This window comes from Diadema antillarum, unplaced genomic scaffold (genome assembly GCF_040938485.1).
Source record: "Diadema antillarum isolate AM-2024a unplaced genomic scaffold, OU_Dant_1.0 seq00000674_RagTag, whole genome shotgun sequence".
NCBI lineage: Eukaryota > Metazoa > Echinodermata > Echinoidea > Diadematoida > Diadematidae > Diadema > Diadema antillarum.
Window position 1 is genome coordinate 2,750,440 of NW_027271580.1, and position 121,321 is coordinate 2,871,760.

The 121,321-nt window shown below is 37.8% G+C and overlaps 4 protein-coding genes across 4 annotated transcripts; 2 read left to right on the top strand and 2 right to left on the bottom strand.

The window, feature by feature from the left end:
- The first annotated feature begins 24,916 nt into the window (after positions 1 to 24,916).
- LOC139736967 (uncharacterized) lies at positions 24,917 to 54,325 on the top strand. The gene is made up of 7 exons (XM_071647641.1): positions 24,917 to 25,022; positions 37,811 to 37,899; positions 38,609 to 38,710; positions 50,978 to 51,172; positions 51,531 to 51,712; positions 53,153 to 53,244; positions 54,051 to 54,325. Exons 1-7 carry the CDS (start codon positions 24,917 to 24,919, stop codon positions 54,323 to 54,325), a joined length of 1,041 nt encoding a protein of 346 aa, XP_071503742.1.
- A 12,360-nt stretch (positions 54,326 to 66,685) lies between these two features.
- Positions 66,686 to 74,909, bottom strand: LOC139736933 (uncharacterized). The gene is made up of 7 exons (XM_071647607.1): positions 74,783 to 74,909; positions 73,931 to 74,088; positions 72,890 to 73,150; positions 71,442 to 72,135; positions 69,976 to 70,205; positions 69,285 to 69,460; positions 66,686 to 67,643 (listed from the first exon to the last, which is right to left on the bottom strand). Exons 1-7 carry the CDS (start codon positions 74,904 to 74,906, stop codon positions 66,686 to 66,688), a joined length of 2,601 nt encoding a protein of 866 aa, XP_071503708.1. The 5' UTR covers positions 74,907 to 74,909.
- Positions 74,910 to 77,623: 2,714 nt separating this feature from the next.
- Positions 77,624 to 83,608, top strand: LOC139736968 (uncharacterized). The gene is made up of 5 exons (XM_071647642.1): positions 77,624 to 77,903; positions 78,640 to 78,891; positions 79,721 to 80,006; positions 81,104 to 81,323; positions 82,393 to 83,608. Exons 1-5 carry the CDS (start codon positions 77,637 to 77,639, stop codon positions 82,625 to 82,627), a joined length of 1,260 nt encoding a protein of 419 aa, XP_071503743.1. The 5' UTR covers positions 77,624 to 77,636; the 3' UTR covers positions 82,628 to 83,608.
- A 7,312-nt stretch (positions 83,609 to 90,920) lies between these two features.
- Positions 90,921 to 111,549, bottom strand: LOC139736969 (poly(ADP-ribose) glycohydrolase-like). The gene is made up of 16 exons (XM_071647643.1): positions 111,322 to 111,549; positions 109,562 to 109,676; positions 108,053 to 108,520; positions 107,436 to 107,607; positions 106,718 to 106,837; positions 101,964 to 102,047; positions 101,159 to 101,326; positions 100,642 to 100,802; positions 99,825 to 99,916; positions 99,015 to 99,151; positions 97,683 to 97,830; positions 97,213 to 97,291; positions 94,968 to 95,076; positions 94,181 to 94,286; positions 92,959 to 93,087; positions 90,921 to 91,270 (listed from the first exon to the last, which is right to left on the bottom strand). The coding sequence occupies exons 1-16, from the start codon at positions 111,419 to 111,421 to the stop codon at positions 91,056 to 91,058; spliced, it is 2,403 nt and encodes an 800-aa protein (XP_071503744.1). The 5' UTR covers positions 111,422 to 111,549; the 3' UTR covers positions 90,921 to 91,055.
- Positions 111,550 to 121,321: the final 9,772 nt, after the last annotated feature.

Here is a 121,321-nt window from a genome sequence, read left to right on the forward strand (position 1 = left end):
CGAGAAGATAATTACATAGTTTTTCTAATGCGGCATGGTGAGGGCAATCTGGCGACACGCGGGGAGCGACGTGTTCTAGTGAGGAAGGGATCGTCCAAGAGTCAGGCTAATTAGGAGCAATCTGGCTGCAGGGGTACAAAGGAGGGTCCCATTCCCTTTTCAGAGAGTGACGGCACATTAAGCGATTTTACGTTTCATTTGTTGCCGTCATCCCTTTCCGTGAATTTTGGTCAAGGACGTCTGTATACTATACCGATCGGACATGCAGGGTTAACCTTTATCAGGCTACATCTCCTTAGAGTAAGGCACGCATTCACCTCTTATTTTCCAGAATACTTAATGTCTCTTTCCAACTTAGCTAAGTTTAATTCATGAAATGTACGACACCCAATTAATCTTCGTTGCTATTTCGTATGCTTATATTATTGTTTACGTTGATCAGACTGTCCATGTCATAACTAATAAAACTTCATACCTTTATCATATGTGCTTTACATTGCGTCTAGTATCAAATTAGTGAGATGTCAAGACAAGGTAAGGATGTAACATCGAGCCTTTGCCTCTAGCCTCCACCCTTGAAACTGATGCAGCATATGAAATAGTGCAACAATGAAGTAACATCAATTAGACCTACAGGAAAGGCAGCCTATAGGCTATCCTGAACAAGGGAGTTGGTGTCCATTTCTGGGTTATGCAAATAGAGCTGTGATGTGTATTTCATCAATTTCTCACTGACGGAGCTGAAAATGTTTGTTTTGTGTAAGAGGAGTCTGTAAGAGGAGCGGACATCCGAAGAGATATAATGATTATGTTCCTTAAAAAGTGTGCAACAAACTCAATCGCTCGATGTGTAAATGCCGCACACGGAGGGTGAGGTCGCACGTTGGAATCAGGCAAATTGCCAACCCGCCTCTGACATCCACCGCTACTCGTCCAACAGATGAGGTCAGTCTCGACTTTTGATGGCGTCTCCATCGGGAGGCCGACGGGTAGACGAGACGAGCTGTTTATACTAACCTGATATTTACTCTCGCTTTATGTGATCTTGCTGTATTAGATAATGCTCTTGATCGTCGGGTTACTCGCTCAAATGAGCTAATTGCAGTAAATGCGTGACGCGGTGAGATTTTAATAACCATTTCAGTGAAAACGGCAGCGACTAACATTGAGGAAATTTAAACCTGCCATTACACGCCATTCATCCTGGCTTTATACCAGCTTAGTTTGGCGTAAGAGAAATGATAATCGAATTTGACTCCACTTTATGTGTAGGGAGTGGGGTATTACCTAGGGTTGATTTGACTCGGTCGTTGAGAGACTTCCGTTGGCGTAATGGACATAAAATCAACGCGTGTAATGAAACAACAAATCCCATTATCTGAGGATGATGCGTTTTAAACGCACAAATCTAATCAATGCTTTGTTCCTAATTGCCTTTAAAAATAAGTGTGATTGCAAAACAGCGGTAGTTAGTAATGACCATAGTCTGCCGTGAAAGGTATTGGCGCACTAAAAGAACCTCCGCTCTTGTGTGCAATGTTGAGTGGTCTGCAATTGTGGCCGTAAATTGAATTATACACTACATTAAAAAGTGCCCTGATTTGCTTTTCAAGGAAACAAGGATACTGTGTCCCTATGAAAAGCGAGTGAACGAAGACCATGACATTCTAGGATAATCACAAATATATTTCGTGTCTTCCTTAATGGCGTAATGTAATGTGTTCGCCGTCAATTATTAGATAACAGAGTGGACAGAGATATTTTTCGTCTTCCTCAATGGCGCAATGTAATGTAGTCGCCTTCGTGTGGATATCTGGACAAAAAATGTCATTGTTTCTTTTAACTCGACCAGGACACTGCGTGATACAGATTAATTTTGATATCCTGCAATGCATTACTCATTCGTATCAAGATTATATCATGTTACAGCGTCTTGATTAGCACTTGAATATCAATGTATCTGAAGTGAAGGAACGAACTATGGCAAGATTCGGTGATTTTGAGAAACAATGATTTATGAAAGGATTTCATATCTTTATAAGATGTACAACTTTAGGCGGATCACAAACCTATGCTGGCAATACATCCTCATCACTACATAAATCCAACCTGTATAAGAATAAAAAGATGTACTGTACCCTGCATCTTGAATGTGTAGTTAATAAACAATGTGACCATGTCATGATTATAATAAATAGGCCTCGTGTAAACTGGTATTGCAGAGCTTGTCAAAACACTATTACACGGCGTCTATATAAATCGAGAATAAACCTTCATTATTAGCACCATTTACTTGCAGAAACGTAATGATTCCTTCAGTGCTAACAGGAAGCAGGCTTTGGAATGGCCCTTTAAGCGCAGGAACAAGCAAAAAAAAAATCAGATTTATAACCCTGAGTATTTACACAAAACGTCACTTCTTCTAAACTTTGATGTCAGTAATCTCATAGAATATCACAGAAGCGCCTGCATAGTATGCCTGATGGGCACACCCTTAATCCATATACCCATCTTTATTCCGTGACTATAGTCCCTAACGGCCTCTTTAATTTTTTGATGTTTTCAGTTAGGTTTTGTTACAAGTTTGCATAATCTGACAAAAAGACACAAACCGTGGATTTCCTCATGCAACTAAAAAAAAGGAAATGTATGGATATAATCTTGTGTGTTGAAGGTCTGCCATACATAATTGTACTTACCTGCTTGTCATAATTATGCATAATTTTCCAATTGCTTTACTTCTGTACTTTGAGAATGAGACAAGCACGACAATCTCCTCTTTTATGCAGATTTAAGTTTTGCTTCCGGAAAAAAAAAAACAATCATTTTGACAGAGCCATTATCGTTTTGTTTTGTATTGTTTTTTAAATCATATTCTCGTCTTGTTTCTCTTAATTGCCTGTTCCACCTGTTGTCAGTCTTGAGTCACTTCTCGGAATATTCCTCACTTCTTGATATCCCTCCTCCCTGGTTTTACGTTTCTCTTTAAGTCTTCCTTTATCATCGTTGCCATCTGTTAAACTTCTCCTCACAACGCAGCTACATCTTCTTGATCCCCATCGCTATCGCATCTTTGTTACAAGTCTCTGAGTCCCTTTGCGCTCCTTTATGTCCCTTTCGCTTTTTCATTTTTTTTGTACTTTATTCTTGCATGCTTTTCTGTATTTACAAAGTCGATCCTCCCACTCTATTTTATCTTCTCCTGACATATCCATTAGTTCCCTCTTGCAGCTACTCTCTGCGCTCTCCTCTCATTATTCTCTCTTCTTGTCTCCTAATTTCATTCACGCTTCTGCTCCGAGCTTGCCTGCCAAGCGAAATGCCGTTTTCCTGCAGTATATATATATTCCACCATCCCACCCCTCCCCCGGCTCCGCGGTAGGACCTTGGCTTTATAATCCTCTTTTGTAAGCGAAGCGAAAATGTGTACACGATATTGAATTATGCGTGGCATTAAGTGGTTTAGGTCCAAATTAGATTAGCTTCACCGAAAGCTACTTAAGTCCCTCTTCACACCGCAATGTAAATCTAGCATTTCGGAAGACATCCGCGAGGACATTTGGCTGGCCACAGACAAAATCCGTCAATCGGAGACATGCGGCACGGTCCTCCATTGTGAGTCAGGTGTGAATGTTAGTGTTTACCACAAATTCAAATTCAAATTCAAATGATTTTATTTCCATATAAAGTAATACAAAGTAATGTACATAACGCTTACATGAGTACAGAATACTTTAAGAAATTTTGAATCACATGAGCTTCAACAAAACATGGCTATAATTATATCAACTTTATATTTCGATAAATAAACAAGTAAGCAAATACAATTTCATTTTTTTTCGAATTCTATATGGAAAAGAGGAATTCACAAGAGAAGCATAGCTTGTAAATTTTGTGTATTACTCTGGGAGATGAGGGCATCTCAAGATCCGTCAAGGACTCCATCGTATGAAAATTTTGATATCATTACGTCAGGCGAAAGAAAGAAAGGGCTATGACAAGGACAAGAATGAAAGCAAGGACAAAACAGGCAGGAAAACAAACTAAACTAAACGTCACATTGCTCTCACTCACTCTGAATCAAGTTGCTGTGTGTTAAGCACACAAGAGCTTAAAAAAAAGAAGGTATGACAGAGACAACATTTTATATGATTGCATAAACTATTGTGCCATACACGAAGTTGAAAATATCCCAAACGAACAAGATAAGCAAAGATATTGAGCTTAAGCTATAAAATTATTCAGGAAAATGTCTCCCATTGCGGTCTGATCAGGGAGATGCTATAGAAGAGACATTCAAGGTCTGAATAAAAATCCAGACTGTGGTTCATGACATACTTTGTATTCAATCATCTATTCGAACTACTATTGGCATACACATCAAAAAGTCAAACAAAAACATCGGGATAAAGTGAAATATATGTCAAATATTCAAAGATCATCGTAAATATTACATTATGCTCGATTCACTTTCGAAGCACGAAAATGTTGTAATATCAATGAACTGAAGATAAACACTGCCCTGCTTGTAAGGATGATTGGGATAAACGGTGAGGGAAACTACTGCAGGGGGAATGGATGAACCCCTCAGTGGTCTTATGAATCGGAATACCTGTTTAAAACTCACTTTCAAATGTGAAACGGGTTCCATGTAGTGCACACCTCTATCGCTTTAAATCTTGTTTTCAACACGATAAGGCGGATTTACGGCTCTCGAGTGACGGAATTCGATGGAATATTCCTCCTTAGACGAAGCAGGATGAAACCTAGAGCGAACGTGGTTGTATCTCTGTAAGGAAGAAAGAGAAAAACGAACTGAAACGGGGGAAATAAAAGAAAAACAAAACGGATGCAAAATGGCGGGATGCTGTCAAGGAATATGAAAAGGTCGGCTGCTTCTGACGTCTACATGAGGTATGGGAAGTGATCGGTGGTGATGAATGTGTAATGAGTGGATTCCATGTCACGAAGCCATTACATCCACACTTTGCAATGCTTAGTGTAACATTTCCATCAGCTGAGGAGTCAGAAGATGGTATACTACTTTCTCAGCCACCAAAAGAAAAAAAAAGGGAAAGGAAGAAAAACGTATCGTGCCTTCATTGATATTTCCAAAGAGATTGGAACGCATGACTTGCCGGGCTCGCCATAGTCAGATGATATCGCACTCATTTCTTACGACTTAAATGAAACCAAATACATTGCTTCCGCTGAAGTACACTGAGAATCATATGATACGACCCATGTGCTTCTGAAATATACTTTTCTCTCTGAAAGTATAGCCAGTTGTTTCCTATCATAGTGACACCCACTTCACTTCCGTTGTAGTTGAAAGCGATTATCTTTCTCCTTTTTTTTGTGGGCGAGGGGTATAGGAAACCTATGTCAAATTAAAATTTCAAAACAATCAGAAGAATTAGAATGTCATTTTATGATACGCTTACCCCCTTTTTTTCATTGTCTTCTTAATATTAATGATACTAACATTCATATTCATAAGCTAAGCAGCACCACTATCATTATCCACTCTTAAAACATCCGAGTCAGGACTGACCCGGAACTGGGTCCGTTGGGGTCACACACCGTTCCGGGTCAGAAATGACCATGAATGGGGCCAGATATGACTCATTCAGAGTCATGAATTGTGTCAGGGTGACCCCATTCGGGGTCTTCATGACCAAATTCCAAGTAATTTTTGACCCGGAACGGTGTGTGACCCCAACGGACCCAGTTCCTGGTCAGTTCTGACTCGGATGTTTTAAGAGTGTCATTGTTGTTATTATTACTGTTATCATGGCCATTATTACAATACCTATTGGTAAATGCATCAGAGAGAAGAATACTCAGAGTGAATTTAGGATGCATTATTCCTCCAGAGCCAAGTAAGTTATTTTTATTGTCGTCTCTCAAAGTTTATCTGTGTAATGTACTTGTCATTATTTTGATCCCGTTTACAGGTATAATCTTCAATAGTCTTGTTAACGTATTTCTTATGCCAATACGGGATGCATTCTCTCTTAATTCAACCTGCTTCTTATTAAGTATGATATATTTTGATAGAGCACAGATAGATAGACAGAAAGATAGATAAATACAAACATACAATACATACACATGCATATACACAATATGAGTGTTTGGAAATACTTGATTCACGCAAACATACACACAGAAATCCTTGCCATGTACCACGACACGAAGAAGAAAATCAACACGCAAGAATGAGGAACAGATATAGCCATGGAAAGAGACAATTTCATAGTCATTGCCCCATTCTGCAGCTGATTAAAAAAAACATGGACGAAGGTATGATGACACTCTCATGCACATCACACACACACAAACACACACACACACACACACACACATATATATATATATATATATATAAATAAATATATATATATACATATATATATATATATATATATATATATATATATATACATACAAGGAAAGAAATGAGGCGACAGCAAAAAAACAAAACAAAACAACAACAACAACACCAAAACTAATGGTTTGATGATAATAATATCGACACGTGTCGGACAACCATATTGTCGGAAGGCTTTAAAAGGTTTAATTTGCGCTCCATACTAACTCAAAACAGAAGCTGCTGTGATAAGTACTGCATGTAGCATTTAATGTCCCTTACTATAATATGTAGGTGTCATTCGACGAAATGTCTGCATTGTTATAAAAAGGAGAAGGACAGGCCCGTGCTATACAACCAAGTCCCATACGCACAAAATCACTGTGTTTAACCCGAGTCATAAGACTTGATCCCATCTCTTGAGTGTTCACCTGGTCTGTAGCTATACCTGCTTGGCTGTAAAATGCATGCAAGTTGGTCACGCATTAGTTTTCTCGAGAATTTTCTCTTTCACAGGATGAATGCGAGCATGCGGTGCACATGCTCTCCTCAACACCAACATGATTTTGCAGAAATAGTCTGGCAATCTCAAAACGATGCGACTGACAAAGAGGTATAAGTCATTCATCGTAAGCTGGAATTCTTGCCATGTTTATTTTTGAACAGCCGAGAAAATCGCAAAAATTGAAAGATGAAATTCAGTTATGAATGTAGAAATTTTAAATAACAGTACATAGAAACACAATTCGTCCCCTAGTCACCTCTGATATTCATCTGGAGTGTGTTGCATTGATTCAAGTTATTTGAGAGAGTTTGGGGGTAAATGTCTTAAGATTTTCTTTTGTTCCTTTAAAGGCATATCAGTGCAAGGGGAGACGCAACGACAGAGAAAAGAGAGATGGAGGAGACAAAATAGTAAAACACTGGCGGGAAAATAATCAGCTCCAACTTTCTCGATTGATCGTCACAGTTTCTCCAAAGTTTCTCAAGCATTTGCGGGCGCGTTATGAATGATTTCAGGTCATTAGCGTTATAACTCATATTGTCCTTCTTAAAAGATTGGTCATATAGCTTTCCGCGTTTGCAAATATATCGCGCAAAATGTGATTAACTGAATCTAGCCTGATAGAGCTTTGCATTTTAGTCATTCATTAGGTAATTTTCACGAGTAGAATGACAGTATGCCCCGTAGTTGTCAACACATACAGGTGGAAGCGAATGTTTGAATAGTTTTGTGGCGTGAAATTGTAGGGTGCCATCACTCGGCATTTCCCTGGGCTTAATCACGTCATGATTCGGTAAAGTAGTTGGCTATTTGATTTATTTCAGTGGTTTTATCTGTGCCATCACACTCAGCCGAAATTTGACGTATTTTGAGCTAACTCGGTCGTGTATTGACACCTAATGACGTCAAATGGTGAAGGCACAATGTTCCCGTACAACGACCCCATGCAGCAAACGCGACAGCATTCATAGCCGGATTCTGCGCAATGTGCGTATCATATTACAAGTTGTACTGTCAAATAACCTGAATTTTACTGTTTTCAGTGACTTGACTTTTCGCCCAGTGATCTGAGAAGAAAGAAGCGTAAGGTCACTCACTGTTTGACTGTGATGACGACGTGTTTGTAGGAAGACAAATGCTTTTGGCATGCGGACAGACCCCTGAAACATCGCCTCACCAGTGTTGACTCATTAGCAACACATCTCTGCAATTAAAACAATCCAACAGGCTTGAGCCATGCAAAGTTTTTAATGACGTTCTGGTCTTGCCTGTGCATAAATGTTCATTGATCTGATTGCGAATGGGCGGAAATTATTGAAAATAGATTATGCTTGTCTCCTGCGTTTCTCTCTATGGAGAAACTTCAGCAGTCCCCACTAATAAAATGAATCAAGCATCTTACGGTCTACCTTGTTAGGCAATTATTACACCGCATATTGCCAGACCCGTCAGTAACCATTTGTGACGGCAATTCCCAATCAGAATCCTCGGTAAGTTGATTAGTTAGGGCGATTTCCGAGGCGTTTAAGCGTCAAACGTCTAAACTGATTTACTAATCGCGTTGAGTATACGTCATACGATGTATAAGAGCCTGTTTAGACTCACACGGGGCGTCCGAAATAGCTTAATGCGAGGCGCGTAATCGAATTCAAAGCACAGTATGACAAAGCGTTATGTGCAATAAGCATGCGTAGAAATGTAGCCCCTCCCTGTGCGAGGTTACTCATAACCGAATTATTTCCTGTGATTCTTCTGTATTCACAAACATATTTGCATGTGACTTACTCGTTGAAGAAAAAAAATCAGAGTCCTCTTATAAGTGTAAAATCATTTGAGCGTGGTAAAAGAATACCCAACATCCAGGCTATTACTCCAAATAAACAAAGGTTCATCGAAAAGACGAGGAACTGATGAGTAACAAATGCATTTCCTATTATAACCTTATATACGATTCGCTATTGTGCTCTGATATTCTTTAGAGTAGAAGCTCATCTGTATTGGAAATCCATCTGAAATTGGTGTTACACTTTTGATCTTCAACACGACATTGACCGTCACGTAACCAAAGGGAAGACGAGTCATTCCGCTGTATCATATCGTTAACAGCTGAAGATTTCGGAGGCAAATATTTCGTATTGAGATAAAAAATTTAACACAAATTTCATCTGATATTTTCTGTTGAGTCTGATTTGCAGGCACTTGAAACACTTCGCATCAGACAACGCCATCATCTAGATGTAACGCAATGTCTCTTGTCCCCCTCCCCCCCCCCCCCCCCCGACATTAGTTATTCCTATACATAAATCATGTTCTGACCATCTCAAAAAGCATTTCAAAAAAGAGAGAAGAAGATTCTTCACTTTATTCACTTCCGATTTTTTTTTCTTTAGGAAAATAGATTGCAATACGCACAACCTTCTCTTTCGAGGTCCATCTCGATTTTCCGAATAATTTATTATTTCATCAGCCATGTCGAAGAATAACGTATATATCACAAACAAACAGCTAGAAGTGAGCGATTTTAACTATTTCCTCAAATTCAAGTTATTCAAGTCAAATTCATCTTATTTTTCACTATCTTAGCTTTGATCATCTTCCATCGGCTCGAGATAATATCTCTAGTCCAATTTAAATTTACCCACGTAATTTCAGTGCGGGGCCCATGATGCTGTTGAATGGGGCCACCTGTAAATGAAAATGCTTTCTCATGTGCAAAATGTCATTTAACGTTGGGCAAATCAAGGGCTTTGGGTTAAAGACCCAAAACTCATCTCTTCGGGGTATCGGAGCTGTGTTTTCAGAAGCCTCAATGAGGTTTGGAAGACAGAACTTTACTGACACACTTCCTGTATAGGTTGCCTCCTTATCGGTTATATTATGTTGTGGTGTGTTGATTAAATGCGCTTCAATTTCAATTTCGATTTGAAGTTTAATTCTCATAAAAACAAGGGATTTGACTTCACTTTTGTGCAGACGGGTTATCACATTACCATGTAGTTGAAACAGTTCCGATTTCTATATTCTTGTTTTTTTTTTTTTGTTGGTCCTCCTCACCTTATAAAAAGTTCTCACAATTATCACACGAGTTATAATCTTATTCAATTTCCCTGTCATTATCTGACATACCCAAAGCATCAACCGTTGCAACAGTGTCTTCACTTCCGTGAGTGCTCGGTTGAATTATGTTCGTTGTCGAAAGTTATAGGAAAATGCACTTTTTGGTTTAGTCACAATATCATTGTGCATGCCAATCCATTACGAAACCATTTATTGGAGAACCATATTGAGCAGAGAGCATCCACGGGAACTTTTTACCTTGTTATCTCTGGTTATGTTCTACAATGTTATGTTTCAACAGGACAAGGTAATTGAGAACTTATACAGTGAGTTTTGGTTGCCACAGTAAAGTATTAGTCACCCAAATCAGGAATACACAACCTAGCGATGCATAAAATCGCTTTCCTTCACAACTCGATGCCAATAGACGATGCTAACAGTGCTTATGTTTTTACCGCTTCGAATCTCAAAGCTGATGACACAATGGCCTCATTCGCTGATCTTTTATCAGTGCACAAGACGATCTCAGACGCTGATACCTGGAGGTTCCTGCTGGGATATTATGTGCTAATGTGATAATTCTTTACGCAAATTACGAAGATTCGGTTGAAATAAAACATGTTGAGAGCAATGCCTTACACGTGTTTGAACATGGTACTCCATATATTTCAGATTGGTATAACGAGTAGCATAATCACAATCAATCAAAAATTTGGTTGACGTTCTATTAAAATCAGCACACTTGATAATAGTTAGAAACAAAGCAGTGTTAACACGAACTTCAGTGTGATGCACCCGGTCTTAGTATCATGTCTACATGAAATAAGCATGATCATCGTGCTAATAAAGGCACTACATCACTCAACACATTTTAGACTTGCCTACACTAAAACAACTGGACCTGCTATATCCGTGTCTCCTGCTATATTATCTCCAGTGTTCTTAATGCTGTTCTAAATGTGTGTTATTTTAGAGACAAACACGTCTGGGGCCTTTTTCATCATAAGTACCGGTATGTCTCGTGCTATAGGCTCACTGGAAAGAAGCACATCGACAGCACATCATCATGTGCGCTGATCGACGGAGCTGCCGGTGGCGAGTGGCTTAAGCAGGAACTGTAACACACGATACATAGAGCTCCTGGTACGCAAACATACCTTTCGCTGCTTTTCAAACGTAGTTGATGAAAGAAGCGAGACAAAACTTGCCCAAATTTACCGTGAAACTGAATTGACAATATTCAAAAAATGTCCTAATATGATTTATCCAATTTGATTAAGGCTCCACGCTTATTGAGTTACGCCATCGACAGGTTACCTCTCAATAGTCGTCTGATTGCGTTATCTTCTCACTTTATGTCGATTTTTTCCCCTCAATTCCCTTTTCTTGTTTGGGCTCGCCCTTTCTCAGCAAAACAAGGAAATAAAATCAAACGCAACCACTGAATCATAACCAGACAAATTGCGCATGCGCCCCATATGCCTCATTACCAAACCCTGTCGTCCCCCAACTCAATACTTACGATTCCATTTTAGTCTTCCTCTGTCATTTCCCAGCCATTTCTTTATCGTTTCATTTCTCTTCATTCCTTTCAAACTCGCTCCTTAAACGAATTTCCCGGTCACCGTGTTCGTGATCGTAAAGTTGATTTCACCATTCAGTTTCCTCCAAACTTGCCACGACATGTTCATAATGAAATCAAAGGGAGAGGGAGAAATAACTCAATTGAAATATCAAATGAAATTAAGAAGGAGAAATTTGATTTTAAAATTAGGTTATATCTCACAGATAGAGACATGGGGTTAGGTGCCTGTATGTTTTTGGAATCAACTGCACCGCTCGGAGAGTTTAGACCACTGTTCGTCTGAAATTCATGTGTTCTTGTTGTTGTTTTTTGATATTTCTCTTCATGAATGCTATTCTACAGGAACCAAAGACGTACATACAATCCTGAATGCTTGCGTGTAGTATTGCGAAGAAGTCAGATATGAGGAGAAGTGCTAAGTATACGTTGGCAAACCCAATTTTCTAGCCACGAATATACGTTCGCCAAGTACTGGTTAATCCGTCCATTAGAATTTAAGGGAAACAACACCATTCCTGTGCTAATAGTGTCAGGAATTCACGATGGCGTCGGGATATCCATCTTTTGCAGCTAGTCTTTTTTTTTTTTAAACCAAGGAGTGAACTATGGTAAGTACTCGACGCTGGTCAAGAGCCTAAGCATACCCGCATCAAGATAACATCGTAGGAATATCATCAGCACAATCTCGCGTGGGTCGTACTCTGTAGACTGAAAGGAAATTGGCGTGGGATGCTGAAACTGCTATGCTCCTTTCGAAATCTGTAGAGCGCACTCATGCCTCGTGATACCGTTGTTCACTATAATGCGCTGAAAAGGCGTAAGTAAAGTAACCCATAAACAAACATTAACACATTAGAATCAATGCAGGTCATTCCAAAAGCCTGTCAGTGTCGTTCGTATCCTTATCACATGAGTTTCATTCACATTTGTTTCACTAAAAGAGAAGCAGTATCGGTAATGCCTGAGGCAGGCGTGATCTCATTATCACATGTATTATTTGTTGATTTATATTTTTGCAATTATTACAAATATGTTCTGCTTGTACATTGTATATAATTTTCTCTGTTTATTTGATGGAAATGAAGATAGATTTGAATTTGAATTTGAATTTGAGCTTTGAATTATTGCAAAACTGAGAAACACTGATAGGCGATGCCATGAAAGGCACGGACATGTAAAATTATCTACGTGCAGACACGCGCATACAAAAAACCCCCCAAACTTTCAAATGAATACACGACATAGTGGGTGTAGCTTAGATGCACGTTACAAAAATACAAGTACATGACAGAGAAATAAAACAATGAAATATTTATAGCATTAGTATTATAGCAAAATGTGTGCATGACAGTTGGGGTGAGAACGCAGTGAATTTATCCTCAATTTATCACAATAAACACAAACACCAATATGACGATATGTTCGCGGTGTTATCTGATCCTGCATACACGCACGCACACACGCACACAAACACACACACACACACACACACACACACACACTCACACACACACATACACGCCACACACGCGCACACACACACACACATTTATATTTCCTCGTCACTATCTCTAAAATAAAGTAAAATTAAAAAGAAACAGCACACACACAGTTTCGAATGGTAATAAAACAAGTAAATTGTACTGTTTGTACTGTCTTTCAGAATGATTATAGAGATATGAAAATGATGTTATTGTATCTGAAATAAGGTAATGATTTATGTCAAGTTTTATTACGCAGCATGTTATAAATATACGAGTATGAAGGTGATTGAGCTTTTGTTAGAATATATTTCATTTACTGCGTCTAGGTCTTGCAAAGCATTGGATTATTACTACCGAATGTTCTTTTCTTTGACTTTTGATATTGTGCTGTTGTGATGATCTCATCGGAGATTTAAAAGGAGTAGGTCGGTACCGTATGTTGTCTTTATCAAGGCACTTTGTCAAGTATATTCATTAATCTTTACGACAAAGAAATAGTACTAAGAGCATTGTTATCATTCTTCAAGGATTTCTAACCTCTCAATGTTGCACATTGGAATGTTTCAAACGACTAAACTTGAGTTTTTGTTTTTCTCGGGACACATGTATATTAATTATGTGAAATCGCTCTTTTCCAAGGACAGTAGTAAAAGTTGTCTAGATGTGAAAACTGGCCGCACATGATTTTGATCTGAATCATTATAGTTACTCTACATTCGTCAACATCGCATGACAAAATAAACGATATCGTGTCCGCTGGACAGTTGGAATACGTGCCAAGAATTAAACAGGTTAGGGAAATTGAATAGCAATGAAACATTGCTACGGTTTTAGAAATCGAAAGGTGTTTTCATTTGTTTTGTTTTGATTTGATTTGATTAGAACCTAAATTCGCATGGCGATTTTGCTGACATAGCACTGCAAGTAGTTGATGACGGACTCGATTATGTTATCTGTGGTGAAGAGGTGATTTTTAGACTCATAACCATTTGTTAACTGCTCTTCGTACAGTGGAAATTTATATGTTTCTGTTCCTGTTTCACCGGTCACTGCCAGTGTTCTACCTTCTTCAATATATGGCAATCTATCTTGTTTATCTTTGTCTTTATGCCATATATACCACTCTCTCTCTTACTTGCGCGTTCCCTTCTCTCTTTCTCTCTCTCTCTTCTTTCTTATTTCTATCTCTCTTGTTTTGCAGCCTGCTATCTTGACACTTAACCGCCTTCCCCCCCAGTATCATTCAATATATCTAGTATCAACCATGTCACAATTTTATCGTTCATAATATCAACCATGTCTATTTTTTTTTCCAGATAGCTATATCTTTTTGATATTTTCACAATCTCATGCACGCCGACGCTACTATCTTGACTAGTACAATCTTACTCTTATCTCACCCCCGCTTCGTACGTCTTGCAATTGACTAAATTTCCACACGATCCCCGCTATCGTTCTTTCCCGCAGTGCAATCAAGCAATCAAGTCTTGATGCTGCTTGATAAGACTGCATTTATCTATTATTAATCCTCTTTATTCACTCAGAGGGTGCGTGTCATGCGTCTTCAGCCTCTCCGTTTCACTCTCTGGTAGTTTAAATCAAATAAGCCTTATCCCAATCATCTTTAATCAATTTCCAGTCCGTCTGTCAGCCATCCTAATGCCCATCAATTTCGGCAAAAAGAAAATCAAATCTAATTCAGATGAAAGATGTGTGAGTTGATGAACGTTTGAGAATATGGTGAAGAATATTTAGAAACTTATGGCCTTGCGACTAAAAACAAAAATATGAACTAAACTAAAAAAAAGAACGAAAACAACCCAAATTGTACGTCATTATTTTCTCATAAAGACAGAGATTTAAAGAAAAATACACACGCATACACAAACAGTAATATGACATTTGACCCCTGTAATGTAACGTGATGTAATGTGATGTAAAGTGACACCAAACCCCCTGCGATTTAATCATAGTGGCGATAGAGCACGAACCATCATCCTCACGCTGTATGTACGAGGTGTCTGCTCTTTTAACATACCAGATAACCCTTTAATAGAAGAACATATCATTCTAAATTTGGTCAAACATGTATTAAGTACTGATATCAAAGCACATCTCGTGCACATTCTATGTGCATAAAGTTTGTGTTGGTATATGTGTGTGCACATGTGTGTGCACGTGTGAGTGCGTGTCTGTGTTTTTCTATATTTGTGAATGCTGGTATAGTGTGAGAGATGTGTGTTTGAATCGATGTATCATAGTATCCACATACAAAATTGTAATGTTAGTGTATCTCGTGTACAACTCAACATTTGGTTGCCAAACATGTGATCTCAATAAAGACCATTTTAGCAATCAATCCTTCGATCAATCAATCAATCAATCAATCAATCAATCAATCAATCAATCAATCAATTAATTAATCTATCTATCTATCTATCTATCTATCTATCTATCTATTTCTCTATCTATTTCTCTATCTATGTATCAACTTTATACTAATGCCTATACAAACTTTTTTAAATCAGTCAGTGGTGTTTTCGAATGTTCTTCTGTGTGCGGTTGTTGTCTTTATGATACTAGTAACATGGATTGACTTTTCAATTAACGCTGCCATCTCAGTCATGTGACCATTACGCGCTTGGAAATATCTCTATTTTTTTTCTTTTACAAACTGTCCTTTATTCAGATCCTTTCGTTGTGGTAAAAAAAATACAAATATCGAAAATTTCCCATTCCTACACTTCCCTGAACACAAAATGCAGAAAGAACTTCAATGCCATCGCAACTTATGGATATATTTTCGCTGAACCCTTCGGCTGTGTTACCAGTTCCAGTTCGCTTGACCAGTCTCGTAACTCAGTGTCTTGTTCTTTCCTTTTGCAGTGTGAGGTCTTCGGGCACTACTAACCCCATTTCGACAGGTATCGATCAACACAAAATTAAGTCAGGAAGGATATATAACCACAATTCACAACGCTATCTAGTCGCATCGGGTTTTGAAAGATATTGTCTATTGATAGTTCTTCCTCACTCGATCTCCCCACCCCCCCCCCCCCCCCCCCCCCACCCCTCTCTCTCTCTCTCTCTTTCTCTTCGTATATTTCTCATTCCTCTTGACCGCTCTCTCAGATGTATGGTATGGCTGCTCGTCCGATTGGTTCTATCTCTATCATGTCTATGTCACCGTGACAGTCATAAAGTCAGTCGTATGCCTATATCATTTTTTTCACTCAAAAATATTAAATTGAAGAATGGATCATATTTGACATGTTCCTATTATACTCAGACATTCAGGTTGCAGCTTGAATTGTCAATAGGTGTGTCAGGCAAGCCTTTTTGGAATTATCTGCTCTAAGGAACATATTTTGGTGTAGATAATGATATGCGTTACGGATGAAGGACAATACGTAATATATTCATCAGCTGTAATGTCACTGCTTTTCATAGCAATTCACTTCAACAACATTATGGACATAGACAAAACGAACCTCTGGCTAGGTTTCTTGTGTCTCCGTCCTCATAGCTCCTGGTAACACCTGCCTTTATCTATACAATCTTTGCAATTTTGGCGCCTCTTTATACATGAGGCACTGTTTTACTAAATAATCTGCAAGGTAGAAAAAAAAAGAGAACATCAATAAAATTTTGCTTTTAAATCACGGCATATCGTTGAAGATGAAAACATAAAAAAAACAAAAATATTATGACGAATGAAATGAGCAATCAAAATACAAAGCTAGCGAAACAAAGTAAACATATACGCCTATTGACGTAAAGTCTCTAGTAACACAGATTCAACAGAACCCCAAAAGAATACTTAAGATATAAGGAATATAAACATAAGAAGACTGAAAAGAGAGGGGAATATAGTATGCAGGAGACAAGAGTAGATAATGAAAAGAGAAGAATCCTCGCTAAAACTAAAATGGCTGTAATGTAATCAAAGCTTTTAAAATATAGAGATATAATCACGTATTATATAACATATATATGTATATAATCATATACATATACATATATAATATATATATATATACACACATTGTATATATATATATATATATATATATATATATATATATATATATATATATATATATATATATATATATATGAACATGGAATCAGAAGCTGTGAAATGCTATAGAGACTGTCGTATCGAAATCGTATCGCTTGATATGCGGCGGCCTTTTATCTAGTCGACCAGGCGATTGAGGCAAGGATCGCACACGTGCTGTTTAGGGTGCGGGATCGACGGATCGATAGACATGATTTGATTTAGTTTTTCTGCAAATTTTCACAGATTAGATAAGGAGCCGAGACGGGAGACTCGTTCTGACCCAATTATCTCCAACTCATTTTATTCAAGGCTCTCTTCTCTGACGAGAGGGGAGATATGTAAATCAAAAGACGCGGACTCCCTCTGAACACGAGCAACGACGAGAGGGGGAAACTTCGCCAGATGCGTGCAAGCGAGCAAAAATGAGATGCGATGTCATTTTTCACCTCGAAAATATGGAGTGTATTTGTTTTGTTGCCATGCAGTTTCATATCTTCATTTTGTTATGTTACACCTTTGGAGGTGTTCCTCTTCCCTTTCAATCAAACATATGCTTTACACTCTTTAATGAGTTTAATTTGGTTAGATATGATGTTGATGTAACTTGGATGTACGTATAAGAGAGAAAGGGGGAAAATATGATATCGCATGACGAGGACATTGTTCTGCAGGTGTTGTGCTCCAAACAAAATTTTCACAGTCGACTAGTTCAAATTATTTTTCATGCAGACTAGAATATTGTAGTATACACGTCAGCTCTTCTCTTAGTGGAACCTTATAAGGCCTTGGAATTGTTTGCATTTCATAGATTCAACTGAAAATCTTCAGACAAAAACATCGCAACGTTCAAGTCGTGAATTTTTCGTCCATTCCAAAATTGAATCCATTTTTATATAGCACAACAAAAGTAGCAACAGGACATGAAACATTGCCGAAGAACGCTGTGTTGCAAATTTCAATCACAGTATAATCGCTAAATCAAGTACTAGAATGCCCATTTTTTTTTTGTTGTTGTAGATCAGTCGCTCGGTGTATTGCTGTACTCCCCACTTCTATTTCCTGCGTTTAGAGTAATTTTCAGAAATTCACGGACAATTACTAGTAATAAGTGTTTGTCAATGATTACTTCCATTTCTGATTTGAGAAATAGTTTGAGCTGAAATTTGAAATGCGCTTTTTGCGATAAGAACACACCTTTTTACATGCGTGGGACTCGACGGATTATCTATTACTCATCACCAAAGAGATACGTTATATTATACGTTGAAGACCTTTTCTATATACTTGGCTTTAAATGCGTGTGAGAAGACCTTCAGCCTGAGAAACACGTAACAATAGGTGAGGACCAACTAAGGGCGGAGAGCGGACTCTTCTTATCCTAGGAAGAGATTCGATGGGTTTCTTTTCATTGTGACAGACAATGAAGTCAGTACTCCTACCCTTCTGGTTCGTGTGGCAGCGTTGACGGAAGACGTCTTCGTAGATTGCTCAGCTGGTCGGGAAAAACGAACTTAAACGAGTATACCATGCGTTTTTTTTTATTCTAATCAAATATCCGCAACAAGCGGATCGTGCATCATTTCGGCGAGGTTAATTTCGAGTAGAAATGAAAATGATTAGCATCAATAAAAGTGACCTCCGTCAATGCGTAATGATGGCAGGATGACAAAATGAGAATCTTATGCGAAAAGAGAAAACTTTCATGAAGGATTTGAAAGGATGTACATAGAGTGACGACATCAAACACAGTCACATCTCTCTTTCCCTCCTCTCTTTGGTAGTTTGTCTGTGTGTAAGTTGTCAGTTTGTGTGTCTGTTTGTTTGTCTGTATAATTGTCTATCTATGTGTGTGTGTGTGTGTGTGTGTGTGTGTGTGTGTGTGCGTGTGTGTGTGTGTGTGTGTGTGTGTGTGTGTGTGTGTGATTCTCCATCTTTGCGGTCCTTCCCTTCGTTCTGTTATCACGACGCGTCTTTTCATTGAATATTTGACCTGCTTTATTTTGCTGCTGAAACTGACTTGTACGCATAACCAAAACTGATCCGTTTAGGTCTTTTGTTAGTTGCTATATTCAGCTATATTCGTGGCCTCCGATCAGTTTACATTAGGGAGATCCTGACAAACATTTTCGTCTAAAGCACCATATATATATTTTTTTTTCATATTATTATTATTATAAAAGTGGTCTTTGCTCATGGACAAAACTCGGAAATTATGATTCAAAGTGAAATGAATCATCAAGTTCAAGCTAATATAATAAGGTAGAGTAAATAAACAAAAACAAAAACAAAGATAATGCGCATGAGTTGTGCTACTGAGTAGATTATCTTTTACATACATAAGGAATATTGGAATTTCAATCCTAGAGACTTTGTTGAAAAAGTGATACTAGAAATATATATATTTTTTTACATCAACTTGCTCGAACCTCCTTCAAATGTCTAGTGGAGGGGGGGGGGGGAATGATTTTTGGTGTCATTGACTGGCAATCGCTAATGTAGCGTAACAAGAATGTTAGATGATGATATTGAATCTATTGTGTCTAGCGCCCTCTAGAAATGATAGGATTTAAATCTAGCTATTGCAAAAAGCTATACATGTATCACGTTTTTCACGTTGACTTCAATGACAAACAAGAGGAAGATTTGTAGTTTTATTTAATCTTAAAAAGTGAAGAAGTCATGGAACTTTTCGTTCTATAATAAGTTTGTGCGAAAGAGGGAAACGTTGATCAGAACTACAGTAATTTGTTGCAAATTAGTCAAGGCGATAATATCGCTTCATAACTTTCCATTTGGTTTGGCCATCGAAATGTTACATAGCAGTCCTTTCTTTTCCAGTCTATCAGCTTAAACCCCCTTTGAAGAAACAACGCAACAAAACATGCATAGAAAACATCAGTGAGGATAGACATATCGGCTCAAATGTGATAAACAAGTATCATGTGCTTATCATTGTTGACGGGAGAAAAACTGACATTCCCTCGGCACGTTAAAGTACAGTATGTCCCAATGAAAATTACAATCGGATATTTGCATTGATAACTTCCACTATGATTAAACTGTCTGAACGCTATTTCAGGGTCTAAGAATATAACACCTCACCTACATTTTGCAGAAAATCCCATTTGATTTGGTTATGTCGTCACAGAGAAATGTGAATCGTTGTGAAGCATGTTGTGGATGTGATTCTTCCAAGTTTAGCATTTGGATGCTTTTGGAACTGTATATATTATGTGTGAACACAATGGACAGAACTTGGAAGGAAAGAATTCCTGACATGCTCTACAAAAATCCGTATTTCTCTTTGACCACTGAAGCAAATCGGATGGGGGTTCCTGCAGGACGTGGGTAATAAGTCATAGTTTCATACCCTGAAATTGTATTTGGACTGATTCACTATTTTTAAGGTTATCATTTCGGAGGGGCCCGTTGTATTTTTTTTTTTTGGACATGGTACTATCTATTTATTCATTTATTTTTGTTTTGTTTAGCAAAGAGGGTAAAGAAGTTGAACATCGCATTAGAATCAAACTAATTCAATGTGTTCTGGAAAGAAATGCTGGTATTTGTTTATGAACTTTAAACTGATTTCTTCTTGAAATACTTCTAACTGTCGGAAGGAAATACATTGCAAAAATGACGCGATGTTGGTCATTATTTATCTTTAGCCTTTTTCAAATGATTACCGACAACTACATATTGCCACACCACTCCTATATGATACAAACATCAGGCATGTTGTGGTTGTATGGTATACTGTAATGTAAAATAAATGTGAGAGTGTATACGAGAACGTTCATGCTTGATATATCAAAAGACAAAACGACACGAATAATATTGAGGAAGACATCTTTTAGGAGAGTCTAAAAAGAGTGAAAACAGAATGATTAACTGTTGGTGAGTAAACAGAGTACATCCATAATTATATCATGTATGCAGACACAATCTCAAGCTTGTAAATTATGTCGTTTTGGTACTTTTGTGGGAGGGGGGGGGCAGTAAGAGCTATACACGGGAATTAAGTTCCATTTAATACAAACTGTGACACCATTTGCTATAGAGCGAATGAGAGTTTCATTATGATGTTTTTCATTTCTAGCTTGACAAATGTGTGGAAAGATCTACTGCAAATCGGAGCCATGATTTCTGTAAGAGCAAAGAAAACTTCTTCGCGTGCACACACACACACACACACACACACACACACACACACACGCACGCACGCACACGCAGATAAAAACCAACAACAACAACACAACAACACAAACGGGTACAGAGTATAGTTTCATTTCATTAGAGCAAAGACTTTCATTTTCTCTTGAGAATCAAAGAGGAGGCTCAATTTTTTTTTCTCTTTCTTGACAACAAATATAACTGCATCACCGCATTGCATTATGGGATATACTCCATAAAATTGAAAGCCGTAGAGTAAGTTGGAAATTATTAAGTTTTGGATGAGAGCATTCTGGATGTAAACCGAAAACTAAGTTTAAAAAAAGCTCATGAAGGAAATCTGCGCCTAAAGCTGTCGTAAAAGCAAGTGAGCCCTCCCTGCGGAGAGGGATTTGCCTCCCATGGTAACCCACTATCAACCCAAGTTAAGCTTTAATGCCATAATCACAACTTTGGGAATATATTTGCAACTAAAGTGTTCTTCGAAATTCAACAAATCATGGCGATGCCAGCGCAAATACCATTTCAGCCAAAAGCCGTCGGTATACAGTATTGCTTAGTACACAGCGGATTTGCATAGTGTGAGTAATTTCTTCATCAGGAAATAAGAGGAATTAAGTTAAAATTGTACACATTTTGTTCATTTTAAGAGAATCGTGACAAGTTAATCTTAAGTGCTTTTGTAAGTAAACTAGATTTAAACGAAGAATATTAGGCATATCTCCTAAGATTCATTCCACACCTTGTGTGTTTGTCGTGATTGTAACCCATGCAGTAAAGAAGTTGGTTTATTCCGCTTCGTATAATCTTCACTTCTACAATCCTCCTGAATAATTCATTTCCTTTTTTTATGTTAAGCTATCATATTTTAACAATTCCTCTCTCTTGTAATCCAATAATTTCAGTGGGATGATGTAAATGTAACAAAATATTGGTTTTCGCAAATCAACTTTTGCTTTTAAGAGACTAAGTTATGTTTGTGATATAGGAAAAAATGAAATACCAGTGTTAACAAAGATGCTGATATAATTTTCTGTGAAAAAGTAGCCCTTCTGTCAAAAGAGATTAAGTCGTAAGGAATTAGATTCAAAACAGATTACTTCGGGTTTTTTTTTTTTCAGTCATATGATTCAAAGGAAGTATTGATTGTACAAAGAAACTAATGCTGCGAACTAATCATCTAATCTAGTCCATTTCGACAATTCTCTCCCCATAAAGATTACAATTAGAGGGCTCAACAAGAAACCTGTATTCAATGTTTCTTCTGTGGAATTGCTTTAAAACGCTTTCTGAGCCTTATCCCCCACCTAAGAATACCATTAATTTTTGGAAGTGAGTATGCTTTTCGCCTCTTCCATTTTATTAAATTTTTAGCCTAACAGAATTTTGTTTCTCCAGCGCCTATTTGAACTTGTGTGTCGGAAAACGTGTTTCAAAATCTATACATTTCTTTTATTTTAGTGAAGCTTAATTTGCTTGACTATTCTTCCTCTTTGGTCTGACTGTTAATACTTATTAGAGTCAACTAAGGAACACAGCCGCAAACCTTTGAATGATTACCAGAGCAATCATGCAGAAAGAGGAATATTAATTGAATCTATTTCAACAGTATACTCTGAATGACAATGACTGATCGTTATTAAACAAAACTTTGTGCGAAATCGATATTCTATAACTGTTAATGAAGCAGATAAAATAAAGAGTCCTTTCATTCTGATATAAAAATAATATAGTTGTAATGAAACAATATATATATATATATATATATTTTTTTTTTTAGCACGCCTTGGAAGTGTGTCGGGAATGACTATGAATGAATTAATGAATGAAGTGACTATAACACAATCTTGTTTGAGAGCAGGAAAGCATCATTGCAAAAGAAGCCGAGTAATCAAAATATGATATTGGAAATGAAGGCAGGATGAAGAATAGAGTGGAAAGCCTCCTATGTTTGTTTTTTTTTTCTAAAATATACTACCGCACGTTTCAGAAGAATCTATCCTCACTGGCGAACTAAACCACCACCGACTGACTAGGGAACCTCCACAGACATGTTCATTCAGCTTCCCATTAATATTATTATAGTGTTGTCATATTGCAGACGTGCGCGCGCTCTGCTCAAGAGAGGGAAATACGAAAGCTCGCACGCACGTGAAATTGCTGTAAGGCTCACTTGAACCGTCTGACTGGCGTACAACAATGCCGTCGCCCCACAGAGTTCGACACGATCAGTGATACAAGCCACGCTAGCGACGACGGCGGTTACTGCTATCGTTAATCGAGATATGATAGCACCAGGTCAGGACTCGGTACCCCTGGGGTCGTAGTGTTGGATTCCTCATCTGCGAGCTGGACAAAGAAGCACACATGTAAATTGCTATTTCTAGTGGTATTACCAAGAGTAAAAGACATAAAAGATTGCAGAGGTGTCAGCAACTCAACATCATGACAGTCACCGATTTACACAACGAAACGTCGTGTATGGAGTGACGAATAGGACAAGCTACACGCAATCATATCTATACTTTCGTTTTGCTGAATCGCGACACAAATCTTGTTTCGTATTTTACAAACACCTTTTTGACTGCGTGGTTACATGTCGGTGAAATTATAATACCAAATTTTGGAGGCTTCGAGAGTCGATCGTAGGTCTACACCTCGACACCGATGCTGAAAAGGGGACTCCTTCTACTCACTCCGAGCTTTCGTCGAATTGCCCGGACCTCCCACACTCTACCGGGGAGGCCTTCTACCGCCTTGTCTTGCCGCTAACAGCGGATGATTCTCGCCGAATATTTTAGGGGAAAAGTAAAATCAACCCACGTAAACGTGACACTGTACGAATTTGGAATGTCCCGTACTGATTTTCTTCTGCCGTGAGTATAACCATATAATATGTATTTTTGAAGTACTTTCGTATTATAGTGTTACTTCCTCAACTAATACCTGCCGCCGTAGGGTGACGATGTATCCAGTGAAGGCATGTATGTAAATGAAGAAACTCACCGCATCATCAGAAATGTCTTTTTTGGCCTGTTGTGAAAAAAAAAACTATTTTAGAAGGATAGCTTTGATAAACTAAAGAATAACATGAGTGCAATAAGCTCAATGATATAAGGGCCGGGTACCACACGTTACAGCTTCTTCAACTCGACATACATTGCTATTATCAAAGAGCCGATTAACAAGTGACATCTATATGAATACTTGCATTAGGATAGCCAAAATGCATGAGTCTAATTAGCGCCCCTCCCTCCCCCCCAAAAAAAAAATACTGCGAACTATATAATCAGAACAGAACAGAACAGAACATGAAATACATAATTTAGGAGTATTTTGAAAAAAAAAAGTTTGCCAAGATTGATCGAGAACATTTTGATAAAGCTCGCATTGTATCAACACTATGATTACTAAGAAAAAAATAAACCGATGATTTTGTGATCATAAATACACATTCAATGCCACAGTGTCAAAATTTCTATTTTCAGCTGTCGCTTTGTCTTTTTCTGTGTTCATGATCATTTTCAGAAAACTAAGAGCCCTCCAGACTAGATCCAGTCGTCCTACCAACAAAACAACGATATCGCAACTTTGGTCATCGCCATACAAAGGGGAAAAAGTTTAAATAAGCAAAACTCTGATAAGAATTATAAGCGTATAAGTCAATCTCGTCATCATGTACTGCTACCAGTGTTCCACCATTCACCACAATGCCAGCCCGGCCGCCCCTGCCCACCTAGGTGGCAGTGCAGTGTGTCCGCACTCGTGTGAAGAATCACCGTGTAAGTTCTTCTTCTTGTTGTTTTTATTCTCTCTCTTGCACTTCTGTCATTTCGTTTCTAGATTTTGTCACAACCTATATGTCGTGACAATCGGAAATTAGCGATATCCCTGTATGCATTCTCCCGATTAATGAAGCAAAATAATGGAAAAAAAAAGATCAGGGTTATTTTATCAGGGTTGTTGAGATTGCGCACGGTTGTATCCACGACTGCATCATGATAATACAATGCGTGGCATCGTGCAGCCTATTGTAATAATCACCCGGAGTCTTTAGTTCCCAGGTTTCGTTATTACATTATGGCAAGATCTTCGCTTTTGATGTCCGTTTAGTTTTCTTGTCATTCGTGAAGTAGTTTAGCAGTACGTACAAATACATCGTATTATGTCTTGATACACCTATGAGGATGAAACGTGGCACACATCTTCATCATAATATTCATCCCGATGCATCTTATACATGCTTTTTTAGTACGTGCAACCATTCTGCATTTCGTTGTGCATGCATGTGAAGGGTTTTGTGAAGGGTTTTTATGTTATACACAACGTGAATAGCGGGCTGTAGGTGTGTGAGATTATTCTTCCCATATATTTTGCTGTCTTTCTATAACTCACTCAAAAACTGAGAGCCCAACCATGGCGACAACCGATGGGATAATTCCATGATTCTGGTTTCCTGTTCCCCAACCAGTCCGTCATTCGCAGAAATATTCCCATGTCAGTTAAAATCATGTTTAATCTCTTGAATTTCACTGAAATAAGTTAAGCACACAAACGCACACTCACAATGAGGAAAGACTTCCATCTGAGCCACAATTATCGAGGTTGCTTTTCGTCATTGTTTATTTCATTTCATTTATTTCATTTCCGATGAAAATGCAATATTGTAATAAGACATTGAAAAAAAAAATATCAATACACTGCAATACGTAAAATACTGTGAACTTAGATACAATAGATGTTGTGACTTTTATGACAAATGCCCAATCTAAATTGTTGGAAATGGAGGGGACTGCTAAAAAGCAGGGCTTGATATAGTTTGCAGTCTCCTCATGAATATTTAACTCGTTTTAGTTTGTAGCCGTTTCAGCGTTGTGTCCTACAAAATTTAATGACATTTGACTACTGTATCTCATCAAGATATTGTAGTGTGTGTGTGAGTGTGTGTGTGTGTGTGTGTGTGTATGTGTGTTAGAGAGACACAATCGAGTGGGAGGGATAGCCACGTATCATCTTCAACTCTATGCGCCTTTAGTCGACACATCATTTCCTTTACAAGGATTTATGTCCCATTTGTTAACCGCATCTTGTTTTCTCATACTCGTCAAAACTTGTTCGCTAACTTGCTTAAATATCGACATGAAGTTTTTTGTATTTTCATTGTAAATTTAGTCATCACATAAATTTTGAAAGAAGAAATATTTGACCTTTCGCCTATCGCTACAGTACTACCCCGCGGAAAAGCTCACATATATGTTACCTTTGCACCTAACACTTGTATACTTAAAGTTTACTTACAGCTATCGCTGAAGTATCAAACGTGTCTCCTTTACAGTAATGATAAACCCTACATAATCTATGATAACGTTTAACAGCGCTTATATAGCGTATAACACCTCGTATCATACTTTATCATAGCTATATACTGCGCCCCCGATTTGCAGATTAGTAAATTGTGTTACTGTATTACAAACCAACTTTATACCAAAAAGTTGAGCTCTGCAGTCTTCATCAAAAACTTAAGTTTCATTAAATGACTGGACCACAGGATAATTTATCTAATTAGGATGTGATCTATGACTAAAGATTGTCAAGTTTTTCCAAATTATAAAAAAGTCATTACCTCCACGTGTCAGTGTTGCCAAATTAGAATTATGGTTCATTTTCAAGAGTCTTAATTATAGTCGGTACGGACGTGCCATCTTTCTCGTGGCAAGCTAAGACTAAACGAATAATGATTTAGTTTTATTTTCCTCAAAGTGGACGTTTGACCAACACTGGTTTATTATAAAGACAAAATAAATTGTACAACTGCATTCATTAATAACAAAGCGAGGTTTATAATCGTTAGGACCCACTGAATCCATTAAAGGGATCGTACAGTTCTGGTTGAGACCTAATTTCAGGTTTCTAACATTTTTAGGTGAGGTAATGAGAAATCTCATATGAAATATGAAAGAGCATGTAATTCTCTGAGGAATTCGACGTTTATTTGATAAAAATTGGTTTTGAAATGGCTGAGATATCCAAAAAGAGCGATTCTAATAAAGTGTGGGACCCACACTTTGTAACGATCGCTTTGTTTTACTTTGTTTTTGGATGTTTCAGTAATTCCAAACCCGATTTTCATTAAATAAACTTTGAATTCCTCTTAAAATGGTATGCTCTGTACTATATCATAAGTGTTTTCTTGGTATCTCGCAAAAATTTAAAAGCCCAATTCTCATCTCCACCAATACTGTACTATCCCTTTAAACATTTAAGGCATACGTATATATTAAACTTGCTCCCTTTACCTTTTAAAAGTGAAGAAAAAAATCAAAATGTTTTTAAAATCACTGAAAATTGTAAAGAATAGTGGCTATTCAAAGATTCTTTATCGAGATTTTTTATTTATCTTAGACCTGATAATACATTTGATTGCAAAATAGCGTTTACTGCATTACCAATATTGTTATGATAGATAGGGGCTGTGATATTGTATAAAAAATCAGTAGTAGGTCTACTTGTTGAGAAATTATGTGCTTATAGATACTAGTTTACTTCTCAACGGTTTTCCATGGCGATGGTGACAATTTTATCATTAAAGATTCTTTGGCAATACCCTAGTCTGCCAGGGCAGCAAGAAGAGAAAATGAGTGACTGTAAGCTTCATCACCTGCGAGTTTGGCAACATTACCAGGATTTATTCCTATTTCTTGTTCTTTATTTTAAAACTAGAGAATTGAAGTGGGTTCTTTCACGCGCATAGGTTGTGACTCTCCTTCACACGGTACCGACGGCTTTGAGTTTCCTCCGAAAAAAAAAAAATGAGGATAAAGCGTCTTTCTAAAGGGAGCTATAATCTGCCGGGCTGGGTCTCGGGTCTCGTGCATGCATGGGAGCCCGCGGTCATATTCACGCGGTCTTAAGGAAACAGAAAAGAAAACTTGTGTTCTGCTTATTAATACCACATCCATATTCATTTCTACATTGTTAGTTATCCTCTAATTCTGTATCCTATATGAAAGGAGCGCAAATAAGATATATGTCGTGTTAGGGTATATATACGGGTATAGATATGGATTATGGTAAAGTAACAACCTGGGATTTTATTTTTTTTCCGTGGGATTTTAGGATTTTATGCTTCTTCTTTCGAACTGTCGCGAAAATTGAGAAATAAGTCTGTCACTTTGCAAAAAATAGAAAGAATATGACAAATTTCTATCGCTAATACATAATTTCATTATCTATTCTATTAAGTTGCCGGGCTTACGTCTGATACATCATAAACTGATCATTTCGCTGTGTATGCAGTAAAATAATGGTTCATGATCGGATCTTCCGTTAGCCTTTAATAGTGTGGTTCATAATGCAAGGCGCGAAAGCTCATTTGGTTGTGACACCTCAGATTTAATTCTAGCCAGTTTGTCTAAATATTATGAAACACTGAGTTGAAGACATTTCAAGGGAAACGTTGAAGTTGAATTGTATATCTTCTTTCTACTTGAATTTGACGTTGTTTTGTTATTGTTGGTGCTCCTTGTGACTGATAGTCATGATATCATTAGAGGAAGGGTTGCAAAGATGATATCAACAAATTGTCATTAATAGCGCAAATCATGAATGTAGGTGATAAGACCAAAAAAAAAAAAAAAAAAAAACACACACACACACACACAAAAACAGCGCATGCAGCAAGATCATAACCATGTAAATCTGAAAATGTCAAGGTCAGACTGTGTGTTTGTATCTATACTTCTATTAGATATCCTGCAGGGAGTTGAGGACCCCCCCCCAAAAAAAGATAATAAAAAAAAAAAAAAAAAAATTGAAATGTTCCGAGTCAGATTCCAAGCACATCGACAAAAATGCAATAGGTTTGTCGAATTGCAATTGTATGTTTCTATGGGCATATTTTAGCAGCTGCTATAGAAAATATCATGAAAAAAATGGCGGCGGACTCAAAATCGTTCTTGTCGAACACGTTCACACGCGGGAAGACCTATAAACAGTGAATTGGGCCGTTACTGCACGATTTGCTCATGTGACATACGTCTCTTTTTTCCATGTTCGTCATGACTTATGTTGATTGATCAAGAGATGTATCTTAAACATTCAGCGTGTGACTAAACGACATCAAGTTTTGTCATAGGATTTGATTTCGAAGATATGGATCTTACTGATGCGTTGGCACTACTTATTTGATCATTGATATTATATATATATATATATATATATATATATATATATATATATGTGTGTGTGTGTGTGTGTGTGTGTGTTTGTGTGTGTGTGTGTGTGTGTGTGTGTTTGTTTGTGTAGGGTATGTTTTGATCTGCTCATTTTTTGATCAATACCATGTTTATGTTAAAGCTGCATTGGTTGCTTTTGATATAAGTGTAATTATATTCTGTTCTGTTTGAGTGCAGAATCTTCTATGTTCTCTGACATGTCTGATGTGAACACGTGATACCTGGAATCATTAAAAAACAAACAAACACTTGTGTCATCGGTGACTAGTTTTCACCATCTCTATCACTCAATCTCCCTTGAACCTCATATCGTATTTTGGCACAATCTGTATCATTAGACGCAAGCTGTTGTTCCTTTACATGGTTAAGTCACAGCAGTCTGATAAAGCCGTGAATTGGAATGTGTGTTTAACGTGGTTGTTAAAATTGAGAAATTTGATTGCAAAGTCTGCCTGCATTATTTTGTCAAAAGCGAAGTTGAGTGGACAGTTGAAGGTGTAATCCTTCTTACATCCGATGTTCCTGCGTAGTAGTGAAGAAAAGGTGATAGTAGCTATCTTAGAAAAATATTTTAATGTTTTCTTGCTTTTTTGTTGAATAAAAACTACTGAGCGTGCTTACTATATCTTGAATAATGTGTGTTATGCCGCAATAAAATAATTTAAGTGTGCTTAATTTTGATCAGATATAACGTAGCCTACATTCGTATAAAAATTTCCAAAACAGAATATTTGTGTTCACAATATTAAAAAAAATGCCAGAATGACATTTCAGAATGTTAAAAAAACAACATTGATTATATAAACAATATTATGAAGAACGATTAATTTCGTTTCTGTTTATGGGTGCATGTGCGACTCTCTCTCTCCCTCTCCCCCTCTTTCTCTGCGTATGTGTATGTATTCAGTAGGATTGGGGGGGGGGTCGGTGAAGTTGGAAGGTCTAAGACGAGAGAAATGATACGTGTCGAAGATATATAAAGTAACTGCAACTTGCACATGAATCTGATCTGTATCACCGCCGGTGTAGATCGGCAGAGTGGGTTATCAGGGACGGGGACTCTTATGGTAAGTGGCTATACTTTGGCCGCGCTGAAGTTTGAATTTGACGCTCTCTGCCCAAATTACCACAAATGATGAAATTATACCGCACCCTTCTCTTCAAACCTAATTTAATGTGTTATTTAAGTATCGCTCTGCTATCATTAGCGTGGTGCATTATCGTCGTATTAACTCACTATTCCCAAATTGGCTGACGCCTATACTCGTAATTCTCAAAGCACTCAAATTGTTCTCAGGGAAAAGGCGCTAACCGAATTTTTCCTTGCGCGGTGCCATTAATCTAATAGAACTCCGGTTTCAGCAAAGGGGCACATTTTCTTGTCGAAAAGAGACGCTATTAGCAAATTTAAGTGAAAATCGTATTTCGGTGAAATTTTGTTAAAGTGTTGGGTAGCCGGGCCGGGTGCTTCCTGCGATTGGCTGATAAAATAAATGTTGTCTATCTCGTGTTCTTAATTTGCCAGCTTTTACCAAGAGAGATGGGGTTTAAATTCAAGCCAATATCAATAGAATTTAAACAATCTATTCCAATTTGCGCTCATATTTCGTTCTCGTGAACCTGGTTAACACATCCAGCACTCGCGTAGTGACACACACCAATGTGGCCTGGCCCTTATCGTCTGCTTGTTGTCGACTTGAGTCGCTCCTTCACGGCCCCATTTTGTTTGTTATTACGCACTTGGCTAACGAGTCACAGAATGATGCAGGCTCGGGCTTTTACACATTGAATGAAATGTTTTCTTGCCTGTATACCCACTGTCATTTAATCAAGATGGATGAGAAGTAGCATCCAAGCATATAATAAAATGATGCTGCGAACTTTTTTTTTCTTTATGAAAATATCATTGTACATGTATATCTGAAATTCAATTTGGCATGCTTGATTATGTGCAACTTTTGAAATAAAATGTTATTATTTTTTTTAAATATGTATAAGTTTTTGCTTTTATTACTATTTATCAGAATGTTTTTATATTTGCAGATGTCGACAGCCAAGGCTATACGTATATATTTCATACTCCATGCGTTCTGCTTAAATGCAGACAACTTAGCATGCACGGAACTTTATTTCTCTAGTCTTTTTCGTGTAAAAAATCAATGCTAACTATAGAGGTGGAGTACTTAATCTGTAAAGTATAATCCTGAAACATTTTACGAGTGCACTGCATCAGTGTGTCAGGTAGGGAAAAGCAATATTATTTAAAACTTGTAATTCATTTAAGAAAACGCATTAGGTTGACGAAAATTAGTTTTGTTAATGCTTCAAATTGTGTATAATGGTACCTATACGCCACGGACAGAATACATGCGAACATACATGCTTTTCTTACCAGGGAAGTGCTCAACACTTTGCCGCTGTTCTTGCAAACTTGCCCCTCTCTTGAAAAATTATGCCGTCAGTTGAGCTGTATCTTTTCATCAAATACTTATTATAATGACATAATGATGATTACTTAATCGTTTTCACATTTTTCACTGTTTAGTGTATTTTTCTTAGTTTTAATTCATTTTTTGTTTCACCAACACTTTTTATCATAATTCAAACTTAGTTTTTACTTACAGTACGCTATTACAGTAATTACACAGTTATAGTATGTTTCTATTTTTTAAAAGAATAATTCAATTCGTCTATGTTGATTTCTGTATATGTCAGTCTCGTATCATTTTGTGTATTCATCTATTTTTAGCATGTATTGTTGCTGTTGTTTTTTGGTGTTATACTTCTATTCGATCTTTTTTACGATGTCAATTGTATTCCAGTGTTTTATCATTGTTTTAAAAACTATCAGTGTGCCAGCTAGGGGAAAGCAATATTGTGTAAAACTTTTCTTCCATTTCAGAAACCGCATTACATTAATGACAGTTTGTTGTTGTGTTTACAAAAAAAAAAAATGGGACGCTGTTAAAAAATAATTTGCCCCAGACAATACTGACATCAAATCAGACCACAATAGATTATAGATAAGTCAAACATTATTAGTTAATATACAGTGTTATGCTAATATCAAATTACAATTACAGTTTGTTAATGTTCTCAAACGCCTTCCTCGTTAACCTGGAGTGGTTCTGTAATTATGGTGATCTACCTGGGGATTTGATTCTATAAAATACCAAAACGACAGGTGGCGAAATTAATAACTCTTCTATGATATTTCATTATTTTCTTATGCTCTTGTCATAATATCTGTCGTCCTAACTTCAGAAAAATATGTCAATTTCTGAACTGAAGGAGATGCTACGTAAGAGTGAAATTTCAAGTCCAATGTAACAGTGTTTTGATACGATATGCATACACATACCATCCGGAGTATCATTGAGTCTTGCATCTGTCATAACTATAACACCATGAAAGTGTGGTTGTTGTTCATTTCAACCACGACAATGATATTTCTCTGAGTTGAAATTGTTATTGTCAGATGGTCACGGCGTGTTGACACACTGGATATGAAAATTGGAATCATTGTCGTAACTGAGGCATATTTAATTTCTTCCTATCGTTGTAACCTGCGCCGGGTTGGGCTATGATAGTAATCTGTTTCAAGCTAGTCAGTAGATAAACGAACGATCGTTGTCTATTCAAACGTCTGATATCAAAATCAAGCAATAATTGCACCAGCATCAAGTCCCGTCGTGTTCCTCAAAAAGTGAAAAGTGAATGATATTGTTTTGATTGAAACCAAAGACCTATAATTCAGACTGCAAGGTAGATTTATGCAGACACGCCCGCATCACCACTGTAGCGAGTCCAGCAAGATCATAATGTGTATGTAATGGAGGCCTGAATCTCTTCTCGATAACTAATCTAATAGCGGCAGAGGTTATAATCATACACCTTGAAGTGGTATTAGAGTTAGTTACCCCCCCCCCCCTCCCCATCCCAAGGAATGAGAGATGAATATCTTGGTGACAGTCATTGAGCAACCCAAGCTCTCCATGATGCATGAGTTACACTGTGGTAATCTTGAGTCAGTGATTGTTATCGTCCTGTAGCATCACACTCTTGCGAGCATTGAGAGTCCATGTTGCGTCTTATGTTTTTGTTTTGTTTTGTTTTGTTTTGTTGTTTTGTTGTTTTGTTGTTTTGTTGTTGTTGTTGTTGTTTTTTTTTGGGGGGGGCGGGGGCTCTGTTTAAGACTCCTTGATAGTTGCTCGAGATTTTCACAGTAATTCACCTGCAGTTCCAAGTGACACAAGAATAGCATTGATCAAATGGACGCCAAGTTGCTACCTTTTTCAAGTTTCCCCCATTTCCTTCGAATAAGCTAGAAATATGATAACCGACACCAAACGACGTTGATAATCAATGATAGACATCGTTACCTTTGCCGAGTAAGTCATTTTTTTTTTCCTGCGGCCGCAGTCCTGATTCTCATCGATGCTTCGAGACAATAATAGTTTTGTTAAATTTGAGTTAAGGGCGATCTGTATGATGCTGCCGTATGGCACGTGGTTGTTTCAGCATGGAGGTTACAAGTAGAAGGATAAAGTACGAAATATCAAACAGCAGAGAGGAAAAAGTATAGCGAGAGTATCACAAAAATGAGGACGAGAAACGGAAATGGATTTCAAGTTAGAGCCAACCACTCATGTAGACGGAAGTAAAGCAAGTAGAAAACTCAAAGTGAAAGGAAACACGCAAATATAGATAGCATACAGCCCCATTCCCTTCCTTGGATCCAAATTTCACATAGAGTCCTTAAAAGAATTGACTGGTATAGATGGAAACATGCTATGTGTTACTTATTATCACTTTTATTGCGATTTCAAAATAGATGGGGATTTTATCATCACGAAGAATACCACCGGATTATTTTCATCTCCTGTTGACGTTGTAGTCGACAGTTCGTCTTGATTTCTGAGGAAATTCAATGTATGTATAAAATTATATAAACAGAATTATTAAGAACGCCTATAATATATGAAAAATGGCGATTTGAGAAAAAAAAAAACCTGTTCTTATTCAATAATTTTTCATTGAGCACAGAAATGCCAGATATATATTTGATGGTACCATTATAAGACAATCGAAATGAGTTTAAAGAATTGCGTTTTGAAGATATGCGTCATCAACAGGAATAATGCAGAGAAGTTCAGAATTCCATTCTAATCAATGGGGGGTACTCAACATAAGCCTTTATGGGAAGGGCACAGATTGACAACTTCAGGGAATGAGGTCGACTTTGTACAAGAGATGGACAGATTGTCCGAAAGACAACAAAAATGAGAGATACTGAAAGTGAGACGTGAAGGGGGTAAAAAAGAGGGGAGGTGGTCTAGATCGGTGCAATAAGGTGTGCAAGATTGTCCGTGAATGAACGATAGGAGACAACGGAATGACAAAGCGAGAGATTGGAGGGGAGATGGGGAGAGAGAGAAGGAGTTAGAGAGAGTTGGAGAGCGCGTTAGATGAGGGATGCAGCCATTGGACCGTATATTATTCATGGAGAAGAGAAGAAAAGCGAAATCTCAAGGCTCGATCGACGGGTTATGAATAATTCAATTACAAAATTATCCATCTCCCCATTTGCCCCCTAATGCAATTACGGCAAGAGCGCGAGGGGCGCGCGCGCTTCGTGCAATATTTAGTACCCGGCGTCACGTTGGAGCGAGCGGAGAGTAAATCGCTGGGCTAATGCGGCTGTCATTATGGTTTTCTCGCTAGATTTAATTTCTTAAATGAAGGTCTTTTGTATCAGCGCTGAAAGAAAGAGGCAAGTCGAGATGAGAGAAATGAATCAAGTCTGGGTGGATATTTTCCACTCTACCTTCTCGCTCGCATGCGTCTAATTCTATCAGGACGTTCCTAATGGGAAGTAAGGGGCATAATCGGTAATTATCAGGTCATTTAGCGGGTAGATTAGACGTATGACACACTGGCGCTTTGAGTAGTTCCCGCCATAACACCAAGCCGTCTTCCTGCTCACTACCTTGGCCTTGTTTATAACAATGGCTGACCCAAACACAGTGCCACATTGCGTTCAATCATGCCGATGATGATTTGGTTACTGTTTGTTATACTCACTGCGGTGAATACCGCCGAGACCCCATCTCAGCGTACCGACCATGGTGTTTCGTTGCTAAAGAGTGAAGGGCCGGTGAATCAATGTGATTTCTACTTCTTTTCTCAAACTATAAAACATTATGACACCTTCACATAGCTCACAAAAGGCACTCTAAACTGTGTTAATACTTGGCTGACAGAAGAACTAAGAATCTACAGGCTCGTCAACTTTACACAAACAATCATAAATAAACAATAATGAATAACTTCCAGGGAGAATTACTTACAAAGACACAAGACACCACAGCGATAGACCGAACTTATAGTCCTTCGAATTAGATATTGCTGTATCCAAACAGGTGTACAGCTAATTTGTTTTTTGATATCCCAAATCAATATCAGTTATTTTCGCCACATAGCTATATACGTTGATACTTCCCTTTTCCTCTTGTAATGGATGATGAAATAATCTACGTGTTGACAGTCAGGATCGACAGAAAATGGACTCAAACGTTTATCTGATGCTGCCGCTAAATTTTATCTTCATGTAGTTATGATGATACAGATATGAAGAACACCATTAGCAACGGGAACATAATAATAGTGGTTTGAAGACATTGATTAGTTTAAATACGATGACAGGGATATTCATTTTGCTTAATACAACTTCACAAGATGTCAAGATGTGTCTACATTATATTATGATTATGACGGTTATGTGACGTCTTTGTGACTCTTCTGTCATCAGTCATGCCACTTCATCTTACGTTGGATTTATATCATCGTATACTTACGAGTATACCGAAGGGATAGATTGCTGATAAGCTAATATCATCATGATAATGAAAACTTGTTAACATTATTTTGACAAGTTTTCAAAACTTTGGCATCGAATCCATCCTATTTGCCCTTCTTGTTGAGTGGACAGATAGACTGATCAGCAAAATCTGATAAAATTGTTTCTTCAAAATGAGAGCGTATATTTTCTTGTCGCAATAAAGAAGTAACAGATTGAGCAGGACCTTGTGCAAAATGTGAATAATTGTGATGAAAATGTTTCAATGCTTTTTTTAACGCGAATTCACGGTCTGACAGCTAGCTGGGAAATCGGATAAAAGATTCCCAGCGTGCCCGCACAGCTTTCTAAACATTGCTATTCGATTAAAAACCAGACGAATTTGTACAGTTTTCGAGCCTTGCCCGCGGTTAGGAATTTTGCAACAATTTTCCCTCCTCATCTGACAGACGACGCTTGTGACAAAGCGCGCAAGGAAAGGAGCCGGGAAAAGGAGAGGTGCAAGTTATTACTTCTGGCGACTTCCGGGAGGTATTTCCTTCGCTTCCTTTAAAGGTGTCAGCGAAAATAGGGTAAAGAGGCGACGGATCTCAGCGTCAGAGGAGGAATCGCAGACATGTTTTTAACTGAATTTGCAATCGCATAATTAAATAGGAATTTTTGGTTCTTTTTTTCTGTTGGAAGACTTACAAGCGAAGACTGGACGGATCATGGTTCAGTTGAACCAACAAACGCGCTGACATTGACGCAAATGGTCGTCACAGGGAGAAGAAAATACGCCAATTTCGTCTTAAGGTTAGCGTTTGGGATGGTCTAGAAAAGCGGCTACTTTTGGACCCATACAACCACCTGCCAAACAGTCCGCTGCTGGAAAGTACCTTCCCTCCATTAATAAAGGATGAAGTTAATAAGCAAAATACGTTAGTCTTCAAGTTTTCAGGAATCTTCATCTTCAGAAACCAATAATTCCATTTGATCGTACGCTTTGAATACTTGAAGTTTGAATTTGAAACTTGAGTTTTTGACAGCAGCCATGCCAAACGCTTTGTTATCTCATAGTCATAACTGATACCATTCTATTTCTGGCAGTCTTAAAGCGTATATTATACTGCGCCTTCTTCTTGATTGCGCGAATCCAGCAAGTCATGTTTTGACACCCGGATTATTTCAAGTATCTGGTTGTGTCGTGGACCAGAACTTTCCCATATCTATTGGTAATAGACTGGTTCTGAGTTTGAGATCTAAAGCTTTGCAAGTAATGCTATGAAATAAGACATTAGTAGACATAGGTCCATTGTCTACAGACCTAAAGACATTTCTAGAATAAAGCGATTATATGACTTAGTCGATGAAAACGGACGTAAAGATTTAGTAAGAGTCTAAATGACAGTGTACTTTGATGAGAGATTGTAAGACTATGTTGAAACGGTTATTATTATGATCATTATACCCTAATTTCCTCTTGTCATTTTTATAGATTCAGAGCTGACATACGGAGGGGAGCTGGACGAAACATTTGCAAGGAGGAAACAGAGAAGAAACAGGACCACTTTCACAGTCCAGCAGGTATAGCAGTCTCTCAACTGTGTGCTCCTTGAAGTATTTCTTTTCATGTTTGAACTTTGACAATCCCATACTTTCGAATGATTGTCAACCGGACAAAATTATTAACATTTCACATTTCTTAACCAAAACAGCCTACGAATGCCTTTTAAAATCCGATTAAAAAAAGAAAAACACAATATCCAGTTTTTCTTATTTCTTTTTTTTAGTGTAATCAATTTAATGTCTACAATCATTGCTTTAACTTGGAGACGTCCACGTTAAGTAGCGAAGATATACAACTTTACTATATCATTTCGTATGACACTCTTCCAGACAGCCTTATGAATGTTGCTGCTATCATAATCACTTGGTTTGGTGAGTAACTAAAGTTAAGCAATTTGCTTAAACAGAGCCAACAGTCCTTTCAAGAGGAACAGAGAAAGAAAGAAAGAAAGAGCAGAGAAAGAGAGAGAGAGAGATGGGGAGAAGAAATACTGCTTCTCGGACAATAAAGGATTTCACTCTTAAGATACCATAGTTTGCATTCAATAAACGTTAAAAGATGGACTGTGAAAAAAAATCAAACAAGTCTAGTCAATGTCATTTTGCGTGGTACAGTATTGAATTCACTGTCCATTATATGCACTGAATTCTTACAAAAATGACTACCGGTATGCAAATTTCTGATTAGTCACCATTTTTTTTTTTTTTTTTTTTTTTTTTTTAACAGCTTGAAGAACTGGAGACTGCATTTGCGAAGACTCACTATCCTGATGTATTCACCCGCGAAGATTTGGCACTGAGAATAAATCTCACGGAGGCTCGAGTTCAGGTAAGACTATAAAAACACCTTTTTTAACGTGAAATTTACGAGGGGATTTCCCAGCAGCCGTATAGCGGGACACGAGTGTTCACCTCAAATAACTTCAGTGTATTGCACAAACTATGTGTTGTATTGTAAATGCTACCATGGCGTTCACTCTGATAGATTAATATCAATCATGACATCCAGTCCAATAAGAACCAAAGTAATCCACGAACAAGAATTCAAGCTGTTTGTATTCCTTTATCCTCGTACACACAAACTGTAATTAAAGAGGACAGATCATCATGACTTCGCCTCAAAAAACAAAATTAGACGAGTAAATATTCTGGGGATTTACTAACTTAAAAAAACAAACCCCAGAGTGATATTATAGGGTTGAGAGAACTATTTATCATGGATGTAATAACACTTTAACCAAACCAAAATATGAATGTGGATTGAGTGAAAGCAGCAATATTAGTAGAACACATCAGTGAAAGTTTGAAGAAAATAGGACAATCGATTACTAGTAAAACGTTATGAATTTTTATAGTTTCGGTGCCGTCATCGCTGGATAAGAAGATTACAATACAGTTTATGACGCCATGTATGGACAAGTATATGAAGAAAAGAGGAGAATTCCACAAAATCTCATTTTTTTAAATGAAAAGTACACGTTCCATCGATTTGTCACTGACATAATTATGTAAGAGTAGTATACTGTATTAGTAATCCTGTTTTCTGAAAGAGGTATGTCAAGTGCTCATTTACTATGCCAGAAAAGTGGGAAAAAATGTGGATTAAAAAAAAATCTTCAAATTGTTGTCCATATATGATGTCATGCACTATAGCAGTCTCGTTATTCAGCGATGACGGTACCTATAAACCAACGGTAAAAATTCATAACCTTTAAATCGATAGTTCGATTTTCCTCAAATTTTCACTGATGTGTTTTACTATTATTGCTTCTTTCACTAAATACACATTTATATTTTGGATTTTGATTTCCTTTAAGAGTAAAAGCAATGTTGGTTAACAGCGGTAGTGCTCACAACCATGATATAATAATTACAATTTTATCAATGTTATAACATTCAAACATCAACGGAATAACTGAAACAAAAATGTTGTTTAAACATTTGCCAGGTTGCAAAGTAGAAAACATCTGTTCTTTATGACACCCGCGGAATGATATCGTGACGGAACGCAAGCGAGAAAGGAGAGGAAAAAAAAAAAGAGTTCCTAAACTAAACAATGGCAGCTTTTGCAGTAACATTGATCTTGTCGAGAGTAAATGTTTAGTAATTATCCCTTAGTGTCCTGCTATCGGATGCAATGTAAATCTCAGATGTAAAGGTATCGCCGAAACAAAAAACAACAACAAACAAACCTGAAAAACAACTACCGGTGATATATATACACGTACTCCATAGTGGAGCGATAGTGACGTGAAAAATTGAGCAGTTTCTCTTCGAGGCGGTTGTCTGTTTATAGTAACGATTCTTCATTTATGTTTCTCCTTAGGACTTTGCATAATTTCTTAACGGCAGTGGCTCTTGGTAGGCAGTGTGTTATTTATTCTAGGAGTCTTGTTTTAATTGATTTTGTATACGTCGTTGTACAGTGTCATTTTGGGTAGCATTACGTATAGTCAAACAGCTTGATATATTTTCGAAAAAAAACCCTATAAAAATGTCTTAAAAATGCCGTCATTGAGCTTTCTATACTGCGAATGATTTAAGATGTTAATATCTTTATTAATGGTCTCTAATTTTCGTATGCTGATTATCTTTTGTTTTCCTTTTCTTGTTTTTCTCTCTTTAATTGATATTGTGGCCATAACGGTAACTTTTTTATCAGTCCTTTTGAATCATCAAAGCAGCATTCCCTTTGTCCTACGTGTCGACTACATAGATAAACTAATCATAACAAACTGGCAGAATGACAAAATTACATTAAGATTCGTTCGGCCATAATCATGAAGAAGTTATGACATCTAAAATTTCAGATAGTTCTCGAAACAGTGGCGATATGAGTCGCAGCCTCACATGCAAATTAGATTAGGCTTTATCCTATTTATCCTTAATATTTTCCAAATACTGAGTGATTTTTTCGGGGTCATAAGGTGCATTGGACAGGGATATGTGTGTGTGTAAGTATGTGTGTGTGTGTGTGTGTGTGTGTGTGTGTGTGTGTGTGTGTGTGTGATCGTGAGTGTGCGTAAAGGCGTTGAGCCAGCCTTATAGACTCAAATGGAATGGATGCCGTTGATGAACACAATAACAGAAATAGGGTTATTTTGTAAGAACACTGGTCCCTGTAATGGCAAAACAATGTTTTGTACCCTTTCTAGTGTGACACAAGTTAATTCAATCTGAAATAAAAAAGGCCCCCTGACACCCCCCCCCCCCGCGAAAAAGAAAAAAAAAAATCACTTTTATGAGACAGGCTATTAAGTCCACAAGAATCGTTATACATGAGCAAGACATCTCATTAAAAAAAAGATTTACTAAGTATATAGAATTATCATCATTTAATATGCACTTTGTGATAAGTGGGATTTAAGTTATTCTTGAACTGGCTTATATTCACATTGTGTCTAAGATTTTACTGGTAAAAAAAAATAATTGTAGCAATTCCTTGACCATGTTACACAGAAGTTACTTTCTCCGTATAGGAATAAGTATCATGTGTATTTTTTTGGGTCCGACTATAAGATAATTCCCTACGAGTTGCTAAATCATCTCCTCACTCAGGCTGACAATTACAATTATTAGTTAATGCATGGATCTAGTAACTCGTTAGAGGTCCCTGGCTAATGCATTTGGGGAGTTTCCGTCAAATAACAACAACCAAAGTGGATTGTCGATTCTGTGTAAGGAAAGAAAAATCAGATGAAAAGCCATGAAACAAGAGGCCCCCTTTTCTACCATCAACGACACGTGCGCGCAATTCCCCGGCGCACAAAATAATTGCATTTTACGATCTAGTAAATACACATTGATTGTTTTCCTACAAACGAGATTAGAGAGCCATACTTGATAGGGAAAGAGCTAGGTCATTAGAAGGGTGGAAGAGATATCCAATCGCAAAATGGTTTGAAATACAAGTCGCCGTCGGATGCATCTCGCGGTACTCAAGCGCGGGGACCGCTAATTGGCTTGATGCATTTCACTGAGCTAGAGGCCGCAATCGGCACGTCCCACTAGGGGGAACGGATCGGGGAGAAGTGAGGGGAACTCACCGCCTCGCCGCTCGCCAAATAGATTTCTTTTTAGCGGTGTTAGATTCCATAAACAGTTGAGAAATTATCGACATTAGACGCGCATGATTTGATGAGCGATGAGTAGGTTGACGATTAGCACCATCCTTGCCATGTTTTGTGCTTGGTCGGAAATGGAGAGTCCTGGCAAATTCGCGCGCGAGATTTCGTCGCGTAAAGCTTTTGTTGTCGAAGTGTAATCAAATGATGCGTGCTACCATTGATTTAGGAAACTTCAGCATTGCATATTCATGTTTTCATGATTTTCTTTTCAGTTATCCGCGTGGATGTGATGCGATGTGATTCACAACCAATGACAAGATAAAAGCTAACAAAGTGATCCGTGTGTCCTTATTAAAGAAAGAAAACATTCTGATGCGTTCTCTAGGTACTCATCTCATTAGATATTTCACATTTATATGTCTATGAATTCCAGAATAAAACCCCTATTTTGGAATATTTTACGTGCTTACTTTAAAAGCTAATGAAGAAATAGAATATAGGATTTCCAAAACGAAAGGTAAACTTGGCCACTCATCTTCAAAAATGGAGGTTCGAAATTTGAATTGAAAATGTATGATTAACTTGCAAGGCATTTTTGTCACATTCGATATGTAATATCTTATGTATTCATTTTGTTATGCTTAATCTTTTTTTCCTTTATTTTGTGATTCTGTAATTCATTTGAATTATATTTGCTCTGAAGTAGATACAGATATTCAAATGCATAATGTAAAACTTAATAATCATTTTCTTTTCATCGAGAATCGTTATTTCAGTAGCAAAATTCAACGATGTCGTTATCGTCACTCCGTCTCTCCGCTCTCTCTCTCTCTCTCTCTCTCTCTCTCTCTATATATATATATATATATATATATATATATATATATATGAAGAGCTTGCTTCCAAAAGGCGCATTATATAATATGTATATATAAGTATATCTTTCTATCTATATACTCTTTCTCTATGTAAGAGTATTATCTTTCTATCAACTCTTTCTCTTTGTATTTGTATATCTTTACTCTCTCTATAAGTATATATTTCGATCTACTCTCTCTCTCTATAAGTTTATCTTTCTATCTACTCTCTCTTTCTCTCTGAAATCATGATTGACCAAATCCAAGTAGTGTACAATAAATTTATGGTAATCAGCAACAAACCGTGACTGTCAAATATAATTTCGCGCAATGTTGCTTCCTTGTGGCTACGAGATGTTACAGTGTCTTCAAATCGAATCATTATACACATAATGGTTGGTTTTGATCATTCCGTGTTTCCCCATCTCATAATTCCGTCCCTTTAAGAAATTTAAATACACGAGAATCAACAAACAAGATAGCCCATATCTCGATGCAAAGTGGCGACTGTAGCAAGAGCCCCCTTTCTGCATGTGCGATGCAAATTTGATTACTTTACGATTGGTCTCAGGGGTTCCATTATAAATGTAAATGTTGTTACACTCTCACGGATTATTCAATGGTTTGTGAATATATCGCTAAACATAACAAAACCACGCCAAATCTGGCTCTTCGTTCCCTTCCATTAAACGAGCCAAAATGAAGAATGTTCTATCCAGGTGCTTCATTTCAATTTTAAATCAAGTTTATCCAGCAATATTTCCAATGGACCATATCATTACAGTATCTATATTCTATCTGAGAAATTCATTCTTTTCGCATATTGCGTCACTTAAATAGGTATTCGCATGCCATGACGTAAGCAAATACATACATGTTATATATATATATATATACACACACAAGCACACACACACACACACACACACACACACACATATATATATGTATATATATATATATATATATATATATATATATATATATATATATAAACGCAAATGTTGAATCAACATTTAAAAGGGCCGAGGAGTGACAGCATTTTTGAAGTGTTGCATCCAACTTTTAAAATAACATTTTAAATGTTGAATCTAGCAGGAAAACCAACACTTTGAAAATGTTGTCACTCCTCGGCCCTTTTAAATGCTAATTCAACATTTGTGTTTTTAGAGTGTGTATATGTATATGTATATATATATATATATGTGTGTGTGTGTGTGTGTGTGTGTGTGTGTGTGCACGCTCACACACAAGCATGCATATAACATGGGAAAGAGAGAGAGAGGAGAGAGCCCTCTGGTTGGAAATAAGTGCCAAACCCTGAAGGGCCAACCCCTGGCAAGACCGCCACTAATTATCATTATCGTAACTACGATAGAAACAAGTGTTATGATTTAAATGAACTATGTTTAATCAATGGCTATATATTGAAGCATTCATACCCAAACAAACAAAGAAATGTACACTAAGCATTTTGTGAGGATGTGCAAATAATATTTTGATATATAGCATCTTGATAATATTTATACTATCAAAGACCTTCTCTTCTCCTTGAAGTTGACGGGCGTCTCCTTGCTCTGTTATATTTTTGGAGGGTTTTACCATTGCAGGCGACGATGAATGTATATTTTCTCTTGCCCTAGGAGGGTCTAATTCAATTGACTTGGACACGTTATCAGGTTAGGGGCAAGTAAATGTAATTATTCTATTAGAGCGAGCGCAGCTGTGATCAGCTAGACCAGTGAAAAACGCGGGATGAAAGTAGGCAGGGCAGAGTATAAGGTGGCGTCGAATGGTCATTATGACATGTGCTGAAACAAATAGTTCACTGGTCTCCGTAGTGTCACGGGTAGCGGGTTAAGTACTGGGTGCGAGTCAAAATGACAATGACATTCTGTCTTCACGCAAAGTTTGGCGTCAGCCCAAACAATACCTTATGTTCACGAAACCTAAGGATGTAAACACCCAAGTGTCGGAAACAGTGCAGCTAGTGGCTAATGCTACACAGCTTTGGCATTGTTCACATAGCTAGATCAGCTACATACGAAACATAAGTACGCATTCAAGATGCTCTTTTCCTCATTGCTGTAGTTGATATGACCTACAATATGTAAAAATGGTGAGATAATCATAACTTTTAGCGCTAAACCACATTGCATGTTTACTGAAAGCTTCTCAGAAATGAGTAAGTATAAAGATCAATTATGACACATATGAGAAGGATAAAAGATAACGAATAAAATGACCTATATATAGAGATAAAGATTGCAATGATCTTCATATTTTGTTCAAAGACCCTATTTTGCTTCTTAAATCTTACCATATACTTACGACCTCCTTTAAAATCAGTGCACTGCCATAAATAAGACCTTCTGTCACGTGACATGGTCTGACCTCACGCCAACCGCTTGTCGACACGCAACGAGAATCGTTAAAGAAGTCGCCGAGTGTCCATCCACTGCCACGGGAGGGCAAAACGATTTGTTCTGTCAGTTAAGAACAAAAACAAAATCCGAACCAGACCGCGTACATGTGGGCCAGAAAGTTCCGGCTCAATCCGCTAAATGTCAGCTCAAATTATCACAGCCACCTAATTTGTCATGGAAGCGGGTTAAATTTTTCATTCTCGTAGGCAAATTTGACACATTTTGTAAGGTGGTCTGCTGCCCGGAGAAAATTTGATTCCGCCACTGCCATCAGGAGATGTGGATGCAAGGTGGCGCACACACGTGTCGGCTGACGTGACAGTGTGGCTGTTTGATATGGGACGCAAGTTATTTTTCGCTCCTATATTTCCACGCGGTTTGTGAGCGTTTTACCTGAAAAAAAAAAAGCCAACTCGCTCCTTTTTTTAAGAGACACATATACAATATAATATGTTTGCCTTTTCACTTTAAATGTGCCACTACCATCGTCAAAGTCACCAAAGTAACGCGAACGCGTTTTTCCATCCATCGTTATCTGTGGAAAAGTGTGCATGTTTTCATGGATTGTTAAAAATAATCATTTTGTATTGATCGCGATCGAATCCTAAACACACTAAAGGAAATCCATTTGTGTCAAAATAAATAAAAATAAAAAACCACAAAAAAAAACACCACCAAATTTAAAGGAGAACCTCTTCTCAGGCATGTCAGGTTGGTAACCTGTGTATTCCTCCTTCTAAGTTCTTATCACCTTAGCATATTCATTCAGCCAGTCATCGTGATTGCTGAGATGGTAAATGCTTACTTCGGTTCCTTTCCACCTTAACGCAGTCTTGAGCAAAGACCAGTGATACTGTACGTAAGATATCATTCCCATGAAGTATTGTTTTATGTTTCGCAAATGAAGTAGGAAACGAGCTCCATCAAAGTGATAGAAAATGCTTGATATTTGAAATCTGTATCATAATAACATTTTGTGCATATTATGCACAAAATGTTTAGCAAATTTAGACGAACAGCCAAAACTGCATAGATGGGAATAGAAGATTACTTAGAATATTGTGGAGATCGTATATGGTTGATCTGAAAAACGGAAGCTGATAAAAAATATATATTGACTTGTCTGAAGATGAACAATTTATTGATATTTGAGAAATTGAGATCTTCATTTGTAGTTTGACAGTAACTGAAATGTACATGCAGAAGTATATATGACTGGAATAGTAAACCCCTTCAGTGCCAGTGAGTCACATGTGCACGAATTTCACACACACAAACCTATGGACAGGTAATTGATGCGGCACGCAGAGGGTTCGGGAACCGCAGTGTACCGTGTAGCCTATTGTTTAAAAAAGGAGACACGTTTCATGGAAACAACTTGCTTGGTAATATTTTCAACATGGGCAATATACCTAAATGATGAGATCATTGATGACGTTACAATGTGATTTGAACACGAGTGATTCTGTTACTAACAGAAACGATGACAACAGAATCTATTGTGTTGACAAACCTACGTTCGACACTTATAATAAAAAACAATGTATTTGCCATACACACTCATCTTCTGTCGTCGGGTGACTTCATGTTGGCAGATTAACAGTAATGAATTGGTGATAACATAGTTGTATCTTCGTTAAAATACGATGCTGTCAATCATGAAGAACAAAGGTATAACAAGCAAATCAAAACAAGTAAAAAAGATGCTTGGACTTCCTTGAGACATCGGAGAAGAGGAGCGGTAGTTATTAAAATTTCGGAAGTAGATCGAAACTTTTTTAATTGAAATGTCAGGATCGTAGGGTTAAAGATTTTATAAATAACCTTTTACATCAAAATAGTATCAAAGAATCGTTCTCTTCGTGCAATTGTCATGCGAGTCAGTCGGTTAAGCTCTTATAATTATAACCTTGCCAAGTCCAGAAGCCTGTGTACGTATTTTTATACCGAATCAGAGTAGAAAATATCCAGGGTTGCAAACGGTAAGATCAAGATCTCAATATCGTCTCCCGTTCGGAGAACTTCGGTGAGTTTTGTCAAATTGACAGCAGGCTAATGAAACGGATTGATAAATCCACATCTTACCCATCTCCTTTCCCTCTTTTGTCGTAATTCAATTTGAAAAAAGCTTAAGAATTTTGTTTGGCAGAGTTGGGGGAGGGCATGATTTCGGAGAGCCTGATAGAATCACAGTTCGATCAAAATTGCCCTAATTTTGTCGGAAATGTGTGTCAAACGAGAGATGATTTTCATCGTATCGTATTCAGGCTCATCTGAATATTTTGTACGACAACAAGAACCGCAATTTCGAATCGGGTTGTCAAAATTATATCATGCCCTGAGAATTAAAGCAAGCTGTCAATTCAAACTTTTGATTATCATCTTTATTTGGTGCACGGCAGAATCCGAGACGACTATCTCCTTCAATGCCATCTTGTGTAGACGTCTTGATATCTAATCGAGCATTTTCAAGGAATGCATATGCCCGAAAGTGAAGAATATATATCACGTATAAATCTCGTAAGGATTTTAGATTATCTGATACTTGTCAACACGTAGATACAGGTATCCATCGCATCCATTTTCTATTGTTTATTTTGTTGAAAAAAAAATGCACTCAACTTTTTTTTTTGCCCATACAATTGTTTAAAATTTCGCTCGATGTATAGTTTTTGGAAAAGAATGAATAAAGTACCTCTGTAGAGGAAAAAAATATATTCATAATCATTAAATTATCCGTTTTCCAGGAACATTCTGTTCGGAAACTTATCCAATGGCACCTGATTACATGCGCTCAATCTAATTTCAATTAAAAACTTGTTTAAAGAAAAAAAAATTGCTAATCGCTAGCATACAAGCAGAACGCCTAAATGCATCAACGAAACACAATTCTGATGTATGGACAAATGCATTCAAATATTAAACATAATTACATTGCCTCGGTTTCAAAGACGAGCATTGGAATAGCTAAAATCACGGAACAATTCCAGAAATGAATGACTATTTACCTTTCAGAGGTTACGAAAGAACGCTGAGATTGTGTAGCCAATAACGTTTTGCATTTTATGTGCTAGAGTAATGGCTATCAATTGACATCATGTTATGAGTTTCGTTTGATGTTTAACGTGGTTTATTGCCAAGCTTTCGGTCATTTCTTTAGACCTTCGTCAGGGCTGTACAGAAGTAATAGATAAGATGACTCACTGGTATACATAACAACATGGCTGCACCCATTAGCAGTAAAAGTTTAACTAACGTGATTTCATAATATATACATATATATATATATATATATATATATATATATATATATATAATGTTATCATTATTATTATTATTATATTATATCATATTATATTACATTACATTATACTATATTATATTATATTATATTATATTATATTATATTATATTATATTATATTATATTATATTATATTATATCATGTGCTAGTAATTTGTTATGCTCGAATGGAATAAGTAGGCCGACAATGACTGGATTGTTTTGTTTATCGGGGTAAGACAAGAGATAGACTAGGGGATATACCAGTCCTTACCTATAAGGACCGATAAAAATGATTACATAGTGGTCATGACTATTTCTTGTAATGTTGTCTAAGGAACTCCTTTTCTGATACAATGGATGTGTGCCTATACTGCGGAAAGCACCAGAAACTAAGATGGAACTGAAATAGTTAAAGGCGATAAAGCTAAATCAGTCCCTACCCGACAGATTTAAATTAAAGAATTGAAGGAAAAAAATCAAGGAGTAAAGCATATCAACTTGGCGCTAGGTAATGGATGTATTTTATGGCAAGGAGAATCATGGAAGGAGGTATATTATAAAAAGAACGTTTGTGTGTGTGTGTGTGTGTGTGTGTGTGTGTGCTCGCATTGATGGTGATGATGGTGGTGATGGTGTTAGTGTGTGTGTGGGGGGGGGGGGGGGGCAGAGACAACTATCGTCCGATTAACGCGAAAAGCAACACCAAGAGGGACAATCACATCGAAGCGGTGATGCATTTCACGGTGGATGCCCACGGGCAGTATTCATGACTTATCCGGATTTGTGTTTCTTTCCGATGAACGCGTATGAAAACGACTTACGTTCTGACTTTCATTATTCTGCGGCGAGAGCGAGCATCCGGTACACGGGGCACCCCAGCCGAGAGCTAAGGTGTTGCGCCTGGCCAGCGAGTCCCTCAGGATTGCGGCAGGAGCTTAGCTTCACTGTTCATCTCGCTTATTCCTCTTGTCACGGCTCTAGCTAAGATGTGTTTTCTCTCCAACTCATGAATTTCCCGCTCCAAATCATTCTTGATGAATACTAATTGGGTACCAGAGCAAAACTTGTTCTGTCTTGCTCAAAGCAACCTTTAGTGCTTTTCCCCTAAGATTAAGCTATATCATTCAAATGCGAAGAAACAGGAGTCAGGGGGTAAATTAATTTATCTACCGGGTATTTCTTTTTTTTTTTTTTTTATCAAACTTGCGTGTATTCTTCCTTTTCTCCCTATTCAATCTAAGCATACGTCTCTTTTCCATTATACTATATTGCCACCGAGTAAATGAATGTTACCATTCTTCAGTCAGGCACATCCAAATAGTCGTTAAATCTTGGAGTTTGTGTTCCATCGATGTTTCAAAGACAATGAAAGGTTAAACTTTCAAATAACCCGTTTTGTGCTCACATCCTTTGAGTTAATTTTGAAATGCAAAAGAACAAGAACAACAACAGCAACAAAATAATAGTAATACTTCAGGGCTGTTGTCAAATTCAAATTACGTTTTAAGGGAAATGCTATAAGGCAAGATAGTGCACTGATTGATATGGTTAGAAAGATGCAATGTTAAAGGGTGATGTCATCTTTGCGGCCTTTCTTTCCTTCAAGTATGGCAAAATGAAAGTGTGTGCAGACTCGAGAAATTCTCTCAAGGACCATCAAGAGTCGGTGATGATGAGTATGAAAAATCGAATATTAGTCATAAAGCGATTATCTCATGAACGCTGTGGGGCGGCAGGCAGGTCGTGTTGTATCACCTATAGGCCGCAACCTTCCAAGTCATCTGTGTTCGCGCTGCACATCTCCCCATCAGACGCGGCCGGGGGAGGAGATAGAGACAAGCCCGTAGTCAGCGGTCTACCGGGACTCAACTGACAAAATATAGTCGCTGAAAACGCGCTATGCATCTTTTTCTCTCTTTTTTCTTTTCGCTTGATATTACATAGTAAGGGTATGAGGAAAACACGAGTTTATGCTCCGTGAAAGAAAAAATAAACACACAAAAAGGATGGAAAACAATGCTCTGCAGCCGATATTATCAGCTACATACAAAAACAACGATTAAAAGCACTTAAAGTTATAAATGTAAAGGTTATATACAGATATATTCAAATAACTTAGCCGTCTATATACATATTATATATTTTCGTACATGTCAATTATACAGTACATGTTTGTTCCCGAGAAAACAAAGAACACACACCACAAAACAAAAACTAATAGTTGAGTGCACTTGACTTGAATAATGACTCAATTAAAGCAGGATTGAAATATAGAAAAAATGTCCGAGATTCTGAGGTATGTAATATTTCATTTGCAAAGACCTTAGTTCATGTTTTGATTTTTAACAAAAGAATCAAACGCCGTTTAAAGATAAGGCATCACGCAAAGGCACAAGCTCATCTATACCATTACCATGAACGTCGATTTACATTGCTATGATCCTTTTGTACGTATGCACAGGTTTGGTTTCAGAACAGACGGGCCAAGTGGAGGAAAGCAGAGAGAACAAAGCAAGAGCGTGGCGCCACTTCCCTAACGTCTGGCGCCGAGAATGAGGATCGTCTCTCGTCGAACGAGGGCGCTGTGGGAAAATCACGCGAGGAGCTCAGCGCGAGTCCAGGTTCATCTCCTGAAGATAGGGACAAAACCATCATTGTAAGTACCACCACATTTACTACGCAGCTTCCCTTTCCCTTCCTATGCAAAATACTATGGTTAATAATTTATATGACGTCACAGCAATAATTGAGTCAACGTAGTTTTTGTACTTTTGCGAATGAGTATTGTTTGTTTCATCGCAATTAGCAGAGACAATTAGAATTTCAAGCAACTTACAACAGAATAACTGGAATGAGGTACCTTGATAGAACATTGTTTTACGATTTAAATGCCTAGCTATATCGTAAACAAAGAATAATCGGCTTTGCAACAGTCTGGTATTTGGTGAATTGAAATGCCAGAGCAGCTACACTCACTTTTGACTTTTTATTTTCAAAATTTGATACAATATCAGATGGTCAAACCAGAATCACATAGTGACGAGGATTCTCCCAGACACAGTCTAGAAGGAGCGCCCGCTACTGGCCGATTGCTGCCTCCCGCTGCATTTAGTCACACTGCTGCCGCTACTATGATAAACCCTTTTTACCATCCGACTGGCGCACGTCTATTGCTGGCATCTCAGCCGTTTGAGAGGTGAGAATGCTGATTGTAAGGGCATTTTGCACTTTTCTCTTATACCTTTTGGTGTGCATTTTTATCTGCATTTTAAGAGAGTGTTTGCCAAACCTCACACTCCTGTTCGTCAGACTTCATATTTTGCAATAATATTGTATTATTTGGATATGGAAAATGAAATGAAATGAAATGAAATTTTACTGATTGGTTAATTGGAATCTATGTATTATGTTTGTGTTTGAGCGTAAGTTTGAAGTTATATCCCCAGAAAACTTGGGGCGGGGAAAGATGATTTACACGGACATAGTTATAACTGGAAAACGTTATTACGCGATCAGAGTCATGATAAAAACGTGAAACAACAGTCTAGAATGTCATGATGATCACATTTCTGTCGACTTTGATAGGAAAAAGTTAGCATCTACACTCATGTTATTTGTATTATGAATACACATTGCCAATCGGCAACCGGTTGCCACACTTCCTGCCATGACTGCTAACTTCCTGACTAAATGACAAGTCCCTTTAAAGAAATATGCCATTTTGATTATCAAAAGAATACCAAGACGGCAAATTATACTTTATGTCCATAAAAATGGCCCCTTTTTGTACCTTCGCAATATTTCTATTTGCCACTTTTGGGAGGATAGGCTAATAGAATTAATAATGCATGATGGGATTTCCGGTACAATATTTCATCAGCGTCGATGGTGGTTGCCTTTATCGGAGAGTTTCTCGAGACTTCAGGTACAGCACACTTCGCACCATATTTTACCTTATTATGACGGCATAACGTAAAGTGTGATGTTATAGCCATTTGTCGCCGTGGAAACTGGATTTTTAAACAACCTCACCTGGCCCGAATATCTGTGAACATTATTGTTGCTAACCATGCTATCATCTGATTCCAACCAAAGCTTATAACAAACGATCGTGACATCATCACTTCGGTATTCTATTACTGATAGATTCTGAAAAAAAGAAGAAATACCCACAGTTCTGATTTTGATCTTTCCTATATCTTTCCTGAATCATTTAATGTGATGCGATCAACCCTAATAATGCGAATAGAATACTGAGTAGTCAATTTCTCATCAAGGGACAAGATTTATTGTTTTATATAGGAAGAGACAGAACAGTGAAAGAAGCACATGCACATCCAAAATTGTGCACACTCTCTTTGAGTGTATAATATTACGCAGAATGATATCTATATATTCTACCGATTACCGGAAGTGACCGTTGTGCTAAGAAATACATGAGCTAGTGAAATATTACACTCAATCAGTAGATACATCTTGTTTTACCGGTAGGCCCCCTACATAAAAACTCAGGATATATTCCTTTCACTGTCATGGCACATAATCTGTTACGCTTTATGGTTTCTTTTTCCTGTCGCACCAAACATGGGCTTCAAATTAATGCATTTAATATTATTGTATGTTTGTTATCATCCAGTATGAGAAGTCCTGCCGCGCCGGCTCGATTTCCACCTCTCGTCTCCCCATCCTACGCCTCACAGCTTATGTCGTTCGCATCAGCAAGAAAAGGTAGGCCTACTTCGCCAGTCCATCTTAGTCATGATCCCTCATTAACTTTCTCCATAATCTGTCGCTGTCGGGGGTTTGTTAGTCTCCCTGAGGGATATCATGGTTATAATTCATATTACCATAATAAACAAGCGATTCCTCCCTTCTTCTTCTTCATCATATCTGTCATAAAATTGTTACTGCATATTATTATCATCACCTTTGCAATTATCATTATTACACCTATTGTCATCATTACATTGTATCACTATTATCATCATTATTGTTTTTAGTATTAACATTGATATCATAACCATTGTAAGCTCTCGAAAATGACGGTAATTGCGATTACTCTTTATCTATATATTCGAACAAAACAACGAGAACATGACTGTTACAATATAGGAGCAAACAAAAGAATAACTGGATGCAGATCGTTCATGCTTCTACAAAACTCGGAAGGGAAAAGATGAAAAATTATAACAGATCTTATTTAGACAGAGAAAATAGTGGATGGTCTGCAATAGACAGGTACAAAGAATCATGTTAATAGAAGACAGATGACTAGATTGAGAGAGATTGGTTAATTATAGTAGGTCTACATTTAGTGAGGGACAGACAGTGCCCTGAACCTCATGATAACACGATTTTTGCGGCAAGTTTATGTCTTTTTGAATTCATGAATGTGTAAATTTGTAAATGACATTTCACTCTGTTATTTATAGATGCTTTCACCAATCACAAGAATTAGTTACATGTTGTTGTTCTATTTGAGTATTAGTGTAAGATTTACTCGTCATCGGTATGATTCTAATATTCCCCATCAGGTGAATCAGTGCCAACATCGGGCGGCTACGGGAGTTTTAGCATTCCCTCGATGCGGAGCCCACTCGAATCCTCCTCGGCACTCCTCCACGAGCACGAGAAACGATCGCTGAGCCTCGCCGCACTTCGGATGCGAGCCAAGGAATATTCGAACGCTGTCGCGGAGGCAGCAGGACTCATGACGTCATACAAAATGGCGCCTCCGCATCCGGCCATCTTGCTCAGTGCAAATTCAACGTCGAGATCGAATGCTACGCATGTGCCTTGTTCCTTTTGACGCGGGACCATCCTAAATTCAAGGGGCATAATCCCATGTACCGCACGATTAAGAGCGTGGTTTAATTAGACTTAAATGTAATAGCTTTTTGCTGGTATAGTATCAACATGGACTGAAGAATGAATAATGTGGCTTGCTGAAAAACACATGTACAGCAATAGACTTATCGTGCTGAAGAAAAAAGACGACATAACATTTTCTTCACGGCTTAACTTAATTTGTTCCACATGTATGCCTACTTAGGGAGCTTTACCAACACGACCAAGCCCAGAAGGAAAATCACACATAGGGCCTAACAATCAAGTTTTTAGAAATTAAAAGTGAAACAAGGTAGTCCGTCGCCAGGCAATGTTATCATTATCTTTTTTAGGGGGATGTACGTTGCAATCACGGCACATTCCATGGTATACAGAGAAAGGATTATTAAAGTTGTTACCGGCCTGCAATAGGACCACGCAATGAAACTGTTGCTACAACCACTAACAAGTAACAAGGTGTAAGCATTTTGCCTGTATTCACTACAATATGCTAAAGTGTACTTTTTGTAACCATCGCAATACAACATGGATGTTTTCATGATACAAGCTCATGAGGATCTTGTCAAGAGGAGGATTGATATAAAACGCTTTCCTACCTACGTGTTTTATGCACATACAAGTGCAAAGTCTCAGGAGGCCTGGGATATTTCATAAAGCATTTTGTCAGATTTTTTTTTTCTGACAAACTGTTATAAGCTACTGAAATCCTTGCATCTGATTGGCTGAGAGCAAACTTGTCCGACAGATTTGGGATATAACGCCTCATGAAAAGCCCCTCTGGCTCAGCCATCATCAGACGCAGATGTATACCAGAGCTTTCCTGTGCTTATTTCGCCCATTCTCGGCACTGTGCCATTAGGACTATAAAAAGATGGGTCACGGTAACGCAATAGCATGAGATGGCGTATAGCCATGGGTCTTTACTTACTGTAGTGGAGTGGCTTTTCTCTTCACAATGATGAATACAATCTACAATGCAATATGTGTGTGTTTGTATATCTGGCAGAATAAAACTATATGCCAGAATACAAATCATGGACTTTACCGTCTCCAAGAGACGGTACGTAAATAGATTTTTTTTTTTTAAATTCTGATTAATTCAGTGCTTATTCAAATGTAGGGCAATTTGTCAATCAGTTGCAATAGAATCATCTCGACACAAGAATTTCATCAATTTGAATAATTACGCAGTGTACCCGTTGCATGCTGTCAGGATTACAACTGCAGCCCTGGCTGTCGGGCGGAGCTGGATGGTCTTGTATAGATAAGACGCCTGTCCGGTGATCATAACAGGAGATCGCAGGTTCGAATCGTGATCGGGTATATGCCCATGATTCTTTTGTCATGGCTGCTAACAAAACACTGATCAATTCAGTGCTTATTTACGTCGATGTAGTGCAATTTGTCAATCAGTTGCAATAAGAACAACTTGAATTTCATCAATTTGAAGAAACCCATCACACCTTCTTCACAGTCGCAGGTATCAAACAAATTACATTTTGGAGGTTTAAAGCTGCATGTTGGCCAGCGGTTTTGTTGGAATAAGAACCATGTATAAACTGAAGTCTGCGCACAAGAATCTTTTTGGTACTTCTATCAGCCTTTGCACGAATATAAAATATTCGTATTTGATTATGTTTTCAAACGTTTAAACGTTTCAAATAATTTTGTTTTTAGTGGTTCATGAAGGAAAATCATTGCGCACAGTCGAGTAAAGCATCAGTTAAGTGAGACTGTCGCCGTTTCCTAGATGTCTTGTCGCCATTACATTAAACAAAATAATATATATATATATATATATATATATATATACCGTTCGTTTGTTTTTATCTTGTGTCCTACATTAACAAGAACAGGCCTTTTCACTTCATCTTTTTTATTTTAAATGAATTAAAGATCGTATCATGTTTGATGTTTTGAAATGTGGAACAATAAAATAAAATCAAATCAAATCAAATCAAATATTGGTTTATTCACTACAAGCAAGATACATCTTAAAATTTCAGCTAAAGGGTATATGCTATTTATGTGTTTAAAATTCGCCCCTTACTTTATCTGTAAGTTTGCTGATTAAAGTAGACCATAATTTCTGGGGAAAAAAGCTTTTATGTGGCACACATTGCATTTTGAGGCCTTCGTTATTCTAACTCACATTGTGTTGGTATAAACAATGATTTCATTTTTGCATCATTTCTGGACAAGAAATTACAGTTTCTAGTAGGCGCTTCTCCTGACGATGGCACTAGCACTTACAGATCAGTTTCTCGCCCTCATAGCTGTATTAGTCACAAAATTCATTGATTTTTGTCAACGTTTGGTCATTTGCTTGAGGGAAACATGGCACAAGGCCTTCCAAATTATCTTCGTTCGATGTCTTGAATAGCACGAAATTGGCGATGAGAGTCCTCGCATTTCACATTTTTGCTTTACATTCTTGTTTTTTACTGCATGGATTCTAGCCGCATTTTAATCAATGACTTGTATATTGCGTGGTCTATAATTAAACAGCAATTTCAATGAGTCACTTCAAAGGTTTGTTATATCCTTTGTTCATGCTATAAGCACAAACAAATCAACTTCGTCTGTTCTATCACGTTCATGCAATGCAATATGTAATAAGAATTGTATTCTGTCACAAAAAGACCGAGTTATGTGCAATGTTTCGACAGTCTAGAGACAGAAAATTGAAGATAGTATTTCAAACACGGCTCTGGTGCAATTGTTACGTAGGTTATTTAATATATAGAATGGTAAAACCTCAAATGTTCATAATTCGAAGTGGAGATCAGAGGCGGTCTCATCTTCTTTGGCAAGTCTCATCCATTAGCCACGAAATGAAGGTAACTTTATTAAAGTGTGAGCGATACTGTAGCTAATATTGGCGATGAAGTTTGGAAGAAACAGAGTTCTCAGTGCACAGTCGTTTTCGAGGGAAGAAGAGTATAACATAGATCTGCGAAGAGCTGTTTACCCAAGCATAATGGTAGCTGACAGGCGATTCGTAAATTGTTCGGTATATACTTTCATCAAGATCTCGCCGGATTACCGTGACGTAACCCTCCTGTAGAACGGTCTCTCAGCCACCACTGACAGCCGACTGTCATAACGAGTATGATAATCATGTACGGTTTATAGCAAAATATTTCTCCGCGAGAAATGTTTGTAACAGGCGGTGGCCATATTATGCAGATCGCCGTTTTGTGAAACGTCGACATGAAGCACTAGGACAACCTCTATAGCTATATAGCATTATGACACCACTGACAGAAATGGTTTTTTTTTTTTTCGACTTGAAATATGTATAGATACACACAGAATATTACGGACGGAATGCATTAAACAATTTGCGCTGTGGAGCAACTAGCACATAATGCTCCAGCACCAAGCTTGTGCTGTATTTTACTGTTTTGTTGATTTTACGCGCTGTTTCCATCGCTTTCTTTTTTTTTTAATTCTGGTGGAAGAGTACAAAATTTGTCGCTGCGGTGGTAATGTAATCATTGTGAATAATGTTAACACTATTCAGTTTGTACCATAGTATTGAGATTAAATATATTGTACATATACAACGGTGACTTAATTGCACAACTCATAAGAATTACGGTTATTTCTCAAACTGTGTTTATGGTGTATTTCTTAATGTTTGTGTGTATGTAATTACCTGCCCATATATATATATATATATATATATATATATATATATATATATATATATATATATATATACATATAAGTAACAAAGCTGCAACAAAGTTCATGCTGTATTCACCAACGGTTTATTTCTTCACACAAATTTTCGAGCGTCTCGCCGCCCTTTCTTGAAATATATATATATATATATATATATATATATATAATACACCTTTCTCTCTCTCTCTATATATATATATATATATTATATATATATACATATACATATATACATATATACATATACATATACATATACATACTGCAGTATACATGATACATATACAACACTCGTTATGAACAATGTGCTTGCGTCATGAAAATGTGTTATTATGTTCCTATGTGTGTGCCTGCGTAGTGACTTTTGGGTTATAATTATGTTCCGGTAGAGCTAATAAGAGTGAAAGTGTATATCATTCATACATTGGTAAAGCAAATGCGTCACAACAACAACAAAAAAGGTATAAAGAAAACAGCAAACATCAACCAACATTTAGCAACTCGACAACTGGCATTATGTCGTCGTTCGACATTGTTAATCACTGTTGTCTTGAATAGCGAGAAGGAATTTTCTCTTTGTGAATTACTGCAATCAATAAAGTTTGGATTAACAATATGATGGAAGTTTCAATAGCAATTTGCCAAAAGGTCTCCTTCTCCCCCACTCTTTCTACGTACACATTATACACTAACAAATTTAACAAATACGAGAATGAAATATACCATGAAACCATATACCAAAGATACCTGAAATTCAGTTAAAATTTCCAGCATGAGTACATACTCAAATCTTTGTTATTGAGTTCTCATCAATGGCTGAGGTGCAGTGGATTACAGAGATTTACTTAGTACATTAATTTCTTTGATATTGGTAGGCACGTATACGTGCCTACCAATATCAAAGAAATTAATAATACGTGCCTACCAATATCAAAGAAATTAATAATACGTGCCTACCAATATCAAAGAAATTAATGTACTAGGTAAATCTCTGTAATCCACTTTTTTTTTGCAGTTTTACCATTATCATGGGCCCTATATAGGGCCCATAATAATGGTAAAACTGCAAAAAAAAAATCAAAACTTCACAAACAGTCATTGCAATGACACTAAACGTAACGACGCAATGAGGGAATTGATAGATTAAAGGAAATAGTATTTGTATGTGTATGTGCGTGTGTGTGTCCTATGTGTGTGAATTGCCACAGCAAAATCTGGAACCGCTATTTGGATGTGTCATGTTACACTATAAAAATTAAGTATAGGCCTATATAAATATGTACTTACAGTAAAAAACGTTGATGTATAAAACGTCTATTATAGTCTTGGTAACGTATTCACTCTTAACTTTCTTGAGTTAATTTCTATACATATGAACAACAATGTATTTATTCTATGGTAAAAACTTTGTACACGCAATCACAACTGTTTTTTTTTTAATTATTCCTACAGTCCATGGCAGGTAATATACTTGGAACTGCAGTCCTTCTTAATGGGATACCATTGATCCATTTCGCTCTTACATGGCAGGATGGCTTGTTTTAGTTTTGGTGTTCTTTCTATTTGTTTGTTTGTTTTTTCTCAGGCAAATTGAAGTGTTTTAAGGATTATACTTCTTATACGATGATTCTGCTTTGGCTTAGGACTTAGGAGTAATTGATTTCGTAATTCCTTTAATGCACGATCTTGTAATTTGCGTATTTGGTTTTGTTGAGTAATATGCTTCAGATGCTCAGAAAATATCGTAGGCATATACCCTCTCATTTGCCGGGACGAAGAAATATTGGTTTACAAGGGATAAAACAAATGGAAATTCACGAGGAGTATAATCCAGCGTTCCATTAAGCGACAATGAGAAATGAGTTAAATTGCATCTAATAGCACATCCTTAATCTATCAACTATCAATTCGAAATAAGTGCGAGTTTTACCACACGTCAAATTACATCTCAAAATTCACTCGCACATTCAACAGTTTCAACAAGACTTGCTATGAACCACAGCCCCAACCTGCAAAGAATATTCAAAAGACAAGTTTATTCAAATTGATAGTATGTGTGGATTAAGTGAATGGAATGCAGCAATATTAGTAGAACACATCAATGAAAGTGTAAGAAAAATTGGACAATCCGTTCAAAAGCTTTGACTTTTTAAAATGTTTGTGCTGTCATCGCTGGATGAGAAGAACACAGTTTGTGATGTCATGTATGTACAACGATATAAAGAAAATCATTTATAAAGACAATTCAACATACAGGTGATTATTTTCATATTTATAGTAAAATAAAAGAGCGCTTGACTTATTACATCTTTCAGAAAGCAGAACAAAGTTATATTACCATTAGATAACGTGTGTTGTGTCGGTAACATGTCGAGGGAATGTATACTTTTCATAAAAAATGAAACATAGAACAGAAACTTTGAAAAATTATGATTTTTAAGCGGAGTTTTCGATTCCCTCACACTTTCACTGATATGTTCTACTAATATTGCTCCATTCACTCAATTCACATTTGGGTGAAGTTGTCCTTTAAGGGCAATGCGCCTTGCATACAGCTAATTATTCCATTGCGAATGTCAAATAATATTTTTTTTCTAAAGTAGACCTATCATGACCTTGCATGTCATTTGGGTGTAAACACTTACAATAATCACCACCCTTGTTCTTTCTGTGTATGCGAGAGTGTGTACAGACTCGCTAACGAGATGATGCGACAGACATGAAAATAGCTTATATATAGTGTGTTCATTATTATTGCATTCATCACGCATTTTCAGGCAAAACATTAGGAGACCCGGGAGAGGGCTCATGATAAAACAACGCTTTTAATATGATTTTAAGATGAATAGAGACATCTGTCTTCGCTTCCGTAGATTTTCCGGTAGGAAAAAACCAACAACAACCAAGCATTCATCAACCATTCAAACAGCCATGACTAAACCTACTCTATTGAGTGGTTGCCCCAGCAGTAACTCCTGCGTTTATACAGCTCCGTTGCTTGCTCGGCGCAAAACAGTGCTGACACCTGCCCACGAAAAATGATAAAAGAGAAATCATACGTTCTGGGCTTGGCACTTATTACAGAGTGCTTCCAATCCGTACATGGAGAGCCCCTTAATATCCTTATAATCCATATTACAATGTTTGTAGGTGTTATGATCATCAGCTTCTATATATGATATTTCGATTTCATTTGGAGTTACGATCTGAAATCACTGTGGCAGATACTGGAGAAAATTCCTGCTGGGAAAGACTCTGCGTTGGAGACATACAATACCGAGTGAGTAATATGCCAAGGAGAAATTTTCACGAGTTTCAGTGTTGTGATGGATGGCAATTATTGCTGCGTGTAGTAAAAAACAATCTAGGGCCTACCCAATTTCTGTAACCTTGTACATAACAATATATTATGCCAAACCAAGCCTTTCACAAATTGATGGCAATAGATTTGGTTTCTGTCTAAGAGCTGAGAAGAAATAGCTACATTGATAGCTCGCAGCATTATAACAACGGATTTTAATCCAAACTAAAATAATTCTTTGGAATCACACTTCAACGCCACATTCGCTTATCGACCCGATAAGTTAATGATTAGTTAATGATTACCATATACACGTACTAGTATAGCATACGGACAAAAGTTAATAATATACCACATCAGTTGCATTGATTACCATTTGTCTATACTTTCACGCTCATTATAGAACCCAGGTAAAAGCCACACTATATCATGTGCACATTACTTATAAGGGAACCAGCTGAATCATGTTTTATAATTGACGACGGGTTAATAGTAATTGTCCCTAATCATAACAAAATAATGGCAACAAAGCACAAACCATGAGCTCCATGTTCCTACAAGCTATAAGGACCAGAACATCTGGTAAAGATTATGTCAAATCTAAGGTATAAAAGATTGCGGTTGAAAACGATGATTGCATGTTTCAGTGACGAGCTACTAGTGACCAGATTTACTTTTCTTAATTATCAAACGTTAAGTAGTATTTGAATTAGAAATACAATGTACGTCGAAAACGGAGTGCACGCATGGTGTTCTTCGTTCATTAATAACGACAAAGACAGCATGACGTTACACATTTTGTATCTTTCTTTTTTAATATGCATCTGAACATCATTTTACAGCTCAGTAAACAGAGTGAGCCATCAGTAACTGTATACTACAGCCTAATTTAAGTATAATAATACCATCAAATGACTCAACTTCTTCCCATGAACACCCGTGCATCATTCAGAGTGTATACTGGTTATACTTCTTAAATTCACACATATTTTTATTTTAAACTACAAGATTGAGTGACAGGATCATAATCATCTGAACGTATATATACTATAGTTGCATCAGGACACGACGATTTTCTTAATTCCATCACAGATTTGTCATCTATTCATAAAAAAATATCCAACGTCTTTCATTATGAAGAAAAAAAAGATTTCAAATCATGTTGAGATTGTTCAATCAATCCGACTGCTTCGGTTCACTAAACAAGCCCTCATGTTACTATATCTTACAAAACGCTGTAATTCACAAAAAGTCAAACGCGAATCTTTCATATCGTCGATCCGAGTATTTTATAAGTAGTTCAAGTGCAATTCGAAAGTTTTCCTCAATGACAAAGCACCTTTGTGCTAATGAATGATATAATGGGTCGATCCATATTTGTATTATTTTGTTTTTAACATGATGCAGCTCTGCAACAGAACAGCGTGATTTACATTGCCTTGCAGGATTACAGAGTATAGGCCTATAACTCACCGCGTATCGGAATACATCAATTCAATCGATATCAGCTGTCTGGGATTGGGCAATAGGCAAACTTTTGTAACATAATGTTGTTGCTGTTGTTTTTTATATGCTAGGGTGATTAACAACCTTACGATTTCAGAGTTCATACAACTCAAATAGTTTATCACGTGTTTATAAGTGTAGAGCTGTCAGACAATAACATTATTGCTAATTCCTCCTCCTCCTTCTTCTTCTTTTCTTTTTTGATATCCCTGCTTGGAAAAAGAGTCGCTATCGCCCTGTTGTTCTCCGCCGCAGAAGCTATGGAGGAAAGTCATGATTCAGCGCTCTTCAAACGCACAAGCTTGCCACGACGCCATCCGACCAGTCCACAGCCGGGCGCCACAAGGACTCCGCCAACCAGTTCAAACCAAGACGGCGATCCAGCTTCTCTTCGTCGCTCCAAGTCCGAAAAGGTCATTGGACGTCGTAACCCTGCCCTCTCTGTTGATGGCGCCAAGATCAGAGGCGGGAGACGGGTACTGATAACCAAAAGCTGTTCGTGCCCCCTTGAACATGCCGCAATTCATCGCCGCCATAGTTCCGGCACGGACAACAGGGTAAAACCTCGCTCGATCGCAAAGTTGCGCAGATTGACTCTAGAGGAAATGGACGCGCTTAAGGATCCGTCTAAGCGCGCAGAGACGCGGACAAAGGTCGAGTCGACAGTTCGGGATGGGCAGCTGGATGGATTGTCGATGCGAGACTTGTGGGAAGAAATCAACAACTGTAGGTACATCAGGAAAAAGCAGGTGCCGCATTCTAACCAAACAGAGACAAAAGATGACCCCTGATCATATCATAGCTATGACAAGTTTAACCTGTACAGGAATCTGTCGAACTTTTCCAGATATGCTCAAATCTGTGATAAAATACGATTTAAGAATACAGTGTTCTTTCTTTGAAGACGTTTGTACGGAAAATAAATCGTTAGGTGATGTTCATGCTTTTACCTGCAAATCTAGCACATTCTGATGGAAAAAGAAGAAAAATACGTGTATGGAAAACACAAGAAAAGATATAATTATATAGATTATATTAGGAATTTTCATACACGATGTGTGTGTGTGTGTATGTGCGTTTGGTCTGTATAACTTTTGACATATTCAAGTTTGAATTTAAAGAGTAGATGACAGTCTTGTGTCAATGAGTTTGACTGTTGATTGTATATCATTATGAAGCGTCATTCCTCCTCTTCTGTTACGCATAGCAATTTTTGCCCGCCGTCACAAATTATACTCTTCAATATTCCCAACCAGCTGTTTTTATTATGTGACGTAAGCATTGTAAATCTTCTCACGTTAGAATGCATTTTCAGTTACTCTGTATTCTTGTATATATAGGAATATAGTTATGGTGAACGTTATCGCAAGGACATCGAATATATATATATTATATATATATAAATAAATATATATATATATACATATATATTCAATTTATATAATACATAATATATTGCATCAATCTTTTCTACGCATATGTATTATGTTATAATTTTGTCTTGTTTGTTGGAAACGTTTCATTTTCTGAAGTCAAAAGGCGACAATTTGTACAGAGCGGGTAAAATACTGTGCCCATGTATGTGATGAGTATAGAATATCGTACATCAAAAAATGTTCATGCCAACTAATCACAGATACATCAGGCATGTGAATATATGCATGTACTATTTTTTGGGTGGAATTAATTTGCAATTTTAGGTTTTATATCACAGTAACCTTTGTAGATCACGTCTCTTTATAGAAAGGATATCAGCTCTTGTATATATTTGTGACAGGGCATACATGTTGCTTTTCATTGAAAAAGCTGTGCCAACGCAGGAATATAAATAAAGATAATGGTGTTTCCAATGCTTACTTCTGTCGTAGTTTCAAATTAGTCACTTGATAAAATGAGTGTTCACGCAACGAATATTAATAACAACCTTCTTTTGTCATTGGCGACAGTGGAGTAGTGTGCGCACGTATACTTTATAGAAGATAAATGACTGATACAAGGACACTTGTTTTGTATATGTATACATATACAATGTATATATATATATATATATATATATATATATATATATATATATATGAAGAGTTGGTTCGCAAAAACCGATAAGTCCATTTTTTAAGATTATGAAGAACGGTCTCTGTCATAAAGTACAAAATAATACCTTTTAAATGATATATTGGTCACTACACATAAAGGTACATTTTTGAAGTTATGGTCAAAAAGAAGCAAAAATGTTCTTATTATTCTCTTTATTTTTCTTGACCTTTAATCACAAATCTCCATTTGGCAAATATGGACTTATCGGTTTTTGCGAACAAACTCTTCATATGTGTGTGTGTATATATGTATATACAGTATAGTGTACTCCCGTTATAACGAACACGGTTACAACGAAAAAAGAAATTAGGCTGCAACGTTATTCACTCTGTGCTTTCTTATTGTTTATTTATTTATAATGAAATTTCGATATAATGAAAGAAAACTGCTGCTCCCGAGGACTTCGTTATTCTGGGAGTCCACTGTACGTGTATATATGTGAATCTGAAAACAACCCACATGCTATGTGCTAGTTGCGATCTGAACAACTTTACTTTGTAGAGGGAGACAAATTGAAGAAAATCACACCTTAGGAAAGTTTATTGTTTGGAAAGTTTAATGTTTGTAATGTGAAATTTTTGTATCTTTTATTTCCTGTGGAAAACCCGTAAATGGAAAGTAAAATATAAAATAATGTATGAATTTGCAGTTTTGGCTCATGGGACATGAATGGGTAAAACGTGACCATGACTTTACTAGAAAAAATATAATGTAAAAAGCTTATGAAAGATGTATGCTATTCTTTGCTTCTTTCAAAATTTTGCGTAGTTATTACCTCTAAAGAAAACATACAATTGTACATGGTTCAATTCATATCTGGCATTGATGACTGGCATAAATTGATGGGTTGAAAGCTCTCTGGCTAAAAGCATATGTGTTCCATGATAAAAGTAAAACTTGAAAGTAAGAACTGGGGAAATTATGTGTCTTTTGATTGCTACATAATACTCATTATAGATTCAAGTTACATTGAATCATGATAATGATAATCATAATACAAATAATGTATTCGAGTTATATAGCTCACAATGATTAAACCAGGACATTGCATCACATTCAATGATTGACTGCAATGGATAAAGGACTTAAATGTAATATCTTGTGCACAGTAAAGATAGATAATGCCTAATACTTCTGTGATTGAGTAAATTTTCACAGCATCTTTCACATTTTTTTGAAGTTGTTTCTGATGAGGATGTTGCCCTTTTTTTTTCCAGCAAAGTCCACAGTACAGGAGAGGATGACAAAAATGCACTGCTGCCATATGCCCATGTTCTATAAAATGTGATTGGCAGAGAGTAAATGTACAGTGATAATGATCAGTTAGTGCTTAACTAAGGATGCCTATAGACAAGATAAGTCATGTGGAATGAAGCAAGATTAATAGCTCTGAATCATTTACTGTTTAACTGGTAAACAATGGAGATTATTCAAGAATGGATGAAATTGGATCCTTTCAATGAGCATATAACATCCTACCTGCTGTCTTCTGGATTCTCTGCACACTTCATTATCACCAACAATTTGATGCAGCAAAATGGCATTATATAGTACCAGTAATACCTTTCACACCCACAACTCAAGATGAATGCTAATATCTTTTGTCAGTTCGTCCATACTTGTTTATCATACACTTGGCACAGTAAAACCATATATTCATTTATGATACCTGGTCATGGTCACTTCTCTAGTTAACACTATCAATGGCGCAATGCTGCATATGACCATACTTCAGTCTGAGCAGGTACTAGTCTGGCTGGCTTCCAGTATGGCTTGCTCAATATGGTTCATCACCCTATCAAGAGCAGACTTATCGGATATAGCAGACGTCAGCTGCGTGAGACGCTTGAGTTGCAGATCACATTCTAATCTCCTTGCACAGAGCGCATCTTCCAGCTGACTTTCAGTGGGAGTATGAGATTTGTCAATTTGCATGTCTTGTGTCAGTGGTTCTACTGATCCCTCTCCTGACTGTGCTGAATCCCCTGAATTACTCTGAGAGCTTTCCAGTGTGGTCAGCACCAAGTTTGGATCATCTGCTTCACCCTTTGCTTCCGTTATCACTACGTATGTTGTCTCAGCTAATGATGTCGAGATTTCATTCACCAGCAGCTGGTGAGCATCCGCATCCAATGCTTCACTGGTCTCCATCAAAGTATTATAAGCATGGATGTCACTACCACTATTTACTGCCAGGGTGATCTGTTGCACACCTTCCTTGGCGTCTGCACAAACGGGATCCACCTCGGAAGTTCGAAAATTCCTGCTGACATCAGCTGACTGTGAGGACACGTGCTGGGCAATACACTCAAGGTCGAGGGAGAAGATGGGGTTACGGGTGTAGAGTGAGGAGAGCTGCTCCCAGGGGTTCTCCTTCACAAAGTGGTGAAAAACTGCCAGGAAGTGTCGGCAAGGAAGTCGATGCTGTAACCAGTCTGGACAGTTGCATGACGGATGGACAGCCTCGTTACCGAGATCAACAACAATATGCTGGGAGGATGACTTGCCTCCAAGTACTGTGAACGATCCATTCTCCAGCTGGACTACATTGTCAATCAGATGCTGCGATACAGGATATCGTGCACCGATATGAGTGACCATGTCCCGTGGTCTATCCATCAGGTACGGGGGGAGTGACTCGTTGTATTTGCCATAGATGCTTGATGCACGGATATTCCTTTCAACATACCTAAGGAGGGTAAAGTAAGGGATGGGGTTTGCAAAAAAGGCAATAGTAATCACAGCTCACACTTGACAGATGAATACAGATAAATATGCCTTACAATCAACCATTATTCATTTTTTCTTACTGCAATGTAACAGCTACAGACATGAGCCTTTGATAATTACTAGCAGTATGGTGACTGTCACTGACATGGTATAGTATTAAATTACATTTCAGGATTTGCTGAAGACATACAAAACAAAACAGGGGAAGAGGAGTACTACACACATGCACATACGTTCTGATGTCATAAAATTATGACAACTTAACCCATATCCACCAGTCGCATAATGCAGTTTATAGGCTGTTGCTGCCGGAGGCTATTTCACACACGTTCATTAAACTGCGCTTTTTCAAATTCAAGGTCGTGTCATCGACACTTATGAATAGAAAAGTATGGAAAACTATAAATCGAACGAGAAAGTAATGGTCTTTCATATAAGATGTAAATCAGCATCATGTCATGAATTACTATGTATGTGACATCACAAGATTTTAGTATTTTCATGACTTATATATTCATGAATAATCACATCGTTTCTTGAAAAGAAACCACTAATGAAATACATCCATAGTCAAATTTTGAAATCTTCATAAAGTAAGCTTTCTGATGGTATATAACTCATAGGGTATAATGCTTACAATGTAGAAATATGAAGAAATATCGAATAATAACACAAAGATCTGCGCTCTATGGAACTCACAAATGCTATGGATAGGACTACAGTAAAGTAGGCCAATATGCACGCGTACAGCAGTGTTCGATCTAACATAGATGTAGACCTATTCCGTCAGCAGCCTGCTGTAAACCTCAAAAGTGAATACCAATCCAAACGAAAATATGTGACAGGAAGTGATGCAAAGGACTGTGGGATATCAGGTCAGAGTTCACAGGCTATAATAAGCTACATACATGATGTCACAGTCCAAGCCATTTCTGCCACAGATTATCATGTAGATCGGCGTTCGCAGCACTTGTACGAACTACGGGATATCCCGTAGATCGGTGGATATGGGTTGATAATATTCATTTTTTCCCTACATGGTAACTACCCTCAGCTGTTCCCATTTAAAGATATCTTACTGACACACGGAGAAGGTAAGGAAAGACAAATAAACATCAGGGAATATTGATGAAAGTTTGAGTGCAAGTCGGTAAAACTACCTCTTGCACATTGCAATTTCCATTTCTTTAAATGTCACAGAAAAAATATTATTTAGGACACTCATGCATTTTGGCTATATGCCTCTATCTACGTTAGTAGCTTTTTAAAGAGTCTCAGTGAAAATTCTTATTTTGCATACATGGGAGGTTCACTTATTTCAATGCTTTGTGGGAATCTATTTTCATCACCATTGTTATTCATTTTGAAAAAGAGTAGAGAGAATCTGTTCTAATTCAAAATAAACATGGGCACTCTAGAATCCATTAAATAAAAGGAAATAAATGATGCATTTACATGAATATTGCAACACTCATGATCAGCTGGAATTGAGAATTTCTTGACTGTCCTGCAACTGATGACATCTGACCTTTAGTTCTGTATCCATAGGAGGTGTGGAATATTGCAAAGAGAACCTGACAAAAAATTCGAAGTGACTAACCTCTGATAGAACTCGGGCACCACTGTAGAAACACATGTATGGACCAGGTCACCGAGCCTTTGAATGGAATGGTCTTTGAAGTGGTCAGTCCTCAGCAACTCGAGAAGTTTCTCAAAGCCATTCATCGGGGAGAGGAGGAAGGACAGCTTCTCGGGACGAAATGCTGTCACCCATTGCTGACAAACCACAAGCAGAAACCAAATAAACAGTTCTCTCAGATCAGCATCCATACAAATTGAAGATGGGGTAAATCAATTTTGTTGTTGTTGTTATTTTTTAATGGGGAGAGCCAAGGAAAGAAATTACAGATTGTAAACATACATACACAAGTAAATATTGAATATATTTTCATAGGTATTCATCTCTCTCTCTCTGTCTGTGTGTTTATATATGTACATATATATATATATATATATATATATATATATATATATACACACACACACACTTTTTTTTCTTTTCTTGGACTGTCATCCATGGAGACAATACTCAAACAAGACAGAGATGATCCACAAGTGTTACTTGTAAGACAGACTTCCACTTGTGCATCAGTCTGTTCCAGAAGGATAGTCAGCTCGGATTCATACCAATGGTCTTCACAGACTGAAGGAGACCTATAACTGCTTTACACCCATATACATAATACATAGAAAGAGAGTTGAGCACTAAGTATAGAAAGACATGATCTTACCTCCTGTGGGGGTAGCACCCTCTGCTCGGGTGATAGGGACGTCCAACACGGTAACTCTTCCAAGGCGTTTAATGCATCTTGGTACTGTTCTGCCGTCATGGCCTTGGCTGCCTTGAAGATCAGTACCAGTATTTTTCCCATTGCAGCCCGCTCCATTCCTGGCTGGAGCTGTGACAGCCTATTCCTCCACACCCTCTCTACGTGGTATTCTGACATGAACAGCTGAGAGTCTGTAAAGATAAAATAATAATATCTAATACCATGGCCTGTCCCTCAGGAACTCTACCTAACAAATCATATTGATTACTCTACCAAATCACAGTTATTGCTCCTTACTCAGTAAATGATACATGGGTGTGTGCATTTGTAAGTGTATGTGTGCAGATTTGATTGCGTAAGTTATCCGCAACACTTCAAACAGTTGTCAGGCAGTGTACATTCTTGTGCCACAATGTAAAAATATAAAAAATGTTTACGGATAAAGCTGTGGAGTACACACTGTATGAACTGGAGAGTATCAAGTATTTTTTCTCTTGTGCCTGTACCTGAATTCTTAAATCTAAATCACAAAATAACAAGAGACCTGACGGGCATTTCATCAAGAGTTTGTCAGACAACTTTGTCAGAATTCGCTTTCAGCCAATCAGATGCAAGGATTTCAGTAGCTTATAACAGTTTGTCAGAAAAAATATCTGACAAAATGCTTCATGAAATGCCCCCCTGAAGGTCTAACGCTCACTTGAGCAGTAAACTTTGCCTCACTTGCACTCGACCAGAGCCAATCGATTAAAAAAAAAAAAAGATAACAATAATTATTCTGGGATTTCTGATGGCCCCTTGGCAACAGCCTCCTAATTTGGGGTATTTGGAACCTGCCCAACAGGTCAAAATAGCTCACTTTAGCCACTCACTTCATGTGAGCTAAATAGTTTGACTGAACATGGTGAATGGCTGATAAATTTGAGGACAGGTTTTGTGTATAGTCTATTGTCTAAAATGAACATGGGCCAGCATCCAGCAATAATCCATCAGCAAAACGTGATGACAGACAGAAATCCACAGATGAATGTACGGTAAGTTGTGCAGTATGGTTTACATTACATGAACGAAATCATCCTTTTAATACCATTAGGTAACACATGTAGGGATATGCCCAAATAACAAATACAAACACATAACTGTGGTATGAATTAGTCAAATAAAAATTGACCAACAATCAAGAGAGTACGCAAAATGCACTACTACCTCAAAAGAAAAAGAGTGTATTGCAATCAACCTTTTGAGGACGGGCTGATTTCGCTACAACACACATTTTCCATAGACACTTGCCCGAGTACATTCAGGACTTGTCCTTATCAGGTTAATGTCTTCCAAAATAAGATGGAGCCCATGGTGCACAATCTCAAAAAAAGAAATAATCATAATAACAAAACAGCTAAATACATTCTAAAAAGGTGAGTGCCAACCTGGAAAGACTGTCTGAATGACTTCAGCTGTCTCTGGATAGACATCCATTACTATAAACTCAGGATTCCAGCCTGGGTTCCACTCCCTGAAGACCATCAAATTCTCCTTCAGGTATTCTTCTTTGCTGGACCCGAGAAGAAACTGTCCCACTACCTGGAAGTCCACGTTCGTCCGGACATAGAGGAAGACCAGCTCTGGATGGAAGTTTGTTGATTTGTAAGCCACATCGATGACAACAAGGGAGCCATACAAGTTCAGCAGTCGCTCCTGGTTCTTTGTCTGGTGGCAGAAATGGATGATATTGCCGCCTTTGCTATGCTTTTCATTCCGTTGTTCATCCTGCTGTATTGAAACTGCAGCATCTCTATCCTTCAGAGATATCCTATCATTGGGGAATGTCTGATGCAACTCTGCCATTGTGTCCCATAAATCCTTTTCCTTTGGTTGGCATTTCTTCGTTAAAGCCTCCTGCAGCTTCTTCCTAACAGAATAGGAAATGTTTACAATGTCTCTTTCGGTGGGGTGATACCTCCTACGCATCGTTGAAGGTGGGGATTCATTGGCAAACAGCTCTGTGACAACAAAACTTCGGACAGCTTTCTGGATGTCTGAAACATTCAGCATTCCACCACGAACGAGGTCTGCTACCTTTTTCCTGACCACAGGGTCGACTGGTTCTCTCATTCCAGCAAACTACGAAGAGGAAAGAAGTTAAAGAAGCTATTTCACTAAGAAGGTTGATAAACTTGATGTGAAAGCAATGTAACTATGAAAATGAAATAAATGACATATCATTTTGACAAAAAAAAGAACTTTAATGCTCTGAATTTTGTTAACTGAATAGCAACTAAATTTCTGATTTTTTTTCACAAGCTAACTAGCACTTTTAAAATTATGAATTAGTGAGTGTCATTTATGAAGTGCATGACACTACATAATGGAAAAGGAAAGGCTTTAAATGCATGTGGCTACATACTTGCTACACTGTTCCATAAATAGTGTGAGGCAGTACTTTATAGACATGATTAAAGTATGTTTTTTTTTTAGCATGCCAATTGTGAATGATATGGTGATAAGCTCAAATAGGAACTTAAAAGTACTGCTATAATATATACAATTTGTACCTTCATTATCTTCAACAACAAACAGTCAATGATGTTGCCATCTCCGCAGCCATGTTTCTCATTCATTTTCAACCCCAAAACCACTTTGGCTCCTACAAATGTTTTTTTGAGGCCCTGTTAGATCAGATATTAATCTCTTTTCATCTTATTTTTGACCAACATTATGGTCCATCAGTAGAGAAGCACTGGTCTAGAGTATTAATTAGCACAAGCTATGCACATACTTGATATGAGTTGGGACAAATGTGCATTCATGGACATGAATGTGGGCATTAGCATCAAACTTTAATAATCTTGTCAGAATTAAACAATGAAATGCTAACCTCGCCTTGTGCATGGTACTTGTGAGCATCGCATGAAGGAAACTTTGTAATGAATTCATGGACCACTTTGATTGGTTTGCCTTCTTTGACAATGTGGCCAATTTCCAGGACAATTTTTCGCTTGCTCCAATTTGAACATTCCAGCTGTTCCTTGAAATCAGGAAATGAAGCAACTTTCTTGACTTTGATGACGGCAGGACAGTCTAGTTTCTTGGTTGGCTGTGCCAGAAATTTCTGTCGAAATTTTCCATTAGTATTTTTCTGTGAAGACAAAACAAGGAGAAAACATACTTAGGCTGAGGATATTTCAGATCCCAGTACATAATAAATATCATGAACAAACATATACCCTTGGTACATCAAATAATATGTAAAAGAATAACATTTGTAAAAATTGTACAGAAGTCACATCCTTGCAAAAGAGTGTATATGTTGTATACTAGTACTTCAAAGGAATAAGCTGGCTCTGGTAAACAAAAACAAATAGCAATCACTTAAAGAACAAGGATTGATGAAAATGAAGAGATGTTTCATTACCATTATCCATCACTTTTATCATTGTCATCAATATATTCACAAAGAACAAAAGTTATCAGATTGGAGATGTGGAATTATTAAGCTGATTGCACTTACTGTAAATTGTAAATAGTCATTAATACAGTACTTAAATTCATATTCTCATGATTTATACGTACACTGCATTTTATTGTAAATGTAAACCATAGCTTGGCATTTCCTCCCTTGCTTTTTAATGGTCATCAACTTGCAGTAAAAAGTTTTTGCATGGATAAATTACTGATTTATAAAGCTATTGCATGGAACAATACTGATTTACAGTGTGCATACATCAAAGTATTACTCATCAACAATCAGTCATCAAGATGTTGATCACACAGTCCAATAGTGTGACAAATCACTGACAATGGTAATCAATTCACTACTAACAACCCTAACTAACAACCTTAATCAAAATTGGCAAGTGAATGTTTCACTCAGTAATTTCAGCCTATGATGGTGGAACAAGTAAGAAGGAGACCATACCATCTTCTCAGCAACACGCTCTTTGTATCGCTCTTTTTGGCCGACATTCTTATCTCGTCCCTGATGGCAGCCAAGCAGCAATACTCCCATAAGCACATATGGAACACAGACCTTTTGATCCAGATCGTCCCTCCAGTGGAGTCTCTTACCTTTCCACTCTGGAGGGAAAAAAAAAGATAAAGTCTCAAATAATGAATGGAAAATAAGTTTACATGGTCATGGATGCAGACCACAAGACCCAGTGCACTGTAGAGCTGTGTATGATCACTACATTCATAAATCATTTGTTACCGTTTCATAAAAATAAAGACAAACTAAACAACCATCCATGAATGGGAAACTTCATCACACAGAACTATCACTCAGCTCCTAATCAATGGACTAAAATAGTTGCCGTCACGGAATTGATATGGCCCGACCAGACGCCGTGTGTGTGCCATCGCGTTTTTACAGCGACTGGGCTGTAGCTGTGTTAGGTACCCGGGCCTAGGTAATCGATTGCCCTGCGGACTCATCACAATACCTCATAGTCATTGACAAGAATGAGCTGCACTAGTACTGCTACTGCAACGTACTACACTAATCACTGCATTCATTGGTAATGCTTCTCTTTTTTTGCCGGAAAGTTAAACCTGATCTCAATTTAACATTGTATCATTGCGTTATATGTTTGTTGCTAAACATTGCAGCGATAAAGTTACTACATACAGCAGTGTACAAACTGCGACCAGCTTGAACGTCGGAGCGCGAAGTACACAAGGCAGCCATGGCATGGGCACGGATGTCCAGAGCGCCCCGCCAGGCTAGGCCGGCCAGCCAGCCCGACCACTTAGACGCAGTGATACTACTTACCCGATTGGGAAAACCCCTTTTCTTGCTTCAGAGTAATGAAATGGCTTGTGGTTTGCTTCTCATATTGACACAGATACTTCTTAAATTCTTCGTAAGAAGGAAACGTGAGCATTTTTTGATCCATCGCCGTGGCATTCACGTCTTGTTTTACCGATGCATGCGATAAACCCAGCACTTGAAGTGGCTGGAGATAGACATACAGCAGCTAGATTGATACGGTTGGGAGTAAATCTACCAAGAGATGGCGCAATGTGGGAAAATTGGCAATTTAGTGCTAGTTCACATTGTACATTCATTTACGCCGGTGCAGTGCCAGCTGGCTTCGTGGGTACACATCAGTCAATCTGCGGAAGTGACCTTGCGGCTGCCAGCAGCTCGGGCGGCGTAGCCGAGACGATCCGCTGAGCCGGTCACCGCCGCCGCGCATGACCGTGGCCTTGTTGTTGCCGATGCCGTGGACCTGTCGCTCGCTCTACATCTGATGTGCCTGTAGTGTTATGGTGGCTTGACAAGAGCCTGTCTGTGCTTGCTCCTACGTCCTACTCCTAATAGATCCTGCAATAACGGCCGCAATCACTACGTTCTAGAGAGGGGATTGTATTAAAAGAACAATCTCTTTGCCCTGGTATCGGCCCTGCCTGGTATTTACACGGAAATAGTACGTATCTTCAACTTACACAGTTACAGTGGTGCCATAGTGCAGTGCCAGTGCCCAGAGGGCAGTGGTTACACTGCACTGACATTTGTATGGTCTAAATTTTAAATCAAAATGGACGTGTAGACCCCTAAAAAGTAGGCATATGCCTATAGGGCAGCCAAGTTCCTAACCCCGGGGCGCTCCTTGTACACAGTTAAAGGACAAGTTCACCTTCTTTAATGTGATGATGTGGATTGAGTGAATGCAGTATAAATTATCTATCATAGAACACATGAGTGAAAGTTTATTTAGGGAAAATCAGACAGTTCGTTATAAAAATTATAAAATTTAAAGTAGACATGTTCAGTCAATGCTGGATGAGCCGAAGACTCTACTACAGCGTATGATGATGTCACATGCGTAGAGCGACATATAAGGAAAATATGAAGAGAATTTCACAAAATGTTACCGAAATTTTTTGCAATAAGTCAAGTGCACATTCCCTCAAACGACTTGTCACCGACATACATTCAGGGTCAGTCCCTGCCTTCTGAAAGAGGGAAGTCGAGTGTTCTTTAATTACGTGAGAAAAATAATGTTGAATTTTCTTTATATTTTCTTTATATAATTGTTGTACACATGTAACATCACAAGCATTAATAGTAGTCCTCTCATACAGCAGTGACAGAGCAGAAACTTAAAAAATTCACAACTTTTTAACAGATTGTACCATTCAATTTTCCTCAAACTCTCACTGATGTATTTTACTAATACTAGTAGTAATAGCACTGCATTTGATCACTCAATCCACATGTCTCTGAAGGTGAACTTGTCCTTTATGCTTTGGGTTCAGACTGGTTGCAGCTAGTCACCAAGTCCCTAACTCCAGAGCGCTCTGTCATACAGTCCCCTATATATATTATGCCTTAGCTAGTCGTCTTGTTGGGCAATCCTGGGTTATTACTTGAATTACCTAATATGATGACACCCAGTAAGAAGACTTGTAAGAGGGCCATTCAAAGGATTCAATCCTGAGCCTGAGGAGTTCCATGTGATGTATCCACGGGGTGGTCAGTTTCAGCAATCTGGGTTAAATTTGTTTAACAGACTACTTATGTTTCTGTTTCCAGTGAATTGTTATTGAGCTTAGACTTGAACTATATCTCTGTTACGGTAACTGATGTTGCCTTGACAGTTTCTGCACAAAGGCTATTCCAAGTATTTACTACTCTGTGACTGAAAGAGTTTAACCTTTAACTAGTTTGACACCTTCATTTACACAACTTAATTTATGACCGCCTGCAACTTAATCATTGATAACAAAGAGAACATCGGGATCAAAGTCTTCCATATCAAGCAAAATCTCGAACACCTACATCTGAACGTTCCTGTCGATACTCTGTAGGGATGGAATCTCCAAATACTTGAGTCTCTCAGAATGTGGCAACAATTTAACTTCAGAAAACAACTTTGTTGCTCTCCTCTGAACTGATTCAAGCTTTTTTGCGTCACTCTTTGTAAGTGCATTTCATGCACAAGAGCGATATTCCAAGAGCTGTCTAACAAGGGCCTTATACAATAGGACAAACACTTCCCTAGTCAGATGAGTAAAAGTCCTTTTGATCAGACCAAGTACTTTCTTCGCCTTTGCAGCAACTTTGTGTACATGAAGAGTAAAATTGAGGTTAGGAGAAAAGTACACCCCAAGCTCCTTATTCCTCTTTGACTGTCTCAATAGCATCAACATTATCATTCTTGTCATTTGAATGCATCTGATATTGATGGCGAGGATTTTTACAACCATGGTGCATAACATGACATTTCCCATGATTGAATTTGAGCTGCCATATCAGGGACCATCGTAGGGGTCCCAAACATTTCATTCAAGATTGTAGAACCCTCTTAATTATTGTGAATTTGGCAAACATAATCACCTTTTTCTTCTTCTCTTCTTCTTCTTCTTCTTCTTCTTCTTCTGCTTCTGCTTCTGCTTCTGCTTTTTCTTTCAGTACTTTGGGTGGTAGCCTATAGTACAGGCCACCATAACCCCGGGGCGCTCCTTCACACAGTTTTGTTGCAGTAAATGGCCACCATATTTGGGGTTGATTGAGCATACTATAGGTACTGGTTTTAACTCCGTGGAATTCTCTTGACCCAGAAAGGTTAAATTGTCGCTGTTGTGCATGTTTTTCACCCAGAGACTGCAACTGGTGGACAATGGATAAAATGAAAGTGGTGAGCAGCAGACTGGCGAGGGGGGCCTTCCTGGCAGTGGGAGTTCCCTATGTAATTGTCATCGTGACCAATCTGGTCCGAGGATGGCCATGCAGTCAGGAGGGGGAGGACAGATTCAAACGAGCTCTGCAACCCAACAGAGTTTTGAAGGTCACATATGCCCTGGCCGAGCAATTGAGTCTAGCCAAGTGGCTCCCTCTGTACATCAGGTGGACCTCTTTTTATAAAACCGCAAGCAATGTTGTGAAGGTAAGATGTAATATGAAAATTCACTTTTCTAGCAAAATGAAACAGCACTTGACTAAACGCTTTCAGAAAGTAGGGGAAATAATTGCTACCCTTAACATAATTTCAGTACTCGGTATCAAGTTGATGGAATGTGTAATTTTCATGAAAAATTATTTTTTTATGGAAACGCCCTTAATATTATCTTTATATTGTTGTCCACACATGACATCATAACTTCTAGTAGTCTCCTCCTCCAGCGGTTCCAACACCAAAACTTTAAAAATTTGTAACTTTTGCATTCATTGTCCGATTTTCCTCCAACTTTCACTGATGTGTTCTACTAATGTTGCTGCTTTCACTCAATCTACATTTCTCTTTTGGTTTTGATTTCCTTTAATCCCGCGGAATTAAAAGCACACAAAACTCTTCTAACCTTCTGAGTGTGAAAAATTAGTCACGCAAAAATATCCACTTTTACAGTATTCTTAAGCTAACTTTTCAGAATGCAGTTGTCTACTCACCATAACAGCTGTATCTGATTTTATTCACTCCATCAAAAAGCTTTGAAAAGCTAGAAAATTAGAATGTTTCATGCATTTCCCACTTTTCTTCTCCAAGACTAGCATATTAATTATTATTGTCTGTGACTCTGGTCTTACTGTCAGCAGTTATACAGCTCTTGTTACTTTCTAGTGCATAATTTTTATTGTTGTTACTTTCTGCACGAATTCCAAAACATCCACTTCTTTCCATGCAGGATATACCTTATGGGAGACACGGCAATGTACTAGACTTATGGATGCCTGAGCTGATGAAAGACCGGAGGCATATAGATTGCACCTTCCCAAACCAGTCCAGTCGTGGATCAAATGGCAGACCCATTATCGTCTTTGTTTATGGAGGAGCTTGGGGCTCAGGTGACAAAAATATGTACAGCCTCCTGGCTCAGCAGATCATCGAGCACTTAGGAGCTGCTGTGATCATTCCAAACTACAGCACCTATCCTAAGGTTAGCATATTTCTCGTGGAATCTCTACAAATCGCTGCATCTTTTGATCCAGGGAGTCAATTGCACATGTGTTGATCATAACAACTTAGGGATGCACAGTCGGACAGTGGACTCCTGTTATAACGAAAGCCTCGGTACCGGCAATTTTTTTTCTTTATATCAAAATTTCTTTATAACCAAACAAATGAACAATACAGAACAAAGAGAAGATAATTTTGCAGCCTGAATTTTTACTTCGTTGTAACCGGAATTTCATTATAACAGTGTTCATTATAACAGGAGTGCACTGTATAAAACATGTATTTGACCTTGTGCACATTTCCGGTTAATACTCAATGACATTTACAACTTTTTATAAAAGGCAAGAACAGCAATAAAGGCAATACACTGTATATACTGTAAAAGTGGAAATTGAAATTTTCGCGCATTTCGCGCAACCAGAAACTAGCGCAAAAATAAAAGCACGCGGATATTTTTGTGTGCCATACGTTCCTGTGCGTGATGTCTTGATTCCGCGGAATTAAAAACACGCGAAACTCTTCTGACCCGGCCTAGCGCGAAAAATAAGTCACGCGAAAATATCCACTTTTACAGTAGTTGCCTGACAAGACTTTTAGTTCAGGTAGATCTTAAAAACAGTTATGTTGCTACATTGTACATTAATGGCTATTATGTCAGAAAACATGGGTCTTGTCTGTGGTCAACTATTTTTTGTTGTTGTCGTTTTTATATAATAATGCATGGACTCAAAATATGTCATAAATATACCTGTGTAAGATAATTGTCTCAAATGTGTCGTATGCATTATTTTTGCATTGTTTTGATACAGGGCACAGTCCCAGAAATGGTTGAAGATCTCCATGATACCTTGGCATTCATCCAGTCGCAAGAATTCTGTCAGTTAGCTCCCGGTGCTAACCAGCAAGAGGTCATTCTCTTTGGCCATTCAGCCGGTGCCCACCTATGTGCTCTGTCTTCCATAGACTTGGCAGAGGGAAAAGCAGCTGCTCTCTCTGTGACACCATCAGGAGCATCAGTTACTGCAGACAGGAAAGATCACGAGGGGCTCGCTGCTGACAATTCCCAACACTGCTCACATGAAGGTATGTCCACATGTTGATTTCACAGACCCTGCTTTTAGTTTCACTTGCATAGCGGAAGTGAGACATAGGCATCACATTATTTTTCACAGCTGTGAGCTTGACCACAAATTCACACCACAGTACATTACCTAGAAATGCTAGTCAAGTTTGAATATTAATGAAGTCAGACAAGGTCAAAGGTCAAAAGGTCAATGATCTTTACCTGATAAGCACCATACTCACAGTATTGTGGTGTACTCTCAATAACTTTCCACAGCGTTGAGCTATGACCACAAAACTCGCTCCACAGGCACATCACCAAATTAAAGATGCCGGTCAAGTTTGATTGTTAATGAAGTCTGACATGATCAAAAGGTCAATGAAATTCATGGAAAAACATGATGCTCACAATGTTGGGGTGAGCTTTCAATAGCTCTCCACAGCTTTGAGCTATGACCATGTTTATTCAGCCTTTTCAGATCTTTATGACATTCCCCTGCTTGGAAGCTGTGACAAGTTACCACTTCAAACCATACAAATTGCAATATGCAGGCAAGACATTGCTCAGGTGACATTTGTCTTGTGTTGTCGTGAACTCCATGGGGCAAGTCCATATGATAATGTACGAGTAGTTTAACGATACTAGATAAAGATTATTTTGAAATATTTCCTTTGTGTAGACAGGGCTAATGGTCGATCCTTGATTTGTTGTCAAACTCAGTGAATCAAAATATAACTTAAGGGCCATGTAATGAAGGTAAATATTGATGTTTTGTGTGAAGCAGTCGCCTGTTTGGCAGTCAAAGTGCTCTATTATTTTTTAACCATTAAAAGATGTGTTCAAGATGAAATTCCAGACATTCAGCAACTAATCAGAGCTTAAAAGTCAAGACCTTAATGAGATATGAAAAGAATCATACAATGATTGATTTTGGTACCATAGATGTTTGTGTTATGAATGATGAGTAAGTATTAGAAGAAGGAATGTATTTCAATTATAGCTGAATAATTGTATGGCAGATAGATTCAGAATGATTGCTATACTGGGAAAGAAATAAAAGGACACAATAATGCCATATCATTTACAGATTGACTTGATATGTCATCCCCTCATCTGATTTCCTTCACAGTGGCAGGAAATTCTGAATATGCTAGTGCGTTGCTGTCATCTGTCCGCGGGGTTGTAGGATTAGGGGGTGTGTACCACATCATGGATCACTACCATCATGAATCTTGGAGGGGCGTGGAGGATCTCTCACCAATGTGGCAGGCCATGGGGGGCATGGACCAGTTTGATGTGTTCTCACCTGTCGAGAGATTGCGCAAGATGACACCTGACCAGCTCAAAAGGTAAAAGTAGGGACAGGCATAGGATTAGCCGTGGGCCCTGTTTTATGAAGAGTTATAATTGATTTTATAGTTGATTTCAATCATAAGTCTATGGCAGCCTGTGTGTTCATGAAATTTAAAATCGATTATATCTTTTGATAAAACTGGGCCCTGATACTGTGAAGAGACAACAGATGCATGCAAACCCATAAGGTCCCTAAGGTTGAAAGAAAACACTGTGACAGCTAAAAGACTGTAGTAATATTTTGCTACCACTTCCAGCATATTCTCTTTTTTTTTATAGAATGGGTAGCGAGAATCCTGCAATCTCATTGGTCGAGAGCTATGTGTTGATTTTTACTGGCCGCACGCTGAGTCACAGTGGTAAACATGTTATCGCGCACTTGTAGCAAGAGTATGTGTACTTGTAACAAAGGTTTGCGCACTAAGCAAGCGTTCGCGCACTCAGTAAAAGACGCCTATTGGCTAAAACAACCATGCATCAGTTTTTACTGATGTATGGTACTGATGCATGGTTCTGAAGAGAAACCATGCGTCCAGTAAAAACTGATGCATGGTTTTTGGACTCTCGTCTATGGCAAGCCAAAAGGAAATGCATCCAGTTTGTTATCGGGTAACACGATAGAAAAACGGGTTTTTGGCAAGAAAATTACCCATTCTATTAAACAGATGACGCACATGTCTTTTCGTGCATCAGTCGGAATATAGTGTGCATGCGGTAACTATGGAATTTAGCCTAAACCCACTCGGCTTCGCCTCGTGGGTTAAGCATTCCATAGTTACCTCATGCACAAAATTCCGACTGACGCACTCAGACCTGTGCATCATTTGTATACTTGTTTAACCCTCTTTGTACCACATTAATTTCCTGTCCAATTGTTATGTGTTTTCAATTTGTGCACATTTGACTTATTGGCACAGAAAGAGTTGAGAGAAAATCATCTACTTACAAACACTTTCAGCTGAACAATTTTTACTCTTGTGATCTCTTCATTCTACAGGCAGACACGATGTGTAAAAAGTGCATCATTAAACTGCTTGTCTTGCTTGCACCTTCTTGTTCAAATAGCTTGCCGCCTTTTTACCTCATTCATGGGACCAAGGACTCAGTTGTGCCTCCTTCAGCAAGCGAGAAGTTTGCCACAGTGCTGTCGGATCAAGAGGTGGACGTAACCTTGAAAATGATCGTGGAAGGAGGACACGCCGAGCTCATCATAGATGCCATGGACAGCAGCCGCAAGTTCCATGACGCTGTGATAAATGCACTGACTGAAATGAGAAACAGCATCCTTAAATGTGACTGAGGCCTTGAAGCTGTTTCCATCCTTTAAAAAAAGTGTAATTTGAAATGTATGTCGTTCCTTAAAATCTACTGTGAGCCAGTTCCATTTTGATTATAAAAAAGAGATTTAAATTTAAGGTGTGAGGATTGGAGAAAATACAATATGCTTTGATTAATTTTGATAAATGCAGGCCTATAGTTTTTTCTGTTAACATTGACAATTAATGTTCCGTGACACTACAGCCACCCAGGAAGAATTCTTTATTTTGCCGATAGTTGCGGGTTCTACACTTTGTAACTTTTATAGCAAAAAGTTTACTCATTGATTGAAGTTTACACTAATAACAATTGGTAAAGAGAAGAGTATAACCGCTTTTTGATACTTCTGGGCTTGATCATTCTCTTCGTATTCCAAATTTCCAAGTCCAAATTTCATTGTATCATATTGTCCTGATCCGTCAAAACTCCTTGTCAAAATTGGACCAAAAAAGAATAATAAATCAGTATTGAGGGATAGATCATTCATTGTCTTGCAAGAGGTTTCTCTTTATCTCAAAGAATTATCATTTAAAAAAAATTGGAAACCTAAATCACCATCTCAACTAAAACTGTACCATCCCTTTATAAATGGGGCACTGCCTATTCTTTCTTGGGTATGTATAGGCCCTAAATACATTTTGTTTCCTGTCCTTTGACAGTGTTAAGATGCAATCATTGAGATTTTATACCTCCTTCACTAAATGTGCAATGCCATTTCTGTGACTTCTATATTATCCCCTTTCATGACATAATTGTGTTGCACACATAGGCAAAAATCCTGTTGAGTATTTGATATCATGCTGAAAGGCTTCAGCACAATAATGATGCAGGGTTTGTGTTCAGTGATTAATGGCTAGGAGTTAATTTCTTGTGCCTAACTGTTACGAGAATTTATTGCATACAAGTATTACAGATATGCATGTTTTTTAAGGAGTTTTGTATGAAAGCGACTTTAATATATTTCCTTGAGCAAATTTTTATGGCTTGTAGGATTATCAGACGATTATTAGTTGCATTTCACAAATCATACAAGTTTGTTTTTACCAAGGGGTGTTATGAGTTTTTGCATGTATTCAGGCATGCTGGAATGTAACATTTTATTTACAAGATGTTGTTTGATTTATTTCTGACTATATTATCAATCAAGCTTCCGCTAGTCTCCATTACTCCTGTCAGTTCTTTTATAATCTGTTTCAAACCATGAGTTTGTCAAAGCTTCAATACAAACTGACAATTTCTTTTACAAAAAAGCCATGTCATAGTTCGTCTGATGAGACATGAACAGTTCTTTTTAAGCAGATGACACATTCAAGCTTCGGTCTTCGATCAACATTTATTAACATACATGTGAGTAAGAGGACAGTGATAGTCATTAATTATAATACAGTTCGACCTCGATTATCCGGCCATGTCGGGACCGGCGCTCATCTGGATAAGCATATTGGCCAGATATGGGAAACACAATGTTAATGTATATAGCTGCCGTCCAAGCTGCCGTCCCAGTGCACTGACAGCTAGGCAGGTAGCGTAATCACGTACCCCGCAACGGTGTTGTAATCTATGCTAGCCTGCGCAAAATTGTAGTCCCTTCTTCACAAAAATAAAGTATATCTTTATGTGAAAATCATACATGTTTTACCTCATTAGATATTGAGAAACCTATCATGCACATCTTATGAAATTAGTGAAATAGATCCATGAAAAGATGTTAAAGTCACTGTTTTTTCTCAATTTTTGGATGAAAAAAAAAGTCCTTCACTGCGTGAACGTGTCCGGATGATAGAGATTTCCGAATAAAAGGAGGCCGGATAATCGAGGTCGAACTGTAGTTGAAGAGTAGGGCAGTTTAACTTCAATCCATATTGCCCTTTCATATCAGTCCATCAAGTTAGTTGTCTAGTCTGCTCTTATAAACCAGAGGGTTTGAGATGTGTACTGCCACACCTCCTAATGCCATAACAATGCAAAGTTCTTATACTATTCATTTTGACCTGACAATTTTTATAGTGTGTGTGTGTAACATAAAAGGGAATACATAAACTTGACGTTTGCATAATATTTGATTTAACCAGTTGAGGACGGACTGATTTTGCTACAACACCCATTTCCCATAGTTACTTGCCCGAGTATACTCACGACTCGTCCTGAACGGGTTAAACTGTGAATGTCCCTTCTACTTTTTTTTTTTCATTTATAAGTATGCCAAATCAGCAGAATTGTTTTTGCAAATGCAGTTGAACTTCCACTAGTGCATGTATTTATGTCTTAAAGAGTATTTGCCTTTAATAGCTTGTTGAAAAAGAGTTTTACTCAGCAAGGATATGGATGATTGAAGCTGTAAAATGTCAGATCGGCACAAAATAAAGCAGTACTATGGCATAGCAAAAATTGAATACAATACTTTATCATTAAAAGCATAAATATTCTAATACATGTATGTGTACTGTGCACTGGTTTTGATTCTTTTCCAAGTCCATTTGATACCCTACACTGTTGAATAGAACAACCAAGGAGGTCTAAGAGTTGGAGTTCCAACTGGGTGTAATTATCCAAACAGTTGTCAGATTTCTATTGATGTACAAAAGAATTTCACAGGTGCATTTGTGCCTTTGATGATTGATGTTCGACACCGCTGTCTTGCTGAGCAATCTGAGGTTTCATTTTGAACGTTAACATAATGTTGGCCATATTTTGCTTATTTATTTATTAAATGAAATGAAATTTCACTTAGTGATAAAGCATGTAAAGCAAAAGTCAATCCCGTCCAGAAATTAAGTGCAAAAGTGTAAATCAGAGCTGTATCATGTAAAAAAATGTTTAGAACTGTACCATCCTGGAAAGCCGGTTTTATCACTTTTCCACTTTAATTTCCACAAATTAAACTAATATGGCATAATCTTTAAGTGTAATTCTTTATTGATAGATGTATCAGATTAGTGCCCGGGTATGCCCAGTGGAGTAATTTTCATCTTTATTTCAGCATTTTTTGCACAATTTCTATTTGCGCATCCTCGTGTCTGTACCACCTGCCTTTTATAAGAAGGGATAGCGAAAAGTAATTACCATCACAAAGACATATCTTCCTTAGAAAGTGGCTGATGATCATGCAATGAGATACAAGTCAATTGTCTTCCTACAATGTATCTGCATGGCAGATCCTGTTTGGCACATGCTTCATATATTTTTGAGCGGTGGCATCAAACATCTTGCAAAGGAAATAAGACGGTTGTGACTCCATTCTCTTGAACCTCCTTGGAACAACACACTGCAGTTACCTCTTCCATCATGCGTTTCTGAGTAGTATGATGTGTGTAAGTTTTATGCATACATTATTTACATGCAATGTAGCATCTATCATTTTGGATATACACATTATGCATATATATCCATTTTGGATATACACATAATGTGTATATAAATATGTATTAATGAACCTACAGGTATGATCACCTGCATTGATACCCTTTTCTAACATCTTGATCTGAACAAGCATTGAGCCATTTCCTCCTGGTCCTCTGTTGTAAACCATCATAACCACTGTTGCTGATGTTGCTAGAGATGAAGCACTGCACGAAAACACTCAAGTTTGACTGCAGGCTGCAGAGCAATCAGTAACAGTTGACCATACAGTAAATGCCAGGAACACACACACACACACACACACACACACACACACACACACACACACACACACACACTCACACACTGTGTACACTGGCTCATGGGTGGAAGTCCATAATGAAGGGAACTGAACCAAAATGGCGATGGTCAAGCATTGTAATATTTTTGTTTTATTTTTGTTTATTTTTTTGGTTAAAGCAAAAGTGCCGTTTTTGTGTGAGACAACACGATTTTCCAGTTGAGATTAAAAAAAGCCATGTCCACTTAGGCGAGTTGTTGGCTTGTAAATGCCAACTTTCATCGATGTCTAATATATTAACTATCCAAGAACTACAGCTACAATGTCAATGTATTCATATTTGCTAGTGTGATAAATGTAGTTGTAGAGTAGCAGCTTTAGCTAGCACATGTACAACAATAAAAGAACAGACACATTTTGATATTTCATTTCACGATGCATAATTTATTATTTCAGAAGTACACTTCATTTACTACTAAAAATCACACTAGACATCATTTGTTTTACAAATGACCAACACATTACAACTGGCAATCTTGTGACAATACCACAAATACCTCCAACAACATGGGAAGTCAAAAAATAATCTTCACTTAAACACAAGACCAGAGATGTCTTTTACATTCAAGGCCTGTGAAATCATTAAGATTTAAATCTCTGTTTAAACACATGCTACAATATACATGTATAAACATATATATTTTTCTTTGCCCCACTGCACAATATTGAAAGGTAATGTGCTTTACCCCATCTCCATCTACAAAGAGTGGGTGGGGGACGGTACAGCACCTTTTTCAAACTTACTTGTGCTTTGGACAGGACAAGATTAGTTTTGGTCAGAGGTGCAGGGGTCTTGTAGTTGATTATCCTCAACTCACATGTAACTTGTCAGGCTTTCAGTAATGAATGACATGTTTGCTGTATATTGTCTGTTGGGTGAGGGAGGGAACAGCACCTGTTTCAAATTTACTTGTGCTTCGGACGGGACAAGATTAGTTTTGGTCAGACGTGTGGGTGCCTTGTAGTTGACAATCAGTAACTCACACATGAAGAATTTGTCATGCTTTCAGTAATGAATTACATGTATGTTGAACCTTTAATGCCAAAATCATTGAACTTTACACCGCATATTTTATCAAAGTACATCTATATCAATGTCATCCTGTTTGAACTATTGATGACTTTTCAAGGAAATTAACATTTACAGAGAGGAAGACCTAAACAAATGGATTAAAAGCCCCGGATTAAAGCATTTGGACTAACAGCAGTATAATTTTCTTACTGACAGTAATTGCTACATTGCACAACACTTAGCAAAAGTTCATGAGAAGTAGAACTCTCTGACCAATCCCAGAAATTCGCTGTGATTATGCTGGTCACATTAACATTTATTATGTTCACGATGTAAACTTTCAAGGCTTGCCATCGTACACCTGAAAATCATAATTACAGTGCACTCCCGTTATAACGAAATGCTCGGGACCGGCAGTTTTCTTTCGTTATAACAAAATTTCGTTATAACCGAACGAATACAATATTTAACGAAAACAAGGAAACCACGTATATATATCATATTCTGTTTGCTGAATACTCACCATACACTGGAAAGCTATGTGAGATGTGATGGGATAACTGTATTATGATAATAAACGCAAGTTCCCCTCAGAAACTGTGCATGACACAAGGAGCGAACACACACAGTGGTGTGAAGCATTCACCCATGCAGAGACGCTATATATGCTTGTTCTGCTACGTGTTTTTGAAAGCAATTCCCATTTCGTTATAACGGAGCACATTTCTTTTGTTTTTCTTTGTCTGTGACGCTCGGAAAAGACTTCGTTATAACGGAAATTTCGCTATAACCGTGTTCGTTATAAGCGAATTTTGTGTCATAGACTTTAATGGTGATAATTTTGGGACCAGAAGATTTACTTCGTTATAACGAAATTTCGTTATAACCGTGTTTGTTGTAACGGGAGTGCACTGTATAAGACATAAATGGAGGTAGCACTCTATATGGCTCAATACCAAAGATAATTTGAGTGAAATTGACCATCACAGTGATTACCATATTATAATGATCTAGTCACATAATATGGAATCATTAGATTTCTCAAAGTAGTTGAAGTGGACATGTTTCCATTCCATTGGGAACCAGGCTGCCATATTGCTTGATGTGAATCTTGGTTGGTAAAATGTCACAAAGCTTTCTCAAACAACTTGTTGAGTGTGATTGCTAGGACTGCAATGTTATATTCTCATATATTGCATTCCTCTGGAAGAGATTTTATTCCAACAAGCCATATTGATGTAAAATCACATTCTGTTATATGATTCCATTGGTGTCTGACATACTTGGGACATAAACAGTCAAGATTTTTCATAATGAGAATGACAAAGGGCACATGAGTGAGATTTTAAAAACATAAAAAACTAGAAAAGCATTCTGAGAGCACAGACCTCCTCCAAGCAGCTACTTTCCACAGATGATCTTGTTCTTCCATAGAGATCAGTGATTTCCACCCATATGTATGCATGCTGAAAAATCACCCAATTTCCCAATAAAGAAGCCTTTTTTACGTAATGAACCTCAGCTGTGCAGCACACCCTAGCAGAAACTAGAGAACGCACTTTAGTGCGCGTATGAAAACCTGAAAAATGCGCAGCTTGAACTCTCAAGTTCATCAACCCTCCCTGCCAAAATATCGAAAATCCTTCATAAAATCCATAAAAATTTCCAGATCACTACCAAAATTTAATCATCTGTTCCTTGTGTCATTCTCAACCTTTCCTGCAAGTTTCATCCAAATCTGTGCACAACTTTTTGAGTTATTTTGCAAACGGACAAACCAACGGTACTGAAAACATAACCTCCTCCCTTGGAGGAGGTAACGAACAAACTTTAAAGCAACTTCGTCAGGGCCAGTAGTACTATCTGTATGGAAATATCTAGAGTCGTCTTATTGCAGCATTGGGCAAAGCCCCCTTGACTATTTTGTGTCTAACATGCGATTCATGGCCTAATGTAACAGTCAGGTACTGTTTTAAACCTACACATCTTTGTTACTCATATGGCAGGTGCCTTAATGTTCAAGAATCTTGGTACAGGTATATAGATTGAAACATTTTTGGCCACCATATTCATATCCAAAATGTTGGCATCATACAAATATGTGTAATAACAAGTGAATATCAAGGAAATTTGGACAAGATGGCTGCATGGAATGGTGTCATTTCAACATTTTACTTGTTGTCAAAATTTATGTATTACAGGCTGTACTTTGCAACTGATTGACAAATTGCCCTACATCGACGTAAGTAAGCACTGAATAGATCAGTGTTTTTTAGTAGTAGCCATGATAAAAAATCATGGGCGTACATACTCGAGCAGGATTCGAACCTACGACCTCCTGATCACCGGACAGGAGGTCATAGGTTCGAATCCTGCTCGAGTATGTACGCCCATGATTTTTTATCATGGCTACTACTAAAAAACACTGATCAATTCAGTGCTCACTTACGTCGATGTAGGGCAATTTGTCAATCAGTTGCAATGAAAACATCTCGACGGAAGAATCATGAGGCTGTACTTTGTTATACGAAAGCACATTATCAACTACAAAATATTCAATGTAGAAGATTCTGAAGAAATACAGCATATCTTGTTATACCAAAGCATAATATCAACTAGAAGAAATTCAATGTAGAAGTTTCTGAAGAAAAACAGCATATCATGCAGTACTTGTATATTCATGCATTGCACAATTCTCAGTCTAGTGCCAGAATTCAGGGGACAACACAAAGGCAGGTAGACTTGTTTTAACCATATTCAAATATTGTATAAAACATTTGCTTTCCAACATGAAATCACACACTACATACATATTTATCATCAGCAATGCGTATTGCTGGTGGGCTGTGATCAGCAACCTTGGTTGTTTTAATTACTGTATAGTCGCAATAAGAATTTTGAGGAATTAATGGCAGCGGGTTGTTTCTCTTACTAATATCTCGTATTGTTTTGTTGGCAGACAATTAACATACGTTTTATTTCAACATACAAAGGCAGATAAATGAAAACAGAGACAGGATCGAACTAAGTCCATGACATTAATTGTATATGAAAAACAGGGGCGGATCCAGGAATTCCGTAAAGAGGGGGCGCATTTACAAAATTAAAGGGGGGGGGGGCGCACGCACCCCTCCCCCCTTTTTTTCTTTTTATTTCTTTTGTTTCAACAAAAAATAAAGGGGGGGGGGCGTGTGCCGGTTGCGGTTCTCCCTGGATCCGCCCCTGAAAAAATGGTTTCCACATTCTATATCATAATTACTTTTATTTGGGGAGTTAACTGAGCAAAGGTCTTTGAATAATTTCATAGAGTGTTGTTTTCTGCACTTTGTATTCTACTTTCATCATGACTACTGTATGTAGGTATATATACCTATATATATAAACATATACAAATATATATATACATACCTATATATGTGGATGTATAATGTATACATACACATATGCACATACGATTTTCACTACAAAGAAACATTTTGGAGTTAAGACACATGATTTGCACAAATGTCAGGCAAAGGTAGTAATGTTATTGTTTTCATTTTCTTTTTCTTTGCCTTTCTTTCTACCAACAGATATATTTGTCAACCCTTTTCAAAATGTGACAATAACGTTTATGGTAAATCATCAGTAGGATGCGTGTTGTTGAGTGATGACCTTCTGCAAAAAAAAAAACACAAACAAACCAGGGAATGGGGAATGCTAAGGTGTTTCAGCCTGGTAATCTGGACTAGGGCTGTGGCCTCGTAACCTTACGACACTGTCATCCTTGGGCTGGTCGGGCTCAAACTCGTCTGTATCCGAGTCACACATTGTGTAGAGTTGATAGAGGTAGTGGAAGATCTTGGGCTTGGCAGTGCCAGCACTGCGTCTCAACACATCTTTCCGATAGCGTTGGAAAACCCCCCACAAGTCGCCTATTGGGGATAGAACCAGAATAAACCAACGTTTATCAAATGGAATAATATTAGTTAATTCTTTTCAAACGTTGCTGGAGGTATTGAAATTTTCCATTAGGTCAGGAACTTAGTGACAATAATATTGAGTATATATGTAAATATGTGACCCTGCACCACAAAACAAACAAAAAGTCGCCAGACATGAATTTTTAGTTAAGACCATATTCTGAAAGAGCAGACTTTAAGTTTTAAAATGATGTATAACTCAAATCAAATGGACTCTCCTAACCTATCTAAATACTGGAAAGAAAGCACAAACTCAGGAAAAGTGTAAACTGAGAAAAGAGGCTCTGAAGTACAGTGTCTATTCAAGCGCTTAATCTTCAACACGCCGTGCTAGCTGTGCGATGAATGGGACAAAAAACAGGAAGTAAACCACTGGAGTAACAACAATGAAGGGATTATCAGATTAAACTGAAATTGAGCATGCTTCATTAACACATTCTGTCCATAATTAATGCCAACAGCAGCATTATCTTTTCAAAAGTTATTAGAGTTGAAAGTGAAGAGCTTGTACAAGGTTTCTCAGAAATGAAAAGGGCACTCTCAAGACACACCTAATCGCATTGTTCTACAAAAATTTTTCGAGATAAACTGCTAAAAAAAACACACTTTCCTGCCCGTTTTATGATCCCATATTTTAGCATAATGTAAAAGAAGACTTGCTCTTTCAGAAAAAATGAAAAAGTCAAGATCGGCTAGGTTGACCCATAGCACTTTTTTTTTCAGTCCTCACGCAAAATCAATGTGTGCGACTTTTTGTTGGTTTTGTGATGCACGGTCACATATAGACTCTGTGTAAAAGCACAATCATGTGACTACAAAGCTGCATATCATTAAACTTCTAGGTACAAAGGACTCCTGTTATAACGAAGTCCTCAAGACTGGCAGTTTTCATCTGTTATATCGAAATTTTGTTATAACCGAACATACAAACAATAAAAAACATAGAGCCGATAATTCTGCGACCTGGCTCTTTATTTCGTTGTAACCGGAATTTTGTTCTAACCTTGTTATTTATAACAGGAAAACACTGTATCATCTACTAACTTTTGAGGGTTTTTGCTTACTCTGACACCCCCCCCCCCTTTAAAGAAAAAGACCAAACTGCAAAGAGTTTATGGATGATGCATAATGCAAGGAAGACAATAAAGAAGGGATGATGGATGGCAAACAATCACAATGACTCACAAACTCTCCCCTTCATTACTACAGCTGCTGTGACAGAATATCTCTGGGATTACTTTTATTGCCTTCACAGTATTTCAGCACTACTCATTTGTCATTCAATATGATAACTTCTTCTTTTTTTATAAGATCACTGCGTGAAATGATACTATAGAGTAAAGAACCCTGTTCGCGGCAGGCCTTGTACATGGTGCCTATTTGTGGCAGGGGCCGTCTCATTCATTGATGAAAAGACCCAATCAGGTGTCACTTCCCATATTTACTAGTGAGATAAAACTCCAGCTTGTGTTCTAAAGTGGAACTAAGCACACATGATGTTCGTTAGCTGTTCTATTGATGAATGAAAGTGCCCCTGCCAGAAATAGGCACCCTGCTGCAAAAAGGGTTGATTATTCTACATGAACTGAGAGGTGGGTAAGATGGCAAAAGTCTGATGAGTTAAAAACAGGCATACATACCCACAGTCACAGCTTGTGAGCAGAGGAACTCGTGCATGGCTGCCATGTCGTCACATAACTCCTTGTCCCCAAACGAGAAGTATGCCACGTCCCTCCCTGCCATGGCTGCAGCCATCAGCTGTAGCAAGCCTTCAATATCATTACACAGGCAAGGGAATGGGAATTACATTCAAACTCAGTGCATGGGAACAACAACAACAACAAAAATACATCTTTTTCATGTAAAATATCATTGTATGCTGTACCACAGTTTGTGGTATGACGTTCTTAATTTTAAGAAAAACTAGAAAAGCACTCTGAGAGTGCAGATTTCCACCAAGTGACTCATTTCCATCCATACATGCATGCTGAAAACGGCCTGATCTCTCAGTGATAAAGAAACCTTGTGTTTACCTTACCAGCTTCCTGCTACACAGCATCTCAAGCAGAGCATGTTTTAGTGCGCGTATGCAAATTTCAAATACGCACAGCTTGAAGTCAAAAGTTCACTGACCATGTTTGCCAAAAGATATTAAATCCTTCAAAAATAAAAAATCCAAAATCCAATATTTAATCATCTGTTCCTCGTGTCATTATCAGATTTTCCTGTAAGTTTCATCCACATCCTTTCATGACTTTTAGAGTTATTTTGCAAACAGACAGACAAGCTAATAGCAACAAACCAATAGCGAGAAAAACATAACATCCATGGCAGCAGTAATAAAAGTAAATCCTGCTAAGTTTGATTTGCATTCTTCTCTTTTTACAGCTGACAGAAATTAAGATAATGAAAGCCTTGAATAAAAAAATGACATTCACTATGCTGCTTCTTTATATTTTTCAATCATAATGCTGGCTTTTCACCTGGTGTTTATTCTCTTCATATGAAAGCAAAATAAAGACAAACATTTGCCATGTCATTTTCTGTGCTGGGGCTTCACTGTCAGCATAGATAAAGCACTGGAGGAAATCAGCCCAATGTTTCGCTCTTCAATATCTTTGATATTCTTTGTTGCCCTAATATTTATTGATACATTTTTTGACAGCGAAACAAATATTATTTTGCCCAGCACATCATGTTAGCATTGCAATTCCATGCTCCTTATTCTTGGGATGTAAAAGGAAGACAAACATCATTGTGTTGTCAGAATCATTTCAATCTAACACTTCTTTATAGAAAACTAACTACAGTCTGTGGCTAAGGAGAGCAAACACTGACAATAACAAGAAAAATATAACTTGCCTTTGGTCCTCTTGTCTCCACCAAATGCCCCACAACCCCAGTTGCCCGTGGCAACAGCAGGAAGATGCTCTGGTGCTGCATTGTCACCACAGAAACCACAGTATGCCTGCAAAATGACAAACATATCACCATTCAAAGTGAATACATCTTCATATGATTAAATAAAATTAACAAAATCAATGAAGAAAACTATGTAAGAATTGGTTATTGGAATTATGTGATACAGGGTGATGAATTTGCAATATCTTCAATATCACCAAAAAAAAAAAAAAAAACAAAAATGGTGGTAAATCCCTGAGGGAAGTATTGTGTTTGTTAAAATTGTTTTTAAAGTGACAGTAACTGCAGGGCCCCATTTTATCAAAAGATAAAATCAATTTTAAATTTCCTTACCACACAGTTTGCCATAGACTTACAGTTGAAATCAACTTTATAAGCGATTTTAACTCTTCATAAAACAGGGCCCAGGTCTCTCAAGCCTGTAGAAATTATTCCTTAAATTTCTTTCTTGCATGACTTAATTTTCTTTCTTGCATTTCTTCTGTCTCTACAGAGACAGAAGGAATTGTGATTTAGTTTTGGCACTGTCTTGTTTTCAGGCTTTAATCAAATAATGAAGTTCTACATGATACACTGAAATACTTGTGTCATACAAGACAACACCGATGATGTGTGATGTGTATACCTGTCAGTGTTTACTCTGCTTCTGTGGAAAAAAAAAAGAAAGCGTGCCATTTTTATCGAAACTACAAGGCACTGTATAAATACAGGAGATTCATGCATCTACCTTATTCAATTCCCTCCGTAATAAGTCGGGTCTGAACTGGTCCTCATAGCGACGAATGACAAGGGCATCAACAGCCACTATCTCTGTCTCTCTCCTTCCCCAACTGTCACTGTTAACATTTGATTATAAACCACAAAGACAGATTGTTACTATTAACAGAAAAATATTCATCTAAAAAACAATTTTGGATGACACTTGAATAGTGCATGAAACAGAAAAATGCAGTTTTGCATTAATGGCATGCAGGAATTAATTTCCTCTGTTTTTCTGAATCTTTAGCATAATCATGATGATAATATACCACTTGAAAAAAAAGTGTGAAAATAACTGGAATTCAGAGCATAAAGCACATACGGGGAGAATAACTCAGTGACAATAGAGTTGCATGACCATGGCAACAATTATACAGCACCTACTGGTAATACTAAAATGATCACAATTTACAGTCTCATATCAAGTTTGCACAAAGTTTAACTGCATTCAAGCTACCTTAATTTTCTGTGGAATTCTTTCTTCTCCAATTGTGCACAGCCCTGATCTTGTATTGCCATTCTCACAAATAATCCGAACAATTTTTTGCTATTCTTATATTTGCAACAAAGAATATACATTCACAGAGCACCAATGTAAAGCTGCAGCTCTCTTACATCTCAAGATGAGTCAAAAAGAAAATGTTCCTTGAAATAGTTGGCTATAAATTTCATCAACACAGACCATAATAATCCAAGGAGCAAACAGCAACAGTTTCCAAAAATATGAATCTGTCCGAAAATGTGACTATGAATGCGTCATACAACTTTGTCATATTGAGGAGACCAGAGGCTGCCCATTTGATGATTTACTGCCATTAACGTAATGATAGCTTAGAAGTCTTTTTTTATTTTTTTATATTTGCTTGAGCTTGGACAAAATGGTTGCTTTGATTCCATTGATGTTTCAGTCCGGCAATGTGATAATAAATATACTAAATGTGAAGGCAATGAGCAAAGGCAAGAGTTCAGAGTTGGATATATCATACAGATACCATGATTATTGCATCTTGCGTGTTGATGATAATGAAATTTATTTCACTTACTGAGTGAAAACAAAAAGAAAACAAGGAAAAGTAGAAATTACGCGGTGCGTAACATATGTCCCCGCCGGAAGTAGCATTTTGTAACAAAATGTGCAATATAGGTAAAAAATCAAGGTCAAAGGTCAAAGAAGTCAAAGGTCAAAATTCTGTGTAGAAGTTTTGAAGCCCTCACCTAGTGCCATCACATAAAGCAAATGGAATCGAAATTGGGTTAGAAATGGCGAAGGAGTAGCATTTTGTAGCCAATGTACAATAAAGGTCAAAAATCAAGGTCAAAGGTCAAAGAAGACAAAGGTCAAAATTCTGTGTAGAAGTTTTGAAGCCCTCACCTAGTGCTATCACATAAAGCAAACGGAATCGAAATCGGGTTAGAAATGGCGAAGGAGTAGCATTCTGTAGCAAAATGCACAATATAGGTCAAAAATCAAGGTCAAAGGTCAAAGAAGTCAAAGGTCAAAATTCTGTGTAGAAGTTTTGAAGCCCTCAACTAGTGCCATCATATAAAGCAAACGGAATCGAAATCGGGTTAAAAATGGCGAAGGAGTAGCATTTCGTAGCAAAATGTACAATATAGGTCAAAAATCAAGGTCAAAGGTCAAAGAAGTCAAAGGTCAAAATTCTGTGTAGAAGTTTTGAAGCCCTCACCTAGTGCCATCACATAAAGCAAACGGAATCGAAATCGGGTTAGAAATGGCGAAGGAGTAGCATTTTGTAGCAAAATGTACAATATAGGTCAAAAAATCAAGGTCAAAGGTCAAAGAAGTCAAAGGTCAAAATTCTGTGTAGAAGTTTTGAAGCCCTCACCTAGTGCCATCACATAAAGCAAACGGAATCGAAATCGGGTTAGAAATGGCGAAGGAGTAGCATTTTGTAGCAAAATGTACAATATAGGTCAAAGGTCAAGGTCAAAGGTCACGACTGAAATTCTGTGTAGAAGTTTCAAAGCTCCCATGTAGTGCTATCATATAAAGCAAACAGAATCAAAATTGGCTTATAAATGACAGAGAAGTAGCAAATTGAAGATTTTGATCACACACGGACGCACACACGGACACACGGACACACGGACGGACGGACAGACGGACGGACGGACACACGGACACACACACGTACGGAGCCCGTTTCATAGTCCCCTGCTCGAACTCGTTCGGCGGGGACAAAAAAACTTACACAGGGGCAGAGTCTTGAAAGTTTCCCCTCCACTTGAAAGAGTTGCCATAGCCTGAGTAGTTGTTGAATTGTTCTACACCTACATGGAGAGAATGAGATAAACAAATAGACATAAGATACAAATGAAAATTTGCCATAAGGCTTGTCAGATGCTTGAACCTTTTGCATGCTTTGAGTGCCCATTGGTGCATGAAACCTCTTGGCACTGTACCCACTGTCCAAAGTCCCTGGCACAGAGAGGGTTAAAAACAGGATCAGAGTGAGTGAAAGTTTTATTATTCCTAAAAACTTTCTGAACTCAGCTTCTCACTGCTTGAGTAGTCACATTGTCACCAAGCAAGATAAGCAAATAATTAGCATTAATACACTCATGTCACTACCAAAGAAAATGAACTTAATATTCACATATTCATACTTGTTTTGTTTTTGTTTTTTAATCTACATGCTCATGACTTGATGTTGATACTTACCCTTAACAACAACGCATTCGTTTTCATCCAACACTTCAGTGATGAGCCGAGTCACAATTAGTTCAGGACATATCATGAATCGAATCTCTTCCTGCACACAGCCAAAGCCAAGCGCTCCACCACCGATGTACTTATTGGCAAAGTCCATCTGGGAACAAAACATCGGTAAAATAAATGTAAGTGAACACATTTCTCAATCAACAATTATCAACAACATAGTGTGAAACTAGATATATCGCTACGGCGACTGATATGCCTCCGCCATAATGCATGGTTCTCCTAATAAGTCTATAGTTCAATGTCTTGACAATGTGTGATGACAGTTTCAAACAATTGGCAAAATATTAAAATGACAGGTTTGACACAAATGTGCTGAATGTTCACTTTCCTAGAACTAGGTTCAATTGGATGAATGATTAAAATGTCAGAGTGCAGGTATTTGGGGAACTGATGATTTTTATTTGACTTTTGACCCTTTTATAAGTTTATGCATTGAGTAATTTTTCAAGGTATTGAGAAAAAGTATAATTTCAGTATCAAATGGGAAAATAGCATTATCTAAACCTGGCCTTTGACCTTTGACCTCACAGTTCCAAAGAGAATCACTGTTAGGTTGAACATGCATAAATATGTAAGTTTCATGATGATACCTTGCGTTTCTTTTGAGATATGGAGGAAAAAGTGCAATTCAGCACTTTCACTTCACCTTTGACCTTTTGACCTTTGACCTTTTGGCAAGAAACTTCCCACAGAATATATATTGGGTAATACATGTATACATCAAGTTAAAAAAAAAAAAACCTTCATTCATTGCATAAATATAAGGAAAGTAGTGATATTTTGAGTTGACCTTGACCTTTGACCCCCATGACCTTTGACCCATGACCGCCAACTTCCCTAGATAATCACTGCCCATCGGTACAAGCATATATACTAAGTCCCATGAAGATACCTTGAACCATTTGCGAGATATGGAGAAAAACATGAAATTTCAATTTTTTTTTCACAAAATAACCTGTGACCTTTGACCTTTGACCCTGTGACCCTAAAATCCACACAAAGTATTATCCCCCAAGGATATACCCTCATACCAAGTTTGATGTAAAACCACCACACGGTTCTTGAGATATCGACAAAAACAAAACGGGACGCACGGATGGACGGACGGACGGACGGACGGACGGACGACCCGAAAACATAATGCTAAGGAATCAGGCAAAGGTTTTGTTTGAAAAGTTTCTGATACAAATAGGACACAGAAGCAAATGATGAACTTAAAGCAGATGGTAATTTGATGGATCACATAACCAGATGCCACTTTTAAAGCCATACCTGCAACATTCCATGGCCTTCTTTTTCAATGGTGCCTGCAGCAGCGATGTAGAGCTGGGTGAGGGTTGCTTTGCCTCTCTCCCACCGAGGCAGATCAGACAACGCTCTGCGACATATTGTGATGGTTCCTGTTGGCACTGGCAAACATGAATAACAAAAATACACGCAATACAGCTGCCTGTCTTTGATTCAAATACTAAAGCAACATTTAAGAGAAAAAGAAAAAGGACATGTCTTACACCACTGAAGGAAAGGATGTACTTCATTTTCACTGCAAGTATCTGTAACAAAAACAAGTGCACTACAATAAGTCCATACCAGGGCCCTGTTTCATAAAAGATATTAGGATAGCAACTCTTCCTGGAATGGCAACCTGCAATAGCAACAGCCAATCAGGAAGCTGGATTCTTGTCGTTACTATGGCAATTGCCACTCCAGCATGAGTTGCCATCGTATCAACTTTTTATGAAATGGGAACCAGGACTTCCCTCAAACCTTCTATAATAACTTTATCCCTTCACAGCACTCATAATAGTATGGTGCATACCTTGATGCTGTCAACTAAAACTATTGGTACTGTCACCTTGTCCTGAAATCAGAACAAACATGCATACATGGAAATCACAAACATGTACACTCTTTCCTTCTCGACAGCATCAAATGTGATTGAAACCTATGCAAAACCAAATTGATGGGACACAAAATGACCAGTGGCAGGAATTTCAGGTTGTTGCTGGTGAGCATCTTCTGAAAGAGACATAGTCATCAATTCCAGCCAGAAAGAAAATGTATCATTTGTGTTCAAAATACCTTTTTCAGCAACTCTCCTGAAGTAGTTCAGAATGCACTTGAGCTTTTCAATCTTCCTGTGATTCTTGTAACCCTGGCCCATCTCAAAGAGCCTATGGAAATAGAATAGAGAAAGGAATGCAATAATTCAATGGACATTTTAAAAGAGCATACTTTTCTACACAATAAATCTTGGTAAATTTCCTTTTTACATGTTGCCTCAAAGGTTATAGAAGACACTAAGTTTGCAGGTCATCCATCTGTCTGTCCAATCAAGATTTTGTAATTGCAATACAGGAGAATGTTGAGAGGATTTTCGTGGTGCCTGGCCCAGGTATGCTATATGAAGTGTAGATGTGCCAATTAAATTTTAGACAATTACTTGTGTTAACAGTCACAGGTGAAGGTCGAAGGTCAAAGATCAAGACAAAATTTCAGTGTCCTTTGGCCATTTTCAGCTATTACTTCAATGTTAGTGCTATTTTTAGGAGTAGGAAAGACAGAGAAGAAGCAAAGAAAGTATTACTTGTATGAACACGACAGTAGCAATTGGCAGAATGTCACTAAGGTCAAAGGTCATAGTACTTTGGCTAAACTCATTTTCTCATGCCATAGCTTTAACTATGAATATCAAGTGGTAATGATATTTGACAAGGAGGATTAAAATGGATAACAATATAGTTGTCTGAACTAACAGGGATGAGAGGTCGACATACAAGGTCAAATGTAATTGGGAACATATGTGTGACGATATCTGCACTAATCTGCATTCCCGACTCCTACGGAAGCTTCCTGCCAATTTTTAGCAGAAACAGAACACAGATGGATGAGAGCAAACCTGTTGAAATTGATGTCTGGAAAACGGGAGTACTCAGATTTCTTCTGCTGGGCATTGCGGCGAGGGAAGGTGCAAAAGAAGGCGTTGGCCAGCAGACTGGCTACTTGCTGCTGAGACATAGTGATGCTGTGTGTTCTCTGTCTCCTAAGAAGAGGAACTGCCTGTAGTGATGTAGAAAGACATAGAAAATTATCAGCTCTATTATCACCTCTATACTACACAGTGTCACCAAAAAAAACCCAGCATGATATCATGATTAGGACATACATTTCTTCTACAACAACATAACTGACCTCGACCCTAACCTTAATCCAGAACAGCATGGGGATCACTCATACCTTTTGAAGGTTTTGTGTTCTCTATCTCTATGGATGAGAAAAATAACAGCCATCATTTTTTTCCTTTGTTTGCTGATGTAACATCCACAACCACATATTTATGCCACCTGTCTAAAATGACACATGGGTAATGTAGTTACTAGAGAGAAATAGAAATACAGCCCTGAAGTAGTTCTTACTTGAGTACAGAGCTTGGGAAGCTGAAGTGCAAGTTGGACCATTGCGGGCAGAATCTTGTCAAAGAACAGTGTGGTCTCCTCCACATCTAGCACTTCTGTGAACAGAACATGAAGTGCTCGGAAATTCCACCGCTGACTGTACCTCGCATTGTAAGTCAAAATGGCCTCCTAAAATGATAATCAGTACAGGTAAGAAAGTATAATTATTCACTCGATTAAGTACACAGGCATCTGTTGCTGACCAGTTATTGACTCGATGAAAAATGATCATAAACTTAGTTTTGTTCATGGTTTCTGAAAAATGTGCACAACTAAAAACTTTTGCCATATTGAAAGTACACATCTCGTAAATGGGCAAACTAAAACAAGACAAAGAGAAGGGTATAGTTACTATGTGCAGTTTTGTAGTCTCCTAAATGGACTTGGTTCTCAAACATGGACAATGAAACAGTTAATTTACTCTCAGCCAAATCTTTGGTAATATGAATTTCTTATGTAAGTGGCAAAGCTGAGCTGCAAAAGTAGAGTAACATTTGTATCAGACCAGCCACCTGACAGAACAAAAACAAAACAATATAACAAGATGGATACTTGGAGAGGTCTCCAGCAGCCTTGTGTGTAGTTGGAGGAAAAGCAGTGTTTGGTGTAGATCTTAGTAGTGCAGTGTATGTAGGATGAATGCAAATTCATGTTGTGTACTCTGTGTAAAAAAAACCACCAAAAAAAAAAAAACAGATTTAATGCAAATTCATATTGTGTAATTTGCAGAAAACAGATTGTATTTGACATAATTCATGTGCAATACCTCTAAATCCAGTGAGTTCTTGATTCCACTAAGCAAGGTGGCCTCTATCAGTTCCCATCTGCTCTGAACCTTTTTGAGGCCTTCCTGTGTGAAATGATTGTGGAAAACACAAGATAACAAACTTAAGTTGAAACTCACTCCTTGCAGCACCTAGTTAGGAATGCACTAGGTGCAGTCAGTGCCGTATATTAAGAGAGTCTGGCCAACTCATAAATTGGACGCCATGTCGTTACCCAGCGTACAGTGCGCTTATGGTTTTAGCGTGTGCGCTTGGGGGTTAGCATCCCAAAGGCGCAAGACTGTGTTGCTTGACTTTTCTTCTTATTTTCATAGAGAGAGAGAGAGAGAGAGAGAGAAGGGTGTAGGTTGGGAGAGAGACATTCTTTCATTCCATCCACGTTGCCAACAATCAATCATTTTTACACATTCAAATAGACACAAGTACACAGATAAATAATGGGGCAGCTGTTTTAAGGACATAATTCCTGAATATTAATATGATAGATTATTGCTGTCAAAATAAAAGAAAAATTCACAGGATGCAGTTTCGTAAACTTTCACTAAACTGTATGCTATATTGTATTTAGCAAGTTGTCCAGGGAACCAAAGTAGTAATAATAATGATAATAATAGTGGCTACTTGTATAGCGCACAGGTCCACTTTTCAGTGCTCATGGCGCTTCAAAAATGAAAAGATATCATATATTTACATGCATATACATATTCAAACATTTCAACAAATAAGAACATGGTAAACAAAAACAAATATATACCAAATAAAGAATACAACATATACCAATTAAAAATACAATATTGATCCAATATTAATGACATACAGCAATCAAAGTCCTCAGTACGAAAGTATAGCATAACAAAATGATAATTATATAAATTTACAAGTCTATAGCTGTGCACACACAATAGACAAATTCCACAGTTATTACTGTTTCGCACGTAAGGAACCATCAATTACCATCCTATTTTACCAGTACCATGTATGCATATTCATTGACATGAAGGCACCCTAGATATGTAATTCAAAAGGAATTATATGTACAGTGTACAACATGAAAATCATCGGCAAGTGCTTATTAAGGTATGTGAAATGATCTCAGATTGTTTAAAAATATTTTTAAAGACCTGTAATTGAACGAAAGCACAAGTACCTGGATAACATGATTTGAGGGACATCCTCAGTGACATCCGTACCAATAGAAACGATGATCAGGACAGTTGAATAGAAGATTATGAAATAAGTTAAGAAACATAAAATAAAAATGTCCAAATAGCGACCGGTATACCTCCGCCATATTATACTGTTCTCTTGGCAGGTACGTCTTGAAAACAGTTTCGCATAAGTTGGCAGAAAAAAAAATGGCATGTTCATCTCAAAATTTAATGCGTCTAGTGTTTCCTTTCCTTGAACTAGGTGTGAATGGATGACTTTTATTGTTTAAGAGAGCAAGTATTAGGCATTTGAGCATTTTTACCCGTAAGTTGACTAATCTATTTTCATGGCAATATTTTGAGCGATTATTTGAAAGATATGTGGAAAATCCTGTCCTTTTATTATATTATTCACTTTACCTTTGACCATCAAAGCAAAAATCTCCCCCTACGCGTCATTACGTTGTAATGATGGCATGCAAATATCGTAGGTTTTGAGTTTGTGCATTGGGCAATCTCCATGGTATGGAGGAACTGGGTAATAATATTTCAACAATAAGATACAAGTAGTGGAATTTCAACATGTTATATACCTAACATTGATCTTTGATTTTTGCCCCTCTCCCATGACTCCCCCCCCCCCACAAAAAAAAAACAACAACCAAAAACAAACAAACAAACAAACAAACGATAAAATCACAAAAGAATCACTGTCGGACAGTAATTTTCGTCTGGAAATACATGTACTCACCTTCAGAAATTGCATTATGGGGAAATTATATACATGATTTTGACCTTTCGCTTTGAGTGTGTTAACACAAAAGTTTATAAGCTAAAACAGAACTTCGTCCACTCATACCAACATGCATGAATGCAAAGTTTCATTACAAACGGTGTCAACAAAATTGATCTTACGGAATGAAGGACAGACGGAAGGATGGACGGACGACCAAGACAAACTAAATGCCTCAGGCGACACTTCGTACGTTATGGCGGTGACATATGTGAATAAAAACTTGGATAGTCTGAAAGACACCGCTAGGAACCTAAAGAAGACAAATCAGAAAAAAAAAAGTTTTCCCCTCGCACTCGGATTTCCCACTTTTTTCTTTCATTTTGGATCTGGCGGAAAGCGGTACATCATTACATTTGAGTCAGGTCAGTTCGCACAACGCCATGCTGCGCAGGAATTAAGGCATGACGAATCTTCAGTTTATCGCAGTAAGATATCACAATATCTTTCGTGTATGAACAGCAAGACCGTCACTGCCCCGTGACTGATACTGGGGATGTCCCAAAGGCAAGCAATATTAGTGCGTAGCTGCGCATAATGAACAATGGGCACTGCGTATGAGCTCTGCTCGCGCCCGCGTGATTGACTTTGGTAACGACATGGCGCCTGTAGATCACGGGACCAGCTTTTGACCAATCACAGGCTTCAAAACACATCAGCCGAAAACCGAGTTGGCCAGACTCTCTTAATATACGGCACTGGGTGCAGTTCCTTGTGAAATGTATCTTTGCCATTCTTAAAGGTAGGGAATCCCATTTGCATGCCTTAAATGAAGAGTTGTATAAATACAGTGGCATGTTGAAGAGAGTATCATGTTAGAAACTCCCATAAAGTATTGAAAGTGGAAGGTAACATTTAGTACATTTTTATTGACCGTTAGATTTTGAATTGAATTTTGTTCGGGGCTCACCGTAAATTCCAGTACATTACTAGGCTACCTTTGCAGACCCATGCACTGCATGTGTGTCCATCATGTATATTTTGTGAAGAAAGTTCATCAAAACTTACAAGCATTTCTATAGATACATTCTTGCCACACCCTCTATATGTTATTACATCAGCTCTTATACGTTTAGATTTGTGTTTATAGATAAAAGATACAGAAGACTGCAACAAAAAGGCTTAAGTGTGGCTAACACACAGAACTACTGAGTAGTTGAGTTTTGTGCATTATTCAAATTGTAGATAACTGTTGACTTCCAAATTTCTCAGCAGTGGCCTAAACAAGTCCCCTCAGGTTCATATTTAATGTTTTGCTGCATTTTGGGAGGTCTGTAAAAGGTATTCCCTACCTTTAAAGGTAGGGGATACCTTTTACAGAACTCCCAAAATGCAGCAAAACATTAAATATGAACCTCAGGGGACTTGTTTAGGCCACTGCTTAGAAATTTAAAAGTCAACAGTTATCTACAATTTGAATAATGCACAAAACTCAACTACTCAGTAGTTCTGTGTGTCAGCCACACTTACGCCTTTTTGTTGCAGTCTTCTGTATTTTTTTATCTATAAACACAAATCTAAAAGTATAAGAGCTGATGTAATAACATATAGAGTGTATGGCAAGAATGTATATAGAAATGTTTGTAAGTTTTGATGAACTTTATTCACAAAATATACATGATGGACACACATGCAGTGCATGGGTCTGCAAAGGTAGCCTAGTAATGTACTGGAATTTACGGTGAGCCCCGAAAAGAATTCAATTCAAAATCTAACGGTCAATAAAAATGTACTAAATGTTACCTTCCACTTTCAATACTTTATGGGAGTTTCTAAAATGATACTCTCTTCAACATACCACTGTGTTTATACAACTCTTCATTGAAGGCATGCAAATGGGATTCCCTACCTTTAATGGAGTACATTTTATTTTAGCATTGGCATCTAATGAATGAGTTACTACTAAATAGAACATAGCAAAATACAAACATCAGAACTGAATAACCAATAGTACACTGTCCCAAACATGTCCATCAAAATGATGGCATGTTCATGACAACAGCAGAATGGCAATATCCAGGTTTGATAATCAGAAGCTACTTGTATTTGGAGTACTAGTATAATGTACATTTCAACAATCATATAAATTCAAGAGATGATGGTCCAACAACTAAAGGCATGTACACAGAGCAAGCAAAAGAAAGTGGCACCAAGTCTGCATGTATGTGATTTAAAGGTATGTCATAAACACACATAATGTACATCCATTGAGAACCTGCTGTTGGAAAGGAATTTAAGCAGGACTTCAGACTCTCAAATGTTAACTTATCGTCATTGGGTATATCACTGTCAAAAGAAAGAAAGAAGACAGAGACATACAGATATATCCATTTATCAAAACCAATGTATGTATAGTTGTTGTACAATGCAACTGATTGACTTATTGCCCTACATTGTTGTAAATAGTTTCATTAATTTTATTAATTTGAATAAAGTTGTCATAAATGTTGTGCACTGCACAATGCAGTGATACATGAGGAAAGCCAAAACTCAAACTGCAATGAACTTATCTTATCATGTACATGTGTATGCCTACCACTGAAGACAGTGCACTACTAGTACAAAAACCAGGGGAAGCAGCAGCGCTCGAAATACCCATCGGCCATCAGCAATTTGCTGCCATGCCCCTCTCACTGGCCGAAATTCCTCTTTTAAAATCAAACCATTCACAGCCACAATACTTTCATTTATACCCATTTGTGCCCCATTGAGTGGATTTGTGAACACCTCAAAAAAGTGGCCTTGACCCGAATTTGATGAAATTCGAGGCCCAACTAAGCACGAGCCTTCTTACCTGGTTCTCCACTGGGTAGAGGTTGTCTGGTGAGCAAGGCATCCGTACATGCTCACTGTCCCATCTGTCATCATACTCCTCAGGGCTTGGTTGGGGCGGGACAACTCCTTTTGAATTGGGCTGAGGAAAAGATGTAGAATGTAAGGCCCAGGTAAATCTGTTCATTGAATAAACCTGGCTAAAAAAAAAAAGACAAAAAGCTAACAACAACAAAACTGAAACAAAACAAAGCCAAAACCAACCAACAAACAAACAAACAAATCTCCACACTGATTAATTGACAATGTTTGAAGTGATAAAAATTATGCTAACACATGAAAACAAAAAGTGTAGTGAGGTTTGCTGTCATTGATTGATTCAGAATGACTGGTGATCAGTTCTTGTGCTGAATTATTGAAATTCTGATAAGTATAGCACATAAGAACTGATCACCAGTCATTCTTAAGTTGTTCTTAAGTTGTTCATAACTTTAAGAATAGCTTTATGAAACACCCCCCTAGTAACTTCCTATCAAGTTAATTTCCTATGTCTGTGATATACAAAAGACAGGCATATGAGGAATATCATAGAGAAGTGTCACATGTGCATCATTTAAGCATTTACCAACCAAAAAGAAAGAAAGGAAGGAACATCCTACAAAAAATTTCCTATGTACCTGATAGCACACAACAGCTAGAAAAAGTGCAAAATATATGTAATAATGGAAGACGAGGCTTACCTGTATGAGAACAGAGTGGTCTGTGGATGACCTTAATTCAGGTAATGGTGGCAGACATCCCGGTGCTCTATTTAAGTCTGAGATGGGACAACCCTTCCAATAGGTTTCTTCTTCTTCTTCCTCGTCCTTTGATCCTTTTGCAGTTGTTGGCTCCTCAACACTATGCTCAGAACTTGAGAGGGGGGGGGGGGGGGATAAAAACACAGACTTTGTAGAATGGGTGTGTTGGAAGTTCCAGAGATTGTTTTCATGACAGGAACAAATGAGATCCTCTGAATAATTGTTAGCTGTGTCGTGCAAATGCCCTGATAATCATTTACCTGCATACACACAAAATATCAGTTGAGTTCAGCAAACTACCATGTGCAAGTGAAGAAATATTCTCCTTCACAGATACACAAGCTGTTTATGGAATGCAATTACATTTTTTGTGTATTATATTGCAATGACAGCATTAAAAAAATATATATATTTAGGAGGACCAATCAATGTTTGAAATTCAATTTATGGATTATCTATAAATAACTCTATGGTAATTGCAGAATTTTGAGGTATCTTATCGACAACACACACTCATCTACAATTAATAGAGTCAAACACAAGTTTTTGATACCTACTCTGTAAACAAAGGCTGCGATCCATCATACTCCAGTGTTGGACTCATTTCCACATTTTGCCACGCATCTCTCTCTTCAAATCCCTCTCTTGACTCGTCTCCATCATCAAAGCCTCCTTCTGCATTAACGGGGCTCACAGGGCACCCCTCCCTTGAGGTGGACGGAATATTTCTGTTGTGCCGATCATGCATTTCTGCGTCTTCAGTTCCAGTTTCGAACATGTTTTCACGTAGGCGCATCCTACCGTGTGTTCTCTCAACAGCCTCAGCAGTATCAGAGCCGTGAGTTCTTTTCCAAGCAAGATTTCCAGATGCTGATGGGCTGACTGCCAAATCATCAGTCTTTGATGAAGTCTTTGAGGCAGCGTCCCTGATGCCTGGTCCATGCGCTTCCTCGGGGGTACAGCTCCTTTCTGGCTGTGAATCTTCTTGATTGTGAGGAGGTGTTGTCCAAGGTGAGTGGGCTTTCCTGAGTGAATGTGACAGATGTGATTCAATCAAATACTATTCCAGCAATACATATATATCTATCAAGCACACAAGTAAAGCATGTTGCTGAATGAAAGTGAAACGCCATATTACTGGTATGCACACAAGCATGTTTTACTGATAACCAACGTTGTCTTTTTATCATATTTCAATTTAAAATATTACATACTTTTTGTGAAACATAATTTGAATTACAATCATGAATGAAATGCTGTGATGATGTAATCCTCATTAGTCTCCACCTGACGCTGTATTACAGAGTTGCTTATCTCCATTTGACACCTCGCCTGGTTCTGTTTTGCAACATGAGGACACTACCTTTCTAACAATTATTCAAAATGAAAGATATTTAGAATCATCACACTGTCAAACAAAATAAAGTACATTACAATATTTGATACTCAAAAATGATACTGATTAATTCTTAAAAGAAATATGTAACTGAAGTTTTACTTAAAGGGAAAGATCATTAGGGTGGGAAAGATTGCGCTCTGGATATTGAACTACTAAGACAGAAGGAATGAAAACTACTACATGTACTAATGTAGGAATGATTAATTTCAAATATAGGACCCAGACATTTGTTTACGAAAAATGGGTTCACAAATGGCTAAAATATCAACAGAATATATATCAAATTTTGTATGTGGGTGTCATATGAAATCTCCACACATGTACCCACTGAGATTTGTGTAAAGTTTATGCCACAGTGTGCGCAAACCACTATGCGCCGTTGAGCCAAGAGGGTCGGGGTAGGTGGTCTGTAATGCGGGTAGAAGGTGGCAGTTGATATGTGACCATTTGAATTATTTTACTAAAAACCACAGGAAAACATGACTAGAATACCAGATGATCTCACTCATATATCTTTCTATGCAAGCTGGAAATATGAGACTATTTTTCATCAGTTTCATGCCAATTTTTGTTTTGCTGACACTACTGATCATTACCTTCAAGGAATACAAAGTGTATACACAACAAGCAAGTGCATTTATTTTGATAATGATATCACTATCCATACTTGCGTCTCTCTGCCGCATCTGCGATCATATCTCTCCTCCTCTGAAGGTCTGCTTTATCTTCTGCACTCATCTGGAGACTCATCTCTTCTAGTGGCAGCTCCTCTTCCTCCACGGCTGTAAAGGCAGATCACACACACACACACAAATAAAACAGGAACTCTCAGAGGCTTTAATTAGATTGTGAAAGTATAATTAACACCATCATTGAGAAGCTGATGAATATCAATTTATCTATATCTGTAGACATAAAGACGGGCTCGACATTAGCAGTGGTCCAGAGGCCCAGGGCCACTAAAACTAATGTTGGGCCACCAAATTGCTAGAAAAGGCTATCTTTGGTGGCCCCACTAGGCAGTTAAAATTCAGAATGATTTTTTTTTTTTTAAATATTTCCTTTTATTTCAGGCCACCAAAATTTCAAATCAAGATTGTCAAATGAGTCACCAGAGCAGAAAGTTAGTGTCAAGCCCTGTTACATATACATGTATACAGGAATGAGAGGTAATGAAAGAGATCAAGGGAGAGATTGTGATTTTTATATTCATACATTCACATTACATCATGTACAGTAGTAATACCATTACATGAGAGGAGAACACTGCTTCTTTATCACCTTAGATAAGTAATTCCACAAGAAAAAGCAAGATGCTACAGAAACTGCATGCATGTGATTTCTCTTTTTAACTACCAAAACGACGATTCGCATGGGAGAGTTTCGAGTAGGCCTGAATATATGTATTTAGGGTCAAATATTGGCTGATTTCATTTTTTTTTTAATTCTGTTGTACCAAGTATGCAAATCTGGTGGTTATTTAGCAATATCTAAAAATTTGCCAGTTATAAAGTGCAGCAGAGTTTAAAGGACAAGTTCACCTTCATAAACATAAGGATTGAGAGAATGTAGCAATATTAGTAGAACACATCATTGAAAGTTTGAGGAAAATCAGACAATCCGTTCAAAAGTTATGAATTTTTGAAGTTTTTGTGCAGTACCCGCTGGATGAGAAGACTACTGCAGTGTATGAATAACTTAGATGTCACATGCGTACAACAATATAAGGAAAATATAAAGAGAATTTCACAAAATTCCATCTTTTGAAAAAAGTACACATTCCCCTGACTCGTTACCGATAAATGTTATGGGTAATATTATTCCCCCTGCCTTTAGAAAGAGGCAAGTCAATTGCTCTTTTATTATGCGAAAAAAGTGAAAACATGTTGAATTTTCTTTTATATTTTCTTTATACTGTAGTACGCATATGACTCACAAGCTGTAGTAGTCTCCTCATCCAGCGGTTCCAACACAAAAATTTAAAAAATTCATAACTTTTGCATCGATTGTCCAATTTTCCTCAAACTTTCACTGATGTGTTCTACTAATATTGTTGTATTTTCTCAATCCTTATGTTTATGAAGGTGAACTTGTCCTTTAAAGATCACAGGACAACTTGCAGTCAAACACAAATCATTTTTTCAGATTTTTGTAAATCCGTATTATCCTTAAAGTCTCCTGTATGAATCCAATGAACAAAGAAAGAAGTGTACAAACTTCAATGATATATTCTGTAGAACTCAAATGTCACGAGAACATTAACCAAGAATAGATATCCCTGGCTTCAAAGGGGAACTATATACCCCAAGCTATGAAGAACAATTTAATGAACAATGAATGAACTACCCATTGTATCAAAACAGATGTTACATATCATAAAGATAACTTAATATTCATATGTACCATCATCTTTCATTATAATATCACCTCTTATATTCTTGTTCCCAGGTGAGAAATGGGCATCTAATGTGGACTGTCTAAATCTCTTGGCAGATCCTTCCCTCTCCCTGCCTCTTTTCTTGGACATTATCGATGAGCAGTCATCTACATGTATCAGTGATGAGCAATGATTCTCCTGATTGGACTGGAAGAGATCACCAAACGGTCATTCTAGCTCAGCCAGCCTTGCCGCCAGTGCAGTCATATACATGTGCATGTACTACAAAGAATAAAAGAGAAGTAGGGGTAGAATTGACAATTAACAGAATGAAGTTAACAATAGTATATTGGTATCTTGATAACAAGAGACATGCTGCAACTTATCCCTCTGCTTCAATGAACTCACTTTTTAGTTCAGTTTTTAATCCCTGTGTACATATTTCTCCTGTTTTCTCCAATGCTCTTCTATGCAACTTTCAAAAACGACTTTAGGACACATTGGCTGTTAACTTCAGAGCACAGACACATGAAGCATGTGACTTTCTAAGTAAACTGAATTTAAAATGTATCATAATTCTTGAAACTACTGTAAATATCACTCAACTACAGAATTTACTTGTAGACAAGTGTATCCAATTTCAACTGAGCAAATGTTTCTCTCTCACATCTGGTGATTGTATTGTTCAATGTACATCCTGCTGCATAAATATCATGTTTCCAGCAAAGCTTGAGCATATTTTGATTTGGCTTTACTTCTGGGTGTAAACTTCATTAGATTCACTCAAAGCATTTGTAAACAAGCTCACCACAGCCAAACTGACCAGTGCATCTACTTTCCTTGTCATGGCCAGCACTTTGTAAAATTAGATTCTGGCCTTTGGAACTTAAAATTGTGACCAAAGTCCATCTACCTCATCCCTTAATCCACAACATCAGCCATCTTTGTGCAATCATAAATATATTCAGAGGAACATAAGTAAAAAAAAAAAAAAGTTTAAAAAGCTACACGGACAAAATATGGGATGATCTATGGAATATTAGGATAAAAAAGTGAATAAGACAGAAGGCAATTTACATATAAAACAAACAAAAATGGTACATAACAATTGTGTATAAGAAAGTATTAAAGTGAGACCAGCAGTAACCATCCAGGAGACACATATTCCGTTAACACATTCATATCTCACTAGGTCTTTACTTTTAATAATCTAAAGTTTACACTCTACTTGCATTATGCAGCACTACAAAATGAGCCATGTCTGAATTATGAGACAACCCTGGGCTTAAAACCTACTTTAGCAGCAGAAACTAGACAGGGAAAATTTATAAAACATATCATTCAATTTTCCCATTAGAGGATACCGTACTATTGTCTGCCATTAACATTTTGGTCACCAAAAGGTCACATTAAATACACCATTCTGCCATTCTCCATTTAATAGTAAAAACGACAAAAATTCTCTGCCTCCAGCTCAGCCTCAGCTCAGCCTCCGACCGACCTCAGCTCAGGTCACAGCTGCTACTAGCTGAAACCAGATTGAAAGAATAGCAGAGCATACCGTGCAGAAACAGGATGAAGCCTCAGCTGGAGTTAAGGTTCTTTTACGAGGTGTGAATGCAATTACGATAGAAATATAGCCAGGTTAAATTTTGAATAGGAATCATGGATATGATTTAGTTTTTACAGGTATCACGTAGAACTAGAATATCGAGCATCAAACATCAATTCGAAGCTGTGGGACTGACGCTACAGCTATCTACAGACCGGGGTACAGTCTTCCAAGACTCGAGCTAGCTACAACTGTAGGTGTAGATAGATCCAATCTAACGTTAGACGATCTGTCCGTTAAGGTTTAACCTCAGTTAGTACATTGTACCATTTCTGCTCTAAGGTATAAATGGATGCAGTTCGATAAAACTTAGCAAAAGTTGCACAGAACCGTTGCTGGACACATACCTTTTGCTCACAAGTCACAGGAAATCCGTCGATAGCTAGCTAGCATGCACCAAACAATGCACCGTACACCTGCCAAAGACATTTTCCACCTGCCTATGTTCCGTACCGTATACCGCACACACAAGTCACAACATGCACTGCATACACTGCGTGCAACCATGGACCTAGCTAGGTCCATGGTGCAACCAAGGAGGTGGAAGATTCTTCCATGCTCTTCCAATCTACTAGATACCTCCCTACGAACAAGAAAATTATTGTTTGTTTCCGCAAGTTTTTTTTTGTTTTTGTTTTTGTTCTTTGCAACGCCGCGTTTTTTTTTTTTTTTTTTTTTTTTTTTTTTTTTTTTGGGGGGGGGGGGGGTTCTTTTTGTTTTTGTTTTTTTTGTGTGTGTTCTCTCTTAATCTGTGGATTCTATACCACCATAGTATACCCACCGCTTTACAGTTTTAAAAACATATGTTTTTATTTGGATTTTACTAAGTACAATGATACTTCGTTCTTACTACACATCGGACATCTGTATATATATTTATATATATGTATATATATATACAGAGTAGAAACAGTCAGTCCAATTTTTGGGCTCCTGCGGTGTTTATACGACTGTTTCTACTCTTGATATCTATTCATTACACACCGATCGACGCAGAACTTTCTTATTTTGATGGATATAAAATATAAGAATTCTCATTAGAATTGACTGTTTTTACTTCTTTGCTTTTGTTTGCCCCTGCTGTTGGGAAGATATAAAGTGGCGTTCAGTACATAATTACTGTGATGGAAATATTCGTTGATAGCCTTTCTTATCTCCCCTTTTCAACAGCAAATTCGAAGACATAAACAAACAAGATTGGTTCAAGTGTTGTTTTTTTTTCTCTCTCTCATCTCTCTCTCTCTCTCCCTTTATGCACTTCCACTTTTACAGCATGTTATCATACATACAATGAAGCCAAGAGATGATTTTACTGGTGTTATTAAAGAAATAAATCAAAGACGACTGGACGACAGCTGACGAATAAATGTGAAAGAGAAATAAAAGCACGTGCATCATAGCCATGTTAACATGCAGGCCTAGTTTTATCATGGAGGTAGTTCTTAGACCGGGGGCCCAGAGCATTTATTCAGCTGAAAAGGGTCACACTTTTTGATGGTCTCATCATGTAAGGATGTGGCCAAGGGTCAATAAAATGAATTGCTGGCAAGTCACATCCTGTACCGTAAGCCTAGGGACCACAAAAAGGGAACCCGAAAAATGAATCTATTCAGCCGAAGGGGGTCACGGACAAAAGTTGGTGGATATTGTTCCTTTGGGTGTACTTATCATGAAAACAGCAATGCCAGCTATTTCATCCTGTATGGGGCCCCAGACAGTAGCCCCAAAGGGCCCCAGAAATATGGTGTTATTCAGCTGAAAAGGGTCACGGCTAATTTCTTTTGCAATGGAAGTAGTTCCCATCAGAGATATCCAAAACACCAATGCCAGCTATTTTATCCTGTACGGGGCCCTAGACAGTAGCCCAAAAGGGCCCCACCCCCCATAGGCCTACGTATAAACACACACAAACATTGATTTTATTCAATTAAAAAGAGTCAGGGCTAATTTCTTTTGCTATGGAAGGAGTACCAATCAGAGATATCCAAAACACCAAAGCCAGCTATTTTATCCTGCACGGGGCCCCAGACAGGAGCCCCAAAGTGCCCCACCCCCTATAAGCCCTACGTACAAACACACACAGTCACACACACATTAGTTACGTTCAGACGGGAGCCCGTAACTTCGAAGTTAGGAAACTTCGAGGTTAGAGCTTGTAGTTAGGGACCGTGAAGACGCACTCGTAGTTAGCAAACCTCGAGGTTTGCTCGATGTTTCGAGCCACGAGAAATCTTATGGTTAGCGCTCTAACCACGAGCCGCGGGGGGTCCCCACTCGTAGTTAAGCACCGTGTGGACACGAAAAACAACGAACTCGAAGTTAAGAGTGGATGACCTCGCCGTAAACCCCAGCCCCCACAATTTCCCTCTGCTTCCGGGTCAACCTCCCAAACGTACACCACAAATACACTACACGTGAAAAACCTATGACGCACGACACAACAACATCATCTTTTCTTCCCATGCGCTTGATCTCTGAAACTGAACACGTCGAACTCGCTACTGTATTTTATATTCTTTTCCAACGCTAAAAAAATGTTTTCGATGAATATCTTCATAAAGGCAAAAAGTCATCAGTGCAGTGCTATCTCTGCATACCATGACAGCGAAAAAGAGTATCTGTAAGCGAGTCCGACAGGGTTGGACTAAAGAATAAATAGACGCCTTGTTAGCAGTGTGGGCTGAAACTTCCGGTTTTGTGGTTTTAACATCGAGTGGGACCCACTCGTAGTTACGAGGGGCAGAAGCTTAACCTCGAGGTATCGTAACCTCGAGGTTTAGATTCGTCGTGTGGACACACGTCGTAGTTAGGGGGCAAGAGCTAAACCTCGAGGTTTCCTAACCTCGAGGTTAGGGCCTGCCGTCTGAACGTAACTATTGACTTTATTCAGCTGATAAGAGTAACGGCTAATTTCATTTGCAATGGAAGTAGTACCCATCAGAGACATACAAACCACCAAAGCCAGTTATTTTGTCCTGTACGGGGCCCTAGACAGTAGCCCCAAAGTGCCCCCCCCCCCCCCCAACACACATACTCACACAATAGTTTCATTCACCTGAAAAAGGGTCACGGCTAATTTCTTTTGCAATGGAATTAGTACCCATCAGAGAAATCCAAAATACCAAAGCCAGTTATTTTATCCTGCATGGGGCCCCAGACAGTAGCCCCAGACAGTAGCCCCAAATTGTCCCCTTACCCCCTCCCCCCCCCCCCCCCACACACACACTGATTTTATTCAGCTGAAAAGGGTCACGACTACTTTCTTTGCAATCGGAAGTATAGTACTCATCAGAGATATCCAAAGCACTAAAGCCAGTTATGTTATCCTGTACGGGGCCCCAGACAGTAGCCCCAAAGTGCCCCCTACACACACACACACACACACACACACACACACACACACACACACACACACACACACACACACACACACACACACACACACACACACACACACACACACACATATTGGTTTCATTCAGCCGAAAAGGGTCGCGGCTAATTTCTTTTGCAATGGAAGTAGTACCCATCGGATATCAAAATACCAAAGTCAGATATCTTATCCTGCACGGGGTCCCGTACAGTAGCTCCAAAGTGTTTTGCTTTATTCTCTTTATTGTGTGCATCTCTTCTTCTTAAATATGCGCTCCTTCGTCTTCATTTTCGCGACAACGACAACGCGTCCTTCTCATCATCATCAGTTTTGCTGTTCTGGCAAACATTTTCCAGCGTATCGGCTACGTTCGATTTTAGAGCGGCGAGAGCGGAAGACGTGCATAATTGAGTCTGGGAAAGCGTAGGAACAGCGTAGCTAAAGCGGCCAACAGCGTTATCGAAGCAGGAATGAAGCGTCGTAGGAACAGGCCTTGATTTTATACGAGAGTAGAGAACTTAGTGAGAGCGTCGTTAAAGCGGGAAGGTCGTGCTTTGATCAAGAAAGCGGCGTAGCAGCGGGACCATGTCGTCGGTGTCTAGTTTAGACTATATTTCCCGTTGTTGTGCCGCTGTTACTACGGTCAGAAAAACCTGGAATTGTTACGCTCATCCCGCGGTATTTAAACTGTCACTGCTCTCTCCCCGTTTGAGCTACGATTCAAAATAGGTCAATCTTGATGGGGAGATGAGGAAGAAATTTTGAACCAGTTCAAAATTTCTTCCCGATCTGTAAAATTGCCAGATCCAACCCCATCACCCAAACGCTGCTGCTACGATGCTCCCGGTCCCCGTACACTTTTGCCGCTCTCTCCCGATCTGACAGAATGAATAGATCGGGATGCAGATCTTGATAGTGGAATTACATGTGGGGACACTTTAGGAACACTCCGTGGGGCCCCGTACAGCTATATAACTGGTTTCGGTGTTTTTGATACCTCCTTGAGTACTACTTCCATTGCAAAAGAAATTATAGCAATGATTCATTTCACTTAGAATAAAATAATACGGGAGCACTTTCCAGCTACTGGCTGAGGGCCCCTTAACTGGATGGGTTTGTGTTTTATGTATCTCAGCTGTTAATTCCACTGCCAAGGAAAATAGGCATACAAGACTGTTTTCACCTAAAAACAATTAATTCATAGATGGGGTGGGAATACCTTGGGGCTATACCTGTCAAGGGCCCTGCATCCGGGCCAATATCGCACCTCTTTTAATCGAATTCTTTAATGTTGAATTAAATTTAGCAAAAATTTCGCCTAGATGACATGGTAGTTCAATGTCATATTAATCTCTTCATTCAAATTTATTTTGAAACATTCACATTACCTCTAACCTTATTCTAAATAACACTTTTTCAACTGAAATCCATATACAAGACAAGTACCATTCCACTATCCGTTCATTCATAAATTCATAATGATATAGTCACGTGATTGCATGCTGCGCTCGTTCATTCAAATTGATTTCTGGCCATCTAATTTAACATGTTCTGCAGTCAATTAAACAGATATGTTCATGCTTGGCCTCTTTCCTTATTTTCTTTCGTCGTAGTTATTGTTTTGTAAGCATCATAGCATTTCATGTTTTCGTATTCGTTTAAGAGACTTTGACACCATTTTTTAACGTGCTTTTTGAATCCAAAGAAGTAAGAAGCCACAAATTATCTGGCCGTTACGAGCGCTTTATTACGAGCGGTCGGCCAGTTACAAGAAGTCAAGGTTATGCTCCTCAAATGTTTTTTTTTTTTTTAATAATTCTTTCTATGTCTTCTAGAGATATACGTCTGTATATATTGTGCTGTCATTACTATAAAAAATGAAGTTAAGCTGCATTACTGGTACACGTATAGGCCTATAATGACATGTATTTGAAAGAGAAGGAGCGTTACCAATCTGGTTACAGAACAACCAAATCCACTTATACTAGATAAGAAATATGACACTTTTACTGCTTTATAACAGTGATTTATAGATGAAACGAAAACACACATAGAAAGACATGTTAAAAAGATCTGAAACAAAGAAATAGCATGATTTGAATTTGAATGAACACGTTTGGAATTTGACTGTCTTTTGCGAAATTTAATGACTGAAATACACTTTATTTTTATTTTTATTTATTTATTTCCAGTTTTATTTAACCAGGGTAGCCTCGTCAGTTATAAAACTGCTTTCAATGAGGGCCCTGCAAATGGGTAAAAACATACAAATAAAACACATAACATTTGAAAACAAAGGTTTACAGATAAAACTGCAACTGACAAAACATAAGTTCAAAAAATAATTACACATTTTGATAACAACAAACTTAGAATGTCTTTAAACATAATCATTAATACATCACTAGAAATATACGTTATATTACACACACATATCTGAAATTATCATATATTAATTTCCATGAGTATGATAAAATGAAATGTTCCTTAAAAACAATTGCACAATGCATAAACGGATAAAGTATTTAATCTCATTTCTTATTCCCAGAATCACTCCAGTCATTACACAGATATCTTAACAGTAAAACGGGCGGAGTACGAAGAAGAAAAGAAGAAGAAGATTTGCAGAGGAAGAAGAAAGATGAAGAAAAGGCAGTAGAAGAAAAGAAAGAGATAACTAAAGGAGGGGGTAAGAAGGGAAGGCACTCCGAAAGCATGATAAAGTAAATGTGAACGGCTTACAAACAAACGTCAATTACCAACAAAATCTGCTACAATCGAGAAACAAAGCACATAAATCGGATTACACTGTTTTTACAATAACTATAAGGGATGGGCCGCGTGTGTCCTCTCATTGATACTCGTAGTGCACTGATTGTATTTAGTTGCCTTTGCTCAGGTGTGAGGCTGTTCCATTCTTTGGTACCCACGTACTGGAAAGTGCGTTTGCCACTATTATTCAAAATTTGACAACCACCTTCAGATAGAGATGCATTTGTCTTTGACCTAGTACCCACTGTGTGTGAGGGCTTTGCAAAGCGTTGTGACAGATATGGAGGCGCGATGTTGTTAACGCACTTAAATACCTCACACATTCTATGAACATGTCTCCTTTCTTCAAGGTTCTGCCACTTTAGATTCCTGAACATATCAACAATATGTGTTCTAGGGTGAGCACCCAGTATCATCCTCGCCATTCTATTATGCAACAAATCCAACTTTCTCAATAGAGCCAACGAGCAATTTGACCATACAAGATCACAATAATCGAATTGGGGCATTATGAGCGCATTGCACAATACCCTAAACACTTCATTTGGAACACATTCTTTGGCTGTCCTCAAAAAACCAATCTTCTTAGATATCTTTTTTGCGGTATAACTTACTTGTCTTTCATATGTTAAATGTTCATCTAGTAGTACACCCAAATACATAAACTCTGTTACTCTTTCGATCTCTGTATCGTCAACTGAAAGTTTCATATTAGGAAAGTTTTGAGTGCGTTGCCTTGATCCAAAAAGCATATACTTTGTTTTACCGGCATTCATTGTTAATTTAAAGGACAAGTTCACCTTCATAAACATAAGGATTGAGAAAATGCAACAATATTAGTAGAACGCATCAGTGAAAGTTTGAGGAAAATTGGACAATCGATGCAAAAGTTATGATTTTTTTAAATATTTGTGTTGGAACCGCTGGATGAGGAGACTACTACAGCTTGTGAGTCATATGCGTACAACAGTATAAAGAAAATGTAAAAGAAAATTCAACATATTTTCACTCTTTTCGCATAATAAAAGTGCACTTGACTTGCCTCTTTCTAAAGGCAGGGGGAATAATATTACCCATTACATTTGTCGGTATCGAGTCAGGGGAATGTGTACTTTTTTCAAAAGATGGAATTTTTGTGAAATTCTCTTTATATTTTCCTTATATTGTTGTACGCATGTGACATCTAAGTTACTCATACACTGCAGTAGTCTTCTCATCCAGCTGGTACTGCACAAAAACTTCAAAAATGCATAACTTATGAACGGATTGTCTGATTTTCCTCAAACTTTCAATGATGTGTTCTACTAATATTGCTACATTCTCTCAATCCTTATGTTTATGAAGGTGAACTTGTCCTTTAAGAATCTTCAACCAATCATTGACAGCACTCAAACTTTTCTGCATATCATTCTGTAGTTCCGTTGTTGATGAACCTTCAAATAATAAAACTGCGTCATCAGCATACATGTGGATTTTACAATTGACTTCTGTCACCGCTTCCGGGAGCGAATTTATCATGACAAAGAGCAGCGGTCCCAAAATCGAACCTTGTGGTACGCCGTGCTTAATGATCATCATCACAGTCAGACAAGTCTTTACCAACTTTTGTTTTCTGCTTCCTTTCAGTCAGATAAGAAGAGAACCATTCAAACTCTTTCTCTAATATACCGACATTCTGTAAAACATGTAATAATATATTATGGTTCACTGTGTCGAACGCCTTTTTAAGATCGATAAAAAGTGCACCAGTCACCTTTCCTCTGTTCATATTTGTTAGAATATAATCGGTAACATCTAATACCGTTGACTGTGTGCTATGTTTTGGCCGAAAACCTGATTGCTGATCACACAAAAAATTAATAGTCTGTAAATAAGCATACAGTTGTTCATGGACCGCTCTTTCTATTACCTTTGACATTAGAGGCATAACAGATATTGGTCTATAATTCTCAATTTCGTCACGATCACCACTTTTATGTATGGGAGTGACTACTGCAGTTTTCCAATTATCAGGAAACTTACCCATCATCAATGATACATTTATCACGTGAGTTAAAGAGTGTGTAATAGCTGAACGACCTGCTTTTAAAAGTTTACACGTAATACCATCAACGCCTACAGCCTTTTTACTTGGCATTGTGCGAATCTGCTTATCAACAAATGACACATGAACAGGTTGAAAATGGAAGCGAGATTCATGTGAAATTGCTTTTGTGTAAGAAGACATATCATTAAAATCAGTATCAAACTTTTCTGCTAATTTATCTGCAACAGACACGAAATATTCATTGAA

What these genes read in the sequence shown, in the direction of transcription:
- LOC139736967 (XM_071647641.1), top strand. Translation starts at nt 24,917, where the DNA reads ATGTACTGCTACCAGTGTTCCACCATTCACCACAATGCCAGCCCGGCC. An exon ending in CTCGTGTGAAGAATCACCGT is followed by an intron (nt 25,023 to 37,810) that starts GTAAGTTCTTCT and finishes TCATTTTTATAG; the next exon opens with ATTCAGAGCTGACATACGGA. An exon ending in GCATCTCAGCCGTTTGAGAG is followed by an intron (nt 51,713 to 53,152) that starts GTGAGAATGCTG and finishes GTTATCATCCAG; the next exon opens with TATGAGAAGTCCTGCCGCGC.
- LOC139736933 (XM_071647607.1), bottom strand. Translation starts at nt 74,906, where the DNA reads ATGGATCAAAAAATGCTCACGTTTCCTTCTTACGAAGAATTTAAGAAG. An exon ending in AAAGGGGTTTTCCCAATCGG is followed by an intron (nt 74,089 to 74,782) that starts GTAAGTAGTATC and finishes TTTTCCCTCCAG; the next exon opens with AGTGGAAAGGTAAGAGACTC. An exon ending in AGCGTGTTGCTGAGAAGATG is followed by an intron (nt 73,151 to 73,930) that starts GTATGGTCTCCT and finishes TTGTCTTCACAG; the next exon opens with AAAAATACTAATGGAAAATT.
- LOC139736968 (XM_071647642.1), top strand. Translation starts at nt 77,637, where the DNA reads ATGGATAAAATGAAAGTGGTGAGCAGCAGACTGGCGAGGGGGGCCTTC. An exon ending in CCGCAAGCAATGTTGTGAAG is followed by an intron (nt 77,904 to 78,639) that starts GTAAGATGTAAT and finishes CTTTCCATGCAG; the next exon opens with GATATACCTTATGGGAGACA. An exon ending in ACACCTGACCAGCTCAAAAG is followed by an intron (nt 81,324 to 82,392) that starts GTAAAAGTAGGG and finishes TTGTTCAAATAG; the next exon opens with CTTGCCGCCTTTTTACCTCA.
- LOC139736969 (XM_071647643.1), bottom strand. Translation starts at nt 111,421, where the DNA reads ATGTCCAAGAAAAGAGGCAGGGAGAGGGAAGGATCTGCCAAGAGATTT. An exon ending in GATGCGGCAGAGAGACGCAA is followed by an intron (nt 108,521 to 109,561) that starts GTATGGATAGTG and finishes ACATTCACTCAG; the next exon opens with GAAAGCCCACTCACCTTGGA. An exon ending in TGGAGACAAGAGGACCAAAG is followed by an intron (nt 93,088 to 94,180) that starts GCAAGTTATATT and finishes ATGATATTGAAG; the next exon opens with GCTTGCTACAGCTGATGGCT.